The 122220-nt window shown below is 36.6% G+C and overlaps 5 protein-coding genes, 3 long non-coding RNA genes and 7 other non-coding genes across 17 annotated transcripts in view; 7 read left to right on the forward strand and 8 right to left on the reverse strand.

Moving 5' to 3' along the window:
- The window catches only part of LOC106086911 (synaptic vesicle glycoprotein 2A), a 14714-nt gene extending 13367 nt beyond the window's left edge, over positions 1 to 1347 (reverse strand). Inside the window, exon 1 of the mRNA XM_013251730.2 lies at positions 1050 to 1347. Coding sequence (XP_013107184.2) covers positions 1050 to 1089 — 40 coding nt within the window. The 5' untranslated portion in view covers positions 1090 to 1347. The remainder of the gene's footprint in view (positions 1 to 1049) is intronic.
- Positions 1348 to 47513: 46166 nt separating this feature from the next.
- LOC106086924 (transmembrane protein 256-like) lies at positions 47514 to 48819 on the reverse strand. Of its 2 annotated transcripts, none has more exons than XM_013251745.2 (3): positions 48487 to 48819; positions 47908 to 48186; positions 47514 to 47829 (listed from the first exon to the last, which is right to left on the reverse strand). In XM_013251745.2, exons 1-3 carry the CDS (start codon positions 48589 to 48591, stop codon positions 47683 to 47685), a joined length of 531 nt encoding a protein of 176 aa, XP_013107199.2. In that variant the 5' UTR covers positions 48592 to 48819; the 3' UTR covers positions 47514 to 47682. The 2 variants fall into 2 exon arrangements, with proteins under 2 accessions (XP_013107199.2, XP_013107198.2); XM_013251744.2 differs by having other exon boundaries at positions 48475 to 48819.
- Positions 48820 to 52443: 3624 nt separating this feature from the next.
- Positions 52444 to 53880, forward strand: LOC106086923 (small ribosomal subunit protein uS5). The gene is made up of 2 exons (XM_013251743.2): positions 52444 to 52551; positions 52988 to 53880. Exon 2 carries the CDS (start codon positions 52989 to 52991, stop codon positions 53796 to 53798), a length of 810 nt encoding a protein of 269 aa, XP_013107197.1. The 5' UTR covers positions 52444 to 52551; position 52988; the 3' UTR covers positions 53799 to 53880.
- Positions 53881 to 55686: 1806 nt separating this feature from the next.
- On the reverse strand, positions 55687 to 57012 carry LOC106086925 (uncharacterized). Of its 2 annotated transcripts, none has more exons than XR_009397926.1 (5): positions 56836 to 57012; positions 56491 to 56582; positions 56245 to 56307; positions 55994 to 56053; positions 55687 to 55804 (listed from the first exon to the last, which is right to left on the reverse strand). It is a non-coding gene; the product is annotated as an uncharacterized LOC106086925 (long non-coding RNA). The 2 variants fall into 2 exon arrangements; XR_001221206.2 differs by having other exon boundaries at positions 56491 to 56579; positions 56836 to 57011.
- Positions 57013 to 58962: 1950 nt separating this feature from the next.
- LOC106086922 (TBC domain-containing protein kinase-like protein) lies at positions 58963 to 64380 on the forward strand. The gene is made up of 7 exons (XM_013251742.2): positions 58963 to 59327; positions 59395 to 60410; positions 60465 to 60620; positions 62996 to 63380; positions 63447 to 63718; positions 63782 to 64081; positions 64156 to 64380. The coding sequence occupies exons 1-7, from the start codon at positions 59135 to 59137 to the stop codon at positions 64258 to 64260; spliced, it is 2427 nt and encodes an 808-aa protein (XP_013107196.1). The 5' UTR covers positions 58963 to 59134; the 3' UTR covers positions 64261 to 64380.
- Positions 64381 to 64549: 169 nt separating this feature from the next.
- Trnag-gcc (transfer RNA glycine (anticodon GCC)) lies at positions 64550 to 64620 on the forward strand. Its single transcript has one exon. It is a non-coding gene; the product is annotated as a tRNA-Gly (tRNA).
- Positions 64621 to 64705: 85 nt separating this feature from the next.
- Trnag-gcc (transfer RNA glycine (anticodon GCC)) lies at positions 64706 to 64776 on the reverse strand. The gene has a single exon. It is a non-coding gene; the product is annotated as a tRNA-Gly (tRNA).
- Positions 64777 to 64952: 176 nt separating this feature from the next.
- On the forward strand, positions 64953 to 65023 carry Trnag-gcc (transfer RNA glycine (anticodon GCC)). Its single transcript has one exon. It is a non-coding gene; the product is annotated as a tRNA-Gly (tRNA).
- Positions 65024 to 76616: 11593 nt separating this feature from the next.
- Trnag-ucc (transfer RNA glycine (anticodon UCC)) lies at positions 76617 to 76688 on the reverse strand. Its single transcript has one exon. It is a non-coding gene; the product is annotated as a tRNA-Gly (tRNA).
- A 143-nt stretch (positions 76689 to 76831) lies between these two features.
- Trnag-gcc (transfer RNA glycine (anticodon GCC)) lies at positions 76832 to 76902 on the forward strand. Its single transcript has one exon. It is a non-coding gene; the product is annotated as a tRNA-Gly (tRNA).
- Positions 76903 to 78821: 1919 nt separating this feature from the next.
- Positions 78822 to 79353, reverse strand: LOC106086926 (uncharacterized). Its single transcript, XR_001221207.2, has 2 exons — positions 79071 to 79353; positions 78822 to 78901 (listed from the first exon to the last, which is right to left on the reverse strand). It is a non-coding gene; the product is annotated as an uncharacterized LOC106086926 (long non-coding RNA).
- Positions 79119 to 79340, reverse strand: LOC131997407 (small nucleolar RNA U3). The gene has a single exon (XR_009398257.1). It is a non-coding gene; the product is annotated as a small nucleolar RNA U3 (small nucleolar RNA).
- An 898-nt stretch (positions 79354 to 80251) lies between the features above and the next one.
- Positions 80252 to 81585, forward strand: LOC106086927 (uncharacterized). Its single transcript, XR_001221208.2, has 3 exons — positions 80252 to 80339; positions 80412 to 80497; positions 80563 to 81585. It is a non-coding gene; the product is annotated as an uncharacterized LOC106086927 (long non-coding RNA).
- A 2516-nt stretch (positions 81586 to 84101) lies between these two features.
- On the forward strand, positions 84102 to 84172 carry Trnag-gcc (transfer RNA glycine (anticodon GCC)). Its single transcript has one exon. It is a non-coding gene; the product is annotated as a tRNA-Gly (tRNA).
- A 1846-nt stretch (positions 84173 to 86018) lies between these two features.
- On the reverse strand, positions 86019 to 108478 carry LOC131997004 (uncharacterized). The gene is made up of 2 exons (XM_059367241.1): positions 107356 to 108478; positions 86019 to 86032 (listed from the first exon to the last, which is right to left on the reverse strand). The coding sequence occupies exons 1-2, from the start codon at positions 108476 to 108478 to the stop codon at positions 86019 to 86021; spliced, it is 1137 nt and encodes a 378-aa protein (XP_059223224.1).
- Between the last annotated feature and the right edge of the window lie 13742 nt (positions 108479 to 122220).

The following is a 122220-nucleotide window of genomic DNA, read 5'->3' on the forward strand; positions in this document are numbered from 1 at the left end:
TAGGTTAGGTTGCCGAGTTTACTTATTGAAAAAATGATTTGTTATATTTTTTTTTTCCATATGTAGGATACTTTTATTTTTCATGCAGTCGAAATATTTTGACACCACGAAGTTAGGTTTAAGTGACTGTCTGCCTTCACACCCACTTAGACGCAGAGATATCGGTTTTTCCGTGCCAAGTGAGGAGTATAGGCGGATTTTTGGAGCATTTCTTCCGACCAATCGACACAAGCCTTTTTTGAGCAATTGACAAACTGTGTGGGATCCAGCGCGAACAAATTTTTTTGACAGTCAATATTCAATATTCAATATTGAATGTATGCTGGTCCCACTTATGCCTAGATTAGGTTAGGTTGCCGAGTTTACTTATTGAAAAAATGATTTTTTTTTCTTTCCATATGTAGGATACTTTTATTTTTCATGCTTATAAAGAGGACTTAATGTAGTAATGTAGCGTTTTTAACCTTACTTTACACAATTTCTTCTTTGTGTTTTTGACTTGCTATTTGCTCAGAATGAAATTTTTTTTTTATAAAACCTATCGTTTTCATTTTTTATTTCGACGTTTCGTTGGTTATTTTGCCAACTTCATGAGGACAGAGTTTTTTGTTGAAGTACCTGTTTCTTCAACTTAAGTACAATTGAAATATGCCCTTCGAATAGCAGAGCTCCGATAACAATGAGTGTCGATTTTAATTACGTCTACTAGCTAATGCAAAATCTTTCAACATCCAAGGGACACATGTCTAAAATTTATGAAAATGCTGAAGTTCCCACTTTTTCGAACAATTTTTTATTTTGAAAATCCCCAGATTTTGCATAACTATCATATGATGCTAAATTTCTCCCATATATCCACTAAATAATCGCAAAAACATTGACAATTTTTGCGGCAAACTAAAAAATTCCACTTGTTACAACATATAGTTAAGGGAATTTTGGGAATTTTTTTTTTTCAAAATTATAGAAATTCGACTTGGCCGGTTCTATTTTCTTTCGTTTCAAAAATTCAAAATCATTGAAAATATTTTTTTAGTTATTATACTTACCACCACCCACGCATTCCGGCTTGTCCTTAAATTCGCACATTTTGTTTTTTTTTTCAAGTTTCAATTTAATAATTGTTTTTTTTTTTAATAAAATATTCAAATTGGTATATTCTCTTCAATATGAATAATAAATTTGTCTAGTTTCTTCCAATTTTTGTTTACACAAATTTTTTTCTTTTTTTGTCCAATTAACTCTTGTGTTAAAAACCGTCACTTTTATGTCACTTGTAAAAAGGTTTACAATTGCCTTGCGCCAACAAGTGCGATACGACGATGCTAAACTTCTTGAATCCTCACATCTGAACTAACTGATTTTCTATGCATGAAATTAAAGACTTTTATAGAAAAGATCGAGTAAAAGCAAAAAAAAACTCTTTCGAGATATCAAAAGCAGATATTTGTATTTGCAAATTAAAAAACTCAACCTTTTTACGCTACACCAAAATATGCAGGCGCAATTCTACTTACTTTTGGGATAGCAAAAAAATTTAAAAAGTCAAACGCTACGGACCAAAAATCAAATGCAAATAAAATTTCCACCACACCACACCATAGGAAAAGTAATAAAGAAAGTAAATGAAACAAAAACACACTCTGGCGCATATAAAATAAAATTTACTTAGATGCTGTGACACTACGCCACACCACGCCACACCACGCCACACCACACCACATATGCAATACAACAGCAAATACTGACGGATACGTACTACTACAAATGTTTTATTTAGAAGAGGTACGGATATAGAGTAAAATGGTTAAAATTTTCAAGGGCCCCTTCTTTGAAATGAGGGTCATATCTGTCTGTAGCGCTGAATGCCTGTGTTTGAAACCCAACGAGAGATTTATGAGCATTTTGTAGGTCTGTGGTAAGTCATAAGCTAAGACCCCTGGTCTACAGATTTACTCCGGTGAACTAGAGTCTTACCACAATTCGCAGAAAAGCAAAATTAAATAAGGACGATCAGACCAAGGATATATTTTACACAAAACAAATGAACGCTGTGGCGCAAAAATGAATATTCCATTTGGTAACAGGGGAAAACATTATTTCTGATTTTCCCGCCAGGAAGTGAACCCAGGGGTTCAGCGTCATAGACGGACGTGCTAACCTCTGCGCTACGGTGGCCTCCACATGGGCTGTCCCGTACCTAACATTATAATCATACTATTAGTTTTGAAAGGCACGATGCGAACGTAGAATATATTTAGTCCAGCAGTCGAAATATTTTGACACCACGTAGTTAGGTTTAAGTGACTGTCTGCCATCACACTCACTTAGACGCAGAGATATCGGTTTTTCCGTGCCAAGTCAGGAGTATAGGCGGATTTTTGGAGCATTTCTTCCGACCAATCGACACAAGTCTTTTTTTGAGCAATTGACAAACTGTGTGGGATCCAGCGCGAACAATTTTTTTTGACGGTCAAATGTTCATTCAATATTGAATGTATGCTGGTCCCACTTATGCCTAGATTAGGTTAGGTTGAAAAGAGGATAATCCACCCCATGCCACTATGGACATACACCTAAGGCAGTAATCGGCTTGTTAGGCGCTCTAAATAGAAAAAAAGTAACCTCCAAAAAGTTCAATTTTTTCACACAACCTAATGCCTAAGGTTGTCTCCATCGCACGATAGGTCATATGATGATCTTGCCATATCAGTTGACGCACAGCATCAATAGTTTTTGGAACAACAATTGAATTTGGACGACCTTCACGAAATTCGTCTTCGATTGACCTACGACCTCGGTTAAATTCAACATACCAACGATAATCACTAGTCCTTGATGGAGCTTCATCGCCAAAAATTTAATTAAATTCATCGATGCACTGTTGTTGAGTTAATCCACGTCGAAAGTTGTAAAAAATAATCGCACAAAATTTTCACGATTTAATTCCAATTTTTGGGAGAGATGAATCTTTTAAGTTTCTGTAAACAACACAAATAACGCTCGTATGTCAAAAGGTTCTAAGTACGTATAACCTCAAAAATGTCAAGCTTTACGATAGAGCTGTCAGTTGGCAGATTGCAACACAAGGGTTGTTCAATCCCGAAATATAAAAGGCTACCCTTGTACGTCGGAGTTTCCGACAGACCATCTCTGCTTAGATGTTTTCGTCCATTGTAATACCACAGAAAAAGGAAGATGCCTTCTAGTTCCTCCGTTTAATCATGCAGATTGCTTAAAAAAACTTGCGAATGTTCACATCCGCTATATCAGACAAGTTCTAAAAGAAATGGGAAACTTAAGTGCGGAACATACGCACAGCGGATATTCTATAGTCTCTTCTTCCTCGACGTCCTCACAGTTTCGACAAAAGCCGTTACTGGTCTCTTCTTCCACGACTCCCCACAGCTTTGGCAAAAATCGTTACTGGCAACCTTGAGTCTGTCAGCATGTTTTCCGATCAGACATTGACCTGTCATAACAGACAAAATGTTCGGTCTAGCCAGCGGCAGCAAAGCGGTAGACCTCTTCTCTAAGTCTAAATTAGGCCACATAATTTTGGAATGCTCACAGCCTCCTCTTTGTGACCATCTATTATCCGTTATCCCACAGGTCTGATCTAGAAGACTTAGCTTTCATGTCTCTAGAAGCATGCCCACAGATTCCAGTGCCCATGGAATGTGTAGGGTAGTTCCTAGTCTCGCATGCGCGTTCGCTCTACAATTCCCTGGGATATATCTCTGCGCTCCGGCTCCCAGAACAAGTTAATTTTGAACAGTTCAGCCATCTCGACAAAAAGATCTGGGACAGTCGAGGTCGGTTTTTGAGTTCAGAAATACATTCTCGATGGATTAAATGGCTGCCTGGCTGTCTGAGAAATTATGCCAATCGTTGATATGAAATTACATCTTAGCCATTTCACTTCAATTGCAAGGATCTCCGCTTGATGCACATTACCCCAGTGGTGGGGTAATCTTCTCGATATGACCACTCCTAATTCTTCAGAGTACATCGTCTGGTTTGGAACTAACCGTATAGAAGTTTATGTAACTTCTATTACCAGGGTTATGGTAGTTCCAGTGGGTTCGATCAGGAATTGTGTCACAATACTTTTTATTCAAAAGCGGCTCAGGCAATGTTTTAATCCACACTGCCTGGGATATCGGGCATTGTATCAAGGATAACACAGAGTCCTTAACCGTCGCATGACCAAAGAGAAAGCTCCCTTAGCCTCACAACAATGGTCGCAACAATTTGTCTAGCCACCATAACAAGAATTGAACGGTAGGTGGTCTTTTTAAGCACCGTCCACCAGACTACAACACCATATAGCATTATGGGTCTGACAACTACTGTGTATAGGGCAAGAGTGGCCCCCTTGCACTCTCCAATATGTTGAATTTGAAGTTAAATTTCCTGCCCAGCAAAACACCTAGGTATTTTGCGCTTTCAATAAATGAAATATTCTCTCGTCCCAAGGAGACAGGTGCCACTGTATCTTCTGCTCAAAAGAACTACATCTTTCTTTCACGGATTTACGCCTAGACCACTTTCGGTAGCCTACTTCGCTGTCGCACGTAGATCCTCTTGTATATTGTCATATTGTGGACGAAAATCTTTCGCCTTTGTGTGGTAAGGTTTTCCTGCTTTTGGATTGAAAAGTATCTTCGTGCCCCTCCATCCCTCAGGTATATATGACATGCTGATACAAGCAGAGTATATATCCCTAAGCCAAGGAGCCAGTCTGTCTGACATATTTTGTAATTCAACCGGTGATCCATCATCAGGTTCTGGCGACTTTAGGAGTCGAAACTTGTTATCGCCCAAAGGATTTTCGACTCGTATAAAATTTCCCCAATACCCTCCGAACGAATGCATATCAGTGACAATCTCTTCTGGCCCCCCGTTGTTCGTTGCAGAGTTTCCCGGGAAATATGTATCCACGAGTAGTTCTAGTGTTTTTTCACTAGACATTGTCCATACATTCCATGACTTCTGAATATATCACACCGTAATAGGTTTCGAGGACAGAACCTTTCTTAGCCTAGAGGCCTCAGATATATTCTCCACGGAGCTGCAGAATTCTACCCAGGATTTGTTCTGAGCCTTTCTAAGCTCGCCCTTGTATTTTCTTAGCTCAGCCTTATAGATGTCCCAATGGTGTGGTGCTCTTGTGGCTTTTGTTCTGTTGAAGAGTTTTCTGCAGTCCTTCCTTAGACCAACCAGCCCCTTGGCTTGGTACTCCGTTATGCTGACACAAGTGAGTCATTCAGGGCCTTCGTGATCCGCTTAACCATTATGTCTATGTACTCCGCAGTTTTCACTTTCTTTTCTGGTCTAGAAGGGATAGACCTGCACAATGTGTGCCGAAATTATCGCAATCCGTCTTTCTTCTTTTTAGCTGAGGGACCACTTCTGCAGCCTTTTTCGCCAAGGCTGAAACTACTACAATATAACAATGATCAGAGAAGCTGTGGTCATCCAACACTTCCCAGTCGCTTATGCTTCCTCTTATATCATCAGATACAAAGGTCACATCTAGCAGCTCCTCCCTGTTCCTGGTAATAAAGGTCGGTTTATTCCCTTTATAACAAACAGCCAAATTGCAACTTATAATATATTCGATAAGCAGCTCACCCCTTTCGTTGATATCCAAACTTCCCCATATCTGGTGATGTGCATTAACATCACTTCCTACAATGGCCTCATTGTAGAAACGGCATCAACCAGCAACTTAAGGTTTGAACAACAACATCTCTGAATCGTGTGCTATTTATATGGAAGCCAGCCAGTAATGAAACTTATTTATTTCAAGGCTGGCTGTTACTGAATCTTCAGTGGTTAGCGTAGAAAAACATTTAGACTACTCCTTGCAAAAATACAGGCTCTTTCTCTCCCATTTCCCTTGAGTAGTTTCAATCCAGGAACCCTTAGTCCAGAATCCATTCCTCCGCAAACCTATGGTTCCTGGACAAAAACCACGTCAAAACCTACTGCCATCAGATAGATTGTAAGTGCCGCCGGAGCGGCCTTATAATGGTGGGGACTTATCTGCAGAAACCGGACCATAGTCAACATTCGGAATTTCCGCCATTATTGCGTTCGCCTCGTCTTTTGTGTCCACCAGGAGTTCACCCTCACAAGATTCGTTCAATCTTCTCATTATGAGTTTCCTCACGCAGCCAGGGGCAGTTGAGAAAGCAATGGAATCCTTCTTCCTCAGAACACTAGACACTTGCGGTGTGGACTATTCCTCCATGGATGTTTCGTTAGCTGCTTAAGTTTCTCTTAAGTTTCGTCCTTCCCTGCTGGCGCACATCTTGAACCCAAACCAACCGGATGATCCACTCACACAGGACTTCTCGGGTCCCGTCTTGACGCCTTCCCTTTCAGTCTCCTGCAATCCGCCTGACTTTGGTCTTTGGGAAAACCACCACTGAAAATTTTTTCTGATGGTCTCGCCAGGATTCGAACCCAGACGTTCAGCGTCAAAGGCGGACATGCTAACCTCTGCGCTACGGTGGGGATATCACATTTTTAAAAATGTTTTCAAGGTGAGGGAAAGGTAAAGCCTTCTCAGAGTCTTTTTCAAAACTACATACATATTTTTTTATTTGTTTAGCTAACTTTTGATTTATTTTCAAAATCATGTCATAATGCTGCCATATCGAACACAACGTTTTCAAAAACCTCACGCACGTTTCGTGTTTTGTTTCACTGTCAAACATCTTAAGTTTGGTCGACGAACAACGCATGCAAATTATTGAATTTTATTATCAAAATGCGTGCTCTGTTAAGAAAGTTCATCGCGCGCTTCTTCCGTTTTACGACGAAGCTAATTTTTCGCTCAATGGGTACGTAATTAAGCAGAATTGTCGATTTTGGAGTGAATATCACCCAGAAGCATTGCAAAAGCTACCATTGCATTTAGAAAAAGTCACAGTTTGGTGCGGTTTATGGGTTGGTCGCATCATTGGACCATACTTCTGATGATATCCATTTTTTTTCCCAGAATGCCACAGCTTGACTTGCATGACATGTGGTTTCAACAAACGATGCCACATGCCACACAGCACGCGTAACAATGGACTTATTGAGAGGCAAGTTCGGTGAACATTTTATTTCACGTTCGGGACCGGTCAATTGGCCGCTTAGATCGTGCGATTTAACGCCTTTAGACTATTTTTGTGGGGCTATGCTATAGTTCATGCCTGTACAGACAAGCCCGCTTCAATTGACGCATTGGAAGACAACATTGAAGCATTTTTTCGTGAGATACCGGCCGAAATGTTGGAAATAGTATGCCAAAATTGCACTAAGCGGATGGAGTGGGCAATTGTTTGCCACTGCGCCATTATATTATCGAAACAAGGAGTACTTTCATCAAGCAGTTGGGTCAGTCGAGTGGAGTATGCCGTTGCCATCTGTTGTGTTTGTAGCTTTTCAATGTCCAGTTTCCGAGCAGTTTCAGATCTTACGTTTCTCGCCGCACTAAGACGGGTGCAAACCTTTGCTGCAACAATGTAATGATCCGAATCGATGTTCGCCCCTCGGACCGATCGTACATCTAACACGCTAGTGGAATGCCCTCTTCTATCACAACATGAGCTTTGCGCGGCGATGTTCTTTACTGCGGCTAAGTCTATTAGCCCCAATCCATTATCGGAAGTTTCTTCGTGAAGGCTTTATTTTCCGACTGTTGGGCCAAGAATATTTTCTTTCCCTATTTTCGCATTAAAATCTCTAAGAACGATTTTAATATCATGGGCGGGACAGCGGCCATATTTTCTTTCTAGGTGCTCGTAGAAAATATCCTTGTCTTCCGTCGGGGCATGGGCGCAAATAAGGCTGATGTTGAAGAATTTGGCCTTTATGAGAATTGTGGCTAGCCTCTAGTCCACCGGAGTAAACCTTGAGACAAGGTGTTTCATTCTCCGACTAACCGCAAGCCCATAGCCAAATTCATGCCTCGTTTCATGGCAGCTATAATATAGGCCGTAACAACTCGGTGTTGTACCTGTATGGCAGCAATGTCTGCCTTGTACTTCTCCAATTTATGCGCCAGAGCGCTGCACCCTCCCTATAAAAAATGCGGATGTTACAGGTGCAGATACGCAAATCATGGCAATTCGACCAGATAGATGACTCTAGTTTTTTCAATATTCCTTTTATATATAAGGAAGAGTTTACAAAGTATTATTTTCTTTGAAAGTAACTGAAAGACGTAGAAAAATAAAATATGCTTAAAGATGATTTTTTAACAAACCAAACATTATTTAATCCATGGAAATAAAAACAAGACACATTTTCAGAAAGTAATTGCCCTTTTAAATATTAATGCGCATTAACTAATTTAAAATTGTTAATAAAAAACATAATTAAAAATAAAACGAAACTGTTTTAGGCAAAAATAAATCATCTTTGGGATCAACCTCTAGTATTCTGAAATTTCTTATTCTTTCTCTATTGCTTTCATCATCATCCAACATAATTTCTAGAACATTTACTCTTCACTAAATGTTTCACTATTCCCATGTAAATCAAATGTTAACAGCCAAATTTGTTGCCATGGTTGCAAATGTTAGAGAGCTTCTAGTAGTTTTAATTTTTATGCCACCATTATAAAATAATTATAATATTAACAGCAATTAAAGTCACTTTTAAATATAGTCGTATAAAAAATGGTTAAGGCAGCCGCCAAACAGTAAATAAGAGTCATTTTCGTTGCTCTTGCCTTATCAGTTCGAAGTCTCATAACAACAATTAATTTAGAAGATCGTCATCTTGTTTACACGCCCTGTGTGTTCTCTTAAAATAAGTGGCTAGTAGGTGGTGGTGGGGGGTATAGAACCATTTTTCTCTCACCTCACTTTCTCGAGTTAAGATACTCGCAACGTAAAGCAAAAATATCAAATATTTGTCTACTGAAGTGTATGCGTATGCGTGTCAGATTGTGCTAAAATTACTTGCACCACTACATAGATTTCATTCATAAGGAATTTGGGGAGACAACTGGGCTTTATCATTTTGCCACCATTCACTTTTCCGTACGATAAGTCGTGCGTTGTCAGTTATTGTTGATTTCCTCGCCAGATTTTGTTATTACGACAAACGGCGATGACTTCATTTGACGGATATAGATGTCGCTTTGGCCACGGTAAACAATAATTTTGTGTTTAAAGAGTTCATGAGTTTTGCTTCAAAATTTACTTTGAAAATTCGATAAAAACGAAAGATATGGGGCAATGTTTATGTTATGGTCATTGACTTGCTGAGTCATGGATATTTGTTGAAAGAGGCCGAAATAGAGTTTTTCACAAGGCATTCCTTCGGTCGGCTCAAATTTCCTATACACTTCGCATTGCATCTTTTCCAATTCTTTTAAAAAAAGAGTCCGTTTTCGGGGACAATCTGATCTAGACTACTTAGATTATGGTTTCAGCTGCATAGCATCATCAGGGTGAGAAATGTGACTCGAATAACCAATTTAAATAAAAATTTATCCTTTCCTGGGCTAGCAATTCAGATCAGGATGTTTTTAAAAATTTAAAACACAGTGTGTTCCAGAACCCCCACCACATAAGAATCCCATGGCAGCCAGTTGCTCGTACCGTTTTGACCGGATTTAGTACTTCATCGGCAAGGGCTGCCCACTCAGTGCACGTGCTCGTCCTTTTTTCGTCATGGGAGAGACACATCATGGAGTGCCTTCTCTGCACGCTTCTAGTCCCGGCCGGTATCGAAAAGAACCCCGGATCCTAGTTGTGTACGGTTTGCCAGAACCGCCTTCATCATTGGTCGGTGTCGATGACTTGTGACCTGTGCTTGGAGTGGGCTTATTTTCGATTATGCTCTAGCCTTACGTCATAATGGGAATATTGTCGCACCGAATATGTTGCAAGGTGTTATGCAAGCATAGGCAGCAGTGGGTCACTACCGTCGTCTCCCACTTCTTCAGACTATTTTACCCATTCGACTTCTCTCGTGCGGAAATATACGCGACATCAATATTGACAGACCCGTGTCAGGTTAGTGTATAATTCTTGCAATTTAATTGCAATGGTCTCCGAGGCAAGATCGACGAGATAGTAGATTATATTAGTAGCAAGAACATATGGGTTGCAGCGATCCAGGAGACAAAGTTTACCAACAGCTGCAGCCTGCAAAGTTGTCACGGATAAAATGTACTACGTAAGATTAACATACAGATTTCAGATAGGGGATTGATTCATACACCATTCCGTGCAGTACAGACCCAACTCGCTTGCACCTGGCGCTAGCGACCCCTACGTAGAATATATGGGGGAATAGAAGTCAAGTCCGGTACTGCCGAGATAGAGCTATACAACGTGTACACACCGCCGGTTGGTTGTTGTTACCCAATGAATTGCCAAATTTAAAGGCCCGCACATAGCGGAATAAGGGGGAATGAAAAAACAGACGATTTGGCTGTAAAGCCCAAAGAAATGCCGTCAAAAGGCTAGGTTAACCCGAAGCCTTTCGGGTCGACGCAGTCCGAGTTAAGAGCGTGGGCTACGAACACTGTGGAACATCGAAACGGTCGGCAGAACGATGAAAATCCAATGGGGAGATCCCGATTGTGAGAAGACGAGGCTATTACTGAAAGGAAGCAAGCAGGAGGTCAATAAAGCTTTCGGTACAAGTGATAGCATGTGTAGGGCATGAGGGGAAGATGATGAGACGTTGGAGCATTTCCTATGTCATTACCCGGCTTTCGCGGCTAACAGACAACGGCGCTTACGTGGGGACACAATAGCAAACATAAACCGACTAAGGGGCGTGGTATGGAAAACAATTCGGGATTATGCGCGGAATTCCTGACATACATTTTCTTTTTCGAGGTTACTTTTTAGTATTTAGCACAACAAGCCGATTACTGGTTTAGGTGTATGTCCATAGTGTCACCAGGCGGCTTGAAATCCGCACCCTCTTTTCAACCTAACCTAACCTTACAGGCCCGACAATAGTGGCCTACTGTCTAGCCATAATTGCCGGATTCTAGGAGACTTTAATGCGCATTACGTTTTATGGCATTCTTCCCTACGTAACGACCAGCGGGGGATAGATTTGACAGAGCAGATTTAAGGCTCCACGTTTTGCAATGCAAATGAGTAGATGCAGCAGCTCCACAGACATTTCCATTGCATCCCCTAATCTCCTGAGTGACGTATCTTGGCAAGTCGTCATTTCTTTGGGATCAGACCACCTTCCCATAATACTCACCGTCGACCGAACACAAGACTTCTTAACTTCAAAGCCCCCTGCGTTTATCAATTAGAAGAAAGCCCATTGGGTCGGCTTCAGTGAGTACACCACTCACCGCTTCTGTGAATGGTGTACCCCTCAAATGTGCTACTTGCTGAAAGCATATTCCGAGACATTATTAACGCAGCAGCCACTCGCCTTATACCAGCCGGTCGAATAAGTGCGGCCCAATTTGTCGGTGCAGGCAGTGGTTATCGCAAACGAGCGTGATAGGACCCCAGAATCAGCGAGCTGAATCTAGAGAGAATTTGTGGCTCGAACACTTGAAGCAATGTAACTAAGGTACCGGTTAAGGCAAGCTGTGGTCTACAATTAAATCACTCTCGAACCTGGAAGAAGGGATGGCAGGAGCTCAGTCACTTTGGCGGCGTAACTGAGACTAAACCGAAGAGATGCGCAATGTTGTACAAGCGTCAATTTATTGAGTATCCCGAGAGTGACAAGGTTTGGGGGAGAGCCATTCGTCTAACCCGTAGTCTCCGAGCCGATGGACAGCCATTACAATTTACCGTAAACAAAGTTACAAAAGTCATCCGTGGAGCCAAATCATCCAAGGCGTTGGGCCCTGCAGGAATCTCTGGATCAACCTGTCTCTAAACACTCTTATAGTATTCGATGACTGGAGGATGGCCAGAGTGATCCCGCTACTGAAGCCTGGAAAGGACCCGAGTAAGAGGGAGTCGCACAGATTAATCTTCCTTCTCTCATCTGTAGCCGAGACACTTGAGGAACTACTCCTCCCAAACCTCGTTCGACAACTTCCAAGACTGCATAGCACAACAACTGCATTACATGACATCATCGCACACATTTGCCGTGGCTTTAAACAGCCAGGCCATATGATGTGGACGGTCATCGTGGCCCAGGATCTATCGAAGGCTTTCGATAGGGTCAGCCATGCCAAACTATTTGAGGATATCGCCACATGTTCACATCTGAAACGCTGGGGCGCGAATTATCGATGTGGTCGTTTAGAGATAAGAAGTCGATACATGATAGAGTGAAACTGGGAGTTCCCTAAGGCGGGGTGATATCTCCGACACTGTTTAACCTCTGCCTATTTCCCATTCCACCCACTCCATAGAGATCGTATCATATGCGGACGATTGTACGGTCATGGCATCAGGCCCCCACCCATTAATGATATCTGCGATAGGTAAAACATACACCTCAACGAACTTGCCTCCAATTTAACTGCAAGAGATCTGAAAATATCTGCTACCAAATCTTCAGCCACATTATTTATATGTATACATATATAATCGATGGAGTAACGATTCCGACCATCAAGGGTCCCAAAATATTTCGTGTCACATTTGTCAGCTCTTACACATTCTCCTCAATTGCCACTGCAATTTCAATAAGGTCCTCAAGTAACTTGCCGGTAGCACTTGGGGTGCTGACAAAGAAACCTTATTGACCACGTACAAAGCAATTGGCCGGTCAGTGGTAACTTAAGCGCGAATATAGTTTCGTCAGCTATGTGACACATAGTGGAATAATATTCAGATCTGTCAGAATGCCGCTCTTCGAACTGCCACGGACTGTCTCTTTACAATAGTTCCCGGGCGAAAACAATATTACATACTGTCTAAGCAATTCCTTCTAGGGTGTTGCAGGAAGCATCCAAATCATCATTTTGTGGAAGGTATCCACCGCCCAGAAGCCTTAAGGTGAATCTTCGTGATCTAGAGCGAGAAGCTGCAAGAGAGAACCTCTAAATCAAGCGTCATACCAAGCGGGGAATAGCTACCGGGTGAATGTTGTGTTTGAAGAACGACCGTCACCCATCATGCTTAGGGAAATTGATCGCAAACCAAAGTAGTTCTGGCTCAATTACAATCTGGCAGAAGCAGAATGGCCGTGGAAATGATCTTGTATGCGATGGGAAGGATACTTATTCCTCTGTAATTTACATATTCCGTATTGTCCCCTTTCTTGTGTACGTAAGATTCCAATCGTCGGATATCTATTCTTCTTTTAGCGAGCTGATGCATACACCTTATCTGCTTGTCGCTTCCGGTCATAAACTGTTCAGCCGGCAACCTATCGACTCCTGCTGCCTTATTGTTTTTCAGTCGGGTTACTGCTACTTGAACCTCGTTCTGTCTAGGTGGTACACACTCTATACCACCATCAGGGATTGGTTCTGTGATATACTCATGGTAACCATCAGCAGATACCAGTAGCTGGGAAAAGTGTTCTGTCCATATCCTCAACACACGATCTGTATCAGTTACTGGATTTCCTTTTTTTCTCTGCAGGAGGTTGTGCCTATATCAAAAGCCAACGGTTTGATTTTTAATTATTTGGTAGAGTTTCCGCACTGCATTCTGGCTCCTGAAAATTCGATTCGATTTCCATTTCCTTCTTCTTTTTGTAGAAGAGACGTTCCTCTTCTCTCCTTTTCTCATGAGACCTCACCTTCGTCTCATTGCTTCTGTTTGTAATGTTGCCCTGCATGCCGCTTCATGGGCTTCAGTAGTTTTTTGACACTCCTGGTCGTACCATGAGTTCCTTGGGGGTGGCTTTTGCTATCCGAGTAGGGATGTGACGCCTTTTTTCATGGAGTGGCCAATTGTTTGCCATTGCGCTGCTATATTATCGGGGCAGGGAGTGCTTTCTTCTTCAGACAAGTGGAGTATGTGGTTGCCGCCTGTTGCGTTTGCAGCTTTCCGATGTCCAGCTTTCGTGCAAGACGGGGGCAAAGCTTCGCTGCAACAAGGCAATGATCCGAATCGATGTTCACCCCTCGGATAGATCATTCATTTAACATGCTTTTTGAATGCCTTCCATCTATCACAATATGATCAATGTCGTTTATCGAGTTTTGATTGGGTAACAGCCATGTGGCGTTGTGAATTCTTCAATGTTGAAATCTGGTGCTGCCAACTACCGTGTTCTTTGCCGTGGCGAAGTCTTATTATTAGCCTAAATCCATTATCAGAAGTTTCTTCGTGTAGGCTAAATTTTCCGACTGTTGGGCCAAAGATATTTTTCTTCCCTATTTTTGCATTAAAATCTGCCAGAACGATTATAATATCATGGGACATCGGTCATATTCTCTTTCTAGGTGCTCGTAGAAAATGTCTTTGGTCTGCTCGTCCTTGTTTCGCGTCGGGTCATGGGCACGAATATGGCTGATGTTGAAGAATTGGGCCTTTATGCGGATTTTGGCTAGCCTCTCCTCTACCGAAGTAAAGGGGTTTCATTCTCCGGCTAATAACAATTCTGCAGCCAAATTCATGGCAGCTTTAATATAAGGCGTTACCTGTCGGTGTTGTTGTGGAGACCTTCCCTAGCTATTGCAATTCCTGTATGGCGTTAATGTCTGCCCTGTATTTCTCCAATACATACGCCAGTGCGTATACTCTACTCTCTCTATAAAGAGTGCGGACATTCCAGGTGCAGATACGCAAATCATGGTCCTTAAAAAGTTTGCGGGGGTCGTTTACAGAGAGGCGACCCGTTTTTGATCTTTGTTTTTTCATAGTAATCTATTCAAGTTTTCCGGATGATGGGCTTCTAACCCGACGCCCCAACCCATCTTTTCTATCATTCTACAGGTGATTTCGTGGCACGTTTTAGCTCACTACCTTCAACGGATGTCAAAGAAAGCTACCCTCAAAACTCGATGACACCGCGGGGAGGTTTGTGTCCACATTTCAGATGAAGGAAGACCAAGATAAGCCTAAATTTTGCCAAGTTAAAACCAATCAGAACCGATGCTTGATTTCCAACTAGAGGTGTCCACGTGAGTTATCGAGTCACGTGTGACTGAGATATAAATCCAATATCGTGATCGTGCATGACTGTGATTGAATTAAAGTTATTTGTGCGTGAGCGTGAAATCCTCTGCTCACGACACTAATCGCGAATCCCAAGAAAATCACGTTTCACAAGAAAATTACAACTCACGTGATACTCATGAATCACGAGAAAATCGCAACTAAAATTTTCGAACTAAACGCAATTTTTTGCACGCATATCAAATCATACGGCATTTCAACGTACGAATTCATATTATTCCTTTCACTCACGGAAAAATATATTTTCAACCGTGAGTTGTGAGCGTCTCGGGAGTGTCTCGTTAGTCGTGATTGTCTCGTGAACCGTGATTGTCTCGCGAGTCGTGAGCATTACTTGAGTTATGATTTTTCTCGTTAGTCTTATGTGTCTTGTCCGTCGTGAGTGTTACTTGAGTCGTGATCTTTCTTGTGAGTCGTGAGTCGTAAGTGTCTAGTGCGTCGTGATTTTTTTCGTGAGTCGAGGGTGAGCGTGCGTGAGTAAAATGTTTGTCTCTTAAGCGTGCGTGAACGTGAGTCGACATAAAAAAGTCGTGCGTGAGTAACTTGTTTTTCTTGTGAGAGTGCTTAAGCTGGGTGAAAATTCACTCATGTGCACATCTCTATTTCCAACATCCCCAAGTCACCCCCATAGCCATAGAACCGATTGGAAATACAATCACACTTATCCCGTCGTCGAAGGCGAAAATCGACTACGCCATCGCCAACCGGAATAAGGGGGAATATCTCCGGTTCTATAGAGGATACGTAGACTTCTATACCTCCATAGCCATAGAACCAATTGGAAATAAATGTCTCCGGTAATAGAGGATAAGTGGATAAGAGGATAATAGACAATAAGTGGAGATCCTTGCAATCAAAGATGTGGGGAAATGGCTACGATATTATCTCAAAATAACAATTGACATAAATATCTTCTCGGGCAGCCATTAAATCTCTAAGGAACTTAATTCTGAATTGAAAAACTGACCCCGTTTGTCGCAGAGCTCTCAATGAGATATCTGAACAGTTCAATATTCACCTGTTCTGGGTACTGGACCTGTACTTAAAGTTGCATGAATTATAATTGGAGGATGTGAACATTCGCGAGTTGTTGAGCTGTTTATAGCAATCAGCATGATTCACCAATAGGAACTAAAAGGCAACTTCCTCCTACCATTTCTGTGGTATCACAATAACCGAAAACATCTAAGTGAGTTTGATAGAAGATTTAAACCTAAGCTAACTTAACCCACCATATTTGTCACAAATGTCTGACCCTCTGTTATGAGTTACTTTGGTATCGGATTCAATATAGGGTCAGAAATCAAAAGTTTTATAAGATTCATACTAGAAAATCTAGTTTCCAACTCAAGAACATCACAACAACACCGAAACGTGTCGCGTTTTTATTTTGGATGAGAGGCTAGTCATAATTCGCAAAGTTGCAAAGTTCTTTGAGAAATGTCTGAAGCAACTTACGATCATCCTAAACGATAAGAAAGGCTTGCATAAAACTGTTTACTAAGGCCGAAATTGCAAAGGCACCACAGGGCTGGGGCTAAGTTAAGGAAATCGGAGGGTGAATTGCAAAAGCTGTACACCCAATCCTTCGAAGGCTGTAAGATGGAATATTCTTCAAAAATGATAAGATAGTGCTAATTTCGAAGTTGATGTCATGGATATGCATACTTCGGGGATTGTGGAGGTTTTGGTCGAGATTCGATCCATAAACCATATAAATTACAATTCGTGTTGAACACTCAGGGAGCCAGGCCTTAGAAAGAAATACTCCGTTTGTATCAGCAAATCTCATATACCTGAGGGATGGAGAGTTAGCAGGATAATTGTTATTCCAAAGCAAGAAGAATATGAAACGAAACTAAGAGGTCTCATCCCATTTTTGTCTTATTTTATGTTGAATATATTAGAGAGGTGGGTAAGGATTGCCTTCATGGTAAAGACAGGTTCTTTATAACCTGCTTTAAACCTATATTGCCGTCGTCGGAATAAAGACGCCTTGCAAAAGTAATATAGTGTACAACCAATATTGCCAACTAAAATGCATAAAATTTACAAAGTATCGTATTTAATATTATATTAAAATATCTATGAAGTAAAATAAAAACTCAACACGTGATGCTATATTTACTTTAGTAATAAGAAAATATGGGCAGTAAATATTTAACGTAAAGCCAGTCAGCCAAGTCGTGTACATCTTTTATTAGAGGGTCTTGAGTACCGAAGATATAAGATTTTTGTTTTTGTATTTTTTTTTTTTTTTGTTTTACATAAAGACATCTCATGCGTCGTTCGGCGATAATGGTGTTAGCTGGCTTTTGGTTCTATGCCATTTTGGAAGATAAATAAATTAAAAGGCAGAGATTAGTATCTGGGCAAAATTATACACAAAGACGAGATGAGCAGTGTGGCACATTTGTGAAAAACAAACTTTGCTATCAAAATGCAATAAAACCTACTTTTATTAGGAATGTTATTTTGAAGTAAAGATAATTCGAGTATAAACGAAGTAAAATTTGTAGGTCATTGCCACATGCATAAAGGGGTAAATGGACATCAACTTTATTTTAAACTCCAGTCCTTCTTTCAGAGAGATCCAATTTGAAGTTCGAGAAGAAGTAAATATCAAATATTACCAATTTTTATAGCTTAAATATTCCAACAAATATTTTTCTGAACATTCTGTAAAATTTCTGGAAAACATTTTAGTGTTTTATTGCGATTGATGGTTTCTACATTAAAAATACTTTTATGGCGATAAGCCTACTACTTTTGTGAACAGATGTGATTTTATGGTTAAATATATATATATATACAATCTGTCTTATATACAAACTGTCTTACGACAATAAGCAAATTTGGTAATACAAAGACAATGCAAGGTAGTGCTGTGGTTCCAGTGAATTTCAACACCATATTCACACTTACATTAGATAGTAGATATAAATTAGAAGGTATTATTCAAGTGAAATTTGTAGTTTGATTTTATAACTAATGAAGTCAATTGAAAGAAAAAATTCAGCATTTCTTTAACAAGTAAAAAGGCGTTAAGTTTGTCCGGGCCGAACTTTGGATACCCACCACCTTTCGTCACAATCCGTTGAAAAATGCATAATTCATGCACCCATATCAGCATAATTTATGCCACCATAGCACATAGCAGCATCGAAATATGATTCGATTTGGACCAAATCCGGAACGGACATTGACTGATCTATTAAGTACAAGGTATTGTTAAATTTTTTAGAACCAAATATTGGTCTTTTTGGAACTTTATCCAAATATATACCGATCTGAACCATATAAGACACGGGTGTCGAAAAGTCTAACATAAGTCACTGTGTCACATTTCAGGGAAATCGGATTATAAATGCGCCTTTTATGGGCCCAAGACTTTACATCGAGAGATCAGTCTGTATGGCAGCTATATTCAAATCTGAACCCATCTGTGCCAAATTGAAAAGGGACGTCGAAGAGCCTGACACAACTCAATGACCCAAATTTTGGCGACATCGGACAATAAATGCGCCTTTTATGGGGCCAAGACCTTAATCGAGATATCGGTCTATATGGCAGCTATATTCAAATCTGAAATCTGGGCCAATTTGAAGAGGGATGTTGAAGAGCCTAACACAACACACTGTCCCAAATTAACAATAAATGCGGGGGCCCATCCTCCCTACCCCAATTTTTAAAAACGCCAGATCTCGGAGATGGGTGCACCGATTTAAGCGAAATTTCGCATGCCGCCTTATGGTACCCCTAAAACACGAAACTGGTACAAAATTTTGGGGTCAAATAACCTGGGGGACGCCCCTACCCGGACGGACATGTTTACCGATTGGGACAATATGGGTATCAAACGAAAGGTATTTAAGAGTAGAGCGCGAACTTGGTATACAAATTTCACCCTGTGTGTTCGGGGGGTCCCCTACCCCCAGAAAACCCCCCAACAGGACTCTTTCACCGCTTTGGATATTATGGGTACCATTTGAAGGTATTTAGTTGAGTAGAAATCTGACATAAAAACTAATTTCTTGGTGTCTGAGGGCCCTCCCCACCACCCAAAACCCCCCAGCAGGACATATTTACCGATTGGGACAATATTAGTATCAAATGAAAGGTGTTGAAAAGTTGAGCACACTTTTGTTATAAGAATTTGGTGAAAGGTGTCTACGGGGCCTCCCTAACCCCAAAAAACCCCGAAACCTCAAAAATGGGTATCGAATGAAGGGTGACTACGAATCTGGCATACACATTTGGGACAGAGTCTGAGACGGGCCCACCCACTAAATACCCTTCAATAGGACGTGTAGATTTAGTATGTCAGTAGAGTTGATATAAAGATTCAAGTACCTGGGTCACGTCCTTCCGTTCAGCAGGACAAGTATATCGCTACAATAAAGGACTCAAACAATAGCGTCGGGGGAACCAAACCTTTTTTCCCAATAAAAACAACACCAAACTGTCCAAGGACGACCAAGAATATACTGTACGAAAAAGAAAGGATGTGTCAGAGAGAAATCTCCTTCCGCCCATCCTACGAAAAACAAAAAGGAATTAAAATGACATATGAAGGCCGATATAGATAGAATAGGACAGCAATAAAAGGTCTTTGGTAGTAGAGTACACTTTTTACCCTCAAATTGGGATAGACACAGAAGATCTTTAAAAATGTGGTATCCCAAATGGTAGTTCTGAAATATGATTTGAATGTAAATAGGTAACCAATTCAAAATCATTTAATAATCGTGTGTCTGAACAAGACCCGTAGCCCTGAATATCTTGAAAGCCACCTTCAAAATGCTTGACATTATGGGTATCAAACAATATTGTGCTCTTGCACGATGCTCACTATTTCAGTGTCCGTCCCCTAAACTCCCTTCAAACCGCCAGTGTTTGATAGTAGGAAACGAATTTGATATCCAATTTTGTGACCAAGTGTTGGGGGGGTCCTCTCACCCAATAAACTCCCCTAAACCAATTCCAATTGGGGCTTAAAAAAATGAGAGTACAGTACGATACTAATATTTTTTGAGGGCTTAGTGCGTGGGTGGCCACCCTACCTACATATTTGTGGATTATGGCAAAGGGCTCAAATCTGATGTCTGTTTTATGGCCAAGTGTTTCTGGGACGCCTCACCTCAAAAATCCCCTTAAACCACACATATATACCGACTATAGTAATATTTAGCTCAAATGTGTTTTTTGGATAGATTATGAATCTGATATCCACTTTCGGGGTAAAGGGTCTAGCTACTCCAATCCACCACCAAAACCAAGGGAATTAAGTAGATTTAACATCCAAACTTACCCTATTTTCAAACGCCAGATCTCTGATATAGGTGGGGCAATTTAAGCGTAATTTAGTTTATTTATAATTACTCAAAAACTGAAATTTGGTATCCTTATTTATGGTGGGATATCTAGAGGAGCCGAGCCAACTCCAAAGCCCGCTAAATGGAAAACTATAAACCAACAATGAGAAAAAATAAGAGATTGAAAGAAGGTGCTAGTATAAATTGTATACAATATAGGTCCGAGAACACTACCTTGCGGAATTTCAGCGTTTATTTTACTAATGGAAGATTTTTCACCATTTACATTGACATAGTAAAATCTGTCATCGAGGTAACTTTTAAACAAGTAAAAGCGTGCTAAGTTCGGCCGGGCCGAATCTTGGGAACCCATCACCGTGGATTTTGCTAAACATTTATAACAACTAAAATTTAGTTGAAGGGCATAATTTAATTCTACATATCAAACTTCTGTCAAACCAGCAAAGTTAAAGCTTCTAGGAAACGAACAAGGATACGCGAGAGACCGGTTTATAAGGGAGCTTAAGCAGGTAATAGACCAATTTGGACCGTACTTGGTACAGAAGTTGAAAGTTAAAACAGAACACCGCATGCAAAATTTCAGCCAAATTAGACAAAAATTGTTGCTTCCAGAGGCTCAAGAAGTCAAATCGGGAGATCGGTTTATATGGGAGCTATACCAGGTTATAGATCGATTTAAATCGAATATAACACATATGTTGGAAGTCATAACAAAACATTACATACAGTTATTGGAAGTAGTAAGAGAACACCATGGGCAAAATTTAGGCCAAATCGAATGAAAATTGTGGCTTCCAGGGGCTCAAGAAGTCAAAACGGAGATCGGGTTATATGGGAGCTATACCAGGTTATAGACCGATTTGGACCGTACACGGCACAGTGGTTGAACGTCATAAGAGAAAACTATGTGCAAAACTTCAGCCAAATCGGAAGATAATTACGGAAGATCGGTTTATATCGGAGCTATATCCAAATCTGAACGGATATGGCCCATTTACAATACCCAACGACCTACATCAATATAAAGTATCTGTGCAAAATTTCAAGCGGCTAACTTTACGCGTTCGCCCGCTATCGTGATTTCGACAGATGGACGGACGGACATGGCTAGATCAATTTAGAATGTCGAGACGATCCAGAATATATATAGGTTATGGGGTCGCAGATCATTATTTTAAGGTGTTACAAACGGAATTTACTCTTCCGGCCCAAAAAGTACCTTTTTAGTACTACTTAAGATTTGGTATTTTCCATCACAGATAGTGCGTAATAATTTGTTTCCTTAAAAAGGCGCCGCTTGCATGAAACAATATGAAAAGACTCCCCTAATTGTGGAACAACAATTCATGGCTTTTACATGACGATGACACTCCTGCTCTTTGCTTATTAACCTTAACCACCCTATCTCCAGATTTGCCCACTCCACTTCGACCTTTTCCGGATCCCAAATTTGAGTATTGGAGATGTATTATACCACAAATGCCAATTTACAACCGAATTGTATAAAAATTTAAACTTCTAAAACTTCTAGCAGCCTTTGAAGGTAATTTGAAAGATTTATGTGAATAGTGAATATGGACCAACATGTACATATCTGTCAAAATTTCAGCTTTGTAGGATCGCAGTACGATATATCGAGGTATTATAACTTGAATGACTAGGTTATACATCGAAGCGCTAAGAGAGCTCAAGGTCATGCCAAATTTATTGTCTTATAAAATTATAAATTGCGAAAAATTGTTCGTGTGTGTTCTGGGTTTCACTTTACCCCTAAAATGAACTGTTTGTTATCACATTAATAAATTTCAAAATTTGCCTAATTTTCATCATGAGTATTCTTAGATAAAAACAAAAAATTATTTGTACCTTTTGTTTTCGTGATAATAACAAATTGATTTGAGGGGAAAAGTGAAAGTAAAACACAGCACACACCAGGTTGTTCACCCTTTTCATTAAATAAAACTTGTAAGGATATTTCGATTTACTCGATATCACATTTTGTACTTTCAACCCCTTCAATAGTTGCTAATACTTTTGCAAACCATTTATAGTTTGACGTGCTTACGTAACTAGAGTATAAAAACAGTATCAAAGCTGCTTAGGGCTTTTTTATCAAACACCCGCTATTAGCACTTCATAAATTCCGGCAAAACAGTATGACATCTAACGAGAGGGTATAATAAAAATAAAACAGCACACATCTCCTACTGCGGCTAAAACGCGTCATCATTCTTTAGGAATTTGGGGAGACAACTGGGCTTTATCATTTTTTAGCTAGTCGCGAGACTTTTGTATTCTTTACGATTACGAACTGCGAGCACATTATACTATACAATTATGGTTATTTTCATCAAGATTTGCTATGAATTCATACAAGGCCGAAGATATAGAGTCACACCTCCTTAAACAAACAAACTCTACTTAAGAGGAGTTAAAGTTAGAAATTTACTTTCAGAATTTCTAAAAGCTAATGAAATCAAAGACTATTTATGTGTCATAATTCTTTAGAAAACCCGAAGATTATAATAGCAGATATATAAAACTCCCACGAATAGGTTTGATGTTCTAACAATACTGGACTATATTATAATAAAACAAGTAAAAAGGCGTTAAGTTCGGCCGGGCCGAACTTTGGATACCCACCACCTCGGGTATATATGTAAACCACCTTTCATCAAAATTCGGTGAAAATTTCATACCTTATACTCATATACCTCATACTAATCTGAACTATATACGACACGGATGTCGAAAAGCCGAACATAAGTCACTGTGTCAAATTTCAGTGAAATCGGATTATAAATGCGCCTTTTATGGGGCCAAGACTAAATCGAGATATCGGTCTACATGGCAGCTATATCCAAATCTGGACCGATTTGGGCCAAATTGCATAAACATATCGAAGAGCCTAACACTAAGCACTGTCCCAAATTTCGGCGAAATCGGACAATAAATGCCTCTTTTATGGGCCTTAAACCTTAAATCCAGAGATCGGTCTATATGGCAGCTATATTCAAATCTGGACTGATCTGGGCAAAATAGAAAAAAGGACGTCGAAGAGCCTAACCAAACTCACTGTCTCAAATTTCAGCGACATCGGACAATAAATGCGTCTTTTATGGCCCCAAAACCTAAAACCTAGATATCGGTCTATATGGCAGCTATATCCAAATCTGGACCGATCTGTGCGATATAGCAGAAGTATGTGAAGGGGCTTAACTTTACTCACTGTTCCAAATTTCGGGGACATCGGGCAATAAATGAGCATTTTATGGGCCCAAAACCATAAATCAAGAAATCGGTCTATATGGCAGCTATATCCAAATCTGGGCCGATCTGAGCCAAATTGACAAAGGATGTCGAAGGGCCTAACACAACTCACTGTCCCAAATTTCAACAAAATCGGATAATAAATGTGGCTTTTATGGGCCTAAGACCCTAAATCGGCGGATCGGTCTATATGGGGGCTATATCAAGATATAGTCCGATATAGCCCATCTTCGAACTTAACCTGCTTATGGACAAAAAAAGAATCTGTGCAAAATTTCAGCTCAATATCTCTATTTTTAAAGACTGTAGCGTGATTTCAACAGACAGACGGACGGACATGTCTATATCGTCTTAGATTTTTACGCTGATCAAGAATATATATACTTTATAGGGTCGGAAATGGATATTTCGATGTGTTGCAAACGGAATGACAAAATGAATAAACCCCCATCCTTCGGTGGTGGGTATAAAAATAAGCCCAACTTCTCCAACTGGAAAATAACATATGCGTATTATTAAAAACATACGTATGCATGTACATCTGTTAATGTCATGGTTCCCTAAGTTTATAGGAAGTTTAAATACAAAACTTAGAAAGCCTGGCAGAAGGCAAGAGGTGGTGTTTGCTCTCAAGCACGTCTAAGCAAGTTATGCAACACCAAAGACGTACAGGTTCTTATAGGCCTGTACGTCCTTTCTACTCAAAACCACGGAAGGCGTGGTGGATACCATGATAAAGAGTAGGACATCAAACGAACTGCTTAATTACAAACATTATGCCTATGTCAAGGGAAGGTCGGTGGAGATTGTCCTGCACGAGGTTGTGCATAAAATAGAAGAATCCTTCGATGCCAAGACCTACACATTGGCGGTTTGCATTGGCATCGAGGGGGCGTTTAATAATGTGCGGACCGACACATTGATCCAATCCTTAGACCCGTTCTGGGTGGACCCGGTCCTTAGAGACTGGATAAACCATATGCTAAGGAACAGATGGATAAATTGCGGGTCCCATGACATAAATATACGGGAGAAAGTGGCACAGGGCACGCCACAGGGAGGAATTTTCTCACTACTTTGGGTGACCACCATAAATAACCTATTACGGTTGCTGACTGAGAAGGGCATTAAACCCGTCTACCCGCTAAACGTCTGGCTTCGAATCTTAGCGGGAACATCAAACAAATTTTCAGTGGTGGTTATCCCTTCCCAGGTTAGGTTGAAAAGAGGGTGCAGATATTAGTCCGCCCCATGCCACTATGGACATACACCTAAGCCAGTAATCGGCTTGTTGTGCGCTCTAAATATAAAAACATAAGCTCGAAAAAGAAAATTTAAGTCAGGAATTCCGTGCTGCTTACAAAATCTCTAATTATTTTCCATACCGCGCCCCTTTGTTGGGTAATTTCTGATATTGTGTTATCACCCTGCATGCCCTACACATGCTATCACTTGCCGCACTGATTTAGCATAAATGAGTTCGGAGTCCAGTGTCCTGTTATGATACCGAAAGCTTACTGACTTACTGCTTGTTTTCTTTCAGTAATAGCCTCGTCTTCTCACAATCCGGATCTCCCCATAGGATTTTCGTCGTCCTAACGACCGTTTCACTGTTCCATAGTTTTGCATGCGCGTTTGAAGCTCACGCCCTTAACTCTGACCGCATCGGCGCGAAACCAAGTTTATCAACGGCAGTTCTCTGACCTTCACTGCCAAATCGTCTGCCCTTTCATTCCCCCCACTCCATTATGGCCCGGCACCAATGCGGATCGTGTCATTCTCAGAGAAGGAGTTAATCTCTTTATTACACTGTTTGTGACTACCGCCCTGGTTGTTATTGCTCTGATAGCCAGTTTATTGTCCGTAAAGATGTTCACACTCGACGTCCTCTCGTTAGCACCACACCACCTCACGCATACCGTGATCGTCCAGATCTCCGCCTGCAGGACCGTATTATGGTCAAGCAGTCTAAAACAAATCTCAGTTTCTGGGTTCTCAATGTAGATTCTCAATGTAGCTTTGATGCATCCGTGTAACATGATCTCCCAGATGGCAATACCAGGGTTCCGTCAATCCTAAACTGTGCCGCTGACAGCAGTGCCTCGCACTCGACCTCAAGTGTCTTTCATTCCTTCCAAATTTCCTATCGTCGCCTCCATTATACCGCGATGGTATGACCTACTCCCATTCTCTATCTATTCTCCCATCGCCTTAAGTCTTATAACCGCAATGGCTGCCTCACACTTGATCTGTATGTCTATGGGTCCGATATCTATTTAGAATAGTCTCCAGTGCCCTAGTGGTCGTAGTCCTCATCGCCTATGCCAAGACAACATGTTCTCTGAACCCGTTGTATTATCTTAACGTAGCACTTTGTCTCCATCGCAGTCCGCCAAAGAACTGAGATGTAACTAAATATTGGTCTAAACGCGCTCTTATAGAACCAATGGACTAGTCTCGTCTCGGCAAGGGATAGCTGTGAGCACCACACAGGCTGGAACATTGAGGTCTGATCTGTGCGGTATTCATTGCTGTCAAGAGAAGCTTAGCTGCGAGCTACCGGGCGCGTCCACAGGAGTAGCTCCATACGGAGTAGCTGCAACGACCTTTGCGGACAATCAGCGGTATCGATTGGAGAGTTTCAGTGAGAGGCCGGATAGCACCGGCTCTTGCACAAATACTGAGCGCCTATGATGCTCGATATGACAAGGCGGGTTATTGGGGCCTTTAAATAACCAATAACCACCCTGTTCCCGCGACGATCGGTGCTTTGGGCCGGAACGGGCTTGCTCACCTACAGGATCTTAACGAGGATCGCCACTTCCACAAGAAAATGTGGCTACAACAAATATCCCCGGATTCAGATCCCATTTCGAGCCTTCGGTCCGTTTTTATAGTGCCCAATATATGTGAACCTTCTCGGTACTCTCCTGAATATGACACTTTCAATTCAATTTCTTGTCCAAGATCACTCCTAAGTATTTCACCTTGAACGTAAAGGAGTATCGAAAGCGGCTTTATAGTCAACAAAGAGGTGGTAGGTGTTGATTTGTCCTTCTCGGGTCTTTATCAGGATTTGGCGCAGTGCGAATATCTGGCCCAGGGTGGTTTTACCAGGTCTAAAGCCGCATTGATAGGGCCCAATTATCTCATTAACTTTAGGTTTTTATCTTTCACACAGTACGCTCGAGAGTATCTTGTATGTGATAGGGGGTGACTTATTCCTCTGTAGTTGGCACATTCCGTCTTGTCTCCTTTCTTGTGTACGGAACATAGTATGCTGAGGTTCCAATCATGTTTGCGTTCTTCTAGCCAGATTACGCAGATAAACTGATGCATACGCCTTATCAGCGTGTCGCCTCCGGTCTTAAATAGTTCAGCAGGTAACCCGTCCTTCTAACTACCATGTTTATTACCGCGGCGAAATCTATTAGCCTCAATCCAGTATCGGACGTTATCTCGTGGAGGCAAAGTTTTCCGACTGCTAGATTAAAGATATTTTCTCCTACAACGATTTTAATATCATAGGCGGAGCAGCTCTCTGCAGCAGCTCGTAAAAAATATCCTTGCTCCTCCTTGTCTTCCGTCTTCCATGGGCATAAATAAGGCTAATTTTGAAAAGTTTTGCTTTTACGCGGATTGTGCCTTGCCTCTCTTCTAGCCGAGTAAAGCTGGAGACAAGGTGTTTCGGTCTCCAACTCACCACAAATGCACACCCAAATTCGTGCCCCGTGTCATGGCAGCTATAGTAGCATTCGTCACCTTTTGATGTTGTTGTGACGCCATTCCCGTTCCATCGCACATTCTGTACGGCGATAGTATATGCCTTACGCTTCTCCAATACATCCGTCAGTGCGAATACTGTACCTTCTCTATAAAGAGTCCGTATATTTGGGGTGCAGATCCGTAGATCAAGGTCCTTTTTTCGTTTACGTGTGTCGTCAACGTCAGAGGAGTTCGTTTTTACTATTTTTTTTTTCATTTTTTAGTTTTTTGCCTGTAAGGGCGAAGATCATAAAATTTCACAATTTTTGTTTGTTTCTCTTTCGATACGAGCTCAATGATCGTAGATTTTCTTTGCAAATGGAAAAGGTAAACCAGAGACCGCAACACACCAACCACTATGGGACGCGTTTCGTCTTTGGTTAGAAGACTTTTCAACCATATTAGGTGTGAAAGCTTCAAGGACCGTGCATTGGTATGTTGTATTTGAATCGTATTTATTGCGAAAACGCCTCTTTGATACAAATACCACATTTGCCACGCTCGACTATCTATTAGCTGTACTTTTCCCAATGCATGTGTTTTCGTGAAATGACAGATTGTTTTTCTGTGACAATTACACTACTTCCATGGTACACATGATTCTGTGCATCTGTTGGGATTTGTATTGATGGCTTCGATCCCTAGGCCACGGCAAGGGCGCTGTTGCTCCGTGTGCCCAGACTCGTGGACGGTCCCGGTAGCTTTCAATGAAGTTTCCTGTGATAACGATTGCTAAAGTTCCCGCCTGTGTGGTTCTCACACAAGCAGGGACAGTGATTGTGAAGTGTATATAAAATTCCTAACCCAGCCGAACTTATAGGCTACAAACTTGAAATTAATCAAATATATTTATTGGGTTGCCCAAAAAGTAATTGCGGATTTTTTAAAAGAAAGTAAATGCATTTTTAATAAAACTTAGAATGAACTTTAATCAAATATACTTTTTTTAGACTTTTTTTCTAAAGCAAGCTAAAAGTAACAGCTGATAACTGACAGAAGAAAGAATGCAATTACAGAGTCACAAGCTGTGAACAAATTAGTCAACGCCGACTATATGAAAAATCCGCAATTACTTTTTGGGCAACCCAATATTTAAAATTGATTATTTTTACTACTTAAATCGGTGATTTACTAAGTTAATCTCCTTTATTTTAATTTAAAAGCTTTTAATTAAACATATTTATTTATTATCGTCCAGTACATTATCATTTTTTTCATATGGTTTTCAATAGAGTAAATTATGAAGTGAATATTTTCCCTACCTTTTACATATGCAACTCGCCATTGTCTTTTGGGACATATTTTATAAGGCAAAAGCAGAAATTTTCCATCCCAACTTTATTCGGCGCCGCCTGCCATGTGATCTATTTAATGATAATTTTTGTGTTTATTTTCCAAATGTCTCGCTCTCTAAAAGAGGGCAATTTTCAGATTATTTCGCAAAAACGTAGATTAGCACACTAAAACACAAAGACGAGATGCGCAGTACTGCACATATCACAAATATATATTCAAAAAAATGAGTGCCATAAAGATTTGAATTTTATTTTAATTTTTTATCGTACAACTGCAAAAGTCAAAAAAGGGGAATGAGTAAAAAGTATGGAATACAAGGATAGGTGGTGCCATAGCTTTCTGTAATATAAATGGGAACTAGTCACATTGAACATTTAAAGAAGTTACCATTTCCTTTACTATATATGTTTGAGGTAGAAAATGTTGTACATCCAAAATTAATTGCGGTTGTCTTCATATTGGACCAAAAACCTATAATTGTAAAAATGTATTTGCTAGATATTTGCTATACCATGAGAAATATTGGGTTGCCCAAAAAGTAATTGCGGAGTTTTTAAAAGAAAGTAAATACATTTTTAATAAAGCTTAGAATGAACTTTAATCAAATATACTTTTTTACACTTTTTTTCTAAAGCAAGCTAAAAGTAACAGCTGATAACTGACAGAAGAAAGAATGCAATTACAGAGTCACAAGCTGTGAAAAAATTTGTCAACGCCGACTATATGAAAAATCCGCAATTACTTTTTGGGCAACCCAATATTATCACTTATCATATTTATATAAAACTAGCTTAACCGGTCCCGCTCCGCTGCGCCTTCTTTTAATTTATATGGAACAAAATTATCCTTTGAAAATTTGTTTAGATGAGAAATTTAATTCTTATATTATTATTTTGAGATTGGTAAAAAAACCTTATAATTTAACTTAATGCAATTTTCGCAAATCGAGAACTTTTAGTGAAATACCATGCTAATAATAATAATAGTATATGTATATCGCTTGACTAACAGTAATGCAATATAAATGCCTTTACGCCTGAATCCCATATGACCTTAATTGGTCTATGAATTCGCTCGGAGGCTAACGTTAATGGACCTAACGTTTGGGTGTTAGATATACTACATTCTTAAAAGTCTTTATCTCAGCCCGATATTGTCATGATGTCCGATAAAGAGGTGTTTTCGGGGGTAAGGTGGTCCGTAGACACATGGCCCTGAAAAAAATATCAGCATCGTGCTCTTCTCTCAAATACCATTTATTTAAACCCCATATTGCAAATTGGTTTACGGTGAGTTTATGGCATGAGGCGTCCTCAAACACTTGGCCCCACAATCTGGGGGTTGTTTTGGAAAAGGGGCGGTGCCCCAAAAACATGATCCTACATTTGGATATCAGATTCGCATTCTACTCTCAAATACCATTATTTGAGCCCCATATTGCGATGGTCAGTAAATAATCGCTGTTTGTGGGGTGTTTTGGGGAAGGGGTAGTCCCCCAGAAAATTGGTCCCGAAAGTGGGTATCAATTTCGTACTCTTCTCTCCTATACCTTTCATTTGATCCCCACATTGACGTGGTCGGTAAATATGCCAGATTTAGGGGTGTTTTGAAGAGTTGGGGTGGTCCCCCAAACACTTAGCCCTGAAAATATATCAGCCCCATATATCAACCCCATATTGCCATTGGTCTCAAAATTGAATATCAAATTGGTTTTCTAATCTCAAATACCTTTCATTTAAACCCATTATGGCAAAAGTCAGTAAATATGTCCGGTTTGGGTATGGGCCCTAGAAACTATCAATATCGAGATCCACTTCCTTTAAGACCCAACTTGTCATGGTGAGCAAATATCTCCTATTTGGGGTTGTTATGAGCGTGGGACATCCCCTAGGCAGTTAGTCCCGAGTGGTGATATCATATTCCCAAATACCTTTCATTTGAGCCCCTTATTTCCATAGTCGGCAAACATGACCGGTTTGGGGAATGGGACGGCCGTGCAATGACTTGGCCCTGAAAATATATATCAGATTCGTGTTCTACTTTAAAATACCTCTTATTACAGCCCAATATTGGAATGGGTAGTACTTATATGGGTAGTACTACGGGGATGGGATGGCCCCTTTAAACCTTTTTCTGAATATTGATATCAAATTCGTGCTTTAGTCCCAAAGACCTTTCATTTGAGCCCCATATTGCTATGGTTGTAAATTTGTCCTCTTTGGGGATTGTTTTTGGGAGGGGCGGCAACTACTATTCTACACATAACTACCTTTAATTTAAGCCCCATATTGCCATGGTCAGTAAATAGGTCCTGTTTAAAGGTGTTTTGGGGAAGGCGTGCACCCACAGAAGCTCGGTCCCACTTTTGGATATCAGATTCGTATTTTACTCGCAAATACCTTTCATTTGAATTCCATATTGCCATGGTCGGTGGATATGTCCGATTTAGGGGTGTTTCAAGGGGTTGGTGTGGTCCCCCTAACACATGGTCTGACAATTGGATATCACATACGTTTTCTTATCCTAAATACCTTTCATTTGAGTCCCATATTGTCGTGATTGATCTAAATATATATTTGGTAGATTTTGGGGGTGGGGCGGCCCCCTAGGTACCCCATCCGAAATTTGGACTACTAAATTTTTATTTTTAGGTTACTATAAGAGAGCACAAATCGCACCACCTATCACCGAGATTTGGCATTTCCGAAAATTAGGGTAAGGGGGAGAGAAAATAATTTCTTTAATTCATAAACCCTAAGTAAACTTTTTCGCTGTAATAAACGAAAGAGAAACATCTTTTCAAGTTCACTCTCATTTATCTTCAAACAATACTGAAACAATAAGATATTCATAGGGTTATTATTATCTCGATAAGATTTTATTTTATATGCCCTAACAATAAAAAATAAATACTTCTAAAGAATTTCTCTAAAGGAATTTGGGGAGACAACTGGGCTTTATCTCTTTTCGCAATGCCCGGTAGATGTTTTGTTACTTTTTTTTTTTTTTGTTACGATTACTTTAATTTTTGAGGATTGTTATTTTTCGAGATTTCCATGACACACCTCCATAAGTAAATAAACAATGCTGGAATGTAGGTTAGAATTTTACTTTAAACATTTTAAACTACCTCGTCAATCGTCGTTGTAAAATTTAAAGCATAGAAAACAATCAAACATTCAGAATGGAAAAATATTAGAAACATTCAGAATGGAAAAAAATAAGTTTATATGAAAGTAAAAAAAAAATAAAATACATACTCAGCATAGCTTCCAAACCAGGCTGCGGTATGGACTTTATTTATCCTGTGAAAGAGTCTTTTCGAAATCACTAAATCACCCTGCTCCATATGCCAGCAGTGGTCTTACGATTACCGTATACATATAGCAAATAAATCACTTACCATCAAATAACCTTCTGTAGTAGTAGAAGACGCATCCCACCACTTTTCTTACGGTGCCCGTATACCTCCAGTAGTTTGTGCTTAGGATAACTCCCTACTTTCTACCAAATATTTTCCTGCATGAGTAAATTGCGCATCTTGTTTCCTCAAAACAGTTTCGAATCGAATATCAGGCTTATCATATCACCTCCTTCGACAGTTCCAGTATTTTACACTTACAAGCGAAAAAACACCGGCTTCATCTTACTTCGGTTTGCTCTCAATCCATTGTTCGCCGCTCATCTCGAAACCACCTCAGTGACCTTTCCATGATCTCACTAAATGTTGACAGAAAGTTTTGCTCGGTCAACCAGCACGACATCGTCCACATATGCTATTCCTTTTCTATGATAGTGATAGTGAAACAAAACACGAAACGTGCGTGAGCTGCTTAAACTAGTGTTGCCAAAAAGATAATAGCTAAAGAATCACCCTTTGTATGGCAGCTATCCAAATATGGACCGATGTAGACTATACTCGGTACGGATGTCGAAGGGGCTTATATGACTCGCGGTGCCATTTATCAGCGAAATTGAGCAATAGACCTTTTATGGATCGAAGACCTTAAATCGGTGATGGGTATAAAAAGTTCAGAGTGAGCATAGGGCATCAGCAAGCTCTCTTAATCTAACTCTATCGTTGGCCAAAGCGTTGGCTTGATACCACGATATATAGGTCGATTCCAACTTGTTAAAAGGACCTTTCTCTTGTTGTAAAACCTAAAACTTGTTACGCTCTCTCCTTTTTTACTTTAATTGGCCATCACAACGTTTGTCCCATTAGCCGTACTCAAAATAGCCTTCCAAGCGCCTCGATCTTCTTCTCCTTCAATAAAATATGACACCGAGTTCAGAGGTGTCTTCCACCACTTGATCTTTCCATAGGGCTTTTGTTCTTCCCATTTACGTGTACCACCGTGTTTGTTTTAAAAAGACTTCTTTGCTGGAGTTTCTTCATTCATTCTGACAACATGACCTAACCAACGCAACCGTCGTATTTTGAGAAGAGTCACTATGCTATCTTCGTTAAGCAGTTCATACAGGTCGTGGTCATACGACGCCTATATTCTCCATTAACGCAAATTCGTACATATATATTTTCGAAGAATCTTTCTCTTAAACACTCCAAGCACTGCCTCGTCTGCTTTCACAAGTACCCATGCGTCAGAACCATATAACAACACGGATAGTATCAGTGTCTTGTATAGTGTAATTTTCGTCTATCGAGAGGTGGCCTTGTTTCTAAACTGCCTACTTAATCCAAAGTAGCATCTGTTCGCCAATATTATTCTTCGCTTTATCTCAAAACTGGTGCCATTCGTTCCGGTTACGACTAACTTTCTCAACGTTGTGGCTCCCAGCTTTCTCCATTTTCTTTATCTAATAGGTTATACAGGGCGTTTGGGAGTTGATACCATCCATTTCGTTTTATCTCCATTTACTGCCAGACCCAATTTACACTGACTCTCTTTCGATACTTTCAAAGGCTGCAATTACTACTTCCGGTGACCGACCTATGGTATTGAATTGGTATTGAATGGTTTGGAGAGATTCTTTCCCATTCTTACGGAGAACAGTGTTTCCGCAAGTGTCATCCTGCAGAGTCTTATTAATTTTGCAGGGATACCAAACTCAGACATGGCTTGAAATACCTTTTATCTTTGAACGTACAGGGCTGTCAAAAGCAGCTTTGTAGTCAAAGATGAAGGGAGATGGTAGGTGTTGATTTTTCCTTCTCGGATCTTTTCCAGGATTTGGCTCAGTGTGAATATCTGGTCTATGGTGGATTTACCAGGTCTAAAGCCGCATTGATAGGGCCCAATTATCTCATTGACTTTAGGTTTTAATCTTTCACACAATACGCTCGAGAGTATCTTGTATGAGATGGGGGAGAAAACTCATTCCCCTGTAGTTGGCACATTCCGTCTTGTCTCCTTTCTCCAGTATGATGAGGTTCCAATCATTGAGTATGCGATTGCAGGGTTGCTCTGCATGGCGCATTCGTGGCTTCACACTCTGGGTTTCTTTGGGGAGTACCAAGTATGGGGTACCCAAGTACGGTTTTCGCGGCATTTTTCATGGAGTGGGCAATGGTTTGCCACTGCGCGGTACAAGGAATGCTTTAATTAAGCAGTTGGGTCAGTCGAGTGGAGTACGCCGTTGCTATCTGTTGTTGCTCAGACGGGTGCGAACCTTTGCTGCAACAAGGTAATGAACCGAAACTAATTTCACTTCTCGGATCTATCGTACATCTCCTACTAGAGAAAAAAAGCGAGTTTGTGCGTATGGGCAAAAATACTCACTTTATTGCACATTACTGTGCACGTACACAAGAAATTAATCCCAAACAAACCCATGGGCTTGCACATAATTCCAATTATGTGTTCGTTACTAGTACAGACACATTCTCACACACAACATTTGTTCCATGTTTTGACTGAGCAAAGTGATCGGAAAGCGACAATTTTTAAAGTTTCGCATAGGTAAAAAATTGCTGGTATGTCCAATGGCAGAAATCATTAGAGTAACAGACAAATGGCTGCCACGTAAAAGAAAACATAACAGTTTCCTCAGGAGCAGCGGAAATTCACATTACCGCGTTCCCTGCGAAACCTTGTTTATCACATAAATACCATCCTCATCCTATCCATCTATTGATTAACAACCTTAAGCATTTAAAGCGAAGAGAGATCGAGAGGAGGGCGGATTCGGGGGACGTTCGAAGTGGGGATCGAAAAGAGGATCTTAAAAAGATCGGATAGTCGGACAGTGGTTAAAACGGAAGATCGAATAGACGGGAGATGGGCCTGGCAGAGCGACGGGAGTATGTACAGACTGAGTGTCGGAAGTCAGACCAAACGATATAAAAATGTATGGTACTGAGAAATATTTGTTTATTTTTCAAAACTCGCGGGACTATTTTTACCAAACAGGCTTACTATCCGCTAAATTTCCATAACCCATAAGACCTAGGAATTAACCTACTTTTCTAAGAAACCTTTCAGCTTCGCTACACCATTTGTTATGCACTCCATTTCCCTTTTTTAAATTGTGAAGTGAATGGTTTCCATTTTCATAATAATTTAAACGTGTTGCAGGTACATTTGCGATATCAGCTTCCAGGCGCCAGTATACGCAAACGATTTTGTATTTTTCCATTTAAACTTTATTAAGTTGTTGGCAGGGCCTTAGGAACCATATAATATATCTCTATTTGTTCTAGAAAATTCGCACTCATATTGTTTGTGCGCATATAGAGATTAGCGCGATGAAAAGCACAAAGATGAGATGAGCAGTAATGCACATATCAAAAAAGCAATGCCATAAAAAGCCTGTTTTATGATATTTTTAATCTAAAAGAAATTTTGGCACAAGGCAAATTTCCAGAAAATATCTTCTGAGAGTTGAAAAAGCAGAATGTATCTGCATAGTACCCTGTCATTCTTTCAAACTACTATGTTTTGTGTCAGTCTTTGTGTTTCTAAGGCTTATAAGCGGTATTTCTATAAAAGTTCATATATGAGGAACATATGGACGACATTTATTGCATGATATTGTTGAAGATAGCTCTTATTATTATTATTTGATATGCCCAAAACAAAGTCATTGTCAAATAAAAGTGTTTGCGTAAATATAAACTCAAGATATATTTAATCTCTTTTATACAACTCCTGGCAATAAAAATGACACTGATGTACGATAATGACAGCCATGCATGGGAACGTATAAAATACGTTTCATTCATTAGGAATTTGGGGAGACAACTCGGCTTTATCATTTTCTACTCACCGGAATTTTGCAATTGACGCGATATTTGTCTATGATGTCAGTTAACGTAATCTTTTGGGGTTTTCCAAACGGTGCAATTTAGGAGTTATACCTTATGTGGCTACATTTTTATAGGAAATAATTGAAAAAAGGCTTCATAGCTTGGTAACTACAACACATAATCGAACAATGATGATTATTTATGCATAAAAGTATTGATTTATTTTGTAAATATCATGTTGTATATTTAATGTACAAGAGAGCGTATACGTTTTTAAAACTATTGTACACCTATGCGTATGAATGAGTTTTAAAGGATTTAATTATAAAATTTCGCCTTGAAACTTGGAATTTTTTTTTTTTGCGCAAACTTTTTATGTGCAAATAATACAACTTCTAAAAATATACTAATCTGCATTCTATATCTGCATTCTTACAAAAATTCTACAAATAATTTAGTAATCAAAAACAAAAAAATCTACAAAATTTATTTAAGAATGAGGAAATTGGCCTTTAGCTGTATTCTTAGTTCTATGGCGGCGCCGAGTTACATTACTTAAGTTGGTTATGACAGAACCCTTAAAACGAACTTAGAGTAGCTTTCCAAACGGCTCCGTCTTTTGCGCTCCTTCTTAAATCTCTGACACCAAGTTTTGAGATGGGTTTTCACCACTTGATCTTTCTATCGGACATTTGCTCGTCCCGGTTTGCGTATGCCAAAGTGATCGCCTTCAAAAAACTTCTTCGCTGGAGCTTCTTCATTCTTTCTGAAAACGGGACCAAACCAAACCAACCCTTGTATTTTGATAGGTTTAACTATTAGTCGAAAGTTTCCTAGCACTCTAAGAGATATACTTCAGGAAGCTCTAAGTGCAACAGCAAAGTGGGCTACCGAAAGTGGTTTAAATATAAATCCGTGCAAGACAGAAATAGTTCTTTTCAGCAGGAGATACAAGTTGCCTACAGTGGAACCTGTCTCCTTGAGTGGAGAGAATGTTCCATTTACAGAAAGCGCAAAATACCTGGGCGTTTTGCTGGACCGGAAATTGAACTTCTAATTCAACATTTTGGAAAGGGCAAGAAAGGCCACTCTTGCCCTATACACCTGCAAGAGAGCCATTGGCAAAAGATGGGGGTTTAGACCGCGTGCCATGCATTAGGTATATACTGCAGTGGTCAGACCTATAATGCTATATGGTGTTGTGGTCTGGTGGACGGCACTTCAAAAGTCCTCCTACTGCTCAATACTTAAGCGGATCCAAAGATGGCTTGTTTGTGCATCATAGCCGCACTGAGGACGATACCGTCCACTTTAGGTTCTCATTTGCATCGAATTTAATGCTACATCTTATGCCTCTGGACATTGTGGCTACCCAAATTGCAGCGACCACTGCCGTGAGGTTAAGGGAGCTTTCTCATTGGTCATGTAGCGGCTACAATATCCGATGTTCCAGGCAGTGTGGATTACACCCTACCTGAGCCGCTTTTTGATAAAAAAAAAATACTGTACCACTATTCCTGATAGAACCGATTGGAACTACGATTTCCCTGGTAACAGAAGTTGCATAGACCTCTATACGGATGGTTCCATACTAAACGACCAGGTGGAATTTTGGGGTGTACTCTAAAGATCTAGAACTGGTCATATCGAAAAGGTTAGCCGACCACTGCAGTGTGTATCAAGCTGAGATCTTGCAATTAACGAAGTGGTGGAATGGCTAAGATATGTCATTACGACGATTGGTATAAATATCTTCTCAGACAGCCAGACAGCCATTTAATCCCTGGAGAACGTATTTTTGAACACAAAAACCGCCCCCGACTGTCGCAGATCTCTCAACGAGATGGCTGAACAGTACAAAATTCACCTATTCTGGGTGGCAGGCCACAGAGATATCCCAGGGAATTGTAAAGCGGATGAGGTTGCGAGACTAGGAACTACCCTACACATTCCAGGGATACAGGAATCTGTGGGTATGCCTCTAGCGACATGTAAGCTAAGTTTTCAGGACCAGGCCCGAAGGACAACAAATGATGCAAATGCAAATTTGCCCATGAACATTCCATTAAGGAACTGAGACAAACTTTTCACAAATCAATAAGTGCTGTCCTATTCAATTTTAAGCTCAATAACAAGGGACTCCTTTTTATAGTCGAGTCCGAACGGCGTGCCGCAGAGCGGCACCTCTTTGGAAAGATGTTTTTACATCTTTGTCTCCTGATGGAGGTGGTCCACATGAGAACTGAGGAGACAGGCCGTCGCAGTTCGAAGGGCAGCATTCTGACAGATCTGAATATTATTCCACTGCGTGTCACTGAGCTGACGAAACGAGGCGCTGCCTAACTTACCACAGATCTGCGAATTGCCTTGAACGTGGTTCACATTCGCTAAATCAGACAGGTTCTCAAAGAAATGTGAATCCAAAGTGGAACTCCTTCTGATTGCTAGTGCAGCACAGAAGGTGTTCTATAGTCTCTTCTTCTTCCATGTCCTCACAGCTTGTGCAAAAGTCGCAGTGACCTGCCATGACGGACACAATTACTGAGACGTCTGTTCTATCCAATGACAACAAAGCGGTAGACCTCTTCAAGTCTAGATTAGGCCGTTGTCCTTCGGGCCTGGCCCTGAAAACTTAGCTTACATGTCGCTAGAGGCATACCCACAGATTCCAGCATCCCTGGAATGTGTAGGGTAGTTCCTAGTCTCCAAGCTCATCCGCTTTAGAATTCCCTGGGATATCTCTGTGGTCCGGCACCCAGAACAGGTGAATTTTGAACTGAGAGATCTGCGACAGTCGAGGGCGGTTTTTGTGTTCAGAAATACGTTCTCCAGGCATTTAATGACTGCCTGGCTGTCTGAGAAGATGTTTATGCCAATCGTCTTCATGACATAATATCTTAGCCATTCCACCACTTCCTTAATTGCAAGGATCTCTGCTTGATGCACACTGCAGTGGTCGGGTAACCTTTTCGATATGACTAGTTCTAGATCTTTAGAGTACACCCCAAAGCCCACTTGGTCGTTTAGTTTGGAACCATCCGTATAGAAGTCTATGTAACTTCTGTTACCAGGGATATCGTAGTTCTAAGCGGTTCTAAAGGGTGATTTTTTTGAGGTTAGGATTTTCATGCATTAGTATTTGACAGATCACGTGGGATTTCAGACATGGTGTCAAAGAGAAAGATGCTCAGTATGCTTTGACATTTCATCATGAATAGACTTACTAACGAGCAACGCTTGCAAATCATTGAATTTTATTACCAAAATCAGTGTTCGGTTCGAAATTTTGACAAATTTTGTTCAGCGATGAGGCTCATTTCTGGTTGAATGGCTACGTAAATAAGCAAAATTGCCGCATTTGGAGTGAAGAGCAACCAGAAGCCGTTCAAGAACTGCCCATGCATCCCGAAAAATGCACTGTTTGGTGTGGTTTGTACGCTGGTGGAATCATTGGACCGTATTTTTTCAAAGATGCTGTTGGACGCAACGTTACGGTGAATGAACACATTTCGAACCGAACACTGATTTTGGTAATAAAATTCAATGATTTGCAAGCGTTGCTCGTTAGTAAGTCAATTCATGATGAAATGTCAAAGCATACTGAGCATCTTTCTCTTTGACACCATGTCTGAAATCCCACGTGATCTGTCAAATACTATTGCATGAAAATCCTAACCTCAAAAAAATCACCCTTTATCAGGAATAGTGGTACAGTACTTTTTATCAGGTAGGGTGTAATCCACGCTGCCTGGAACATCGGATATTGTATCAACGATAAGACAGTGTCCGTAGCTCCCTTAACCTCACGGCAGTGGTCACTGCAATTTGTCTAGCCACAATGTCCAGAGGCATAAGATGTAGCATTAAATTCAGTGCATCGGATGGTGTCCTCAGTGCGGCTGTGATGCACAAACAAGCCATTCTTTGGATCCGACTAAGTATTGAGCAGCAGGTGGACCTTTAAAGCTCCGTCCACCAAACCACAACGCCATATAGCAATTAAGGTCTGACAACTGCAGTATATACCCATTGCATGACACGCCGTCTAAACCCCCAACTTTTGCCAATGGCTGTCTTGCAGGTGTATAGGGCAGAGTTGCCTTTCTTGACCTTTCCAAAATGTTGGATTTTATGTTCAATTTCCTGTCCAGCAAAAAACCCAGGTATTTTGCGCTTTCTGTAAATGGAACATTCTCTCCTCCCAAGGAGACGGGTTTCACTGTAGGCAACTTGTATCTCCTGCTGATAAGAACTACTTCTGTCTTGCACGGATTTATACCTAGACCACTTTCGATAGCCCACTTCACTGTTGCACGTAGAACTTCGTGAAGCCTTACCAGGTCTAAACCGCATTGATAGGGCCCAATTATATCATTGACTTTGCGTTGTTATCTTTCACACATTACGCTCGAGAATATCTTGTATGCGATGGGAAGGAGACTATTCCTTTGTAGTTGACACATTCCTTCTTGTTGCCTTTGGCACATTCCTTCTTGTCTCCTTTCTTGTGTGCGGAACATAGTATGCTGAAGTTCCAATCATCGGAAATGCATTCTTCTAGCCAGATCGTGCAGACAAGCTGATGCATACGCCTTATCAGCGTGTCGTCTCAGGTTTTAAATATTTCCGCGGGCATTCCATCAGCTCCTGCTGCGTTGTTGTTCTTCAATCGGGTGACAGCAAACATTTGCTGTTTTGAATAACAAATTTGGTTGAGTGTAATATAGAATGGATCAATGTTAAATGTAATTTAATGCGAACCAGCACTGTAACATATAAGACTCTATGTTGTTGTGCCTGGGGTTCATATCAATAAACAAACAAACAATGCGGCACGGATTAGAGTTGGCTGTCCGGGATGTGGATCGCAATCCGAACCGACTGCCATGCGATTGCAGTGAGGACAGTGAGGTCGACGTGCGTGATGAAAGTTTCACCATAGTAAACTGTGAAGTGTAAACTCATGACTTTATAACTCCTTGACTCAATATTTATATTCCACAAATAAAACTCCAATTGTCAAAATGTTTCTTTGTTTAAAAGACAAAAATAAAAGATAATTCGGTATTTATATACATACATAAAAATATCTGTGCCAAAGAAAGCTTTGGCTTGTTTTCAAAATAGGTGGATTAGTTCATGATAACAGAAAACCGAGCAGATCACAAAGGTGAGATGCGCAGTGTTGCACATCTCATGTATTTTAAAATGTCATAAATCTAAAATAAGTTTATTGCCTGTAATCTTTCTGGATTTCGTTTTAAAACATTAAGGAGGCTCTTTTTATAAATATGCAAATAAGTTTTAGAAAAAGACACTACAAAGAAAATCTTCTGTCATAGGAAAGAAATTTCATTTAATCCAATGATGTGGACTAAAGACGAATCTTAATGGGGTGCACGGTGGTTGAAATTCTAAGTCCATAGCCCATGAGACCACTGGCCCCACGTTTTGATTTACATTTGTCAGTAAATTTTTGTAAAACAAATCCTTCAAATAACCGGTTTGATTAGTTAGACAGCGGTCCTAAATGTTATAAACCACTCTTAATGAATTGCTTTGGGGTGTTGATATTTATTCGCCTAAGCCACTATGGACCCAGCTGACCCAACTGCTTGATGAAAGCACTCCTTGTTCCGATGATATAATGGCGCAGTGGCAAACTATTGCCCACTACATGGAAAATGCCGCGAAATCCGTACTTGGGTACCGGAAGCCTCCTCCAAGAAACCCATGGTACGACCAAGAGTGTCGAGATGCTGCTGAAGTCAAAAATGCGTCATATAGAGCAAACCTGCAATCAGTAGCAATGCACCAGATGAAGGAGAGGTATCGGGAGAAAAGGAGATAGAAGAAACTCCTATTTCACAGAAAGAAAAGGGAAATGGAAAGACGTGAGTGTGAGCGAATTGAGATGTACAGAAGTCAGAATGAAGTGCGGAAATTCTACCAAAGAATTAAACATTAAACCGATGGCTTTGGGCACAACCTCCTGCAGAGACAAAGAAGGAAATCTGGTAACCGACACATATATTAGGTTGCCCAAAAAGTAATTGCGGATTTTTCATATAGTCGGCGTTGACAAATTTTTTCACAGCTTGTGACTCTGTAATTGCATTCTTTCTTCTGTCAGTTATCAGATGTTACTTTTAGCTTGCTTTAGAAAAAAAAGTGTAAAAAAAGTATATTTGATTAAAGTTCATTCTAAGCTTTATTAAAAATGCATTTACTTTCTTTTAAAAAATCCGCAATTACTTTTTGGGCAACCCAATAGCATGCTGAGGATATTGGAAGAACATTTTACACAACTACTAGTGTCCGACGTTGGCGGCGAAGAGGATACCGCAGAACCAATCAATGATGACGGTATAGAATGTTTACCTCCTAGTCAGAATGAGGTCCAAGTAGCAGTGACTCGACTAAAGAACAACAAGGCAGCAGGAGCCGACGGGTTACCCGCCGAACTATTTAAGACCGGAGGCGATGATAAGGCGTATGCATCAGATTATCTGCGCAATCTGGCTAGAAGAACGCATACTCGATGATTGGAATCTCAGCATACTATGTCCCGTACACAAGAAAGGAGACAAAACGGAATGTGACAACTACAGAGGAATGTGACAACTCCTCCCCATCGCATACAAGATACTCTGGAGCGTACTGTGTAAAAGATTAAAACCTAAAGTCAATGAGATAATTGGGCCCTATTAATGCGGCTTTAGATCTAGTAAATCTACCCTGGACCAGATATCACACTGCGCCAAATCCTGGAAAAGACCCGAGAAGGAGAAATCAACACCTATTATCTCTGATTGTTGACTACAAAGCCGCTATCGATAGCCCTAAACGTTCAAAGGTTTTTCATGCCATGTCTGAGTTTGGTATCCCTGCAAAATTAATAAGACTCTGCAGGATGACACTTGCTGACGCTTGTTACACGCATCAAAAAACAACGAATTAGAATGGACGAAAAAGCTCCAGCAAAGAAGTCTCTTAAAGGCAAACACGGTGGTACACGCAAACCAAAAAGCCCAAAGGAAAGATCAAGTGGTGGGAGACACCTCGAAACTTTGTGTCAGAGATTTTAGAATGAGCGTAGAAGATCGAGGCGCTTGGAACGCTATTCTACGTTCGGCTAACAAATGTTCTGTCATAGCCAATTAAAGTAAAGTAAAGTAAGTAATTTCTCAAAGACCTTTGACAAGTAACAAAGAATCGCAATTGGTCTATATTCCTTGGAATTCTTAGGCAGTGGGATGACTTTGGCATGCTTCCATGCTAATAGAAAATACCTCGTGGTCGAAATCCTATTGAAAACTTACGTTACATGAGGAATAATAAGTGGGAGCAAGAGTCTTACAAATCTAACATCAATACCATCAGATCCGACAGCGTTAGACTTTACAGTAGCGACACACTCAAGGACATCGGCGGGACCAACACAGGCGAAGCCAAAACCAGAGTCGTCATCGAGAAAAGGGAGATATTGAAGCCACAGAAACTGGGATCAACTGGGATCTGTAAGACATTAACAAAGGCATCATTAAGCTCATTGATGTCCAAGTTCGTTGAACATCTATTAGTATCTTTCGCAATTCCTATGTCTCGTATAACATTCCAAGTTCTCTTGGAGCCTATTGCAGAAGAAAAGCGTCTGTAATAGTAGTTTTTCTTGGCTATCTTAATCAACTTATTGACGTGGTCTCTTGCTGCGATGCGACATATTCCTCTAGTGAATAGCCGAACGAATATACCGGTTGTTCGGTCTTGTTCACAAGGAAGAGAAGGATTCCGGTGTTCGGACTACCCACGATGCTGGGGGTAACCTTGGAGTTGGCTAAATCGGCTAAATTTCTTAGCGTTATTCTTGATAGTATATTGCGCTGGAACTTAAATAAAGTCTTCCGGGAAAAGAAGGCCTTTGTGGCTCTTTACTCCTCTCAGAAGACTCTATGAAGTAAGTGAGGTCTACGACCTCGTTTGATGCATTGACTGTACTCTGCGGTGGTAAGGCCAGTTCTGACATATGGCTGTCATGTTTGGTGGCCGATAAAGGATAAAGGGACACTTGTGCGCGATCCAGATTGGGTTTGCAGGGTTGCATTGAGATTCATGACTGGGCCATAGGTACTAATGCGACAAGGTCCCTAGAGGTAATGATGGGAATACAGCCGATCGATTTGTTTATGAAGGAGTCAGCAGAGTGTACTCCATTTAGACTATCACAACTTGACCTGCTTGATTACTCCAGTATACCAAACAGCCCATTGAAAGACCTGCAGACGGACTTAGAAGTAGGAATGGAAATAGTAGTCTACCGACTAAATGTAGTCTACTGGCTAAAGGGTCAAATTAGGTTTACGGATATTTATACATTTACAGATAGATCTTTGATGGAGAACGGGACCGGTTGTGGCATATATTGCGGAAAACTTAACATCAACGCTTCTTTGCGAATGCGTGGTGACTGCGACATTTCCCAGGCAGAGGTCTTTGCGATAACTAGGGCGGCAGAGATTGTCCTATCGAGAGGTATAGATCGTTCTAAGATCTGTATCTTCAGCGATAGTCAATCTAAGTCAGTCATCTAAGATTTTGGATCGCTGTCGAGAGTTCTGAATTTGCCTTCAGAGGAATCATAATCTGGCTTTATGCTGGGTGCCCGGAGAGGGATATTATAGGAAATGAGAAGGCGGGCATGCTTACGAGATCGAGTGTAAGACTTGTCAATATTGGATGTATACTCAACACTATCGAAAATTTTCTATGGAATGGGTGGCTCCAGAAGAGGGAAGATGAAGAATCACAATGGGTCTTAATGTGGTCAACGTGGATGTCTAGACGACTAAGGTCTTGGCATCATTCTAACCTAATATAAACTTATTCAGTTGAAGGCATATGTATGTGTATTTTACATACCAAATTTCTGAAAATCAGGCACAAATTGAAGTTTCAGGGGCCGTAGAACACTAATCAGGAGATCAATTTATATGGGAGCTATATCAGATTATAGACCGATTTGGACCAAACTTGGCACAGTTGTTGGAACATAACAAAACACGCCATGTAAAATTTCAGCAAAATCGGAAAATATTGGGTTGCCCAAAAAGTAATTGTGGATTTTTCATATAGTCGGCGTTGACAAATTTTTTCACAGCTTGTGACTCTGTAATTGCATTCTTTCTTCTGTCAGTTATCAGCTGTTACTTTTAGCTTGCTTTAGAAAAAAAGTGTAAAAAAAAGTATATTTGATTAAAGTTCATTCTAAGTTTTATTAAAAATGCATTCACTTTCTTTTAAAAAATCCGCAATTACTTTTTGGGCAACCAATAATTGCCGAATCTAAGGGCTCAAGAAGTCAATTCGGTTTATAAGGGGGCTATATCAGATCATTGACAAATTTGGACAGTACTTAGCACATTTGTTGAAAGTTATAACAAAACACTCCGTGCAAAAGTTCAGCCATATCGGATTACAATTGCAGCTAGAATTACGAGGTGGTGTATCAGCTCGCCAGGCATTTCCATTGCATCCCCGTCATCTCATCGACCGACCACCGGACTTTATAACCTATGAGCGCGGGACGTTTATCAACCAGGAGAAGGCCGATTGGGCTGGCTTCAGAGAGTACATCAATCGCCACTTCAGTGAACTGCTACCTCGCTCGAATGTACTAGTTGCCGAGAGGAAATTCCGAGACATCATTAACGCAACAGCAGCTCACTTTATACCAGCCAGTCGAATACCCCAAGCGCGGCCCAATTTCCCGGCGCAGGCAGTGGTACTCGTAGACGAGCGTGATGGGATTCATTGTATGGACCCCACTAACCCCAGAATCAGCGAGCTGAATCTGGAAATAAACAGGCTAGTCAACCAAAATAGGCGGAATTTGTGGCTGGAACACTTGGAGCAATATAACTTAGGCACCGGTTTAGGTATGCTGGGGTCTACTGTTGATTCACTCTCTAACCCCGGTAAACGGCATGACATGAGCACAGTCATTTTTGGCCATGTAACCGTGACTGATGCGCCAAGGTTGTTCAGCCGTCAATTTATTGTGCATCCCGAGTGTGACCCGAATTTTCTATGTGGTCGTCCGTCATTTGTGGAATTTAGGGATAAGAAGTCCAAGCAACGTAGAGTGAAGGGAGTCCCCCAAAGTTGGGTGATATCTCCGGCACTGTTCAACCTCTACCTATCCTCCATTCCTCCCCCTCCAGACGGCATGGAGATCGTATCATTTGCGGACGATTGTACGATAATGGCATCAGGCCCCCACCCATTGTTGACACCTGCGACGAACTTGCCTCATATTTCGCTGCAAGAAATTTGAAGATATCTGCCACCAAATCTTCAGCCACATTGTTCACTACAAATACGCGTGAGGTGAATACTGAACTGACTGTGATGGTCGATGGAGAAATGATTCCGAGCATCAAGTGTCCCAAAATACTTGGCGTCACATTTGACAGCTCTTACATATTCTCCCCACATGCCACAGCAATTTGCGATAAAGTCAAAAATAGAAACAAGGTCCTCAAGTCACTTGCTGGCAGTACTTGGGGTGCAGACAAAGAAACCTTGTTGACCATGTACAAAGCAATTGCCCGGTCTGTGGTAAGTTATGCAGCGCCAGTGTGGTCTCGTCAGCTTTGTGATACACGGTGGAATAATATTCAAATCTGTCAGAATGCCTCCCTCCAAACTGCGACGGGCTGTCTCCTCAGTTATCATGTGGACCACCTCCATCAGGAGACAAAGATCCTACCAGTGCGAAGACATAACTACATGCTATCTAAGCAATACCTTTTGGGCTGTTCTCACAAAGACCATCCAAATCATCATAGATATCCACAAAAGTAGATTTATATGATCTAGAGCGTGCGATTCAGCGCTACAAGAGAGAACCTCTAGATCAAGCGGCATATCAAGTAGGTCTAGACAATGTTCATGCAGACACGGTAGCTGATGTGATAAATGGCTACCGGGTGAATGTAGTCTTAGGAGAACGACCGCCTCCCATTGCACCTGAAGAAATTGACCTCCCCCTCGCAAACCAGAGTAGTTCTTGCTCAATGCAGCCGCCTCAACTCCTACAGAGCGAAGATTGATGCCGACGTGCAAGATGAATGTCCCGATGGAAACCAGGGACCGCACGATACACGTCACCTGTTTAACTGCCCAGCCAGACCCACTCGACGCAGACCCAGATCCCTGCGGACGCACCCCATCTTAGTCGCAGAGTTCCTGGGTCTTGACACTCAACAGAATCAAGCAGACGAAAGATAGTACACAACAACAACAGCCAAAACTGATCGAAATCGGATAAAAAATTTTAACAGCAAAAAAAATTTCAAGCAAGCATGATAGTTTCCCAGCACTCTCAGAGATATACTTCAGGAAACTCTACGTGCAACGGCGAAGTGGACTGCCGAGAGTGGTCTAGGCTTAAATCCGTGTAAGACAGAAGTATGTATTTGAAAGCTTGAGTGTCTATTTACCTCCTTTGATCTTCTATTATGAATTGTAGCAAAAATCATATCAAAATACATACAAAAGTTTTAATTCCCATATCGGCAGTAGAAAAATCATGAATACAAATTTGGAAAATATCATATAAGTATTAAAGAATTTCAATAAAATAGAATCAGGCTCCAGTTTGGTACTACACCAATTTTCTGCAACATTTTTATCCAAGGATTTTTCTGCATTATAGCAACAAAGAGAGCCAAGCTACAATCAGCAGAGTTCCTCCCATAGGAGCCATTCGAGCAAAGGGTGGCTTATTTCCAGTAAAAGCGCGATAATAAAGACATCCACTAAAAAGGGACATGCCAACTAACATCAAAGAGCCTGTCTAAATTAAAAAAAAAAAAAAAAGATTAATGCAATTGTTTTGTTTACTTCATAAAATGAAATTTTCCATTTAACTTACCACCATGGGATACCTAGCCAATGGAATACCCATTAGGGCTATTGAGTGAAAGAAATGAAACCGGTTAGCTGTGTCAAAAACAGCTCGCATTTCAGCATTATCTTTAAACTTTGCATTGTGGCTACCAATCGCTCCCAGGATGACTGCAGCCGCCCCGCTTAAACCAGCCAAACGTACAAAATTCCGATTATGGCCTGCCAACTCCCACAATGGAGGCATAGCTTTTACTAAATTCCCGGACATCAAAGATGCATTTACTGTATTAAGATTGCTTACAGACTGTAAGTATTGTTATGAATAAAAACAATGTAAGGCCTGCTTTTGTTTTGCTCTTGATGGAGCAGAACGTGAGTTATCGGTTATTTTATAGTGATATGTTAAGAGTTATTCCGGCAAATACAGTTCTTGACATATATATAGAACTAACTTCAGAGTATACCAGTTGATTTTCTATAGCTAAGGAGTTAGTTCGCTGTTGCCCAGGATAACTCTCACCTACACATGGTAACATACAACAACTGTTATTTATTCTATATGCTCAAAATTATAGATAGATCAAAGATATACCATTGCATTTACCCTCATAGCAGAGCTGCGGCCCAATAACGAATTTGCTGCGTTCATTGTAAATTTACTTAGGGGATTCCCAACGGCAATATAATGCAAACTATCTGCAATCGTCATTTTGCTTCGACTTCCAAGTATCTTTCTTTCCACTTCCAAATTGAATGTTTGCTTGAAATTTGACGTTAAAAGGTGCAAAAATTCAGAATTTTTTCTCGTGTTATAAGAAAATAATGGCGACGCAGATAATGCACCAAAAGGTTGGTAGCAAACACGGTCTATCTTGTTTTAATTCCGGCAGCTTTATTATTTATGAACATGATGCCGGCAGTGAGAATTGTTACTGAGTACTCAATGATACCGAGTACTTGGGTGCTGTCGACAGTACTTTGGTTGGCTTAAATATCGATATTCAATTTGAAAATAGAAGCAAGATGTATTAATTTATAGGTAGTGCCAGTTGACCGACAACAAAATATTTAGTGTCAAAATCAGTGATTAGTTCAACTCTGATTTTGAGTATGTTACTAGTTCGCGCCATTTTCCGTTGTTAGTATGTGTTATGGTTCTTAACTAAAGGGTGATTTTTTTGAGGTTAGGATTTTCATGCATTAGTATTTGACAGATCACGTGGGATTTCAGACATGGTGTCAAAGAGAAAGATGCTCAGTATGCTTTGACATTTCATCATGAATAGACTTACTAACGAGCAACGCTTGCAAATCATTGAATTTTATTACCAAAATCAGTGTTCGGTTCGAAATGTGTTCATTCACCGTAACGTTGCGTCCAACAGCATCTTTGAAAAAATACGGTCCAATGATTCCACCAGCGTACAAACCACACCAAACAGTGCATTTTTCGGGATGCATGGGCAGTTCTTGAACGGCTTCTGGTTGCTCTTCACTCCAAATGCGGCAATTTTGCTTATTTACGTAGCCATTCAACCAGAAATGAGCCTCATCGCTGAACAAAATTTGTCAAAATTTGAACACATTTCGAACCGAACACTGATTTTGGTAATAAAATTCAATGATTTGCAAGCGTTGCTCGTTAGTAAGTCTATTCATGATGAAATGTCAAAGCATACTGAGCATCTTTCTCTTTGACACCATGTCTGAAATCCCACGTGATCTGTCAAATACTAATGCATGAAAATCCTAACCTCAAAAAAATCACCCTTTATAATACACACACACAACCAAAAACTCGTTAACAGATAGTGCACTTCGCGAGAAAAAATTGTACTCAGCTGATTACGATACATAACCTGGATAGAAGTAATAAAAGGTCTGTTCGCGTACTTTTCTAGAAAAATTTTCAGGAGAGTAAGTGCCATGTTACTTTTTTTCAAACATTTGCAAGCAAAACGACTTCTAGTGAAAATTTGCAGAACGACAGCTGATTTTTGTTTTGGTTGGTTATTTATTTGCTTTCTTAAAAAAACAATTGTTTTAAAATAAAAAATGCTGGCTATACTTGATAGGTATTTTCCTTAGATAAACGTTAATTGACGCGAGAGTGACAAGGCTCGAAGGGAAGCCATTCGTCGTATCCGTGATCTCCGTGCCACATAATTAAAAAAATTGTATGTCGGTTGATCGCTTCGCTTAACCTTATTCAGTGAATCCTGGGTTTTAGTGGAAGTCTGCAATCTGCAATTTAGTCTACTGCAATCCTACAAAGCTGAAGGACTTACATATGTGTTTCGTAAATAAATAAAATAAAAAAAACGTGCCATTGAAACCAATAAAATAAATAAAAAAGATGGCAGCAATGGTAACCATAATTGATTCAAGCGTTGCCAAAACCCCGTTTACACTGCTCATTAAATCCGGATTTAAGTCTCTTGCCAGCTGATTTTATAAAGGGGAAATCAGATTAATCCGGATTTAAAGAGCAATGTAAACGGGGTTCAATACATGCTATGTTTTAATTACCAGTCTAACGTAATCGCTAGCCTATGGATAATTAAAACGCTCCTCCCGATAAATGCTTTATACTTTAAAATTGGCAGCGCTGACACCAAATCCGAATTAATCAAATATCAACAAAAACACAGAATAAAACCTAGTTTACACATCTCATTAAATCCGGATTTAAGGCTATCGTCAGCTGATTCTATAAAGGGAAAACAGATGATCGAGCCATTAAATCCGGCTTTAAGGAGCAGTGTAAACGGGGTTTAAATCATTTTATTTTTAAATAAAAGTTTCTCGGAATTCATAAATGCGATTTTAATAGAATCCTAAGCAATTTTTCCACTTCTGAACGTTTAACCATTGAAAAAATATGTTGCGTCTTCCTCTTTTAGTTTTGTCATTCAAATTGAATGATGGCTTAGCTAAACGGGGATAGCATTTTTCTCCATACGAACTAAGCGAGAAAATCCGCTTAATGGGTAAATAAAACACCCTAAATTTTGTTCTGCCAATTTCCTCACAATAAACAGAAAAAAATAAAAATCGGTTTCAATTAATTAATTTTTTAATTAAAGCTGCATCAATCATGGAAATGATAATGTCAATCGCCGTTTTTGGAAGAGTAATTAAAATTTTTTCATGATTAAATTTTTTTAAATTTTTAATTAATTTTTTTATTTTTTAAATTTATTACTACAAAATTATTGAAATTTTCAATTAATTTGTTAATTGATCCAATTAAAGCATGATTATAATTTTGTGAAAATTCGATTTAGTTTCTATACTTGGTGCACAGATGGTTACCTCCTGGAACATGAACTTGAGATGCGTTGTTTGGGCAAAGGTCAGTGGGGACTCCCCCGCGGAGTTTGTCCAAAAAACCCCTTAAGATTTGTTGTTGCTGTCGTAGCAGTGTATTATGCACTGAGGCGGTAGTCCTTGGCGGATGAAGGAATATATCAGGTTAATCCTGCACGTAGAACCGCCTGCCATGGTATTTGAAATCTACTTCCCTTTATGTTGTTGGGGACAAAATAGCCTTTAATTGAATATTCTTAAGCGCCATATTGGAAAATTTTTTGAGATTCAATTAAAAAATTATTGATTCAATTAATTTCCTAATTGAAAATTACAAAATCTTCAATCAAGATAGTGATTAAAAAAAATTTTTTAGATTAATTGATTCAATAAATTTCTTAATTGAAAATAACAAAAATTTCAATCACGACTGTAATTGAAAAAAATCATATTCAATTAAAAAATTGTTGAATCAATTAATTTGTTAACTAATTTTTATTTTTTATTTTCAATCAAATTTTATTAAACATTTTTCGGCGATTTTTTTTCTGTGTAGCAGAGTACAACTTTTTCGCCTATGACTTCGATTTTTCGGTCGAGCAATCGCCAAAACGGATTATAAAAAAATGGTGACGAAGAAAGTGCGAACACATTCCGTAGAAGTGGTTAAGATGTATTCATTTACAGGTAGTGACAGTTGCCCAACAACAAAATATTGAGTGCACTATCTGTCAAAAGCAATGATTTGTCCAACTCCGATTTGAGTATGTTACTAGTTCGCGCCATTTTTCGTTGTTTGTGTTTTATGGTTCTTAACTATAATACACACAACCAAAACTCGTTGACAGATAATGCAATTCGCGAGAAAAAAATGTACTCAGCTGTTTACGTTACACTACCTGGTAATTATGTCATGGAAGTGGTACTGAGTGCAATAAGCAAAATATTAGCGACATGTCGCTACGCCAATAAATTCGCTTCAATAAATAGTCAATGTAATTAAATGCTCACGAAATGGGTAACAATCAACTTTGTTGGGTGTTGCTGTTTGACTTTTGTTTGAGTTCCGTTTACACTGTTTAACAGTGTAAACGCTGTTCTAGGCTTAAAGTTTAATAGCATTCCACGTGAAAAGCTGAACCAAATGCCTCGCCTTATAAACCGAAAGCCATTATGGTTAACAAGCGTATCGTTTTTCCGGTTGGCGCCTTGCATTGTGATTTTGGGAAGGCGTTGTGTTGTTGCGATGACAGTGAAAATTTACAACGAGTGCTTTTTCTGCCTTGTTCGCAAAACAACGAATTGTGTCTCGTTCATTCGGTTTTTTGCCTTCACCGTTTTAACTTGCATCTAACTACAAGTAAGTAAAAAATGATTTTTAGTTTTAATTATTTTAACTGAGGTATGGAACAAGAAACAAAAAAAAAAAGATATTCTGGCAATGGTTTTAAAAAATTTAAATGCAGAACTCCATACATTTGTTGTAATTGATGAATGTGTATGCCAAGTTCTTAGTCTAGCCACGTGTTTCCTCTAAATGACGTGGTAATGGGAGAAATGCTTGAATTTTCTTAATTCTTTTTTTGTTTCTTGTGTTATTAAATGATGATATTTTTTAATTTTCCTTTTGCGGTTTCCACCAGAAGATCAAAATTATCTTAGCATGGTTTTTGATCTAAGGATGGTTTAAAGGTGTCTGATACACAAAAGTAACATAACCTCATTTTCTTGGTGCATGCTTTACTCATGGTTTCTGTATACTAATGTGATGAGTCTCTTTGTTTTTCTTTTTTTAGAATGGCGGACGCAGCTCCAGCCCGTGGTGGTTTCCGTGGAGGATTTGGTTCTCGTGGTGGTCGTGGTCGCGGACGTGGCCGTGGACGCGGTCGTGGTCGTGGCCGTGGTGGCAAGGAAGATTCCAAGGAATGGGTTCCAGTCACCAAATTGGGTCGTTTGGTACGTGATGGCAAAATCAACTCTTTGGAAGAAATCTACTTGTACTCTTTGCCCATCAAAGAGTTCGAAATCATTGATTTCTTCTTGGGCTCTGCTTTGCGCGATGAGGTCTTGAAGATCATGCCTGTCCAGAAACAAACTCGTGCTGGTCAACGTACCCGTTTCAAGGCTTTCGTTGCCATTGGTGACAACAACGGTCACATTGGTTTGGGCGTTAAGTGCAGCAAGGAAGTTGCTACCGCCATTCGTGGCGCCATCATCTTGGCTAAATTGTCAGTTGTTCCTGTACGTCGTGGCTACTGGGGTAACAAGATCGGTAAACCCCATACCGTGCCATGCAAGGTTACCGGCAAGTGCGGCTCCGTCTCTGTACGTTTGATTCCTGCACCCCGTGGTACTGGCATTGTATCTGCCCCAGTACCTAAGAAGCTTTTGACTATGGCTGGTATTCAAGATTGTTATACCTCTGCTCGTGGTTCTACCGGTACCTTGGGTAACTTTGCCAAGGCCACTTATGCTGCCATTGCCAAGACTTATGCTTACTTGACTCCCGATTTGTGGAAGGATATGCCTTTGGGTGCTACTCCTTACAAGCAATTTGCCGATTTCTTGGCCGATAAGCCTGGTGCCCGTCACAACATTGATGCTTAAAGAGTTTTTTCTCTGAATTGCATTGATTATATGAGAACATCATTGAAAATAAAATTGACAAACTCCTTGGAGAGAAACAAAATTTATGATTTTTTATTTATGGTATATAAGAAGAATTTGGTGATAGATGAGCCGTAGGCAACTAGTGGGAGGCTTCCTTTGAGAATTTTGAAAAAGTTTCCAATTAACCTTGTCTTAAATGGATGGGATGCGAACTACGTTATAATGGATATAATAGGTCTTATATCCCCTTAGCAGTATTGAATGACAATTTTTATATCCTCCACCATAGAATGGGGTTTAAATATAAGGCCAGTTCTTGGAGTCTTTAAATAATCAATGGCTACCTTGTTCCCGCGACGTTCGGTCCTTTGGACCCGAACGAGCTTGCTCACCTACAGGAGCTTGACTAGGATCGCCACCTCCAAATGAATATGTGGCTACAACAACAACAATCCTTGCGAGAACCTTCTAATGCTAGCGATATTTGTGAGATACCTAGCCATCATAAAAATTCTTCCCAAAGAGGTGTCGCAGTGCAGCACGCCGTTCAGATTCGGCTTATAAAGGAGCTCCCTTATCATTGAGCTCAAAACTTGAATCGGACGGCATTCATTGATATGTGAGAAGTTTGACCCTGTTGCTTAATTGAATGTTCATGGACAAACTTTCATTTTTTGCCTTGTCCATCACAAGTGTTGCCTGCCAAAGATTTGAGGTTTTGGTGTCCGTTTCTTGTCTTATCGCATAATGCAGTAGCAAGGTGATGTGACTGACTCTATCAAATGCCTTCGAGAGATCAAAGACCACGAGAACGGTTCGTTCTCAGGAATCAGGCGGTGGATGATGTGAGAGTTGTCGTGTTGTACATCTTCATAAAGTTACAAATTGAAATTGGGAGAGAGATCGGTCTTAATAACAACTTGTTCTTAATATTTCCTAGTTTGAGAATGGGGACCACCCAACCCAATTTCCATACTTCAAGTATTACAAGAGTGGAGATAAATAGATTAAGCTTCAACCATTACTGTAATAAAACCAAAGAAGCAAGGCGTTGGAAGGTCTTGCAAAGAAGTGTTGAAGTCCAAAAAAGGCCGGGCGGCACCGGTTCTTGCTTAATTACTTAGTGCCTGTGATACTCGATATGGCAAGGAGAGTTATTATCGCCTATAAATAACCAATCCGTTTCCACCACGATTTGTCCTAGGGACCGTAACAAGCTTGTTCACCTACAGAAGCTTGACGGGGATCGCTACCTCCACATGCAAATGTAGCTACAACTACAAATAGTTGTTTATTTGCTTTTCTACTTCACATATTCCATGTAACATATTAAGTCTAGACATTTCCTTTATGACCGCAATCACCAAAAACCAATGGACAGTTACGATATTAGAAACAGGAGTGTTTGAAATCGTGTTGAAATAGGAGGCCACCGTAGCGCAGAAGTTAGCATGTCCGCCTATAACGCTGAATGCCTGGGTTCGAATCAGAAAACATTTCCAGCGGTGGTTCTCCCCTCCTAATACTGGCAACATTTGTGAGGTACTATGCCATGTACAACTTCTCTCCAAAGAGGTGTCGCACTGCGGCACGCCGTTCGGACTCGGCTATAAAAAAAGAGGCCTCTTATCATTAAGCTCAAACTTGAATCGGACCGCACTGATTGATACGAGAAGTTTGCCCCTGTTCCTTAGTGGAATGTTCATGGGCAAAATTTTTACTAGGCGAGGGACTTAAGATAACTTCCACCAAGTATTTCAGCAGGGAGCCTATAATTTCTACCCTACCAGTTGTATGTTTCGCTGTCAGAGGCAACGGCCATTAATTGTCCCAACAAATCATAATTGTACCTAGCTCGCCTTTAATAAACAACACAAAATTTTTATTTTTTTTAATTTAAGATTTTATTTATTACATTTATATTCGCTTTAAATCAATTCAGAATCTGTTCTGAATTTTTTCTGAATCGGCCACGACGATTTCAAGCTGCAATGCCTTTCAATCTAAAATTAAAAACAACAAAAAAGTATACATTAAAATAAACCTTATTATATCAGAAATCCAGCAAAATTTTCTTGTGTATCAGACAATCCTAAACCGTCATTAGCAAAGCTTCCGGTGGAAACCGCAAAAGGAAGAGATTAGGAATTTCATCATTTACTAAACATTTTTAATAAAAATAGGATGCCAACCTTTTAATCCTTTAGTATCGTATTAACCGTTTAGATTAATAACAGCAAATTTGGTGATTTCTGCAAAGAAAAATAAAAAAAAATATATATTAAAATGTTTAAAACTTAACATATTGTAGTTTAAGGAAATTTTTTAAGTATCAGACAATCCTAAACCGTCATTAGCGAAACTTCCGGTGGAAACCGCAAAAGGAATGATTTAAGGATTTTCATCATTTGACTATTTTAATGGAATTATTAAAAATACCTACCAATTTAACTGTTACTTGTAGCCACTGGTTTCGAAAGGAACATCATCTCACTGTTTAGTGTCCCTAAAAAAAAATACAAAAAATTGAGGTTAGAAATGTGAATGCATCTTAGTCGATAATCATTTCCATTTTTTTTTGTAGTCAGGGATAACATATCTTTCAATACTTTTTTCAGTACAGGTCTGTGTAATTTTCATCACGTAATTCATTATTAATTTATAATTTAAATGTTTCAAAAAAAATTACCTTTGCCTTCCTTGGTGCCGCCATTTTGCTTAGGCCTATTATAAGCCAGCCAGAAACACGTGGTGTCATGTTTTTCTTCATTTATAAATCTGCTGGAACCAAATATAAAATTCAATTAGTTGTGTTGAATTGCCAAGCAATACTCCTTTTATCAACAATTGTTTTAATTTTCTATATTCAGCTTGCCGTTACATCTTAGTTTAAGCACCATAAAATGTAGGATTTTATGAAAAATACACAAAATTCCACGAGACGGTACAAAAACTCAGTCTCGTCATCAGTCTCATCATTATAGAAAGTAAATCTTGTTTCACCTTATAATCTCTGGAATGAGCTAATGCTTACCATAATTTCCATTATTATTCTCCTTAATTATTTCAAGTGTATTGTATTGTATTACAATTCAAAATTGCCTTGTACACCATTTTCAAAAACACGTCCGTTGTCTGCGTACTTTGGTTAAAAAAGAAATTATTTTAGTGCTAGCTTCTACGACCATGGAACTCTGAAAATTCGTTAACATTATAGCCTTAACTCGTCACTCGTTGTTATATCAGTACGGCCAATCACTTGGGATTGTTCAGTTGTACGGGGTATACTTAATAAGGCAATGAATTTGAAAGCAACGAAATAGGTCTTTCGCATACTTTTTCAGTAAAAATTTGGAGGAAAATAAGCACAAACAGCATTTGGAGCGTCGCGTTGAAAAATGCAACGCTGTAAAGAAAAATTAAAAAACAAAACAACTTGCAAATATTATTCAATTTTAAACCTTGACGACCAAAAACACCACTTCACGTGTGGCCATGGCGAAGCAATTAAAGGTGGTCTCATTTGTACAAAACACGGTTCAGATTTTGATATAGCTCCCATATATGTGTTCGCCAGATTTGCAGTAATATTGCAATAAAATGGTCATTTGGTAGCCGATTTTCTTGAAATTTGGTAGGAAGAATTTTCTTTTGACTTTTGACATTACTGACGAATTTCGTAGAAATCTGCCCAGATTTAGATAAAGCTCTGATATATAAATATCCCCGGTTCACTCCTAGAGCCACTGCAAGCGCATTTATTGACCAATCTTCCCAAAATTTTGTACAACGCTTTCCTCGCCGACTTCCACAATATCTACAAAGTTCAGTCGATATAGCTTCATATATATACATCGCCCGATTTTCACTCCTAGAGCCACTACAAGGGCAGTTATTGACCAATCTTGCCAAAACTTTGTACAACGCTTTCCTCGACGACTATCACAATATCTGAGAAGTTTTCTCCAAATCGGTTCAGAAATTGAGAATTAAGTGCTCATTTGTTAACCGATTCTCTCAATAATATTACTACAATAATATTATTTCATAGAAATCAGTTCAGATTGAGATATAGCCGCCATATGTGTATATCGCATTTATTGACCAAAATTTGGTACAATACTTTTCTCGATGACTACCAAAATATCTAAGAAGATTAGTCAAAACCGATTTAGATTTAGATGTAGCTCCCATATATATGTTCGGCAGATTTTGGGTAATTTCTTGTCATTTGTCAACATTTTGAACATATTTGCTTTGCTCGAAATTTCATACGGGGATTTTAATAAGCCATCTAAAAACATCCTCCGAGGTCCATCAAAATTGGTTCAGAATTATTTATAGGGTAGGTGTAGAGTATTATAAAGTCGGCACCGCCCGACTTTTGCCTTTCTTGTGAAAAGTTTCGTCCCAACTATAATACACATACATGGTTTCAATGATGTTGTTGTGGCAGTTTCAATGTTGTTGTCTTTGCTGTGTGTTGTTGTTTGACTTTTGTGTTCTTGCAAAGAATAGAGTGTCACATAGTCCGACGACGAAGACGCAGAAGGCGACGATGACGACGCTTGTGACCCACTGCTGTCTATGTTCGCACGGCACCTTGCAACATATTCAGTATGACAATACTCCCGTAGTGATGTAAGGCCAGAGCAAGATCGGAAATGTGCCCACTCCACGCAGCGACACCGACCGACGATGGAGGCGGTTTTGGCAAACCGATCAGGGTCCGGAGTTCTTTTCAATTCCGGCACGGACCAGAAGCGTGCGGAGAAGGCACTCCGGGATATGTCTCTCCCATGACGAAAAAAGGACGAGCACTTACACTGAGCCGTGGTTAATGTGTGTTGCGATCTCTGGCTTTCCTTTTTCCATTTTCAAATAAAATCTCCGATCGTCGAGCTCGCCTCGAAAGAGAAACAAACAAAAAAAATTAAAATTTGTGATTGAAAATGTCAAAAATTTCATTCTTGAACGTAAAACAAAAATCAGGATTCAATTAAAAAACTATTGAGTTTATAAATATATTAATTGAAAACGTTTTATTTTCTATCACAAATTTAATTTTCGTGATATATTTTTGTGTGTATGGTTGTGACACTCTATTATATGCTTGAAAGCAGTGTTGCTTAGTTATTTAGTGTGCCGGAATTTGGCATTTTCTAATCAGCTGGTCTGTTAAAATTAACATGTATAGTGTTAGGACTCGAAGTGTAAAAAGAAATCAACAAAAGTTTAGTTAAATACACCTCGGCGGCAGCAATTCAATATGTTTTAATTACTGTGCAACATTTAGTTTTTAGAAGATTGTGCATATTTTACATGAAATAATTATGGTGAACAAGCAGGAATCGTTATTGGGAGCCATAACATTTTTTGCTAAGGTTCATGCTGGTGAAGTATGCGGCACAAATGGCTTACCATTGACACCGAACTCCATAGCCATTTTGGGTAGATCCCAAAAACTCAAGGAGCTTAAGCATGCCAATTTATGTCAGTATTTGGATGTAATACGTGGAAAACATGGTAGGTTCAGTGTCAAACACTAGACGCCCCTAATTGTACATAATGGGTGTTCTTTCGTTTCTTACAGAGCGCACAGTTGTTGTTTCGGAATACCATGGCACACCACTGCAAAGTAAATGCAGGGATAGCTTAAATACATCTCTAATACTAAGAATATTTTATCAAATTGCTGCCGCTTTGAAAGAGCTTAATGAACATAATATAGTCGCCCATAATCTCGAACCGAAAAATATACTCCTGGATGCATATGATAATGTGAAATTATTTAACTATGGCTTATACTACATGACTAAGAGCGGAGAACATGTTCCCTTTCCCATTGGCAATATCAAATATATGCCACCTGAGCGTTTGCTTGGCATCAAAAATAATTTCAAAAGTGATGTCTGGTCCCTGGCCATGATTGTTGCGGAGTTGCTGCTGCAAACGACGTTCTGGCCAAATCTGAAAATATCAAACATTTCACGTAAGATTCTCTCATTTTGCCAGTCAACAAATATTTTTGAGAAAATAGCCAGAGAACACAATAAATTGGATGCATTCCAAGCACTGGATGCTGAATTGCGAAATCTTTTGGAACAATGTTTGGCTGTAAAGCCGTCAGAGAGACCACTACCTAGTGATATACTAAATCATTCAATATTTATTAAGAATCTCGATTTGTATTTGGTCACGCCCATAGAAAAGTCATCGACACTCTTATTACGCATGCCTTTGGAACAGATCTACTACTGGTGGCAACTAGCCGGTGGTGATGTTCAGGCGGAACTTAAAAAAGAAGGACTCATACGTAGTGAGGCTCCCATCTTATCTATACCGCAAATTGTTTGTCTCAACGGCAACATTGTGGGTCCAAAACGTAGTCAATCGTATCTAATGGACGATCGTGTGGTTAATCTAAAACTACACAATCTGATTGATCGACTAAAGAGAATACCAGCTATGGCTTATTATCCTCTGATACATTCCCCAAAATTTCCTTACAATTTTGGTCTGGGTATGGATCAGTTGCCACTAGTCATACGTGAAAAGGATATTGAGTATCAGTTTTATAGAGTGCGTTTGTTTTCGCGTTTACTGAAGGTAAGGACTATAAATTACAATTTGTGTTTCTTTTTAACCTTGGTTGTTTTTTAGGGTTATCCTTACACCTCGGAGATGATAAGAAAAGAGGCTGCCATTGATATACCACCTTTGTTAAGGGGTCCCATATGGGCCTGCCTTCTGGAAGTTATACCAAATGGAAGTTATGACAAAATAGACAAATTTACACCCACCTCAACTGATCGGCAGGTAAGAATTTCTAACGTAGAGGTGGATTTTTGTACCGCCGTATATCCAATCAGATGGACTGCATAGGTTCAGTGCTGCCTTCTTAGCCCATTTTCAGTATGATAAATCCTACGGCAACTTAAATGAGCCAGATATAATCTGATTTGCTTTATGAGTTGAACATCTACAGGTGCTATGAGTGGCAAATTATGCCTTAGAAGGGCATTCAATCGATAGATGTTCACCGCTTCCTCTACCATAGCCTCATGAATGCAATTTAAACACGTTTGATTAGCTGCTTAATGTCCTAATCATACTCATGATTGTTGTAGCCATATTTGCATGTGGAGATAGCAATCCTCGTCAAGCTCCTACAGGTGAGCAAGTTCGTTCTGGTCTATAGGACCGATCGCTGCGGGAAAGTGGTGGCCAATAACTCACCTTATCATATTGAGCTCCATAGGCACTCCGTATTTAAGCAAGAAACGGTGTCGATCGGCTTCATACTGAGACTCTTCCCTTGGTACCGCCACTTGTCCGTGACTGCAATTACAATTACTCCGTATGGTGCATTACACATTTCGCAAGCTGTGCGGTCGTTCCCAGCTAAGCTTCTTGTGATAACGATGAACGCCACAATCCAATGGCAGCTGGTTGTAAGTACCGGAGTCATTTATGTTGTTGTTGTTGTAGCCACATTGGGCACATGTGGAATAGCAATCCACGACAAGCTCCTATAGGTGAGCAAGTTTGTTCTATAGGACCGGTCGTTGCGGGAAAGTGGTGGCCAATAACTCGCCTTATCATATTGAGCATCATAGGCACTCCGTATTTAAGCAAGAAACGGTGTCGATCGGCTTCGTACTGAGACTCTCCACTTGGTACCGCCAATTGTCCGTGACTGCAATTACAATTATCCCGTATGGTGCATTACACTTTTCGCAAGCTGTGCCCGGTCGTTCCCAGCTAAGCTTCTCGTAATAACGATGAACGCCACAATCCAATGGCAGCCGGTTGTAAGTACCAGATTGACTCGGTGGAGTCCGCGACAGCCGTTTCAGCTCGCAGCTTAACTTCTCGTGATAGCAATGAACACCACACAGATCGCACCTCAAATTTTCAGCCTGTATGGTACTCACAGCTATCCCTTTATGGGCAAGGACTGCCGCCTCAGTGTACAACACACTGCTACAACAACAACAACGATGAATACCACACAGATCGAAGCTCAAGTTTTCCGCCCGTGTCATGCTCATAGTTATCCCGCGCCCAGACGTAGGAACGTGATGATTATTGGTTCTCTTAAGGCGCCAATAACTCGCATTGCCATGTCGAGTAACATAGACGCTCAGTTTTCAGGCAAAAACCGCTGCCGCCCGGTCTTTCACTGATATTCGATTCCGTTATCAGTTACTGTTATCCCTTATACTTTCGGAACATTTCGCTATCCTTCCGGCAGCTCTTAGATGTGCTTCCCATGCTAACTATGAACACCACTGAGGTCGAGCACAACGATTTAACCTGAGTGGTGCTCATAGTTATCCCGTGCTGGGACTAGCCCTTGATCGAACCATTTTGTGTCTTCGGGATCACTCTGCGTACATTCGAGACATGGGGAATTATGGGAGTATTCAGAAAGAGGTTGAGGACCTTGACGAGGTAGAATCTCCAACATCAGTGAAGGTATTATTTCTGGGCCCAGCGCTTTCGACTTTTTGGGGATGCGGTTGGCATTTGTAACTTTGTCCACAGCAAGTTGTGAGGGTTTTTCCTATTCTCAAAGACCTCTTCGTCCTAGCACTCTCGGGACACCTTCAAAAAATTAACATTTGAACAATCGGCCGCAACTGTTTGTATAAGTCATTGCAACGTCTAAGGTCCTAGTAACTCTTCTGCTGAGGTTCAAGAATGCCTCGAAACGCTTCAAGTGTTCTAACCATAAATTTAGCGTTTGTTGGCTAAACATTTGATCTCCAGATTCAGTTTTCCGATTCTGGAGTCAGACAGATTGGAGTGATAAATGAGAAATGTTTTATCTGGAGTATTCTTCCAGTTACTATAAACCAAGCTGCTGCTGCGTTGTTTATGTTGCTGCTCAGTATCGAATTTTGTATCAATAGTTTCAAATATTGATCAAAAATATGTTAGTTGTTGTTGTTGTAGCAGGGTTGTACACTGAGGCGGCAGCTCTTGTTGATGAAGGAATCCATCGGGTCTATCCCGTACGTACAACCGGCTGCCATGGGATTGAAAAAAAAAATAAGTAAGTGTAACCCACTTACTATGGTTGAGGAGTTTCTCCACAAAGTGTCCTTTAGTTCTGCCTTTATGCCTACTTGAAAACAAATTTGACTGTGCTTTTCATTTGTAATTAAAGTTGTTTTATTACCTTTTAGATTGAAGTTGATATACCACGCTGTCATCAGTATGACGAACTACTCTCATCACCGGAAGGTCATGCAAAATTGAAACGTCTGCTAAAGGCTTGGGTAACTGCCCATCCCCATTATGTCTATTGGCAAGGTCTCGACTCACTAACAGCACCTTTTCTATATTTGAACTTCAATCATGAGGAGATAGCTTTTCATAGTGTCTACAAGTTTATACCGAAATATTTACAATGGTTTTTTCTCAAAGATAATTCAGCCATTATAAAAGAATATCTGTGTAAATTTTCACAACTAACAGCATTTCATGAACCAATGCTAGCCCAACATTTACACAATATTGCTTTTATACCGGAATTATTTGCCATACCATGGTTTTTGACCATGTTTTCTCGTAAGTAATCCTTTAAAGTGAATATTAATATCATAAAAAAATTATCTTTGATGATTATCTTTTCAGATGTCTTTCCATTGCATAAAATTCTCCATTTGTGGGACAAACTAATGCTGGGCGATAACTCATATCCTCTCTACATTGGCATTTCTATATTGAAACAATTGAAGTCTACACTTTTGGCTTCAGGTTTCAATGAATGCATTCTATTGTTCTCAGATTTACCAGATATAGTTATGGAAAATTGTGTGGTGGAGTCGCAGAAAATGTATGATTCCACACCAAAGAGTATATCCCATCGATTTCATGTGGTCAGAGAGCATGAACTGGGGCCATTTGTAGGTTCATCAACTATTGTGTTAAATTGAATCTAGCTAATCGATGTTTCGTTTCATTTGTAGGATATAACGCCTGATGTCACCTTAGCTCAAATGCAAAAGGAAATGTCGCCGCGTATCAGTGCCAATGATCTGAATGCCATGCTAAAATCTGATCCAAACTGCATGCTTTGCTTAGACATAAGAAGTCCTTCGGACTTTAATCGTGTTCATTTACCAGATAGCATTAACATACCATTTAATGGTAAAAACTTGGGAGAGGAGAAAAAATCCTTGGAAACCCTAAACGAACCACAACTGGAGGAGAAGATGAACAATCGCATAATTATATGTATAAGTAATGTACATGAACATGCCGTTGAGGTTTGTCTTATGACACATTTTTATGCAAAGATTTGCAGAACTTGTTTTAATTATTGTTAATTTATTTTCAACAGTTCTCCAGATTTCTAGTGGAATGTGGTGTGACTCGAGTTTGCATTTTACATCAAGGATTCAATGTTCTACATTCAATAGAACCGAATATTTTAGTTTCGCATTAATCTTTTCAATGTATAATTATTTATCATAAAATTTAGTTAAATTGTTTACAAGCTTCAATTATGTATTACATTTTCCCACAATTTGTACATGTGATTTATTATATTAAATATTTACATCAATATTGTTGGCATTGCAAAACTTCTATTCCCCAGGTAACGTTCTAGATACTAAACAAAGGAAGTGTCCTGAAACTTTATTTGTTGGTAGCACGCTTGGATGTGAGAGAAGTTCCTCTTTGTTGTTCACTTATGGGGAAATTCACAGTATACAATGCTTTTTCACGTGTAAGCATCGGTGGTTCAGTGGTAGAATGCTCGCCTGCCACGCGGGCGGCCCGGGTTCGATTCCCGGCCGATGCATTTCTTTAACTTTTTTATTGCAAAATTTATTTTTTAGAAGTTAAAGTTATTCAATAACAAAATTTTAATAAAAAAAAAACTTATCTGCATCGGCCGGGAATCGAACCCGGGCCGCCCGCGTGGCAGGCGAGCATTCTACCACTGAACCACCGATGCTTGATACCCGTCCCTGTTAATAAGAAATCCCAGATTTGTAATGTTAACATTTATCTGTAAATAGCAGAGAAGCATGTGTCAAACAACAGAAAAACATGTGGTGGATACTTAGGAGCCACTGTCAAGCAACAGTTGATTCAACAACTTGAGTGATTGAGTGGTTACGAACAACATGGGCATCGGTGGTTCAGTGGTAGAATGCTCGCCTGCCACGCGGGCGGCCCGGGTTCGATTCCCGGCCGATGCAATTCGAACTTTTTTTTGCCAATATTTTTGGAGGCTGAATTTGAGGTATATACAAGTGTAAAACTAACTAAGAAAAATTAATTTCTTTTTTTTAATTCTTGCGAAGTTTACTTATGTACATATATTTTGTATATTTCAGAGAACAGCTAAGAGCTGTTTGAAACCAATTCCAATCAGATAAGAACAAACACAATAAACCGGCTGAAAAACAATGGGGCACATTAACAGCTCTGCTGACAGCAAGCTAAGAGATGACTTGTTGCATAACAAACAGGATGCCCTTATAAGGTGAGGTCATGCGAACAACTGAGTACAATTTTTTTATATATGTTTTGATTTTGCAGTAAATCTAAATGCAAAAGACTTGATAACACAGCTGTAATTTTTTTTTTATCTTAAAAAGAATTTTTCTATTTGATCCTATATTACACATATAAGCAACAAAATAGAGTTATAATAATGAAAATACTAATATAAAGCAGATTTGAAGAAGATAAGTTGTAAAACAATGTTAAATTCTAAAAGCACTTTGACATTTCAATTTTCGTACCATCTTTAAAGTAATACGTGTTTTGATGTGATTGTTTCTGGAAAATGCACATTTTTAAGTTCAAAGGAAGACCTTAAGCCCTCAATTAGTATCGGCTAAAATACCATTCTGCATCACCTAGAGCGATTAGTTATACCTCGGAACAGTTTTCGCATTACTTAAAGTTGGATCCCATATGTGATGCTTATTCTTTTCATCTATCGTGAGTGCGTACAGATCTTTGCGTTCGTTCTCTTCGGAGCTAAGTCCATATTTCTCTTCTTCCTGCGCAGTGCTTGTTCATTGTATCTCATCACGGCCTCAAATTTCCACTTATTTTATAGCGTCTTCTGGACAATTGTTCCAGGTGTAACAGCGCCAATCACTGCTTTCAGTTCCCTGCGTATCTCTGCCCAGGATTTGCAAAGGGAAAAAAGAGTTTTGTGACATCTGCCATGCGGGTTTCCTAACAATATTTCCCACGATGACGACACCCATAGGTCAGGTCGCCAGTCATGATTGGGCCAATACCGCTTCTTGTCCACGACTAACGTAGCTGCTACCCCGTATGGTTCATTTCACTATCCGCAACCTGTGGACGCGCCCGGTAACTCGCAGCTAAGCATCTCGTGACAGCAATGAACACCACGCAGTTTGAATCGCATTGTTCCAGTCAGCGTGGTGCTCACAGCTATCCCGTGCCAGGAAGCTGGGGCTGTCAGCGACCCTGTGGGCGCTTTTTTTATGCTAAATCTTCTGAAGATCTGCCAGCGCCGACGTTGGCCATTTCTTTGGCTCGTCCGCTGTTAACTCTATTGCATGTTCCCAATGTATTTGTATCCGTACAAGCGGGACTCCCCCTGCTTGTGATAACTTTTTGGTTCGCCCCGCATATTTTATTTCTTTTTTCTATTCTCCACCTGGGGAGGCGTTCGATGGGAGATGTAGTATGGAAACTCCACACATTTTACTATTGGTCATATTTTTTGTAATGTATGTACATAATATACTTCAACTGTAATAAAGTATATAATCATGTCCTATTAACTTCAGGGCCAGGTAATGGTTCACATCGTAGTATCTTGGATAAGTCGTAGTCCAATTGTCTCGATGTTCACTGAACAACCTTCGTTACCATCTCTCGTATGGACAGTACATAAACAGCTTAAACCTCTCTATCTTTCGTTTGGGGTTATCATGCCTGAAATATTCCATCTGGCATCTGGTTTAATTGCTGGAATTCTGTATATCCAGTCTTAGTAAGGGCTTAGGAGTTACAGGGCCACCCACGCTGTCCGCAGAATTTTAATTCATTATGACTATGGATTTTTGCAGCATTAGCAAAAATCCATGATCAACGAAATTGTCGCAAATGGATTTTGTATATACAAAATCCATTTACCCCAACCAGCCACAGAGAAACAGAGATCAATGCAAATATCATTTGACCACCCATAGCGAGCCATAATGAAAACATATACTATGAAGAATTCATCAGCTAATTGTAAACATTTATTTATTAAGCTAGCGTTAAGGAAAATTTGAAATAAAGATTCAGTTAGACTTGAAACTTACACAAGAGAAGTTTGTATCTAAAACTGGCGCAGTCGGTAGGATCCTACAAAGTATCCACGACTCAACACCATCCAGGAAAAGGATGAAAACATAAATCCTCGAAAAGGATTTACTTTCGGAATCCAGGAAAAGGTTTTGTCCGGGCAACAGGAAAAACCATACGACGGATAAAGGAAGAAAAAGGATGAAAACATAAATCCTCGAAAAGGATTTACTTTCGGAATCCAGGAAAAGGTTTTGTCCGGGCAGCAGGAAAAACCATACGACGGATAAAGGAAGAAAGAGGGAGAAACATACCAGCTCTAATTTATGGTAACTAATAAGAAAATAATATTGAATATTAAAAAATTGTGAAAAAAAAAATTGTGAAAAATTTACGCTAAAAAAAAAATTGTTTCTGATAGCTCTAATTTATGGTAACTAATAAGAAAATAATAGTGAATATTAAGAAATTGTAAAAAAAAAATTGTGAAAATTTTACGCTAAAAAAAAAATTGTTTCTGATAAAAAAAAAATCAGCTAAGAAAAAAGTTTTAATCTAGACAAAAAAAATTTAAATAATAGTAAAATGGCACTTAACGCAGTCACGGTTGACCCTATAAAGTATTTATCAAAATTACCGGTTTATAACGGTAGTTTTAGCGAACTCTACACCTTTATTGACTTAGTTGACAGAATTACGCAAATTTTAGAAACCTATGATGACTTGTCGAAGGGAATATTTTTAGACATAATTAAGTCAAAACTAAGTGGACCGGCTAAGGACATTTCCGAAATAAACAATCACCTTACAAGATGGACAGAGCTAAAAGAAACCCTTATTAACAACTTTGGCGATAGATTAACAGATGAACAGTTATATGATAAATTAAGATCAGTTAAATTTAAAACTAATGCAAAGAATTTTTATGACGAGATAATAACTTATCTCAGAAGACTTAACATGAAAACTCGATCATTACATCAAAACGAAGCGGGCTACAATGCTCTCATTGCAGCTAATAAAAGGGTAGCATTGGACGTATTTAAAAACAAATTAATTGAACCAATGCGTTCCATTATAATTTGTAGAAATCCAAATAATATCGAGAATGCGATGAAAATACTTTACGATACGAATTATGCTTTCTATAATCCTAATCCAATTCCAAATAAAAACGAAACAAATTCTACTCATGACAATAGAAATAAAAGCGTGAATCAAAATACGAACTTTAATAAAAATCAAAACTATAAATATCAAAATCAAAGACACAGACAAAATCAACATCAGAATCAAAATTATACCAGATATCAGGATCAATATCAAAATTATATTCCGAGACAGAATGATAGTAATAATCGAAACAACCCGTTTCAAAATAACACCGTTAGCAGTGATTCAACTAATCAGCCAATAAATGATAGTGATAGACCAACACCAATGGATATTGGAAATTTTTGTCAGACAGCTCCAATGAACTCACCTACATAGTAATTAACAAGTGCAAATTTTTGATTGATACAGGAGCCACAAACTCCTTAGTGAATCCAAATGTTTTTCATCAAAGTAAAATAGTACAATTAAAAGGACCAAAGGAAATGTTAGCTTTAAAAAATTCACATATAGTTACACATAAAGCCGTGGTGAAGGCTTTCAGGGAATTTAATTTGCCAAATCAAATGTTTGAATTTTATGTTTACAATTTTAATAATAATTTTGAAGGATTAATAGGCAACGACATTTTATTGAAAAATAAAGCGATTATAAATTACGAAGGGATGTATTTACTTCTAAATGGTTCAAAACTGCCATTACTTTCTGAGAAAATAACGACGAAAGTAAAGATAACTATTCCACCGGGAGAGCAAGATTGTAAAATATGTCTTCCTTTAGAAAATGGAGACGTATTAATTAATAATATTATGCAGGGTAATGGAATAATTCTCAATGAAGGTCTTTATAAATGTGAAAATGGAGAAGTGTGTGTAAAGATTAATAATAAATCAAATAAACCTATTGTTTTAGATACAGGAGTGATTTTGACGTATGAAGAAATTTCGGAAATTCATAATATTAATGATATTAGTGGAAAAATCAATAGCGAAATTATAGATGTTGATTCAGTTCTAAAGAAAATTAGAACCGAACACCTTAATTCTAAGGAGAGATTAGAATTGGAGAAACTAATTAGGGATTTTAAGGTTTTACTTTCTGATAATGGAAAATTGACTTTTACCCACGAAATTAAGCATACTATAGATACCACTGATGAAATACCAATAAGAAGTAAAATTTATCGGTACCCTTATATATACAAAGATGAAATCCAAAAACAGATTTTGGAAATGTTAAGTAATGGAATTATTGCACCGAGCAGTAGTCCATACAACAGTCCTGTTTGGGTTGTACCAAAGAAATCAGATGCATCGGGCATGAAGAAATTTAGATTAGTCATTGACTATCGAAAATTAAATGATAAAACCATTGAGGATAATTATCCGATTCCAAATATAACAGATATATTAGACAAGTTAGGAAAATCAAATTATTTTTCTATTCTTGACCTCAAAAGCGGTTTTCACCAAATCGAAGTCCATGAAAAGGACAGACAAAAAACTGCATTTTCAGTAGATAACGGCCATTATGAATTTAATAGAATGCCATTCGGGTTGAAAAATGCACCGAGCACTTTTCAACGATTGGTAGATAATATTTTAAGGGAAAATGTTTCGAAAAGGGAGTGTATGGTTTATATGGATGATATTATTGTATTTTCCAATGGACTAGAAGAACATGTAAAAATTTTGAAATCAGTGCTTAACAAATTAAGAAATGCAAGGCTCAAAATTCAATTAGATAAATGTGAATTTTTCAGGAAAGAAGTCGAATTTTTGGGTCATACAGTAAATGAAGAAGGCGTGTCCCCGAACCAAGCTAAAATTGAAGTTATAAGAAAATTACAAATTCCTAGAACTGAAAAGGAAATAAAAAGATTCTTGGGAATGACGGGCTATTATAGAAGATTCATAAAAAATTATGCACACATTACTAAACCCATGACTAAATACTTGAAAAAGGACTCGATTTTAGATATAAAAGATATAAATTACATCGATGCATTTAACATTTTGAAGGAAAAGTTGGTTCATGCTCCAATATTAGTTTATCCCGACTTCAGTTTACCTTTTGAAATTACTACGGATGCGAGCAATGTTGCTATTGGAGGAGTTCTATCGCAGAACGATAAACCGATTGCATACGTATCTCGAACTTTGAATGAACACGAAATAAACTATTCCACCATTGAGAAAGAATGTCTTGGAATTGTATGGTGTTTAAAACAATTTAGGCCATATGTCTATGGCAGGAAAATTAAACTTTTTACTGACCACAAACCACTAATATGGTTAAATAACTTAAAAGAGCCAAATTCGAAATTAATGCGGTGGAGACTTCAAATAGGAGAGTATGATTATGAAATAAACTATAAAGAAGGACACCTAAATAAGGTGGCAGACTGTCTTAGTAGAATTGAAATTAATAATACCATATCATCAAATCAAAATTTTAACAATAATGAAAATCTAAATTCAATTAAGGAATTGCAAAAACCAATAAATATTTATGACAATCAAGTTATATTTCAAAAAATAATATCAGGCGCTGTATCAATTAGAAACTCAGTCATACATAACCACAAAAGAAAAGTAATAAAGGCAAAGGAATTTGACGATGATTTCCTGAAAACAATTATAGAAAATCATTTTGATCACGAAAAAACAAACGCACTATTTGTAGATGATGACATATTTAATAAATTAAAATCAATCTTATTTAAAGATTATAGTAATCTAAAAATTGTCAGATGTCTCAAGAAATTAATTGATATCCTCGACGAGGAGTATTTAGAAGAGATAATCTCTAATGAACATTTGAAAAATAACCATAGAGGATGCAATGAAAACTACAAAGAAATTAAAGATAAATATTATTACCCATATTTGTATAAGAAAGTATCGGAATTTATAAACAATTGTGAAGTTTGTATGCTGTCAAAATACGAAAGGAATCCAGATCTAGTTCCTTATAAAATATCTGAAACCCCTAGAAGACCACATGAAATTATCCATATGGATGTATTTTATTCCATAAATAAAAGTATATTTGTTACCATGATAGACAAATTTAGTAAAGTAGCACTTATAACTCGTGTTACCAATAGATCAGACCCCGAATTTAGGAAATGCATCTTAAGATATTTAAGCTCTTATGGAAATATTGAAAAAATTGTAACAGATAACGAACTCGGAATGAAATCACATGGAATGATGGAGTTCTTAAAAGAAAAGAATATTGAAATTAACTTTACATCAAGTTTAAATCATAATAGCAATAGCGATATTGAAAGGCTACATAATACTATCAATGAACATTTAAGAATTCTCAAGCAAAGCAAAATTGACATTTCTATAGAAGAACAGATGATTCAAATAAATGGTTTCTACAACCATACTATACATAGTACAACAAATATAAAACCAATTGATTTTATTCAAGGGAAGATTAATGAATCTCAATACCCGGATATATATGATAGGATGCTAAAGAAAAAGGAACAAGTAATTAATAAACTGAATGAATCAAGGATAGGAGAAAAAATTCTAGAAGACGGCATCAATTATATCAAAGAGACTAGAGGAGGCAAAAATTATCAGAAATTCAGGAAAATAGAAGGAAGGAAAATTGACGACTCTCATTTAAAAGACCAAAATTCAAAACAAATTTATTATAAAACACATGTTAAAAAGAAAAAGAAATTCCAAAACGCACAGAACGTAAGATTCCCAGTGCAACAAACCACTAGAAGGGGTAATGCTGTTAAACGAAATAATTAGTAGCAACAATACAGGAGCATAAAATCGAATTTTAAAGATTACTGCATTAATTTTATACATATATATATATATATATATCTAAATAACAAATAATTATTATAATTGTCTAAATTGGTCTTCCTTGATCTTATATTCTATTAGATCACAATGACAACTTTGTTGGTACTAATAATTTTGATATATGGAATTCATGCGGAGAATATCGAAATAATCGATTTGGACAACAACAATGGTTATTTACCAATCAAAGTGGATGAAGTGCGGCTTATTGAGTATAATATGAAAGTATTACACATAATTAATATAACAGAACTAGAAGTTGCTAGAAACCAAATAGAAGTTAATATTAAGATGTTAAATGAAACGCTACCAAGTGACACAAAAAATGACTATATACATAGGACGTTGCTTAGGAATTTTAGGGAACTGGATACAAAACTTAAAGCTTTAACACCAAAAATAAGAAATAAAAGAGGATTAATTGACTTATTAGGGAAAACATTAAAAGTTATTGCAGGAACCATGGACAGTGAGGATGAAAAAGCAATCTATAATGCATTACATAATTTAGATACAGAAAATACCGAACTTATTAATGAAAATAACAAACAAATTAAAATAAACAAGGAATTACAGGAACAGATAGAAATTCTAAACAAAAATATTTTGAATATTGAAAGATATATTTCCAGCCAAATAAAAAGTCTTGTATTAAATACTCAGATTAGGGAACATTATTACTATTTGAAAGTATGTTTTCAAATACACAATGACATTAATTCTTTACTTCATTTTATCGACACAATAGAGGACGTTATTTTGACCAGCCGATTAGGTATCCTCACAAGAAATATTTTGACAGACCAAGAAACAAAACTGATAGAATCTGACGAAGAATTTAAAAATATTGATTTAGTGTCATTACTATATAAGCATAATATTATTATATTTACTCTATTAATTCCTAAATACGGAAAAGAAAAATATGAAAAATATCGTCTTTTTGAAATTTTGGATGATAAAAATGAAACAATTAGTTTTAAGCACAAAGAAATATTGTTAAAAGACGGTATTGTTTACGAATTTAATGAGAAATCGGAAAAAGCAAGCAATCTTGTAAAATTAAATGATGAATGTATTATCGATATTTTTACAAAATCCATAATAAAAAATTGCATTAGAATTAAGAAAAAAGCAGAAGAAACAATAAAAATTATAACGCCAGGCTCTATTGTAATACAGAAATTTCATAAAACCAAAATGAAAACTACTTGTGGTCATAATATTTTTGTAGAAGGAACAAAATGGATTAAATACAAAAATTGTACTTTATACCTTAAAAATCAATCTTTTACAAATGTCGAAAACACTATTAAACACCATTATTTAAACCCTGAGTTTATTAAAGCTATACCATTTACAAATACAACCAAAGAAGAACTTACTATGGAAATATTGGACACAAAAAATGTCCAAAATAGAAACAAAATTGAAAAACATCAAAAAGTGTCAAATTACCATTATACATGTCTGTATTTGTTAATATCAATTATAATTATACTTATTTCATATCAAAGTGTAAAAAGATTTAAGTTAAATCTATCATCGACTCCGAGGACGGAGCCCGAAACAAGCGTTGGGGGAGTTACAGGGCCACCCACGCTGTCCGCAGAATTTTAATTCATTATGACTATGGATTTTTGCAGCATTAGCAAAAATCCATGATCAACGAAATTGTCGCAAATGGATTTTGTATATACAAAATCCATTTACCCCAACCAGCCACAGAGAAACAGAGATCAATGCAAATATCATTTGACCACCCATAGCGAGCCATAATGAAAACATATACTATGAAGAATTCATCAGCTAATTGTAAACATTTATTTATTAAGCTAGCGTTAAGGAAAATTTGAAATAAAGATTCAGTTAGACTTGAAACTTACACAAGAGAAGTTTGTATCTAAAACTCTTAGGCACTCCCAGAAAATCTTTAGCCCCCCAGTTAGTCGCCCATGATCTTACGTTCTCCCATTTTCATTTTCAAATCATTTTTGATATTCGCACATTTTTTACATATGTTCTGTTATTCGAGGAAATGTCCACTTTTTTATATAGACATGTGTCTATCATAGTTCAATTGAAATGTAGCGTCATTAGCACAACAACAAAACTACCTTGAGTGTAAAATGCCGTAAATTGAAATGTCAAAATGGTTTTAGAAATGAACTTTGCTTACGGCTTATTTTCTTCAAACGTGTTGTATATACATACATATGTATTATCATCATTATAACATTGTTTTGTTACTTATGTATGGAACATCGGATCAAATAGAACATATTTTTAAGATTTTAGAAAAAAAATCACAGATGTGTTATCAAGCCTTTGAAATTTAGATTTACTGCAAAATCAAAACAAAAACAATTAAAAAGGCTTTAAGTTTGGCCGGGCCGAACTTTGGATACCCACCACCTCGGGTATATATGTAAATCACCTTTCGTCATAATCCGGTAAAAAATGTATAATTTTTGCCCCCATAGCAGCTATACCGAAAAATGGTCCGATTTGGACCAAATTCGACACAGACATTGAGTGGTCTTATAAGTACAAGTCATTGTTCAATTTTGTAGAACAAAATATTGATCTTTTTGGCAGCCATATCCAAATATAGACCGATCTGAACCATATAAGATGTGTCAAATTTCGCTGAAATCGGATTATAAATGTGCCTCTTATGATGCCAAAACCGTAAATCTAGAGATCGGTTTATATGGCAGCTATATCCAAATCTGGACCGATCTGGGCCAAATTGCAGAAATTGATCGAAGAGCCTAACGCAACTCACTGTCCCAAATTTCGGCGAAATCGGACAATAAAAGCGCATTTTATGGGCCCAAGACCTTAAATCGAAAGATCGGTCCATATGGCAGCTATATCCAAATCTGGACCGATCTGTGCCATATTACAGAAAGATGTCGAAGGGCTTAACGCAACTCACTATTCCAAATTTCGGAAACATCGGATAATAAATACGCCTTTTATGGGCACAAAACCTTATATCAAGAATTCGATCTATATGACAGCTATATTCAAGTCTGAACCGATCTGGATCAAATTGAAAAAGGATGTCGACAGGCCTAACAGAACTTACTGTCCCAAATGTTGGCTAAATCGTGCGTTTTGTTTTTGTCGTGTTGATGAAGTGTAGCGTTTCTAGGAACTACCGGGTGCGAAAAATTATATATCGGAACCACCAAAAATAAACCAAAAACTAGACTGACAGAACATAAATCTGACATTAAATTAAGGAGTAAAAACACACACCAAAAAACGGCATTAGCAACAACAAGAGACTAACACTAGAAACGCTACACATCATCAACACGACAACAACAAAACGCATGAATTACAAAGCAGACACAGAGGGATGCGCGAGCATCCCTCGTTGGTACAACGAGTGAACAAAGTCCAATAAGAAAAACTACAAAACAGTAGCAAAGCAGACAACGACTGTTGAAGACAGTCGCAAAAAGTTTTTATTTGTGTTTTGTTTCTCATTTATGTAGATATGTAAGTTAAATAAAAAAAAACGTGATGTCAATTTAAAAATAAATTTAATTTGTTGTAGATCATATCTTGAAAATGCATTCCATTGAAATGCGAAATATCGATACATAAATAATAAAGAAAATAGAAAAACCAGAAAGACCTCGAACTTGAATTAAAAACAACAATATTGATAAATTTATAACAAAAATCCCGGAAAATTGTCTTATCTCGAGATAAGTTGTTTTGTCAAATGTCCACAGAAATCAATCCGACAGGGTATTGTTTTGCAGAACAAAACAAATAAGAATCGTGTAACATTCGACCAAAATCGAATTGTAGAACAGAGCCGAATATAAGATTATCATAGCGGAATTGAAAATGTGAAAGAAACCGTCCCCATTGATAGTAAAAGCAAGTGTAAATATTCATTCATTCTTATAAAAAAGGAAAAAAAAGTTTGTAATATTTTTTGGTGTAGACCCCAGGCAAAATGTCAATGTCTAGCTTCGTCAAGGGTTCTCCCGTTTATCACCGTCATTGGGTTCCTTGTACAGAGTTTTGTTTTATTACAATCTTCTATCATAGTCACCAGGTTTCGGTTAATATATTTTCGCATTCTCTGTATTTTTGTTTGTTCCCTTGTACCGAGAGTCTTCTGACTCTGCCGTACTCGTGTATCTCTGCCTTAGTTTGAAGTAGTTGCACAAAAGGTAAACCAAGTCTCTGGCACTGTACAAAGGGACCATTTTATAAGGCGTTCAGATCAGAGCTGGCCAAACGACTAGTTTTCGCCTTATAATGCACTGAAAACGACTCTTTTTTTTACAATTACGAGCTATGTAAAGCATATTAATCCCAATAAATGACAAACCTGTGATTAATAAACGCAAAGCTTAAATTAAGTCAAATAATAAAATATCTTCCAAATTGATGATATCGTAAAGGAAAATAAATGAAAAATAATACAAAGAAATTAAATAAAAAATTATTGGATTATTTTTTGTCAATAAAGATAAAGATAAAGAAAAAAATATTTTTGTGAAAATATATAAAAAGCATGTGCGTTGGCCGGGAATCGAACCCGGATCAACTGCTTGGAAGGCAACTATGCTGACCATTACACCACCAACGCTCTGACGCTCCAACTTGCATATTAATGTTATTAACTCATGGCTGTGTGCAACTGATACATACTCATACCAATCTAAACACCACATTAACACTCTGCAAAGGTAGAGAAATATGTGTGCTTGGTTAGCCATACTTGGTTCGTCAGCATCGGTGGTTCAGTGGTAGAATGCTCGCCTGCCACGCGGGCGGCCCGGGTTCGATTCCCGGCCGATGCAATTTAATATTTTTTTTTATTAATTTCTTTGGTCGCAAATATTCTTATTTAAAATATTTATTTAACCTTAATAATTTTATGAACTTTACGTTATGATAATTTTTAAACAAACGTTGAATTATGCTTCGTTTATTATTTAATTTTCTTCCAAAGTATCAAAGCAAAATAGATATTCCAATGTGCTGGACAATTTGGAGCCATATTTTTGTAGAAGGTTTTAACTCTACCAAGTTTTACACCAAACTACGCGCATATACTGAAAACCGACATTGAAAATAGTCATTTACATATACTTTGGGACTCTACTTGGAATACATCAAAAAAAGTCTGATTTCAATAAGGAGAGCAGCGTCTTCCAAACATGTTGACAATGATAATGCTTCTGGGAAATGTATTCTGGGTTAAAGTTGGAATAAAGGTATATTTGACTTAATGGGCAGATCGGTCTATATGGCAGCTATATCTAGATATAGTCCGATCTGAACCATATTTGCGTCGAGAGTCTTAAAACAGCTTACTACTTAAAATTTCAGCGAAATCGGGTAATAAGCGTAGCTTTTATGGTTTTCAGACCCTAAACTGGCAGATCTGTCTATATAGCAGCCATATCTAGAGTCCGATCTGAACCATATTTTGGTCGGATGTCATGAGGCTTAAAACAATTCACTATCTCAAATTTCGGGTAATAAATGAAGCTTTTTCCGAAGGGATCGCAAATGAAAAAGGAACTAGTTCCCTTTGTGGAGCGGAACTAAAAGGAGCGATCACTTAAATGTTCACCTCTAAGGTTAAGTAGGTTAAATTCATGGTCGTATTTATGAAAGTAAAAAAAGGTACCTACTTTTTTAGCAAAAAAAACTACTTGTTTTCAATACCATCTTGCCAACCTCACTTATCATCCCTGCCTCCGCACACAAAAAAAATTGATTTCTTTTAAAACTTAAAAAAAAAACAAAGAAAAGAAAAAATATGTATACGACATTTTCGCGATTGTGAAAAAATCAGACGTGGCAGATACACTCAAGACTCTGAACTTCTTCATCAAATTCATCCAATTTACGAAGGAAGAGGATTATGATGGCAAACTATCTTATTTGGGCTCAGTAGTTCATAGACATGGCAACCAGCTGAAAGTAGATTGGTATCAATAATTGACGGCCTCTGGAAGATTGATCGATTTTTATTCCAAACACCACAAAAAAGTAATAACGAATACGGCCACGAATTTTATTAGAAGAGTATTTAGTATAGACTAACAACTTCCCCATTTGGACAATTAATACACTGTTAAGCAAAGCTAGCAACGTATTGGGAAAATAATTGACCGGAAAGCAGAATACAGAAGGAAAAATTTACAAATCACTGACATACATACAAGGATTCTCCGAAAGATTTGGCAAATTAAATCTATACGACAAGGACAAATACCAACTCTCGTTAAGAACAAGTAGAACTGTGAAGGATTGTTTCAGCAAGACAAAATGTAAAATTAAAAATGAGGAAAAATCAATTAAATGTAATGGCGACAAGACCAATATATGCTCGATTGGCATTACCATGACGAAACAGAAAACTAGGTTATCTCCATCTAAATCTGACCAGAAAGCCAAGGATAAACCAATCGAGCAAAAAACTGCCCTAGCACTGTGTATTGACTGGTCATAAGCTAAACCTCAACGACGTGGACATCTTGGCTCTCGAGAGCAACTACAGACGAAGATTCACTCTCGAGATGTTACATGTCATCGACTTACTACTTGACGAGAGAATGAATTTCAAAAAAGACATAGGAAAGCTGCGCGAAGAGGTATATCGCCACACAGTCAACAAGCACAGCAGAAGAGAACATTCAGTTGCCAACAGGCAATATATAGTTCGTGTAACGACTTATTAAATGTAATAGTAAATTAAACAAAGAGATTCTATTGTATATTTCTGTCTTTATTGTGTGATTAGCTTTTTACCAAAGTTCGGATTTTTTTGTTTAAATCCAGCTAGCCCTGAAAATGGTAGACGGAGTCAACCGAAATGAAAATAAAAGAAAAACATTAAATATTTGTGTTTTCATGGGCCTATTCAATACAAACGATAAATACAACAAAATTTAAGAAATTTTAAAATAGGTCAACAATACCCAAACAAAATAGAAATCTAAAATTAATTATCCACCTCTTTTTCCTCCTTATTATCAAATTGATTCACATAAAAAGTTTTGACACCACTCAGAAGTCGCTTTATCTGGTTTAATCGAGCGATCATCGAAGAAACATTGTCCCAATTACCCATACCCGAAGGTAGGGGTAAAATAAAAGACAAAGTTCAAAACCTCACGCTACAGATAGAACGATATGCCTCCTCATCGCAGGTGTGTGATTTTTCATTTTGCAATGAAAGTAATTGAAGACTGACTACAGAAATGATCCTGTGAAGTATAGTCTTAAATTTTCAGCCATCAAACTCAATGTTATGAGCTCAAAGAAACCGTAACTGAATGAGATTTAAGGTGAGAAAGAGCAAACATGTAAAAGTGTTTATACACTGAAATGAAAAATCACTAACGAATGTCTGACAAAGTAGAAATTCCCCTTTCTATAAACTGAAATAGCTTGCTTGTGGATGATAAGAATGAAGGGAAGAAAGTAGTGGAATTGTTGTTTTACTTGTGGGACTGAGAACGAAGAAACCATTGGTGTGTACATGTGTTGATTGGGCATTAGGTGGCAAGAGAAGAAATGGTAGTTCTATTGTTGTTTTTTATTTTATTTGTGGGACTACTCTACATGCCGGCATTCATTGGATTACCAACAGTTGGGTTTTTTGCCTATGTATTTAGCTATAAAAATATTCTACATACACAGCAATGCTTCATTGAGGCAGAACGAGTTCTATACCAGGGATGATAATTTTGATACTTTGGTACTTTTTTTTGATACTTTTTACACATCGAAGTAACACGTTAACCCTGTCATTTGGAACTTTTCGACAATAACTGTATTTTATTATATGTATACGAAAACTCAAGAAAGGAGAGTTTAATTCTATGATTGCCCATATGAATTGCCATGCCCATGGAAATTCCTTTAAGGAACAGCGTGGATAAATCTCTCATAGGGACCACGTTTTTATTGCCGAATTCGAAAGGCTTTCTGCAGAGCGACACAACTTTAGCTGTGTTCGGGAACTCGAAAATTTGTGCAAATTTGCAAAAATTTTTACTGAAAGTCGTTCGTGTACTTTATTTGCCAGCAGAAGAGAGCGCGAGAGAGAGCTACTTTTCACAGTGAGAAAGTAGAGAACCTGCAAATTTCTACAGGGACTTTTTTGCCAGCAGAAATTTGCAACTTTGAACAGATGTTTTGCTAAGGTCAGCTGTTTTATGAAAATCAGCAGTTACATGAAAATAAAAAGCCAACGGCACAATGGATCAAAAAGGCAGAGGTAAATAAAAAATATAAATATTGTTTATGGGTAATTATTAAATTGTGTCATTTTTATTTACTTCTAATGAAGATTCATGGCAGCAGCTAGTGTTCATTTACAGAAAACTCCACAAATGAAGTTAATTTTACCTCAAGTCGGTTGTTCTACATTAGAAGGTAAGTGCAAAATTTGCGGAATAATTTGGAAAATATTGAAAAATTAAAACATTGTATCCTTCCAGACTCCAAGAAAAGAGCAATTATCGGTTTGTTAAGTGTTTTGATGGAGTCTTCCTCATCGGAGAGTTACGATGAAACCAACACCTTTCCTTTGAATTTGTTAAGGAGGGAAGATGCTGCCAGGGGATTGAGTGGGTATAGCTGGGCAGTTAAACAAGTGACGCAGAGTGGGATTCGAAAAAATTAGTGCAAATTAGTCTGCCAATGTGAACAGATACAGATATCTTCAATGATAACAAAGTGTCTGTAGCCGCCACATGACCAAATAGAGAGCTCCCTTAGCCTCACATCAGTAGTCGTAGCAATTTATTTAGCCGCAGTATCCAAAAGCATTATATGGTTAGTCCAAGGTACCTTTGTCAGCAACAGCAAGTGTACTTTTGTACACGGTGATGGCATGTAAATCAGTTGTAGTCCGATGCAGCCTTCGAAATGCATGCTGATGCTCGGCGAATGAAAATTGTCCAACGAGTGGAGCGGGAGGAATAGTCCCTCATGCGTCTTGGATACTGATGAAAGAATTGAGATCGGTCTGTACGACTCCCCCTTACTCGTTTCTTTTTCAGGTCTCAGTAGCGAGATCAGACTGCCCATCTTCCAAACATCGAGTAGTATGAAAGTATTCAGATAGGCTGAGGACAGTTGTGAGGTAATCGACTCCAGGTAGATCCAGATTCTTCGGCATCTGTGTAGAGATTCTGTCTGGAACCAGCGCTTTGAACGACTTGGCGCCACAGATGAGATTCGTAGCTTCGTGCGCGGTTGTTGTTGTTGTTGTAGCAGTGTGTTGTACACTGAAAGACTCCTTCGGGCCAATGATAGACACCATCGGGCCAATGCGGTAATTTGTGATGGCTGTCCAGCCGCACGGATCTCACGGGTACACAAATGGTTCCCCATCTAGCCTTTTCACTCTCCGGTCAATAAACTAACGTTTAACTAAGAAAAAAACCTCACATGTATCGCCAGCATTTTTTATTTTAAAAAATTGTTTTCCAAGCAAGCAAATAAAAAACCAACCAAAACAAAAATCAGCTGTTTTTCTGCAAATTTTCACTAGAAGTCGTTCGCGTACTTCTGCTTGCAAATTTTTTAAAGAGATTAAAATGGTATTTACTCTCCTGCAAATTTTTACTGGAAAATTACGTGAACAGGCTTTTTATTAGATAACTTTACACAGCTGATTATCTATGGTAAATACCTCACAAGCAAATCATGGTACAAGATATGGTTATGCGAACAGCTGAAAACAAAATACTTGGAAAACGAATTACTGAGCGTTGGTTGTATTTTTTATTCAGGTTTGGTTTTTGCAAATTAAAAAGAGTTTCGAGAAATTGAAAAGAGGAAAAATGCATGGTCGTTTTATGGTTCTTTGTGGTTGTTTTCGTGGCAATAATAAATTGATTCGGCTTCTATTTCTTGAAAGGAAAGCTTGTATACGTTTTCTTTCAACATTGAATTTGACTCTCGTTGGTGGGTGAGCAAAAAAATAAAAATTATAAAACATTCTTCTTCTTCTACCCTCGGCAGAAATTCTGCAGTCCAGCCGGCATTTGACATTACGAGATCTAAACAATTCACCAGGGTTGCACAGAAAAATGTTATTGTAGCAAAGATTAAAGGAATTTTACGATATACAATCTGCTTGGTCTTTTTCTAATAAGCTCACAATTTAGGTTCAATCATGTGTGAAACTGCCATTTTTTACTTGCGGTATGATGTTTACATTTTGGAATTTTTCCAATAAATAAAAAATAGGTTTTTAAACTTGCTATAAATGGTGTCAAAAGATAAAAAAAATTTTTATTTGTATATTTCGTAATAATTTACAAAATAATTTTCTATTTACGAAATAAAACAAAGAGGATTTGATAAAATTGCTTCATTCCACATGACTACTTGGATGAATTTAAACTGTGTCACTTTCTTGTAAAATTCCTAAAATCTTTGCTCACAAGTGTCGTCAGCACCAGGAGGAGACAACCACCGGCGAAGTTTGTTCCGATATTCTAGTTGGGATTTGAACCAAAGCGTTCAGCATCAAAGGTGGGCATAGGTAGTGTACAGTAAACAGCTGAATACAATTTTTTCTCGCGAAGTGCACTATCTGTCAACGAGTTTTGGTTGTGTGTGGGTATTATAGTTAAGAACCATAACACACGCAAACAACGAAAAATTACGTGAAATAGTAACATACTCAAAATCATAACTAATCACTGATTTTGACAGATAGTGCACCCAACATTTTGTTGTTGGGCAACTGCCGCTACCTGCGAATGAATATATCTTGGGTGTCCATATCTGCGAAAATGTATCTCTCATTCTTTAAGTATTTCCCAAATATCATTAAAAATATAAACCTAGGAATTTCATCAGAGGATAGATGATTTAACTCCAGAGATGAAGATGTTACTTGCATTTGCCAATCACTAACTGTTGTATTCCCACGAGTATGAACTACTGACTCCTAATAAAGGATTAATTTGGACCTCTGTGAGTCATACTCAGCTTATTCATCACAATCGAATGAATTAGACTTTCGTTAGTACAATCGGCTAAATTAATATATTAATCTATATGGCGGCTATATTGAACACGCGTAGAAGGGGCTGATATAAGTCCCCAAAAAGATAATTTAGGGTTCGCAGTATATGGAGGCTATGTTGTATAGATTTTTGGGGACCATGTTTGAAAAATATATATGTAGAAGGTGCTAAGCATCTAAATATTCCTTATTAAAAAGCAAGAGGTAAAATTATAAGATCGGTCTATATGGGAGTCAACATATAGTCTGAGTTCAAGCTCAGCTACAACTAGGAGGCCCTGTATCAATGAGCTAAGAACTTGAATCTGATTGCGCTCATAGACATGAGAAAAGTATCACCTGTTTTTTCAAAGTAATTTTCGTGACCGATGTACACGTATATTATGCACGTATATTATTACTCAGTACTTTTTTAAATTATTTCCAAAAGGTTCAACCAAAAGAGCAAAGAAGATGGTACCTTTTGGCTCCAAAAAGTCCCTTTTTAAATTGGTTTTAATACCATTTCGCCAACCCCATTTATCATCCCTGTTCTATTCCCCAAGATATTCTTTATTTTAATTTGTGAGAGAGTAAAGTAACTTTGAGTCTGTCAACAGGCAATGTAGAATTTTTAATACTCTTCACTGAAGGTATTTATTCTATGGCTATGTTTATTGTAGTATGCCAATTTCGAATAGAGATTATTGACCATGGTTTCCCTTAAAATTCTTATAACCATTTTAACATTTAAAAAATTTACAGATATCCTAAATTAAACTAAAATTGAGATTTGAATTCAGATTAATTTTTGGTATAAAATCAATGTAGATTCTAAATCAAAAATTACATTAAAGTCGATGAACTTATTAGACTAATGTAGGGTATTGCATTCATTGAAAACAAACGTGTCCATGTGTTTAGTTATCATCGACATTTCGTTTTCTAAGTTTTTATACTTGCGATCAAACTCATGATGATCTATGAATGGTAATTGGCAAAACTCACCCAAGAGCATCGGTGGTTCAGTGGTAGAATGCTCGCCTGCCACGCGGGCGGCCCGGGTTCGATTCCCGGCCGATGCATAAACAGTCTTTTTGCTGTTAATTCTATTAACTATGAAAATTGTTAAGTTGCTATTTTAGTACTATGTATACAGTGTAGTGCAATGAAATTTGTATTAAATTACATCTATCCAGGACAATGAAGTTCTAAGTAAATTACTGATTTAAGGCGCTATTACACTGCATGTATATGTCTTATGACATGTCACTTCTTGTATTCACATGTAATTGAAAATGTTTGTCAAAATTGTCAATTTATATACGATTCATCATTTTTGCTATCACATTTTTGTATGACATAACTTAAAAATTTGAACAAAATCACGACTTGTAAAACTCAACATGTGCTTTATTTGACATGTCATAAGAAAACTTCATGCCGTGTAATAGAGCCTTTAACGCTGTTCCTAAACTTTTTGAAAAAATCTTCACTGGATCACTGTCCCCTCAAGTTTCTTCACTGTTATCATGATATCAGCATGGAATTCGTAAATCGTATACAACTGTAACAAATGTTTTTGAATTGACTACAATTGTAAACGAAGGATTTTGAAACTGATGTTATATATACCGATTTTAGTAAGGCTTTTGATAAGGTAAATCATAGTCTTCTATTACAAAAAACTAGACCTGCTGGCGTTTTCAGACTCATTGCTAGCATGGATATCAAATTATCCTTCTAATCGCACTTAAACTGTAGAACTAAATAATTCTGGTTCTAAAAATTTTGATGTTCTATCTGGAGTCCCACAAGGTAGTAATCTTGTCATCTTGGGCCTATTTTGTTTTCATTATTTATTAATGAACTTCCATCCACTGCCACTTTCTTATGTATGCATATGAATCTAAACTCTTTAAAACTATTTTAAATGATACCGACCAACTGAAATTACAATCCGACCTTGACCTATTATACGACTGGGGTGAACTAAATCTAATGGAATTGAACGTAAAAAAATTTATACATATATCGTTTTACACATTAAATAATCTAACCACATATTACTCTATAAATGATTCGCCCCTAGAGACTGTGGAATCAATCATCAATCTTGGCTTCTTGTTAGACCAAAGGTTAGATCAAATATTTATATCTTTGACGGTCAATAAAGCCTACGATTTTTTAGGATTCGTTAAGAGTTGGATCAAAGAGTTTGATGATTCAATCGTTACGAGAAACTTATATACATCCCTTGTACGACCGATTATGGAGAATGGATCAATAACATGGTGCCTTTGTTATCAAATCTACTGCAATTCAATTGAGTCTGTGCCAAAACATTTCGTGCTATTCTGCTTACATGGACATAACTCGACATTTAATACTGTATCACCCTAGAAGGAAAGATTAAATCTGATCAAATTACCGACGTTGAAAAGTCGACTGAACCTCAATTTCATATTAAATGTACTAAATGGAACCCTGAAGCCTGAGTTTCTAATGGACCACATTTACTTAAACGTACCGCCGAGACCAATATGAAATTTTCAACTTCTTCGTGTTAAATGCTATCGTACAAATTTTGCGAACAATGACCCATTTAGGCTTTTGTGTTTTGGAAAAGAATAGAGTCCCTCGGATTTCACAATAATTAAATAGAAAGTTCAGTCTGTCAGTCTCCCTAACCTTTGGTGCCTTAATAAAAATAAAATACCAAGCTTTAATGTTATAATATTTCCTTTTATTATTATTTTTTTCTTGAGTTACATTCTTTAAATATGATTACAATAGTTTTTGAAACTAACATACAAATATTATCGATTAAATACAAATGCACAGTTAGTACAAATACAATGAAAATATTCATTATAAAATTATTACAATTTAAGTTAAGATATATATTTATATATATATATATAAGTATAATTAATTAACCACATCTATATTTATAATAAATGTGAGAGTTACTTAAAATTCAATTATAACAAATTCATTTTATAGATAATCAGACATAATCTTAATTTAAAGTTTTTTTTAGTTTTATACAATAAAAATAAAGATCAGCCTATAGTTTTACAAAAAATTTGACTATACGTATAAAAAAGTATCATATAATACAAGAGACTTAAACTTAAACTAATTTATGTAAGCAAGTTTCTTTGAGGTAAGAGGTGATTTTGTTCACTATCTCCACCACTGGATTTTCTTCTTTTTTTGGAAACAAGTCTTATTTCTTCGTTTTACGAAGTAAAATTGGTCTGAACTCTCTTACAAAAATAAGAATACCAAAAAGGTGTTCAATTAACACTTATGTGCTACTGTTTGTTTCCTACTCAAATTATGGTGATATTTAGGAATTCGTTTTTTCTTCAGAAAACATTTATTTTGTCCCTAAATTTCTGGGTTATGTATGATTCATAAGGTGAAACTCCATATTAAAATATGGCAAAAATCGTTCTTTTTAACCGCAAAAGAAGAATTTGATCGTCCCTTATATTCGCCAATATTTTTGGGATTTAGAAAATTTCGAAATTTTGCTGATTTTCGATAAATTTAATTCCTTGTCTGAAAAATAATAAAACTAATTTTCGAAAAAAAATTGGCAAATATAATTCCTCATCAAAGACATCAAATCATATCTCAGATTTTCGTAACTCCCTTTTTTGATCTACAAACGCGACGTTTTTAGAGTAAAGACTCACAATTTTTACTCTCTGATAAAGAATTTTGAAATATTGACTCACCGTCGTTAAGATGTGTTCATTTTTTTAAGATTTTGATAATTTCGAAATTTTGCTGATTTTCGAAAATTTCAATGACTTATAGCCTGTCCGAAAAATGGTGAAAAAATCTTTTTTTCGATTTTCGCAAAAAGACCTGGCGAATATAATTCCTTATCGAAAACTGAATGCAGATCATATTTCAGATCTTCGAAATTCCCACTTTTGGCCCAAAAACGCGGCGTTTTTAGGGTAAGGACTCATAATTTTTACTCGCTGATGAAGAATTTCGAAATATTGACTCACCGCCGTTAAGATGTGTTAATTTTTTTAAGATTTTGAAATTTTGCTGATTTTCGAAAATTTCAATGACTTATAGCCTGTCCGAAAAATGGTGAAAAAATCTTTTTTTCGATTTTCGCAAAAAGACCTGGCGAATATAATTCCTTATCGAAAACTGAATGCAGATCATATTTCAGATCTTCGAAATTCCCACTTTTGGCCCAAAAACGCGGCGTTTTTAAGGTAAGGACTCATAATTTTTACTTCCTGATAAAGAATTTCGAAATGTTGATTGAACATCGTTAAGATGTGTTAATTTTTCTTAGATTTTGAAAATTTCGAAATTTTGCTGATTTTCGAAAATTTCAATGACTTATAGCCTGTCCGAAAAATGGTGAAAAAATCTTTTTTTCGATTTTCGCAAAAAGACCTGGCGAATATAATTCCTTATCGAAAACTGAATGCAGATCATATTTCAGATCTTCGAAATTCCCACTTTTGGTCCAAAAACGCGGCGTTTTTAGGGTAAGGACTCATAATTTTTACTCTCTGATAAAGAATTTCGAAATGTTGATTCGAAATAGTTAAGATGTGTTAATTTTTTTAAGATTTTGAAAATTTCGAAATTTTGCTGATTTTCGAAAATTTCAATGACTTATAGCCTTGTCCGAAAAATGGTGAAAAAATCTTTTTTTCGATTTTCGCAAAAAGACCTGGCGAATATAATTCCTTATCGAAAACTGAATGCAGATCATATTTCAGATCTTCGAAATTCCCACTTTTAGCTCAAAAACGCGGCGTTTTTAGGGTAAGGACTCATAATTTTTACTCCCTGATAAAGAATTTCGAAATGTTGATTGAACATCGTTAAGATGTGTTAATTTTTCTTAGATTTTGAAAATTTCGAAATTTTGCTGATTTTCGAAAATTTCAATGACTTATAGCCTTGTCCGAAAAATGGTGAAAAAATCTTTTTTTCGATTTTCGCAAAAAGTCCTGGCGAATATAATTCCTTATCGAAAACTGAATGCAGATCATATTTCAGATCTTCGAAATTCCCACTTTTGGCCCAAAACGCGGCGTTTTTAGGGTAAGGACTCATAATTTTTACTCTCTGATAAAGAATTTCGAAATGTTGATTGAACACCGTTAAGATGTGTTAATTTTTTTAAGATTTTGAAAATTTCGAAATTTTGCTGATTTTCGAAAATTTCAATGACTTATAGCCTTGTCCGAAAAATGGTGAAAAAATCTTTTTTTCGATTTTCGCAAAAAGACCTGGCGAATATAATTCCTTATCGAAAACTGAATGCAGATCATATTTCAGATCTTCGAAATTCCCACTTTTGGCCCAAAAACGCGGCGTTTTTAGGGTAAGGACTCATAATTTTTACTTCCTGATAAAGAATTTCGAAATGTTGATTGAACATCGTTAAGATGTGTTAATTTTTCTTAGATTTTGAAAATTTCGAAATTTTGCTGATTTTCGAAAATTTCAATGACTTATAGCCTGTCCGAAAAATGGTGAAAAAATCTTTTTTTCGATTTTCGCAAAAAGACCTGGCGAATATAATTCCTTATCGAAAACTGAATGCAGATCATATTTCAGATCTTCGAAATTCCCACTTTTGGCCCAAAAACGCGGCGTTTTTAGGGTAAGGACTCATAATTTTTACTTCCTGATAAAGAATTTCGAAATGTTGATTGAACATCGTTAAGATGTGTTAATTTTTCTTAGATTTTGAAAATTTCGAAATTTTGCTGATTTTCGAAAATTTCAATGACTTATAGCCTGTCCGAAAAATGGTGAAAAAATCTTTTTTTCGATTTTCGCAAAAAGACCTGGCGAATATAATTCCTTATCGAAAACTGAATGCAGATCATATTTCAGATCTTCGAAATTCCCACTTTTGGCCCAAAAACGCGGCGTTTTTAAGGTAAGGACTCATAATTTTTACTTCCTGATAAAGAATTTCGAAATGTTGATTGAACATCGTTAAGATGTGTTAATTTTTCTTAGATTTTGAAAATTTCGAAATTTTGCTGATTTTCGAAAATTTCAATGACTTATAGCCTGTCCGAAAAATGGTGAAAAAATCTTTTTTTCGATTTTCGCAAAAAGACCTGGCGAATATAATTCCTTATCGAAAACTGAATGCAGATCATATTTCAGATCTTCGAAATTCCCACTTTTGGCCCAAAAACGCGGCGTTTTTAGGGTAAGGACTCATAATTTTTACTTCCTGATAAAGAATTTCGAAATGTTGATTGAACATCGTTAAGATGTGTTAATTTTTCTTAGATTTTGAAAATTTCGAAATTTTGCTCATTTTCGAAAATTTCAATGACTTATAGCCTTGTCCGAAAAATGGTGAAAAAATCTTTTTTTCGATTTTCGCAAAAAGACCTGGCGAATATAATTCCTTATCGAAAACTGAATGCAGATCATATTTCAGATCTTCGAAATTCCCACTTTTAGCTCAAAAACGCGGCGTTTTTAGGGTAAGGACTCATAATTTTTACTCCCTGATAAAGAATTTCGAAATGTTGATTGAACATCGTTAAGATGTGTTAATTTTTCTTAGATTTTGAAAATTTCGAAATTTTGCTGATTTTCGAAAATTTCAATGACTTATAGCCTTGTCCGAAAAATGGTGAAAAAATCTTTTTTTCGATTTTCGCAAAAAGTCCTGGCGAATATAATTCCTTATCGAAAACTGAATGCAGATCATATTTCAGATCTTCGAAATTCCCACTTTTGGCCCAAAAACGCGGCGTTTTTAGGGTAAGGACTCATAATTTTTACTCTCTGATAAAGAATTTCGAAATGTTGATTGAACACCGTTAAGATGTGTTAATTTTTTTAAGATTTTGAAAATTTCGAAATTTTGCTGATTTTCGAAAATTTCAATGACTTATAGCCTTGTCCGAAAAATGGTGAAAAAATCTTTTTTTCGATTTTCGCAAAAAGACCTGGCGAATATAATTCCTTATCGAAAACTGAATGCAGATCATATTTCAGATCTTCGAAATTCCCACTTTTGGCCCAAAAACGCGGCGTTTTTAGGGTAAGGACTCATAATTTTTACTCTCTGATAAAGAATTTCGAAATGTTGATTGAACACCGTTAAGATGTGTTAATTTTTTTAAGATTTTGAAAATTTCGAAATTTTGCTGATTTTCGAAAATTTCAATGACTTATAGCCTTGTCCGAAAAATGGTGAAAAAATCTTTTTTTCGATTTTCGCAAAAAGACCTGGCGAATATAATTCCTTATCGAAAACTGAATGCAGATCATATTTCAGATGTTCGAAATTCCCACTTTTGGCCCAAAAACGCGGCGTTTTTAGGGTAAGGACTCATAATTTTTACTTCCTGATAAAGAATTTCGAAATGTTGATTGAACATCGTTAAGATGTGTTAATTTTTCTTAGATTTTGAAAATTTCGAAATTTTGCTGATTTTCGAAAATTTCAATGACTTATAGCCTTGTCCGAAAAATGGTGAAAAAATCTTTTTTTCGATTTTCGCAAAAAGACCTGGCGAATATAATTCCTTATCGAAAACTGAATGCAGATCATATTTCAGATCTTCGAAATTCCCACTTTTGGCCCAAAAACGCGGCGTTTTTAGGGTAAGGACTCATAATTTTTACTTCCTGATAAAGAATTTCGAAATGTTGATTGAACATCGTTAAGATGTGTTAATTTTTCTTAGATTTTGAAAATTTCGAAATTTTGCTGATTTTCGAAAATTTCAATGACTTATAACCTTGTCCGAAAAATGGTGAAAAAATCTTTTTTTCGATTTTCGCAAAAAGACCTGGCGAATATAATTCCTTATCGAAAACTGAATGCAGATCATATTTCAGATCTTCGAAATTCCCACTTTTGGCCCAAAAACGCGGCGTTTTTAGGGTAAGGACTCATAATTTTTACTCTCTGATAAAGAATTTCGAAATGTTGATTCGAAATCGTTAAGATGTGTTAATTTTTTTAAGATTTTGAAAATTTCGAAATTTTGCTGATTTTCGAAAATTTCAATGACTTATAGCCTTGTCCGAAAGATGGTGAAAAAATCTTTTTTTCGATTTTCGCAAAAAGACCTGGCGAATATAATTCCTTATCGAAAATTGAATGCAGATCATATTTCAGATCTTCGAAATTCCCACTTTTGGCCCAAAAACGCGGCGTTTTTAGGGTAAGGACTCATAATTTTTACTCTCTGATAAAGAATTTCGAAATGTTGATTGAACACCGTTAAGATGTGTTAATTTTTTTAAGATTTCGAAAATTTCGAAATTTTGCTGATTTTCGAAAATTTCAATGACTTATAGCCTTGTCCGAAAAATGGTCAAAAAATCTTTTTTTCGATTTTCGCAAAAAGACCTGGCGAATATAATTCCTTGTCGAAAATTGAATGCAGATCATATTTCAGATCTTCGAAATTCCCACTTTTGGCCCAAAAACGCGGCGTTTTTAGGGTAAGGACTCATAATTTTTACTTCCTGATAAAGAATTTCGAAATGTTGATTGAACATCGTTAAGATGTGTTAATTTTTTTTAGATTTCGAAAATTTCGAAATTTTGCTGATTTTCGAAAATTTCAATGACTTATAGCCTTGTCCGAAAAATGGTGAAAAAATCTTTTTTTCGATTTTCGCAAAAAGACCTGGCGAATATAATTCCTTATCGAAAATTGAATGCAGATCATATTTCAGATCTTCGAAATTCCCACTTTTGGCCCAAAAACGCGGCGTTTTTAGGGTAAGGACTTATAATTTTTACTCTCTGATAAAGAATTTCGAAATGTTGATTCGAAATCGGTAAGATGTGTTAATTTTTTTTAGATTTCGAAAATTTCGAAATTTTGCTGATTTTCGAAAATTTCAATGACTATAGCCTTGTCCGAAAAATGGTGAAAAAATCTTTTTTTCGATTTTCGCAAAAAGACCTGGCGAATATAATTCGTTATCGAAAACTGAATGCAGATCATATTTTAGATCTTCGAAATTCCCACTTTTGGCCCAAAAACGCGGCGTTTTTAAGGTAAGGACTCGTAATTTTTACTCTCTGATAAAGAATTTCGAAATGTTAATTGAACACCGTTAAGATGTGTTAATTTTTTTAAGATTTTGAAAATTTCGAAATTTTGCTGATTTTCGAAAATTTCAATGACTTATAGCCTTGTCCGAAAAATGGTGAAAAAATCTTTTTTTCGATTTTCGCAAAAAGACCTGGCGAATATAATTCCTTATCGAAAACTGAATGCAGATCACATTTTAGATCTTCGAAATTCCCACTTTTGGCCCAAAAACGCGGCGTTTTTAGGGTAAGGACTCATAATTTTTACTTCCTGATAAAGAATTTCGAAATGTTGATTAAACATCGTTAAGATGTGTTAACTTTTTTAAGATTTTGAAAATTTCGAAATTTTGCTGATTTTCGAAAATTTCAATGACTTATAACCTTGTCCGAAAAATGGTGAAAAAATCTTTTTTTCGATTTTCGCAAAAAGACCTGGCGAATATAATTCCTTATCGAAAACTGAATGCAGATCATATTTCAGATCTTCGAAATTCCCACTTTTGGCCCAAAAACGCGGCGTTTTTAGGGTAAGGACTCATAATTTTTACTCTCTGATAAAGAATTTCGAAATGTTGATTCGAAATCGTTAAGATGTGTTAATTTTTTTAAGATTTTGAAAATTTCGAAATTTTGCTGATTTTCGAAAATTTCAATGACTTATAGCCTTGTCCGAAAGATGGTGAAAAAATCTTTTTTTCGATTTTCGCAAAAAGACCTGGCGAATATAATTCCTTATCGAAAATTGAATGCAGATCATATTTCAGATCTTCGAAATTCCCACTTTTGGCCCAAAAACGCGGCGTTTTTAGGGTAAGGACTCATAATTTTTACTCTCTGATAAAGAATTTCGAAATGTTGATTGAACACCGTTAAGATGTGTTAATTTTTTTAAGATTTCGAAAATTTCGAAATTTTGCTGATTTTCGAAAATTTCAATGACTTATAGCCTTGTCCGAAAAATGGTCAAAAAATCTTTTTTTCGATTTTCGCAAAAAGACCTGGCGAATATAATTCCTTGTCGAAAATTGAATGCAGATCATATTTCAGATCTTCGAAATTCCCACTTTTGGCCCAAAAACGCGGCGTTTTTAGGGTAAGGACTCATAATTTTTACTTCCTGATAAAGAATTTCGAAATGTTGATTGAACATCGTTAAGATGTGTTAATTTTTTTTAGATTTCGAAAATTTCGAAATTTTGCTGATTTTCGAAAATTTCAATGACTTATAGCCTTGTCCGAAAAATGGTGAAAAAATCTTTTTTTCGATTTTCGCAAAAAGACCTGGCGAATATAATTCCTTATCGAAAATTGAATGCAGATCATATTTCAGATCTTCGAAATTCCCACTTTTGGCCCAAAAACGCGGCGTTTTTAGGGTAAGGACTTATAATTTTTACTCTCTGATAAAGAATTTCGAAATGTTGATTCGAAATCGGTAAGATGTGTTAATTTTTTTTAGATTTCGAAAATTTCGAAATTTTGCTGATTTTCGAAAATTTCAATGACTATAGCCTTGTCCGAAAAATGGTGAAAAAATCTTTTTTTCGATTTTCGCAAAAAGACCTGGCGAATATAATTCGTTATCGAAAACTGAATGCAGATCATATTTTAGATCTTCGAAATTCCCACTTTTGGCCCAAAAACGCGGCGTTTTTAAGGTAAGGACTCGTAATTTTTACTCTCTGATAAAGAATTTCGAAATGTTAATTGAACACCGTTAAGATGTGTTAATTTTTTTAAGATTTTGAAAATTTCGAAATTTTGCTGATTTTCGAAAATGTCAATGACTTATAGCCTTGTCCGAAAAATGGTGAAAAAATCTTTTTTTCGATTTTCGCAAAAAGACCTGGCGAATATAATTCCTTATCGAAAACTGAATGCAGATCACATTTTAGATCTTCGAAATTCCCACTTTTGGCCCAAAAACGCGGCGTTTTTAGGGTAAGGACTCATAATTTTTACTTCCTGATAAAGAATTTCGAAATGTTGATTAAACATCGTTAAGATGTGTTAACTTTTTTAAGATTTTGAAAATTTCGAAATTTTGCTGATTTTCGAAAATTTCAATGACTTATAGCCTTGTCCGAAAAATGGTGAAAAAAACTTTTTTTCGATTTTCGCAAAAAGACCTGGCGAATATAATTCCTTATCGAAAACTGAATGCAGATCATATTTCAGATCTTCGAAATTCCCACTTTTGGCCCAAAAACGCGGCGTTTTTAGGGTAAGGACTCATAATTTTTACTCTCTGATAAAGAATTTCGAAATGTTGATTCGAAATCGTTAAGATGTGTTAATTTTTTTAAGATTTTGAAAATTTCGAAATTTTGCTGATTTTCGAAAATTTCAATGACTTATAGCCTTGTCCGAAAAATGGTGAAAAAATCTTTTTTTCGATTTTCGCAAAAAGACCTGGCGAATATAATTCCTTATCGAAAACTGAATGCAGATCATATTTCAGATCTTCGAAATTCCCACTTTTGGCCCAAAAACGCGGCGTTTTTAGGGTAAGGACTCATAATTTTTACTTCCTGATAAAGAATTTCGAAATGTTGATTGAACATCGTTAAGATGTGTTAATTTTTCTTAGATTTTGAAAATTTCGAAATTTTGCTGATTTTCGAAAATTTCAATGACTTATAGCCTGTCCGAAAAATGGTGAAAAAATCTTTTTTTCGATTTTCGCAAAAAGACCTGGCGAATATAATTCCTTATCGAAAACTGAATGCAGATCATATTTCAGATCTTCGAAATTCCCACTTTTGGCCCAAAAACGCGGCGTTTTTAGGGTAAGGACTCATAATTTTTACTCTCTGATAAAGAATTTCGAAATGTTGATTGAACACCGTTAAGATGTGTTAATTTTTTTAAGATTTTGAAAATTTCGAAATTTTGCTGATTTTCGAAAATTTCAATGACCTTGTCCGAAAAATGGTGAAAAAATCTTTTTTTCGATTTTCGCAAAAAGACCTGGCGAATATAATTCCTTATCGAAAACTGAATGCAGATCATATTTCAGATGTTCGAAATTCCCACTTTTGGCCCAAAAACGCGGCGTTTTTAGGGTAAGGACTCATAATTTTTACTCTCTGATAAAGAATTTCGAAATGTTGATTGAACACCGTTAAGATGTGTTAATTTTTTTTAGATTTCGAAAATTTCGAAATTTTGCTGATTTTCGAAAATTTCAATGACTTATAGCCTTGTCCGAAAAATGGTGAAAAAATCTTTTTTTCGATTTTCGCAAAAAGACCTGGCGAATATAATTCCTTATCGAAAACTGAATGCAGATCATATTTCAGATCTTCGAAATTCCCACTTTTGGCCCAAAAACGCGGCGTTTTTAGGGTAAGGACTCATAATTTTTACTCTCTGATAAAGAATTTCGAAATGTTGATTCGAAATCGTTAAGATGTGTTAATTTTTTTTAGATTTCGAAAATTTCGAAATTTTGCTGATTTTCGAAAATTTCAATGACTTATAGCCTGTCCGAAAAATGGTGAAAAAATCTTTTTTTCGATTTTCGCAAAAAGACCTGGCGAATATAATTCCTTATCGAAAACTGAATGCAGATCATATTTCAGATCTTCGAAATTCCCACTTTTGGCCCAAAAACGCGGCGTTTTTAGGGTAAGGACTCATAATTTTTACTTCCTGATAAAGAATTTCGAAATGTTGATTGAACATCGTTAAGATGTGTTAATTTTTCTTAGATTTTGAAAATTTCGAAATTTTGCTGATTTTCGAAAATTTCAATGACTTATAGCCTTGTCCGAAAAATGGTGAAAAAATCTTTTTTTCGATTTTCGCAAAAAGACCTGGCGAATATAATTCCTTATCGAAAACTGAATGCAGATCATATTTCAGATCTTCGAAATTCCCACTTTTGGCCCAAAAACGCGGCGTTTTTAGGGTAAGGACTCATAATTTTTACTCTCTGATAAAGAATTTCGAAATGTTGATTCGAAATCGTTAAGATGTGTTAATTTTTTTAAGATTTTGAAAATTTCGAAATTTTGCTGATTTTCGAAAATTTCAATGACTTATAGCCTTGTCCGAAAAATGGTGAAAAAATCTTTTTTTCGATTTTCGCAAAAAGACCTGGCGAATATAATTCCTTATCGAAAACTGAATGCAGATCATATTTCAGATCTTCGAAATTCCCACTTTTGGCCCAAAAACGCGGCGTTTTTAGGGTAAGGACTCATAATTTTTACTCTCTGATAAAGAATTTCGAAATGTTGATTGAACACCGTTAAGATGTGTTAATTTTTTTTAGATTTCGAAAATTTCGAAATTTTGCTGATTTTCGAAAATTTCAATGACTTATAGCCTTGTCCGAAAAATGGTGAAAAAATCTTTTTTTCGATTTTCGCAAAAAGACCTGGCGAATATAATTCCTTATCGAAAACTGAATGCAGATCATATTTCAGATCTTCGAAATTCCCACTTTTGGCCCAAAAACGCGGCGTTTTTAGGGTAAGGACTCATAATTTTTACTCTCTGATAAAGAATTTCGAAATGTTGATTGAACACCGTTAAGATGTGTTAATTTTTTTAAGATTTTGAAAATTTCGAAATTTTGCTGATTTTCGAAAATTTCAATGACTTTAACCTTGTCCGAAAAATGGTGAAAAAATCTTTTTTTCGATTTTCGCAAAAAGACCTGGCGAATATAATTCCTTATCGAAAATTGAATGCAGATCATATTTCAGATCTTCGAAATTCCCACTTTTGGCCCAAAAACGCGGCGTTTTTAGGGTAAGGACTCATAATTTTTACTCTCTGATAAAGAATTTCGAAATGTTGATTGAACACCGTTAAGATGTGTTAATTTTTTTAAGATTTTGAAAATTTCGAAATTTTGCTGATTTTCGAAAATTTCAATGACTTATAGCCTTGTCCGAAAAATGGTGAAAAAATCTTTTTTTCGATTTTCGCAAAAAGACCTGGCGAATATAATTCCTTGTCGAAAATTGAATGCAGATCATATTTCAGATCTTCGAAATTCCCACTTTTGGCCCAAAAACGCGGCGTTTTTAGGGTAAGGACTCATAATTTTTACTTCCTGATAAAGAATTTCGAAATGTTGATTGAACATCGTTAAGATGTGTTAATTTTTTTTAGATTTCGAAAATTTCGAAATTTTGCTGATTTTCGAAAATTTCAATGACTTATAGCCTTGTCCGAAAAATGGTGAAAAAATCTTTTTTTCGATTTTCGCAAAAAGACCTGGCGAATATAATTCCTTATCGAAAATTGAATGCAGATCATATTTCAGATCTTCGAAATTCCCACTTTTGGCCCAAAAACGCGGCGTTTTTAGGGTAAGGACTTATAATTTTTACTCTCTGATAAAGAATTTGGAAATGTTGATTCGAAATCGGTAAGATGTGTTAATTTTTTTTAGATTTCGAAAATTTCGAAATTTTGCTGATTTTCGAAAATTTCAATGACTTATAGCCTCGTCCGAAAAATGATGAAAAAATCTTTTTTTCGATTTTCGCAAAAAGACCTGGCGAATATAATTCCTTATCGAAAACTGAATGCAGATCATATTTCAGATCTTCGAAATTCCCACTTTTGGCCCAAAAACGCGGCGTTTTTAGGGTAAGGACTCATAATTTTTAGTCTCTGATAAAGAATTTCGAAATGTTGATTCGAAATCGTTAAGATGTGTTAATTTTTTTAAGATTTTGAAAATTTCGAAATTTTGCTGATTTTCGAAAATTTCAATGACTTATAGCCTTGTCCGAAAAATGGTGAAAAAATCTTTTTTTCGATTTTCGCAAAAAGACCTGGCGAATATAATTCCTTATCGAAAATTGAATGCAGATCATATTTCAGATCTTCGAAATTCCCACTTTTGGCCCAAAAACGCGGCGTTTTTAGGGTAAGGACTCATAATTTTTACTTCCTGATAAAGAATTTCGAAATGTTGATTGAACATCGTTAAGATGTGTTAATTTTTCTTAGATTTTGAAAATTTCGAAATTTTGCTGATTTTCGAAAATTTCAATGACTTATAGCCTTGTCCGAAAAATGGTGAAAAAATCTTTTTTTCGATTTTCGCAAAAAGACCTGGCGAATATAATTCCTTATCGAAAACTGAATGCAGATCATATTTCAGATCTTCGAAATTCCCACTTTTGGCCCAAAAACGCGGCGTTTTTAGGGTAAGGACTCATAATTTTTACTCTCTGATAAAGAATTTCGAAATGTTGATTCGAAATCGTTAAGATGTGTTAATTTTTTTAAGATTTTGAAAATTTCGAAATTTTGCTGATTTTCGAAAATTTCAATGACTTATAGCCTTGTCCGAAAAATGGTGAAAAAATCTTTTTTTCGATTTTCGCAAAAAGACCTGGCGAATATAATTCCTTATCGAAAACTGAATGCAGATCATATTTCAGATCTTCGAAATTCCCACTTTTGGCCCAAAAACGCGGCGTTTTTAGGGCAAGGACTTATAATTTTTACTCTCTGATAAAGAATTTCGAAATGTTGATTGAACACCGTTAAGATGTGTTAATTTTTTTAAGATTTTGAAAATTTCGAAATTTTGCTGATTTTCGAAAATTTCAATGACTTATAGCCTTGTCCGAAAAATGGTGAAAAAATCTTTTTTTCGATTTTCGCAAAAAGACCTGGCGAATATAATTCCTTATAGAAAACTGAATGCAGATCATATTTCAGATCTTCGAAATTCCCACTTTTGGCCCAAAAACGCGGCGTTTTTAGGGCAAGGACTTATAATTTTTACTCTCTGATAAAGAATTTCGAAATGTTGATTCGAAATCGTTAAGATGTGTTAATTTTTTTTAGATTTTGAAAATTTCGAAATTTTGCTGATTTTCGAAAATTTCAATGACTTATAGCCTTGTCCGAAAAATGGTGAAAAAATCTTTTTTTCGATTTTCGCAAAAAGACCTGGCGAATATAATTCCTTGTCGAAAATTGAATGCAGATCATATTTCAGATCTTCGAAATTCCCACTTTTGGCCCAAAAACGCGGCGTTTTTAGGGTAAGGACTCATAATTTTTACTTCCTGATAAAGAATTTCGAAATGTTGATTGAACATCGTTAAGATGTGTTAATTTTTCTTAGATTTTGAAAATTTCGAAATTTTGCTGATTTTCGAAAATTTCAATGACTTATAGCCTGTCCGAAAAATGGTGAAAAAATCTTTTTTTCGATTTTCGCAAAAAGACCTGGCGAATATAATTCCTTATCGAAAACTGAATGCAGATCATATTTCAGATCTTCGAAATTCCCACTTTTGGCCCAAAAACGCGGCGTTTTTAGGGTAAGGACTCATAATTTTTACTCTCTGATAAAGAATTTCGAAATGTTGATTCGAAATCGTTAAGATGTGTTAATTTTTTAAAGATTTTGAAAATTTCGAAATTTTGCTGATTTTCGAAAATTTCAATGACTTATAGCCTTGTCCGAAAAATGGTGAAAAAATCTTTTTTTCGATTTTCGCAAAAAGACCTGGCGAATATAATTCCTTATCGAAAACTGAATGCAGATCATATTTCAGATGTTCGAAATTCCCACTTTTGGCCCAAAAACGCGGCGTTTTTAGGGTAAGGACTCATAATTTTTACTCTCTGATAAAGAATTTCGAAATGTTGATTGAACACCGTTAAGATGTGTTAATTTTTTTTAGATTTCGAAAATTTCGAAATTTTGCTGATTTTCGAAAATTTCAATGACTTATAGCCTTGTCCGAAAAATGGTGAAAAAATCTTTTTTTCGATTTTCGCAAAAAGACCTGGCGAATATAATTCCTTATCGAAAACTGAATGCAGATCATATTTCAGATCTTCGAAATTCCCACTTTTGGCCCAAAAACGCGGCGTTTTTAGGGTAAGGACTCATAATTTTTACTCTCTGATAAAGAATTTCGAAATGTTGATTGAACACCGTTAAGATGTGTTAATTTTTTTAAGATTTTGAAAATTTCGAAATTTTGCTGATTTTCGAAAATTTCAATGACCTTGTCCGAAAAATGGTGAAAAAATCTTTTTTTCGATTTTCGCAAAAAGACCTGGCGAATATAATTCCTTATCGAAAACTGAATGCAGATCATATTTCAGATGTTCGAAATTCCCACTTTTGGCCCAAAAACGCGGCGTTTTTAGGGTAAGGACTCATAATTTTTACTCTCTGATAAAGAATTTCGAAATGTTGATTGAACACCGTTAAGATGTGTTAATTTTTTTTAGATTTCGAAAATTTCGAAATTTTGCTGATTTTCGAAAATTTCAATGACTTATAGCCTTGTCCGAAAAATGGTGAAAAAATCTTTTTTTCGATTTTCGCAAAAAGACCTGGCGAATATAATTCCTTATCGAAAACTGAATGCAGATCATATTTCAGATCTTCGAAATTCCCACTTTTGGCCCAAAAACGCGGCGTTTTTAGGGTAAGGACTCATAATTTTTACTCTCTGATAAAGAATTTCGAAATGTTGATTCGAAATCGTTAAGATGTGTTAATTTTTTTTAGATTTCGAAAATTTCGAAATTTTGCTGATTTTCGAAAATTTCAATGACTTATAGCCTGTCCGAAAAATGGTGAAAAAATCTTTTTTTCGATTTTCGCAAAAAGACCTGGCGAATATAATTCCTTATCGAAAACTGAATGCAGATCATATTTCAGATCTTCGAAATTCCCACTTTTGGCCCAAAAACGCGGCGTTTTTAGGGTAAGGACTCATAATTTTTACTTCCTGATAAAGAATTTCGAAATGTTGATTGAACATCGTTAAGATGTGTTAATTTTTCTTAGATTTTGAAAATTTCGAAATTTTGCTGATTTTCGAAAATTTCAATGACTTATAGCCTTGTCCGAAAAATGGTGAAAAAATCTTTTTTTCGATTTTCGCAAAAAGACCTGGCGAATATAATTCCTTATCGAAAACTGAATGCAGATCATATTTCAGATCTTCGAAATTCCCACTTTTGGCCCAAAAACGCGGCGTTTTTAGGGTAAGGACTCATAATTTTTACTCTCTGATAAAGAATTTCGAAATGTTGATTCGAAATCGTTAAGATGTGTTAATTTTTTTAAGATTTTGAAAATTTCGAAATTTTGCTGATTTTCGAAAATTTCAATGACTTATAGCCTTGTCCGAAAAATGGTGAAAAAATCTTTTTTTCGATTTTCGCAAAAAGACCTGGCGAATATAATTCCTTATCGAAAACTGAATGCAGATCATATTTCAGATCTTCGAAATTCCCACTTTTGGCCCAAAAACGCGGCGTTTTTAGGGTAAGGACTCATAATTTTTACTTCCTGATAAAGAATTTCGAAATGTTGATTGAACATCGTTAAGATGTGTTAATTTTTTTTAGATTTCGAAAATTTCGAAATTTTGCTGATTTTCGAAAATTTCAATGACTTATAGCCTTGTCCGAAAAATGGTGAAAAAATCTTTTTTTCGATTTTCGCAAAAAGACCTGGCGAATATAATTCCTTATCGAAAATTGAATGCAGATCATATTTCAGATCTTCGAAATTCCCACTTTTGGCCCAAAAACGCGGCGTTTTTAGGGTAAGGACTTATAATTTTTACTCTCTGATAAAGAATTTGGAAATGTTGATTCGAAATGGGTAAGATGTGTTAATTTTTTTTAGATTTCGAAAATTTCGAAATTTTGCTGATTTTCGAAAATTTCAATGACTTATAGCCTCGTCCGAAAAATGATGAAAAAATCTTTTTTTCGATTTTCGCAAAAAGACATGGCGAATATAATTCCTTATCGAAAACTGAATGCAGATCATATTTCAGATCTTCGAAATTCCCACTTTTGGCCCAAAAACGCGGCGTTTTTAGGGTAAGGACTCATAATTTTTAGTCTCTGATAAAGAATTTCGAAATGTTGATTCGAAATCGTTAAGATGTGTTAATTTTTTTAAGATTTTGAAAATTTCGAAATTTTGCTGATTTTCGAAAATTTCAATGACTTATAGCCTTGTCCGAAAAATGGTGAAAAAATCTTTTTTTCGATTTTCGCAAAAAGACCTGGCGAATATAATTCCTTATCGAAAATTGAATGCAGATCATATTTCAGATCTTCGAAATTCCCACTTTTGGCCCAAAAACGCGGCGTTTTTAGGGTAAGGACTCATAATTTTTACTTCCTGATAAAGAATTTCGAAATGTTGATTGAACATCGTTAAGATGTGTTAATTTTTCTTAGATTTTGAAAATTTCGAAATTTTGCTGATTTTCGAAAATTTCAATGACTTATAGCCTTGTCCGAAAAATGGTGAAAAAATCTTTTTTTCGATTTTCGCAAAAAGACCTGGCGAATATAATTCCTTATCGAAAACTGAATGCAGATCATATTTCAGATCTTCGAAATTCCCACTTTTGGCCCAAAAACGCGGCGTTTTTAGGGTAAGGACTCATAATTTTTACTCTCTGATAAAGAATTTCGAAATGTTGATTCGAAATCGTTAAGATGTGTTAATTTTTTTAAGATTTTGAAAATTTCGAAATTTTGCTGATTTTCGAAAATTTCAATGACTTATAGCCTTGTCCGAAAAATGGTGAAAAAATCTTTTTTTCGATTTTCGCAAAAAGACCTGGCGAATATAATTCCTTATCGAAAATTGAATGCAGATCATATTTCAGATCTTCGAAATTCCCACTTTTGGCCCAAAAACGCGGCGTTTTTAGGGTAAGGACTCATAATTTTTACTCTCTGATAAAGAATTTCGAAATGTTGATTGAACACCGTTAAGATGTGTTAATTTTTTAAGATTTTGAAAATTTCGAAATTTTGCTGATTTTCGAAAATTTCAATGACTTATAGCCTTGTCCGAAAAATGGTGAAAAAATCTTTTTTTCGATTTTCGCAAAAAGACCTGGCGAATATAATTCCTTGTCGAAAATTGAATGCAGATCATATTTCAGATCTTCGAAATTCCCACTTTTGGCCCAAAAACGCGGCGTTTTTAGGGTAAGGACTCATAATTTTTACTTCCTGATAAAGAATTTCGAAATGTTGATTGAACATCGTTAAGATGTGTTAATTTTTCTTAGATTTTGAAAATTTCGAAATTTTGCTGATTTTCGAAAATTTCAATGACTTATAGCCTTGTCCGAAAAATGGTGAAAAAATCTTTTTTTCGATTTTCGCAAAAAGACCTGGCGAATATAATTCCTTATCGAAAACTGAATGCAGATCATATTTCAGATCTTCGAAATTCCCACTTTTGGCCCAAAAACGCGGCGTTTTTAGGGTAAGGACTCATAATTTTTACTCTCTGATAAAGAATTTCGAAATGTTGATTGAACATCGTTAAGATGTGTTAATTTTTCTTAGATTTTGAAAATTTCGAAATTTTGCTGATTTTCGAAAATTTCAATGACTTATAGCCTGTCCGAAAAATGGTGAAAAAATCTTTTTTTCGATTTTCGCAAAAAGACCTGGCGAATATAATTTCTTATCGAAAACTGAATGCAGATCATATTTCAGATCTTCGAAATTCCCACTTTTGGCCCAAAAACGCGGCGTTTTTAGGGTAAGGACTCATAATTTTTACTCTCTGATAAAGAATTTCGAAATGTTGATTCGAAATCGTTAAGATGTGTTAATTTTTTTAAGATTTTGAAAATTTCGAAATTTTGCTGATTTTCGAAAATTTCAATGACTTATAGCCTTGTCCGAAAAATGGTGAAAAAATCTTTTTTTCGATTTTCGCAAAAAGACCTGGCGAATATAATTCCTTATCGAAAACTGAATGCAGATCATATTTCAGATCTTCGAAATTCCCACTTTTGGCCCAAAAACGCGGCGTTTTTAGGGTAAGGACTCATAATTTTTACTCTCTGATAAAGAATTTCGAAATGTTGATTCGAAATCGTTAAGATGTGTTAATTTTTTTAAGATTTTGAAAATTTCGAAATTTTGCTGATTTTCGAAAATTTCAATGACTTATAGCCTTGTCCGAAAAATGGTGAAAAAATCTTTTTTTCGATTTTCGCAAAAAGACCTGGCGAATATAATTCCTTATCGAAAATTGAATGCAGATCATATTTCAGATCTTCGAAATTCCCACTTTTGGCCCAAAAACGCGGCGTTTTTAGGGTAAGGACTTATAATTTTTACTCTCTGATAAAGAATTTGGAAATGTTGATTCGAAATCGGTAAGATGTGTTAATTTTTTTTAGATTTCGAAAATTTCGAAATTTTGCTGATTTTCGAAAATTTCAATGACTTATAGCCTCGTCCGAAAAATGATGAAAAAATCTTTTTTTCGATTTTCGCAAAAAGACCTGGCGAATATAATTCCTTATCGAAAACTGAATGCAGATCATATTTCAGATCTTCGAAATTCCCACTTTTGGCCCAAAAACGCGGCGTTTTTAGGGTAAGGACTCATAATTTTTAGTCTCTGATAAAGAATTTCGAAATGTTGATTCGAAATCGTTAAGATGTGTTAATTTTTTTAAGATTTTGAAAATTTCGAAATTTTGCTGATTTTCGAAAATTTCAATGACTTATAGCCTTGTCCGAAAAATGGTGAAAAAATCTTTTTTTCGATTTTCGCAAAAAGACCTGGCGAATATAATTCCTTATCGAAAACTGAATGCAGATCATATTTCAGATCTTCGAAATTCCCACTTTTGGCCCAAAAACGCGGCGTTTTTAGGGTAAGGACTCATAATTTTTACTCTCTGATAAAGAATTTGGAAATGTTGATTCGAAATCGTTAAGATGTGTTAATTTTTTTAGATTTCGAAAATTTCGAAATTTTGCTGATTTTCGAAAATTTCAATGACTTATAGCCTTGTCCGAAAAATGGTGAAAAAATCTTTTTTTCGATTTTCGCAAAAAGACCTGGCGAATATAATTCCTTATCGAAAACTGAATGCAGATCATATTTCAGATGTTCGAAATTCCCACTTTTGGCCCAAAAACGCGGCGTTTTTAGGGTAAGGACTCATAATTTTTACTTCCTGATAAAGAATTTCGAAATGTTGATTGAACATCGTTAAGATGTGTTAATTTTTCTTAGATTTTGAAAATTTCGAAATTTTGCTGATTTTCGAAAATTTCAATGACTTATAGCCTTGTCCGAAAAATGGTGAAAAAATCTTTTTTTCGATTTTCGCAAAAAGACCTGGCGAATATAATTCCTTATCGAAAACTGAATGCAGATCATATTTCAGATCTTCGAAATTCCCACTTTTGGCCCAAAAACGCGGCGTTTTTAGGGTAAGGACTCATAATTTTTACTCTCTGATAAAGAATTTCGAAATGTTGATTCGAAATCGTTAAGATGTGTTAATTTTTTTAAGATTTTGAAAATTTCGAAATTTTGCTGATTTTCGAAAATTTCAATGACTTATAGCCTTGTCCGAAAAATGGTGAAAAAATCTTTTTTTCGATTTTCGCAAAAAGACCTGGCGAATATAATTCCTTATCGAAAATTGAATGCAGATCATATTTCAGATCTTCGAAATTCCCACTTTTGGCCCAAAAACGCGGCGTTTTTAGGGTAAGGACTTATAATTTTGTTGTATTGTATCGGCTATAGGTCCATTAAAACACAAATATTTAAGGTTTTTTTCTTTTATTTTTCTCCAATATTTCGGTAGACTCCGTCTACCATTTTCAAGGCTAGTTGTATTTAAATAAAAAAACAGAAAAACACAAATTTTAGTAAAAACGAATCACACAATAAAAACAGAAAAACAATAATTTTTAAGAAACTTTAATTCCTATTACATTTAATGAGTTGTTACACGAACTATTGTCTGTTGGCAACTAAATGTTCTCTTCTGCTGTGCTTGTTGACTGTGTGGCGGTATACCTTCGCGCAGCTTTCTATATCTTTCTTGAAATTCATTCTCTCGTCAGGCGGTAAGTCGATGATATGCAACATCTCGAGAGTGAATCTTCGTCTGTAATTGTTCTCTTGAGCTAAGATGTCCACATCGTTGAGGTTTGGCTTATGACCAGTCAATGCACAGTGGGCTGCTAGTGCAGTTTTCTGCTCGATTGGTCTATTATTGGCTTTTTGGTCAGATTTATGTGCAGATAACCTAGTTTTCAATTTCGTCATGGTAGTGCCAATATATGCCATCGGGCATATATTGGACTTGTCGCCGTTACATCTAATTTTATATACCACGTTTGATTTCTCCTCATTTTTAATTTTACATTTTGTCTTGCTGAATAATTCATTCACAGTTTTGCCTGTTTTTAATGCGAGATGGTATTTGTCCTTGTCGTATAGATTTGATTTGCCAAATCTTTCGGAGAATCCTTGTATGTATGTTAGCGATTTATAAATTTTTCCTTTTGTAGGCTGCTCTCCGTCTATGATTTTTCCAAGACGTTCCTTGGCCTTGCCTAATAGTGAATTAATTGTCCAATTAGGGAAGTCGTTGGCTCTAAGAATTGCCTTTATTTTCCTCTCATTGTCAGGATGAAAGTCTGGATCACTAATGCTAAATACTCTTCTTATAAAATTCGTTGCTGTGTTTGTTATTACTCTCTTGTGGTGTTTAGAGTAAAAATTGATTAATCTTCCGGAAGCCGTCGATTTTTGATACCAATCTATTTTTAGCTGGTTGCCATGTCTATAAACTACCGAGTCCAAATAAGGTAGTTTGCCATCATATTCTTCTTCCTTCGTAAATTGGATGTAGTTGTTGAAGGAGTTCAGAGTCTTCAGCGTCTCTGCCACGTCTGATTTCTTCAAAATCGCGAAAATGTCGTCTACATATTTTGTCAATATCTTAGGTTTTCTTATTTTGTCAAATGTGTTATTGAGAAGTTCCTCCATTACGATGTCAGCAATAATGGGTGAAGCGGGTGATCCCATTGGCATTCCTCTAAGCTGTTCATACAACTTGTCATCGTATTTAAAATATCTGCTGTCCTTAATGCAGAATGTTAGAATTTCCTTGAAAATTTCCCTTGGAATATTGGTATATTTTTCAATCTCGTCCCATTTATTCTCAATTGTCTGGAGTGCTAAATTTATTGGAATACTTGGGAACAAGGACACCACGTCAAAAGATACTAAAACTTCGTCATTTTCTATGGTCATGTTCTTTATCTTAGCTTTAAAGTCCACTGCGTCTTTCACATTATATTTGGAATCCTTGGTGATATTTTTCAAAATATTCACTATGTACCTACATAGATGATAGGACGGCGCGTTTATTGATGAACATATTGGTCTCAACGGTGTACCTTCTTTATGGATCTTTGGGAGTCCATATATTCGAGGGGCCAATGCGGTCTTGCTGGTCAATTTATTCTTCTCCTGGATGCTGATAAGATTCAAGTTGTGAAGTTTATCCACCAATTTGTTGTTCCTTGTCTGTAGCCTAGATGTTGGGTCAATCTTTAAGCGCCTATACATACACATATCGTGTATTATTGCCTTCATTTTTTGCTCGTAGTCATCTTTGTACAAAGCCACTGTCTTTCCTCCCTTGTCTGCCGTTAAAATTAATAAATCCTCATTCTCCTTTAAATATTTTCTTGTTTGAGACACTGTGTCCACCACATATTTGTCTCTCATGCTCATCTTTGACTTTCGTAAGTGATCGTCTATCAATGTTGTAAGCTTGGTTCTACCCATCTCCTGTTCCTCTCTATTCTCTATAGTTTGTACACACTCCTCTCCCTCTGCAATGACTTGCAAGAGTGGAAAGTTCTTGTTGGTGTGTGGGAGAGCGTGTTTCGGACCTAAAGAGAGAATCCATTGTACGTTCGTTGGTATCTCTCGCTCTGTTTTATTCACAAACCACACGTCGTTGCGTCTAATGTTGAGGGCCTTGTCTTGTCGTTGTGTGAGTGCCTGTAGTTTCTTTATGTGTGTTGTCTTGCTTTTGCTAACATTGCCCTTGTAGAGAGTAAGCTCACTGTCGAGGTATTGTAGGAAATCATCTTGAGTCAGTAGTTCTCCTAGCTTAGTCTTTGTATTCTCTACTTTCTCTTTAAAAGAGTGGATTTGCTTGTGTTTGTATTGTATTAGAAGTTTTAATACTTTCGTGTGAAAGTTGTGAATGTACCTGTGTAATGTTTTCTCAATATTTGGCGGGATTTTCTTGGTTTTGTGTGTTTGGAAGATGTTGTTAGTGTGTTTGGTTGCATTGATTATGAAGTTTGGTATGATGCCTGTTCTCTTACATTTTATTAAAAATGTTACCGATGTTTTGAGCTTGGCTATTTGTTTTTGGTGTTTCGAATATTGCTGGGCCGTTCTGTATGTGTGCTCATTGTACTTTTGTTTGATGTTTTTGTATATTGTCATCTTATTTGTTTTTATATTGCGGCGTGCCTCCCGTTGATGTATACTCTGTTAGGGTATTGTTGACCTGGTTTAAAATTCTTGTAATTTTGTTGTATTGTATCGGCTATAGGTCCATTAAAACACAAATATTTAAGGTTTTTTTCTTTTATTTTTCTCCAATATTTCGGTAGACTCCGTCTACCATTTTCAAGGCTAGTTGTATTGTTAGAGCAAGACAACACACATAAAGAAACTACAGGCACTCACACAACGACAAGACAAGGCCCTCAACATTAGACGCAACGACGTGTGGTTTGTGAATAAAACAGAGCGAGAGATACCAACGAACGTACAATGGATTCTCTCTTTAGGTCCGAAACACGCTCTCCCACACACCAACAAGAACTTTCCACTCTTGCAAGTCATTGCAGAGGGAGAGGAGTGTGTACAAACTATAGAGAATAGAGAGGAACAGGAGATGGGTAGAACCAAGCTTACAACATTGATAGACGATCACTTACGAAAGTCAAAGATGAGCATGAGAGACAAATATGTGGTGGACACAGTGTCTCAAACAAGAAAATATTTAAAGGAGAATGAGGATTTATTAATTTTAACGGCAGACAAGGGAGGAAAGACAGTGGCTTTGTACAAAGATGACTACGAGCAAAAAATGAAGGCAATAATACACGATATGTGTATGTATAGGCGCTTAAAGATTGACCCAACATCTAGGCTACAGACAAGGAACAACAAATTGGTGGATAAACTTCACAACTTGAATCTTATCAGCATCCAGGAGAAGAATAAATTGACCAGCAAGACCGCATTGGCCCCTCGAATATATGGACTCCCAAAGATCCATAAAGAAGGTACACCGTTGAGACCAATATGTTCATCAATAAACGCGCCGTCCTATCATCTATGTAGGTACATAGTGAATATTTTGAAAAATATCACCAAGGATTCCAAATATAATGTGAAAGACGCAGTGGACTTTAAAGCTAAGATAAAGAACATGACCATAGAAAATGACGAAGTTTTAGTATCTTTTGACGTGGTGTCCTTGTTCCCAAGTATTCCAATAAATTTAGCACTCCAGACAATTGAGAATAAATGGGACGAGATTGAAAAATATACCAATATTCCAAGGGAAATTTTCAAGGAAATTCTAACATTCTGCATTAAGGACAGCAGATATTTTAAATACGATGACAAGTTGTATGAACAGCTTAGAGGAATGCCAATGGGATCACCCGCTTCACCCATTATTGCTGACATCGTAATGGAGGAACTTCTCAATAACACATTTGACAAAATAAGAAAACCTAAGATATTGACAAAATATGTAGACGACATTTTCGCGATTTTGAAGAAATCAGACGTGGCAGAGACGCTGAAGACTCTGAACTCCTTCAACAACTACATCCAATTTACGAAGGAAGAAGAATATGATGGCAAACTACCTTATTTGGACTCGGTAGTTTATAGACATGGCAACCAGCTAAAAATAGATTGGTATCAAAAATCGACGGCTTCCGGAAGATTAATCAATTTTTACTCTAAACACCACAAGAGAGTAATAACAAACACAGCAACGAATTTTATAAGAAGAGTATTTAGCATTAGTGATCCAGACTTTCATCCTGACAATGAGAGGAAAATAAAGGCAATTCTTAGAGCCAACGACTTCCCTAATTGGACAATTAATTCACTATTAGGCAAGGCCAAGGAACGTCTTGGAAAAATCATAGACGGAGAGCAGCCTACAAAAGGAAAAATTTATAAATCGCTAACATACATACAAGGATTCTCCGAAAGATTTGGCAAATCAAATCTATACGACAAGGACAAATACCATCTCGCATTAAAAACAGGCAAAACTGTGAATGAATTATTCAGCAAGACAAAATGTAAAATTAAAAATGAGGAGAAATCAAACGTGGTATATAAAATTAGATGTAACGGCGACAAGTCCAATATATGCCCGATGGCATATATTGGCACTACCATGACGAAATTGAAAACTAGGTTATCTGCACATAAATCTGACCAAAAAGCCAATAATAGACCAATCGAGCAGAAAACTGCACTAGCAGCCCACTGTGCATTGACTGGTCATAAGCCAAACCTCAACGATGTGGACATCTTAGCTCAAGAGAACAATTACAGACGAAGATTCACTCTCGAGATGTTGCATATCATCGACTTACCGCCTGACGAGAGAATGAATTTCAAGAAAGATATAGAAAGCTGCGCGAAGGTATACCGCCACACAGTCAACAAGCACAGCAGAAGAGAACATTTAGTTGCCAACAGACAATAGTTCGTGTAACAACTCATTAAATGTAATAGGAATTAAAGTTTCTTAAAAATTATTGTTTTTCTGTTTTTATTGTGTGATTCGTTTTTACTAAAATTTGTGTTTTTCTGTTTTTTTATTTAAATACAACTAGCCTTGAAAATGGTAGACGGAGTCTACCGAAATATTGGAGAAAAATAAAAGAAAAAAACCTTAAATATTTGTGTTTTAATGGACCTATAGCCGATACAATACAACAAAATTACAAGAATTTTAAACCAGGTCAACAATACCCTAACAGAGTAAGGACTTATAATTTTTACTCTCTGATAAAGAATTTCGAAATGTTGATTCGAAATCGGTAAGATGTGTTAATTTTTTTTAGATTTCGAAAATTTCGAAATTTTGCTGATTTTCGAAAATTTCAATGACTTATAGCCTTGTCCGAAAAATGGTGAAAAAATCTTTTTTTCGATTTTCGCAAAAAGACCTGGCGAATATAATTCCTTATCGAAAACTGAATGCAGATCATATTTCAGATGTTCGAAATTCCCACTTTTGGCCCAAAAACGCGGCGTTTTTAGGGTAAGGACTCATAATTTTTACTTCCTGATAAAGAATTTCGAAATGTTGATTGAACATCGTTAAGATGTGTTAATTTTTCTTAGATTTTGAAAATTTCGAAATTTTGCTGATTTTCGAAAATTTCAATGACTTATAGCCTTGTCCGAAAAATGGTGAAAAAATCTTTTTTTCGATTTTCGCAAAAAGACCTGGCGAATATAATTCCTTATCGAAAACTGAATGCAGATCATATTTCAGATCTTCGAAATTCCCACTTTTGGCCCAAAAACGCGGCGTTTTTAGGGTAAGGACTCATAATTTTTACTCTCTGATAAAGAATTTCGAAATGTTGATTGAACATCGTTAAGATGTGTTAATTTTTCTTAGATTTTGAAAATTTCGAAATTTTGCTGATTTTCGAAAATTTCAATGACTTATAGCCTTGTCCGAAAAATGGTGAAAAAATCTTTTTTTCGATTTTCGCAAAAAGACCTGGCGAATATAATTCCTTATCGAAAACTGAATGCAGATCATATTTCAGATCTTCGAAATTCCCACTTTTGGCCCAAAAACGCGGCGTTTTTAGGGTAAGGACTCATAATTTTTACTCTCTGATAAAGAATTTCGAAATGTTGATTCGAAATCGTTAAGATGTGTTAATTTTTTTAAGATTTTGAAAATTTCGAAAATTTGCTGATTTTCGAAAATTTCAATGACTTATAGCCTTGTCCGAAAAATGGTGAAAAAATCTTTTTTTCGATTTTCGCAAAAAGACCTGGCAAATATAATTCCTTATCGAAAACTGAATGCAGATCATATTTCAGATCTTCAAAATTCCCACTTTTGGCCCAAAAACGCGGCGTTTTTAGGGTAAGGACTCATAATTTTTACTCTCCGATCAAGAATTTCGAAATTTTGATTCAACACCGTTAAGATGTGTTAATTTTTTTAAGATTTTGAAAATTTCGAAATTTTGCTGATTTTCGAAAATTTCTATGACTTATAGCCTTGTCCGAAAAATGGTGAACAAATCTTTTTTTCGATTTTCGCAAAAAGACCTGGCGAATATAATTCCTTATCGAAAACTGAATGCAGATCATATTTCAGATCTTCGAAATTCCCACTTTTGGCCCAAAAACGCGGCGCTTTTAGGGTAAGGACTCATAATTTTTACTTCCTGATAAGGAATTTCGAAATGTTGATTGAACATCGTTAAGATGTGTTAATTTTTCTTAGATTTTGAAAATTTCGAAATTTTGCTGATTTTCGAAAATTTCAATGATTTATAGCCTTGTCCGAAAAATGGTGAAAAAATCTTTTTTTCGATTTTCGCAAAAAGACCTGGCGAATATAATTCCTTATCGAAAACTGAATGCAGATCATATTTCAGATCTTCGAAATTCCCACTTTTGGCCCAAAAACGCGGCGTTTTTAAGGTAAGGACTCATAATTTTTACTCTCTGATAAAGAATTTCGAAATGTTGATTCGAAATAGTTAAGATGTGTTAATTTTTTTAAGATTTTGAAAATTTCGAAATTTTGCTGATTTTCGAAAATTTCAATGACTTATAGCCTTGTCCGAAAAATGGTGAAAAAATCTTTTTTTCGATTTTCGCAAAAAGACCTGGCGAATATAATTCCTTATCGAAAACTGAATGCAGATCATATATCAGATCTTCGAAATTCCCACTTTTGGCTCAAAAACGCGGTGTTTTTAGGGTAAGGACTCATAATTTTTACTCCCTGATAAAGAATTTCGAAATGTTGATTGAACATCGTTAAGATGTGTTAATTTTTCTTAGATTTTGAAAATTTCGAAATTTTGCTGATTTTCGAAAATTTCAATGACTTATAGCCTTGTCCGAAAAATGGTGAAAAAATCTTTTTTTTCGATTTTCGCAAAAAGACCTGGCGAATATAATTCCTTATCGAAAACTGAATGCAGATCATATTTCAGATCTTCGAAATTCCCACTTTTGGCCCAAAAACGCGGCGTTTTTAGGGTAAGGACTCATAATTTTTACTCTCTGATAAAGAATTTCGAAATGTTGATTCGAAATCGTTAAGATGCGTTAATTTTTTTAAGATTTTGAAAATTTCGAAATTTTGCTGATTTTCGAAAATTTCAATGACTTATAGCCTTGTCCGAAAAATGGTGAAAAAATCTTTTTTTCGATTTTCGCAAAAAGACCTGGCGAATATAATTCCTTATCGAAAACTGAATGCAGATCATATTTCAGATCTTCGAAATTCCCACTTTTGGCCCAAAAACGCGGCGTTTTTAGGGTAAGGACTCATAATTTTTACTCTCTGATAAAAAATTTCGAAATGTTGATTCGAAATCGTTAAGATGTGTTAATTTTTTTAAGATTTTGAAAATTTCGAAATTTTGCTGATTTTCGAAAATTTCAATGACTTATAGCCTTGTCCGAAAAATGGTGAAAAAATCTTTTTTTCGATTTTCGCAAAAAGACCTGGCGAATATAATTCCTTATCGAAAACTGAATGCAGATCATATTTCAGATGTTCGAAATTCCCACTTTTGGCCCAAAAACGCGGCGTTTTTAGGGTAAGGACTCATAATTTTTACTTCCTGATAAAGAATTTCGAAATGTTGATTGAACATCGTTAAGATGTGTTAATTTTTCTTAGATTTTGAAAATTTCGAAATTTTGCTGATTTTCGAAAATTTCAATGACTTATAGCCTTGTCCGAAAAATGGTGAAAAAATCTTTTTTTCGATTTTCGCAAAAAGACCTGGCGAATATAATTCCTTATCGAAAACTGAATGCAGATCATATTTCAGATCTTCGAAATTCCCTCTTTTGGCCCAAAAACGCGGCTTTTTTAGGGTAAGGACTCATAATTTTTACTCTCTGATAAAGAATTTCGAAATGTTGATTCGAAATCGTTAAGATGTGTTAATTTTTTTAAGATTTGGAAAATTTCGAAATTTTGCTGATTTTCGAAAATTTCAATGACTTATAGCCTTGTCCGAAAAATGGTGAAAAAATCTTTTTTTCGATTTTCGCAAAAAGACCTGGCGAATATAATTCGTTATCGAAAACTGAATGCAGATCATATTTTAGATCTTCGAAATTCCCACTTTTGGCCCAAAAACGCGGCGTTTTTAAGGTAAGGACTCGTAATTTTTACTCTCTGATAAAGAATTTCGAAATGTTGATTGAACACCGTTAAGATGTGTTAATTTTTTTAAGATTTTGAAAATTTCGAAATTTTGCTGATTTTCGAAAATTTCAATGACTAATAGCCTTGTCCGAAAAATGGTGAAAAAATCTTTTTTTCGATTTTCGCAAAAAGACCTGGCGAATATAATTCCTTGTCGAAAATTGAATGCAGATCATATTTCAGATCTTCGAAATTCCCACTTTTGGCCCAAAAACGCGGCGTTTTTAGGGTAAGGACTCATAATTTTTACTTCCTGATAAAGAATTTCGAAATGTTGATTGAACATCGTTAAGATGTGTTAATTTTTCTTAGATTTTGAAAATTTCGAAATTTTGCTGATTTTCGAAAATTTCAATGACTTATAGCCTTGTCCGAAAAATGGTGAAAAAATCTTTTTTTCGATTTTCGCAAAAAGACCTGGCGAATATAATTCCTTATCGAAAACTGAATGCAGATCATATTTCAGATCTTCGAAATTCCCACTTTTGGCCCAAAAACGCGGCGTTTTTAGGGTAAGGACTCATAATTTTTACTCTCTGATAAAGAATTTCGAAATGTTGATTGAACATCGTTAAGATGTGTTAATTTTTCTTAGATTTTGAAAATTTCGAAATTTTGCTGATTTTCGAAAATTTCAATGACTTATAGCCTGTCCGAAAAATGGTGAAAAAATCTTTTTTTCGATTTTCGCAAAAAGACCTGGCGAATATAATTCCTTATCGAAAACTGAATGCAGATCATATTTCAGATCTTCGAAATTCCCACTTTTGGCCCAAAAACGCGGCGTTTTTAGGGTAAGGACTCATAATTTTTACTCTCTGATAAAGAATTTCGAAATGTTGATTCGAAATCGTTAAGATGTGTTAATTTTTTTAAGATTTTGAAAATTTCGAAAATTTGCTGATTTTCGAAAATTTCAATGACTTATAGCCTTGTCCGAAAAATGGTGAAAAAATCTTTTTTTCGATTTTCGCAAAAAGACCTGGCAAATATAATTCCTTATCGAAAACTGAATGCAGATCATATTTCAGATCTTCAAAATTCCCACTTTTGGCCCAAAAACGCGGCGTTTTTAGGGTAAGGACTCATAATTTTTACTCTCCGATCAAGAATTTCGAAATTTTGATTCAACACCGTTAAGATGTGTTAATTTTTTTAAGATTTTGAAAATTTCGAAATTTTGCTGATTTTCGAAAATTTCTATGACTTATAGCCTTGTCCGAAAAATGGTGAACAAATCTTTTTTTCGATTTTCGCAAAAAGACCTGGCGAATATAATTCCTTATCGAAAACTGAATGCAGATCATATTTCAGATCTTCGAAATTCCCACTTTTGGCCCAAAAACGCGGCGCTTTTAGGGTAAGGACTCATAATTTTTACTTCCTGATAAGGAATTTCGAAATGTTGATTGAACATCGTTAAGATGTGTTAATTTTTCTTAGATTTTGAAAATTTCGAAATTTTGCTGATTTTCGAAAATTTCAATGATTTATAGCCTTGTCCGAAAAATGGTGAAAAAATCTTTTTTTCGATTTTCGCAAAAAGACCTGGCGAATATAATTCCTTATCGAAAACTGAATGCAGATCATATTTCAGATCTTCGAAATTCCCACTTTTGGCCCAAAAACGCGGCGTTTTTAAGGTAAGGACTCATAATTTTTACTCTCTGATAAAGAATTTCGAAATGTTGATTCGAAATAGTTAAGATGTGTTAATTTTTTTAAGATTTTGAAAATTTCGAAATTTTGCTGATTTTCGAAAATTTCAATGACTTATAGCCTTGTCCGAAAAATGGTGAAAAAATCTTTTTTTCGATTTTCGCAAAAAGACCTGGCGAATATAATTCCTTATCGAAAACTGAATGCAGATCATATATCAGATCTTCGAAATTCCCACTTTTGGCTCAAAAACGCGGTGTTTTTAGGGTAAGGACTCATAATTTTTACTCCCTGATAAAGAATTTCGAAATGTTGATTGAACATCGTTAAGATGTGTTAATTTTTCTTAGATTTTGAAAATTTCGAAATTTTGCTGATTTTCGAAAATTTCAATGACTTATAGCCTTGTCCGAAAAATGGTGAAAAAATCTTTTTTTTCGATTTTCGCAAAAAGACCTGGCGAATATAATTCCTTATCGAAAACTGAATGCAGATCATATTTCAGATCTTCGAAATTCCCACTTTTGGCCCAAAAACGCGGCGTTTTTAGGGTAAGGACTCATAATTTTTACTCTCTGATAAAGAATTTCGAAATGTTGATTCGAAATCGTTAAGATGCGTTAATTTTTTTAAGATTTTGAAAATTTCGAAATTTTGCTGATTTTCGAAAATTTCAATGACTTATAGCCTTGTCCGAAAAATGGTGAAAAAATCTTTTTTTCGATTTTCGCAAAAAGACCTGGCGAATATAATTCCTTATCGAAAACTGAATGCAGATCATATTTCAGATCTTCGAAATTCCCACTTTTGGCCCAAAAACGCGGCGTTTTTAGGGTAAGGACTCATAATTTTTACTCTCTGATAAAAAATTTCGAAATGTTGATTCGAAATCGTTAAGATGTGTTAATTTTTTTAAGATTTTGAAAATTTCGAAATTTTGCTGATTTTCGAAAATTTCAATGACTTATAGCCTTGTCCGAAAAATGGTGAAAAAATCTTTTTTTCGATTTTCGCAAAAAGACCTGGCGAATATAATTCCTTATCGAAAACTGAATGCAGATCATATTTCAGATGTTCGAAATTCCCACTTTTGGCCCAAAAACGCGGCGTTTTTAGGGTAAGGACTCATAATTTTTACTTCCTGATAAAGAATTTCGAAATGTTGATTGAACATCGTTAAGATGTGTTAATTTTTCTTAGATTTTGAAAATTTCGAAATTTTGCTGATTTTCGAAAATTTCAATGACTTATAGCCTTGTCCGAAAAATGGTGAAAAAATCTTTTTTTCGATTTTCGCAAAAAGACCTGGCGAATATAATTCCTTATCGAAAACTGAATGCAGATCATATTTCAGATCTTCGAAATTCCCTCTTTTGGCCCAAAAACGCGGCTTTTTTAGGGTAAGGACTCATAATTTTTACTCTCTGATAAAGAATTTCGAAATGTTGATTCGAAATCGTTAAGATGTGTTAATTTTTTTAAGATTTGGAAAATTTCGAAATTTTGCTGATTTTCGAAAATTTCAATGACTTATAGCCTTGTCCGAAAAATGGTGAAAAAATCTTTTTTTCGATTTTCGCAAAAAGACCTGGCGAATATAATTCGTTATCGAAAACTGAATGCAGATCATATTTTAGATCTTCGAAATTCCCACTTTTGGCCCAAAAACGCGGCGTTTTTAAGGTAAGGACTCGTAATTTTTACTCTCTGATAAAGAATTTCGAAATGTTAATTGAACACCGTTAAGATGTGTTAATTTTTTTAAGATTTTGAAAATTTCGAAATTTTGCTGATTTTCGAAAATGTCAATGACTTATAGCCTTGTCCGAAAAATGGTGAAAAAATCTTTTTTTTCGATTTTCGCAAAAAGACCTGGCGAATATAATTCGTTATCGAAAACTGAATGCAGATCATATTTTAGATCTTCGAAATTCCCACTTTTGGCCCAAAAACGCGGCGTTTTTAAGGTAAGGACTCGTAATTTTTACTCTCTGATAAAGAATTTCGAAATGTTAATTGAACACCGTTAAGATGTGTTAATTTTTTTAAGATTTTGAAAATTTCGAAATTTTGCTGATTTTCGAAAATGTCAATGACTTATAGCCTTGTCCGAAAAATGGTGAAAAAATCTTTTTTTCGATTTTCGCAAAAAGACCTGGCGAATATAATTCCTTATCGAAAACTGAATGCAGATCACATTTTAGATCTTCGAAATTCCCACTTTTGGCCCAAAAACGCGGCGTTTTTAGGGTAAGGACTCATAATTTTTACTTCCTGATAAAGAATTTCGAAATGTTGATTGAACATCGTTAAGATCTGTTAATTTTTCTTAGATTTTGAAAATTTCGAAATTTTGCTGATTTTCGAAAATGTCAATGACTTATAGCCTTGTCCGAAAAATGGTGAAAAAATCTTTTTTTCGATTTTCGCAAAAAGACCTGGCGAATATAATTCCTTATCGAAAACTGAATGCAGATCATATTTCAGATCTTCGAAATTCCCACTTTTGGCCCAAAAACGCGGCGTTTTTAGGGTAAGGACTCATAATTTTTACTCTCTGATAAAGAATTTCGAAATGTTGATTGAACACCGTTAAGATGTGTTAATTTTTTTAAGATTTTGAAAATTTCGAAATTTTGCTGATTTTCGAAAATTTCAATGACTTATAGCCTTGTCCGAAAAATGGTGAAAAAATCTTTTTTTCGATTTTCGCAAAAAGACCTGGCGAATATAATTCCTTATCGAAAAATGAATGCAGATCATATTTCAGATCTTCGAAATTCCCACTTTTGGCCCAAAAACGCGGCGTTTTTAGGGTAAGGACTTATAATTTTTACTCTCTGATAAAGAATTTCGAAATGTTGATTAAACATCGTTAAGATGTGTTAACTTTTTTAAGATTTTGAAAATTTCGAAATTTTGCTGATTTTCGAAAATTTCAATGACTTATAGCCTTGTCCGAAAAATGGTGAAAAAATCTTTTTTTCGATTTTCGCAAAAAGACCTGGCGAATATAATTCCTTATCGAAAACTGAATGCAGATCATATTTCAGATCTTCGAAATTCCCACTTTTGGCCCAAAAACGCGGCGTTTTTAGGGTAAGGACTCATAATTTTTACTCGCTGATGAAGAATTTCGAAATGTTGATTGAAAACCGTTAAGATGTGTTAATTTTTTTAAGATTTTGAAAATTTCGAAATTTTGCTGATTTTCGAAAATTTCAATGACTTATAGCCTTGTCCGAAAAATGGTGAAAAAATCTTTTTTTCGATTTTCGCAAAAAGACCTGGCGAATATAATTCCTTATCGAAAACTGAATGCAGATCACATTTTAGATCTTCGAAATTCCCACTTTTGGCCTTAAAACGCGGCGTTTTTAGGGTAAGGACTTATAATTTTTACTCTCTGATAAAGAATTTCGAAATGTTGATTGAACACCGTTAAGATGTGTTAATTTTTTTAAGATTTTGAAAATTTCGAAATTTTGCTGATTTTCGAAAATTAGCCTTGTCCGAAAAATGGTGAAAAAATCTTTTTTTCGATTTTCGCAAAAAGACCTGGCGAATATAATTCCTTATCGAAAACTGAATGCAGATCATATTTCAGATCTTCGAAATTCCCACTTTTGGCCCAAAAACGCGGCGTTTTTAGGGTAAGGACTCATAATTTTTACTTCCTGATAAAGAATTTCGAAATGTTGATTGAACATCGTTAAGATCTGTTAATTTTTCTTAGATTTTGAAAATTTCGAAATTTTGCTGATTTTCGAAAATGTCAATGACTTATAGCCTTGTCCGAAAAATGGTGAAAAAATCTTTTTGTCGATTTTCGCAAAAAGACCTGGCGAATATAATTCCTTATCGAAAACTGAATGCAGATCATATTTCAGATCTTCGAAATTCCCACTTTTGGCCCAAAAACGCGGCGTTTTTAGGGTAAGGACTTATAATTTTTACTCTCTGATAAAGAATTTCGAAATGTTGATTCGAAATCGTTAAGATGTGTTAAATTTTTTAAGATTTTGAAAATTTCGAAATTTTGCTGATTTTCGAAAATTTCAATGACTTATATATAGCCTTGTCCGAAAAATTGTCAAAAATTTTTTTTTTCGATTTTCGCAAAAAGACCTGGCGAATATAATTCCTTATCGAAAACTGAATGCAGATCATATTTCAGATCTTCGAAATTCCCACTTTTGGCTCAAAAACGCGGCGTTTTTAGGGTAAGGACTCATAATTTTTACTCGCTGATGAAGAATTTCGAAATATTGACTCACCGCCGTTAAGATGAGTTAATTTTTTTAAGATTTTGAAAATTTCGAAATTTTGCTGATTTTCGAAAATTTCAATGACTTATAGCCTTGTCCGAAAAATGGTGAAAAAATCTTTTTTTCGATTTTCGCAAAAAGACCTGGCGAATATAATTCCTTATCGAAAACTGAATGCAGATCATATTTCAGATCTTCGAAATTCCCACTTTTGGCCCAAAAACGCGGCGTTTTTAGGGTAAGGACTCATAATTTTTACTCTCTGATAAAAAATTTCGAAATGTTGATTCGAAATCGTTAAGATGTGTTAATTTTTTTAAGATTTTGAAAATTTCGAAATTTTGCTGATTTTCGAAAATTTCAATGACTTATAGCCTTGTCCGAAAAATGGTGAAAAAATCTTTTTTTCGATTTTCGCAAAAAGACCTGGCGAATATAATTCCTTATCGAAAACTGAATGCAGATCATATTTCAGATCTTCGAAATTCCCACTTTTGGCCCAAAAACGCGGCGTTTTTAGGGTAAGGACTCATAATTTTTACTTCCTGATAAAGAATTTCGAAATGTTGATTGAACATCGTTAAGATGTGTTAATTTTTCTTAGATTTTGAAAATTTCGAAATTTTGCTGATTTTCGAAAATTTCAATGACTTATAGCCTTGTCCGAAAAATGGTGAAAAAATCTTTTTTTCGATTTTCGCAAAAAGACCTGGCGAATATAATTCGTTATCGAAAACTGAATGCAGATCATATTTTAGATCTTCGAAATTCCCACTTTTGGCCCAAAAACGCGGCGTTTTTAAGGTAAGGACTCATAATTTTTACTCTCTGATAAAGAATTTCGAAATGTTAATTGAACACCGTTAAGATGTGTTAATTTTTTTAAGATTTTGAAAATTTCGAAATTTTGCTGATTTTCGAAAATGTCAATGACTTATAGCCTTGTCCGAAAAATGGTGAAAAAATCTTTTTTTCGATTTTCGCAAAAGACCTGGCGAATATAATTCGTTATCGAAAACTGAATGCAGATCATATTTTAGATCTTCGAAATTCCCACTTTTGGCCCAAAAACGCGGCGTTTTTAAGGTAAGGACTCGTAATTTTTACTCTCTGATAAAGAATTTCGAAATGTTAATTGAACACCGTTAAGATGTGTTAATTTTTTTAAGATTTTGAAAATTTCGAAATTTTGCTGATTTTCGAAAATGTCAATGACTTATAGCCTTGTCCGAAAAATGGTGAAAAAATCTTTTTTTCGATTTTCGCAAAAAGACCTGGCGAATATAATTCCTTATCGAAAACTGAATGCAGATCACATTTTAGATCTTCGAAATTCCCACTTTTGGCCCAAAAACGCGGCGTTTTTAGGGTAAGGACTCATAATTTTTACTTCCTGATAAAGAATTTCGAAATGTTGATTGAACATCGTTAAGATCTGTTAATTTTTCTTAGATTTTGAAAATTTCGAAATTTTGCTGATTTTCGAAAATGTCAATGACTTATAGCCTTGTCCGAAAAATGGTGAAAAAATCTTTTTTTCGATTTTCGCAAAAAGACCTGGCGAATATAATTCCTTATCGAAAACTGAATGCAGATCATATTTCAGATCTTCGAAATTCCCACTTTTGGCCCAAAAACGCGGCGTTTTTAGGGTAAGGACTCATAATTTTTACTCTCTGATAAAGAATTTCGAAATGTTGATTGAACACCGTTAAGATGTGTTAATTTTTTTAAGATTTTGAAAATTTCGAAATTTTGCTGATTTTCGAAAATTTCAATGA

The sequence above is a fragment of the Stomoxys calcitrans genome, chromosome 4 (genome assembly GCF_963082655.1).
Source record: "Stomoxys calcitrans chromosome 4, idStoCalc2.1, whole genome shotgun sequence".
Taxonomy (NCBI): Eukaryota; Metazoa; Arthropoda; class Insecta; order Diptera; family Muscidae; genus Stomoxys; species Stomoxys calcitrans.

Excerpts from the sequence above, each read along its gene's own strand:
- LOC106086924 (XM_013251744.2), bottom strand. The coding sequence starts at position 48,591 with ATGACGATTGCAGATAGTTTGCATTATATTGCCGTTGGGAATCCCCTA. Across the intron at positions 48,187-48,474 it reads CTATGAGGGTAAATGCAATG|TCTGTAAGCAATCTTAATAC; the intron begins GTATATCTTTGA and ends CAATACTTACAG. Across the intron at positions 47,830-47,907 it reads TGGCTAGGTATCCCATGGTG|ACAGGCTCTTTGATGTTAGT; the intron begins GTAAGTTAAATG and ends TTTTTAATTTAG.
- LOC106086923 (XM_013251743.2), top strand. The coding sequence starts at position 52,989 with ATGGCGGACGCAGCTCCAGCCCGTGGTGGTTTCCGTGGAGGATTTGGT.
- LOC106086922 (XM_013251742.2), top strand. The coding sequence starts at position 59,135 with ATGGTGAACAAGCAGGAATCGTTATTGGGAGCCATAACATTTTTTGCT. Across the intron at positions 63,719-63,781 it reads AGCATGAACTGGGGCCATTT|GATATAACGCCTGATGTCAC; the intron begins GTAGGTTCATCA and ends TTTCATTTGTAG. Across the intron at positions 64,082-64,155 it reads TACATGAACATGCCGTTGAG|TTCTCCAGATTTCTAGTGGA; the intron begins GTTTGTCTTATG and ends TATTTTCAACAG.
- LOC131997004 (XM_059367241.1), bottom strand. The coding sequence starts at position 108,478 with ATGACAATATACAAAAACATCAAACAAAAGTACAATGAGCACACATAC.